A 144179-nucleotide genomic window follows, 5' to 3' on the forward strand; every position below is an offset into this window, starting at 1 on the left:
AAAGAAAATGCAGAGTTCGGCGTCAAGGGAGCTCTCCCAGAGCAATAGGACATCTTTGTAAATTCTCTAAAGAATAAATTTAACAGTTATTAAAGAACAACACCCTGTTATTGCAGTCACTGAACTTTACATCACAAGGAGAGATGCAAGGGATTTTCAGAAAGACATCTGTCATTTAACAGTGACAGTGACCTCAGCACTGACGAGCAATTCAAATCCCCAGTGAGGGAAACAGATTAACCCCTTGGTACACAGTGGGCTGAGAACTCCAGCAGTGGAACTGCTGCACACTGTAGCAGTACCGCCTATGAGGGGTTATACTTACAGACAAGCAGCAGATGGAATGAGACATATTTTTAAAATTATAATTGCCGCACATAAAAAAACCCCAAACACTTAAAACATTATTTAACACTGCTACTGGCAATATTCAAAAGGTGCAAAGAATTTCAGTGGCAGAAACAAACCCTTCACAGAAAAACATTTATAGCGTTTTTATTAGCAGGGAGGCTAACATTCTTTATATACACCCCTCATACATGTCAATCATGTTTTACCAGGAGTCAGTCAGATTCAGAACTTGGACACTATAGATTTACTAGGAACTGCTACAACAGCGGACTGCAACCTAACTTGACCCTAACTCCTATACACAGTCCTACAGAAACCCAGGGAAAATACAAAATTTGCCCACATTCTAGACACTCAGCAGATGTCCACAGGGCATCAAGGACAGGCCATACAGACTACTCCATCCCAATGATTTTAGTAGCCCTCATGATACCTATGGAGAGTAGGGCAGGACAAGAAGCTCTAATGCAGCAAGACCTTCAGCCTTGTTTGACCCCACATCACATATCATGCATGTCCACACTGAGAACTACCAGAACACAAGACAAAGTATTCCTCTTTCTGGGAAGACCACTACACTTGTTGCTAAGGCAAGCAACTACATCTGTCTAATGCTGACCTCTACTGTAATCAATTCTACCAATATTTCAATGGGAAAGCTCTTTCCCTCCAGAGTCAACAACATTCTTGAATACTGACCTAAACTGAAATGATTTCATTTTTTCCAAAGGAAAACAGAAGAGGGACAGATGGTAGGGAACCTATGGTTGACTCTGGCAAAGAACACAGTTCCCATTACTTTATGGTTTCTCCCACCTTTTGAGGGAGATTATGCCCAGGTAGCATCACAGATTACTTAGTAGTCAAAAGGATTGTTCCTTCTCCCCAACACTCTTTTTTACGTTGTTTAGTGTAGCATTTAACAAATGTGTTACTTATCACTAACAGAAACAGAGAATTACAGCAATAGACACAAAGGTTGAAAAACAGGGCAATGCCATATGGAACACCACACTATACTGATGAAACCAGTTTTAGGCTTTTAAAATAAAATGCAGTAGAGATTGCACAGGATACATCCTTGTCTGAATAACAACACTTAAAATAACTCAGCCTTCTAAATTAGATATTCTAGCACAAGATGTTTCGTCATCAAGCACAACAACTGACAGTAAGTAGGATGGCTACATGATAGTAGTCCCCCTCAGCTGTATAAATCTGTCTTTAACAGAGTGTGCCAGTGTACCCCCAGTAAAGAGGAACTGCACACTAAACAAATTTGCTGATCTGCCATCACAGTCCCCTCCCTCAAATTAGCTTCCAGATGGATGTCTTTCACACAGAGTAAAATATTTGAATATAAAGCACATTTAAATCTTACAGCAACTGTAAATTGTCCACTTTCACACATGCAGAAGCTACATCAGAGAAATAGAAGCTTGAAAAGGATTGTACATTGATGAAGATGCTATTTTTCAAACTAAGCACATGGGCACTTGGGGCTCTCTTCTGAAGTCCATACAGTTGTTCTTCTCTCAACAATCTCTGAAAAATACTCACTTCCATATGCTGCACATCATGCTTATTCACAATGTATGCACTCCTTCTGCCACCCTATTATGCATTCTTAGCTGTTTTGGTACTCCATAAAAGCTCTCAACATTCTTGAACTACCTTCAGAGCTTCGGGTAGATGGAGAACCCTGCAACCACAGATGCAGTTTGGAATTCACAAATCTATTTGGAAGATGAACGAGGTAAAGTGGAGTGATGATTGGCAAGCCTCAAAGGCATCCGTGTTATTTATTCCTTGTTCTCCTGTAACATTTGGTATTCTTCAATCCCAGGGAAAAAAAAAAAAAAAACAAATCCCCATGCCAAACAAACAAACCAAAAACCAACCACAGAGGCAGACCTTTGCTTTATATCAGAATTGCAGGATACTAGTGGGTCTTGTTAAGAAGTCTTCTTTTGGTTTTGTCTGATGTTTTGATGCTACAATTCACCCTCTAGGTATTTATTTCTTTTCCTGTGGGCATCAGCTTTGAAGTAGCAAAGGATGGGATGAGGAAAGCTTAGATTTGTAGAACAAGATCAGAAGCTCTTTTATTTTTTATGTTGAACTTCAGTTTATACACATTTTTATTTATACAGAATGGCTTATTCGTTGGCTAGTTGTACTTAAAACTGATCAAATCTGCTTAAAGACAGATAAATTGACCTCCAGGGCTGAGTCTAGTAACAGTTGTTTTAAAAGCAGGTATCAATTAAGTCAAAAACCTTACAATTTTGGAAATGAAAAACAGGATAAAACAGATGTCCTATTCCTTTTTACTCTTAGAACACACTTTCATTGCTAAAATCCTGATGTAAAATTTCCATCCTCTCACATAATTTGAGGGACTTCATTACAGGCTTTAGAATCAAGAATATGTAAGACTTACCAAGCTTTTCCTTGCCTTAAGTTGGATGGAAGAATCTAGGTGAAACCCAGCCCTCTGATATTATCATGCATTCCTTACAATAAAGTTTCTCCCTACAATCCTAAAAAGCTGAGTGGGTAAGGATTTCAGTTAGTGGAAGGATAACCAATTGAAGAAAAGCTCTAGATGCTCTACTTTTAGTACTACTCATAAGCAGAAGCATTCCAGCATCAGAAAAATACTAAAAGATTAGTGTTTGTTTTGGGGGTTTTTTGTTGGCTTTTTTTTTTTTTTGTAGAAGCCTGTTGGTAGCAGACAGCAAGAAAACAGGTAGCTAGTATTTCAACAAGGTGAAAACTGACTTATTCTTAACAGTAAGTACACAGGAAAGCTGAAGTAAGAGCACACACAGGCTCACTTCAAGACTTCAATCCTTTGCGTAGCACAAAACCAAGACAAATATTAAAGAAGTGTGATGTTAATGGTTCTATAGTTATATTCTGTAGCGAAACAGAGTTGCATATAAAAAGCCTAATGCATTTGGGCTGAAATACAAGAGAACACACACATATGGTAGTCATTCAGTATGTGTCCATATTTCTTTCTACTGTACTGGCTACATTGCCATTTCAGCCTATACAAACAAAACAAAACAAAAAATCCCCAAATATTTTTTCAACATTTATCAGAGTAAAAAGATTCAAGTTCTAGCTCCAGAAAGATGTAGTTAGAACATGAGCTGAGGTGCATGTATTTCTTCAGCATAACTATGAACCACCACACCACTAAGCAACGTCCTGTAAGAGATGAAAAAAACAGCAAATAATTTCCAGTAGAAATACAGTAACATCAGCATCTCTGTGCAAGTCATATCCTTGCAATTCTTGTGCAAAGTAAATCCTCACCTGAAATGTTCCACGCAGTTTTGCCTACTCAGATCAGACCTTCTCGGTCAATTCCATTCAAGACACTAGAAAGAATTCTACAGGTCATGCACTGGAACAGTATTAAAGGAAGATCTTGCCTGTATTCTGGGGCAGCCTTTTTAATCCACCAGATGTTCTTAAGCATCCAGAAATACTTAAAATCTCCTGATGCAGCTTTTAACCAACTGCAATATTCTCTATTGAACTTCTCAATATTGGTTCCAGGATGGAATCTATACCAACCACCAAAAATCCATCCGTCTGCTTTCCCTTACAACTGACTCTCTAAGAAACACCATTATTAACAGTCACCACCTGGAGCATGAACCATCAACAACTGCATTACAAAGGCCAGTTTTCCAGTGATCTTTCATTTAGTTGACCTGGTCCTTAGGGATGCAGGACACAACTACACTCCCAAATTGGCTGTGCTGTTACACACTGTATCACTTGGGGTAATCCACATTCTCAGAAGGTTCTTTAATAAAATATCTAGGGAAAGGAATACATTACTGCAACCAACACAGTCAGGAAGCTGACAGTACATAGCTGGCATTTGGTGAGTTCAAAGAAAACTGGAAAGGTCTCTTGGCAGGGATGTGTAAATACATATACCTGTATATTCCAGAAGGCACCTTCATCCAGAACTGCCTAAAACTGTGAAGTTTAATTCTTGAAATTCTGAAACAAACAAATGTTATCTCCACTCAGTTTGGAGTAAGCTGAGAGGGGGAGGGAAAGAGGGCAGGACAGCTTACCAGAAATCCATGTCATCTGCAACAGGCAGCCATCACTCCCTCTGAAATCACTTCTATTCTCTGTCAGTGATAATTTGATGAAACATTGGCTACAAGAGGGGATCAGCGAGTCCATGGAGAGTTCCCTCTAAGTCTACAGGACAGGGTAACTTTTTCCACTACAATCAGTTGCCTGCCTCCTATCCCTCCCCCACCCCCCCCAAGAAAAATTGTCATCTAAGTTCAAGCTCTTGCTTAACACACCGAAATCTAACCTATGTCCACTCTCTGCTTAACACTACTTGTCTATACCAATAGCTACAAGTTAACACAAATTTTTCCTACATAAAGATGCACAAAATACTTTTGAAATTTTGAAAAAAGATTCCCCATAATAACCAGAACAGATTGTACAGTTACTTCTGTCAAAATACCACATTTAGGTTAATTATTTAGGGAAAAATGATGCAAATTATTTAGCTGTACTCAGAAACAGTTAAGACATTTCCAGTTCTCATTAGTTAAAAGCCAGATTAGAAGGAATTGTGGAAAAACACAAGTGTACTTATACAAGATTTCCAAGAAATAAAACAGTGCACAGCATGTAAACGTTTTGAAAGCATGATGCTTCTCCTATGAACACTATGAAGATGACAGTAGTTATTTGTCCTAATAAGTGAAGTCTGAGTAGATCTAAAAACAGCAGTAATAAGTCACTAAGATACAACTAGAAATGTTAAATAACTTCAATCATAGTATCAAATAAAAACCAATTTGAACCCAACCTGGTAGTCAGCACGGGGAAATAACTGAAATATTTAACTATAGACACTTTAAATGGTGACATCTCAAGTATTTTATTGTTACAAACTGGTACATCTTATCACAAAAAGCTACAAGGCATATTATTATAACACATACTGTATTATACAGAGTGCAATGCAGTCCCCAAAACAGCCACACTCAACAGCACAGTTTTTGAAGTTACTCCTTCGGTACTAAGAGGTAAATAGTATAATCTTATGCCCTACAGCATTTAATATATTTACCCCACAGACCCACCTTTCTTTTCAACTGATTAGACCAAAAATTGTTATATCCAATTTTCAATACACACATCAAAAAATAGGATGCTTAAAAAAATATACAACACAATGTTTTAATTAGCTTTAACAGTCAATTTGCTATAAAAAGCTCAACTAAAATAGTCTTAATTTTACTTTAAACAAAATCAGAAACACAGAGGAATTATATAAACAAGTTCTCCATGGAATGGAATGCATGCATATGGTGGGGAATCTTCAACAACTTCATTTGAGACTATTAAAAAGTCTTAGCCGCCTTGGAGCAGAAATAAAAAGCTGCTTTGCCCCTCCCTAATACATTTTCATTTTCCTGCACTCAGTTATCTTCAGTGTGGTCTAAAGTGAAGTCAGTTTGCTCTTCAGTTTCTTCTTCCTCTTCTTCCTCCTCTTCTTCCTCAGCCTCAGCTGGTTCATCAGCTTTCTCCTCTTCTTCTGCCTGCTGCTCCTGCACCTGATCATTCATTTCGAATGGATTTTCACCCTGAAGCAAAAGATGGAAAACAAATTCTTAAATATTTATTTCAAACATAAAATGAAACAAAACTTAACACTTTAGTGAATGTAAAGGGCAGCCACCAAGAAATGCTGTGGTATTTATACAGCTTTTTAATAATCTGAGGTTTTCTGCAGTAAAACCAAATCAGATTTGATTTAAAATTTGCAATACCTCATTGCTATGCCCACTGGAAACTGGCATCCCAATGAACTGCTTTAATGAAAGCAGAAATGGCGTTGATAACAAGCCAAAGTATGTTATATACAAACTTGAATTTAACATTCAGAATATTAAAATTACATGACAAAGTTTCAACACATTTTTATTAAGAACTACAGGTGCTTTCTTCTTCTCCTCAATTAAAACAATATCTGAAGATTTTTTTATTTTTCATTACCTTCACTCTGAATAATTCTACCAAAAAGGCAAACTCTTCATAAATTAAAAAGAAATATAGACTTAATTACATTGACTACCCTGAAATTCACTCCACTGCTGATATAGAAAAATTAGATTTCTCAGACAGTACTTTAAATACCTTGGCCTTCTAGTTTGACATTTTCTCTATTTCATACAGTAATTCAGTACAAAGCATACCTCAGTTTTCACTTGTTTCAGATGTTTAAGAACTATGAACAATCAATATGCAATAAGTAACGACACGAAGTATTAGGAATTCCTTTGCTAAAGGCTTCTTTCATGAGCAAGGATCTGACAGAGCAAGTGTGATCCAAACATATGACACCAACCACTAATTACACTAGAGCTGGGTTTCAATAATATCATTTAAAAGATCAGCCAAAATAAAAACTGAGTACTAGGCCCCTCATCCTTTTTTTGCTTACTTATAAAAAGAAACAAATACTTTTCCTTCAGTTATATTTTTCAGGTAGGGTGTTCCAGTGGCCTACAAATCACTAAACAATTATAAAGCTATACAAACATTTAGCAATTATTCCAGGTCTCACAATAATTTTATGCACACACTTTGTAATGGCCAGCCTAGAGCACCTCGATGATAGTGTCTATTGAGCCCAATCAACTCATGGGCTAATCAAAGACAGGTGCCACATATAAACCCCATGAATAAGGTAATATTTAAAATTATCTTAAAGTTCTGCTTTTTTAGAAGCAGATTCTCATAGGTAGAGACATAAAAAGCTGCTATCATAACTTATCTGAGCTCTAGGAAAAAAAAAACCCACACCTCAGTTAAAACTCATGCCAGCTTTAGATGATTATTACTGTCAAGCACCATGGAACACCAAAGAGCATCTCACTTCAGGTAACAGCATCCAATACTAAAATACCAAAAATACCAGCTCAGTAAATGTGCCATTGAAAAAAACTTCTCTCATGCTTCAGATTTAGACATGCTTGATTTAAGGCAGCTTGGACCAATGGTCCAAAGTTAGTTGTATGAGATTTAACTAGGCCAAATGCCTTGTTACACCTGGGTCATAACAACCTCATAAGTTACAGAGCATCCAAACCTTAAATTAAGGATCAGTGCAACTCCCCTACATGTACACATCTACTTTCCTTTTTGGACAGAAGTGCGTAAGACCCTCTGACAGTAAAGCTATCAGTGACATTTTTCTTGGGTTCAGTCAAATGTTTTCCACCATATTTGGGTACAGAAACAAGGATTTCCAAAGACAGGCCAAAATAAGCTCATCAGTGGACATTAGCAGAGGGAAGACAGGAAGGTTCAGAGTTTCACTTGGCCTAATGGAAAGCACTGTTTCCTAGCAAATAAGTATTTTCTCTGTAAATGATTCACATGGATATCACAAGCATACTTTACACTGAACTAAAGATTAAAATCCTCTCATGTCTAGGCTAGGCATAATGATGAATTGTAACTGGATAAACTTGTTTTAGGATAAACTTCTAAAAGGACTGCTTCCACACTCCTGCTGACAGCTTCTGAATGTCCCTGACTCCTGGGGACAAGCCACAGAAAAATGCTGCGCTTCATTCCTGTGAAGACAGTATGACATTTCCAGCTAACCTACCAGAACTGGATACAGCATACTACTACTGGCTGAACAGAAGTACTGAGATACTTCTGGCTCTATACACTAATAATCATAATTAAAAAAAGATTAGTTTGATTTCCCCAACTGTTTTTTTTTCCCAGAGAAAAATTCACTTTTCAAATTCTCAAACTACAGAAAAAGCTACTGCCCTCAAGGGGAAAATCGTAACAACTGCACACTTTTCCAATGATGTAGCATCAGAAGCATCCAGCACACCAAGCAGAGCCAATTTTGATGCTAGTTGATTTTGACAACCACGCTGGTCCCATCATCCCAGATGATGTCGTAAAACAAAACAAAAAACTCTGAAAAGAAGAACACAGGCACACTGCTGAACTTCTGCATAAAGACTTGATGATGCCCAGAGAGCATAAAAACACAAGCATATTCAGTAGTTTATTCTTAAGAGATGTGTTCTTCAGGTTTCTTGTCTCAAGAATGTTTAAACTGCATAGAAAGCTGAAGTCTGTGAACTGCTATTTACAACCAAAGCTTTGGGATTCAAATGTCCCCAGAAACCAGGCTGTATTTATAACTGGTCTGACAAATCTGATGCAGTAAGATACCAAAGTCTGCCTACTTGACCAGTAAGCTTCAGAATGACTTCACTAACATGTGTGATCAAACAGCCCGGGGATACAGTGGAAAAAGAAGTTCACCCTCTATGACTTCTCTAGAAACACCCCAGAAGCTTTTAATCACAGGCATCATTCTACCTAAGTAGTTTTAAAGGGTCCAAAACTGGAATTACAGAGTTGTCACGACTAGAGCTAGTCATGACTTCACGACATGGTAACTTTTTGCCTGAGAAGCAAGATGGTCTTCTCTTCCTCTTTTTTATAAAGAGAATTGCTATAGGTTTATAAAACTTTTAAGATGATTGTTTCAGAGTAGCCTGCAGGTACACTGTGGTAGATTTCCCCCCTTACCACTCTTTTCACATGGGTATAGAAGAGTAAGGAGAACCAAAATACCTCTAAAAAAAGCCTAAAAACAGACTCTGGAAGCTTAAAAGATTACCACAGAGGACTAACACTGAGGAAACAGAGGGCTCTTTTAATAAGCAGCCAAGGTAAGAAACAATCCTTTCAAGGATTTTTGATTAAAACACCTATAATGAAGATACCAAATAAGATCAAGAGGAAAGTTTTCTTGCATGCAAAGGGAAGGATACAAACAGTATGCTGATAATTTAAGAAATCAAATATTGTAAAATACGGTCACCAGTACCATTAGGATCATATGGATCACGTGCAAGTTTTGACAACTGGAAGCCTCATCTTTGGTACAGTAGTTTTCTGGAAATGGAGGAGTGAGAGGGAAAAGCAAGTCTGACCTTTATCTCAAAGCAAGCTATTCTTAGCTGTAATAAGGATTTCCCACTTATGGAAGACTACAGGCACGAAATGCGCCCACTGCATGCTTTGATTCATCACGTGCTGTGATGTGGACTCCTTCAGTCTACTGCTGATTACAGCTTTGGATGAGAGGAATTTCAAAGCCAGAAGCCACATGTATCTCACCAAGCAGGTGCTGCTGAAAGTGTACTAAGTTCAATCCACTCCAAGAAACAGCAGATGTAGGCATTCTGAAAATGTCACTGGTCTGCTTGGGAAGACAACCTTGAAAATTTTATCTTCCTCAGTTTTCCAACTGACCAGTGTCAGATTTCCATTTCCCCTTTTATCAGTGCCCCACTAGGGGGCTGTCCAGGACAATGCACACACACAGAGTGGGCAGTAAGAAACACCAGGAGAGATGGCTTAAAACACAGGCAGATATTCTAGGCTGTGGTACTTGGTCATTTGCTACCTTTTCTTAACAGATACAGCACAGTTGTCTGAAATGGATTCACCCATGCAACCCCAAAATTTTGCAGGACATGACTCATTTGACATTTTAAATCACAATTAACTTCTGTATTAGCTTGCACTTTGTCATAATTCTGCAACACAATATTCCTTTGCCTGAAAAGATCAATCTTCCTTAGGCACAGGCATAGTTACAAATCAATTAAAAGTAACTACAGAAATGGCCAAAAATGGTACTACAGAAAAAGTCACTGTTAACCCAGAAGAAAAAGTCCCACGTTTTGCTAAAATGAATTCAATTGTTTCTCAGGTTATGTATCTGCAACACAGACTACAACACCTTTCAGATACTGTTTTAAGGTTTCATTTTTTGTATGCTGCCATGAACCCTAAAGATTCCATGGAATAAATGTAGATGAGTAGTGTGTGCACTGTACCTTATTACAAAGCTACATGCTGAAGTCTTAACTTCTAAGCTGACTCATTTGCAGAGTGTTTTGTGCTCTAAATTTAGTTCTACTTACAGAGTTAAAGACATTGCCAACACTCCTAAAGCTTATTTTTTTTTAAGAGCACCTCATTAAAAACTGACCAGATACACATATGACTGGTAAATAGAACAAAAAGCTGATAGATCTGAAGGTAATAATTTTTCAGCAAAAGACACTGAGTCTGTCAAAATCCACTAAAAGTATATTCAGTCTGTGAGCTACCTAGAAGGCAGAAACAGAATACAGAGCATTAAGGTTAAACTCCATCAGCATGGAGGGAATAGTGGTATAGCAAATGTCACACATCACATTATTTCCATTGGCATCTTACCTTCACATACAGCTCATATCGTGCCTTGACTATAGGATTATTCAAGATACTGGTGGCAGTAAGAACACTCTCTCTTTTTATTTGTTCTCTGTAGGCCTGGGAAACAAATTTTACAGTCAGTAATTATCATGCATCTAATTCCCAGTATTCCAGAAATCTGAATTCACAGTCAGCTTCTCTAAGGAAAATAATGACCATAGACAGCAGCACAAAATGCTCATTCTTACCTTTGAAGTCTAAACCACATACAGAGGTCAATTAAGTTTGGTAGCATTTATTGTTCTTTCTTTAGCTTGATCAAAATATATATTCAGGTTTTGCTTATACAATGAACTACAACCACATGCAATTACCTGTTGTCATCTACAGATAACTTGCACGCTTTCTAGATTACTTCTAAAGGTCTCTTCTGACCCAAAACATTCTATGAATCTAGGACATTCTACAATCACAGAAGCTCACATAAACAAAACATTACTTTGGCAATCTTGCTTATTACAACTGATTTTTTCCACTCATGCTACTCTTTTCATCTTTCTACCAACTTCAATACTTTATCATTATGAACTGCAACAGGGAACAATTCAGTACTATGGCTACTTCTAAGCTGCTCACTTTTCTTCAAATTAAGAGGGTAGTAGCCAAGCAAAACCACGACACCAGGTTTGTATTTTGCTGGAAAATTACGTATTATATTTTACAATCTGAGCAAGAAAATCTTTACAAAAAAAGTTCCTATAAAAAAAGTTAAACCTAGTAACCTCAGGATTCACAACTGTCAGCTATTAAGCACACCAATAATCCATTAACTGAGGGTGCTTAAGCACTGGCTACTTCATGAGACGTTATGGTTACAAAGTGTAACGAGGACATTCTAGATTTCTAGACAAGTAATACCAACAAGGACTTGAAAATTACTTCTACCGAGTACCACAATATTCTCACCTACTATTAGATTATGCTGCGCTTTTTTTGTTTGTTTTAATAATATATCTTACTTGTTTTCCTTTTGTGTGATCAGGAGATTTTAAGTGCTGCTGAACAGAACTGTGTAATGCAGGAACATATACACTGCAAGCACTGCAGTGAACAGTCTCAACTTTCATCATATGGTCATCAGCTGTAACCCCTGCCAAAGAAGATGCAACAAATCATTAACACAAAATGTGTTGTTCTAGGGAAGTGGAAAGAGGTGACTGACTGTTTTATACTGGCAAATCAGAGCTCTCAGTTGTTAACCACATCAAACTGAACCACAGGACAATATTCACTAGATTCAGGCAAGAAAATCAGGCTCTCTGAAGGCAATGTTTCCCACTTAGATACCCCAACTCCTTCTCACCACCCAGGCAATTATGTTTGCTGCCTGAGCATGACATATGAACAACTACCTGCCTAACTAGAAGGGGGGGGGGGGAGAAAAAATCAACAATCTAACTGAACTATTCGATTTACAAAAACACCATCTATTTAAAATAAACAATAACTAATATCCTTAATAATACAGATTTTGATACAAGAAACAAATAAAAACTTTACCAAAGCAGTTGGATTTAACCTTTTCCCTCACAAGAACAATTAAATTACTTCCTTGCCTCCCCTTGCCACCAGAAAGACACACATGCATCCAGTTCCTCTCACAAACTTCTGATCTGAATGTTCAGCTGGCAAACTAGTACTTAAAGCTTAACAGGCCCCCCAGTACTTCAGGAAAGTACACAAAAAGAGTTTGGGAAATTTTTAAGATGGTGGCTAAAGTTTCTTTTGGCATTTCAATTAAAATTAAGGTAATACTCAAATACAGTTACTGCCTGAAGTACAGCTACTCAAAGATGCCCTCTGTGGCTCTAGGATAACTTCAAAATCCTCAAGGGAAGGACAGAGTCAAAGGATGTGGCACCCAAAATGCTCTTGAAAACTGCCTGTAGGGCAGCCAAAGGGAAACATCTTGGGTTACCAAGGAAGTACTGTGACTTTACTTGTCAGCATTCCTCAAAACCACAGCAGCAATCCCTTGAATTATCCAGATCCTTGTCAGAATCTTTGACCATTATCACCTTACTGCTTTATTACATGCAGTCTTTCAATCGACCTGCATCCACCTCTTGCCACTCCTCATGTATTATATTGAGTAAGACTGTGGCAACGCCCCAAAAATTCTGCTTGTCAAGGACCTAGCACAATGTTATCTTACTTTCTGACAAGGATACTTGGATAGGAAGAAAAAAAAACCAAAACAAAACCAAAAAATGCAGAAAAAATAAGGTCTGCTGTCTCCCACTGTACTTACATTCCACACTGTATCAGAAATGAAGCAAGGAATCTCAATCAGGTAAAGATATGCAAAGTCACCATTTTAATCCAAGTATTTTCTCAAATTTGAATAAGAATTGAAGGAGAAAGGGACAAGCAGAGGTTCACGCTAGGAACTTCCACATTAAAAAAAAAATCTTTACCTTCCATGATATCTTTTTCAGCAGCTTGAGCATTTTCTGTTTGGTTACTTGTCTGTTGTTTACGCATAGCTGTCTTCTTGAATTTATTCACCATACACTCCTGCAGAGAACCAGGAAAAAAAATGTAACACATTTGATGTATAATTTTTCTTTTAAATATTACTCAGACTACCTCTCTAATAAAAAGCAATTGCTGTTATTTTGTAACGCACGACTTTTAATTGGAAAAGTAATGCTATTTACAGACTCCAAATTTGCTTCAACTTTCAGTAACGTGCTGAGTCAAGAGTTAATTTCAAAAGGAGTAACAATGATAGATTAAGCCAAGTTTGATGATAAATGGTAATTTGTAACTACATTCTAAAGTAAAACTATTATACAAATCAAAAAATAGTCGCCTTACATGAAGAAATTCCATCACTATTTTGTCAAATTTGGTTTGCTTCTGGATATGATCCAATGTTTCCTGATGAGCTGCACTCTCCAGATGTGATTCAATTTCTTTTTCTTCAAATGTTCGAAATTTGCAAAATGAGCAAGTAAATGCCATTCTATAAAGAGAAACAATGTTACCATTAAAGAAACATTCTCCCTCTCTTCTAAAACAAGGATTTCACACATCTAATCAGAAAAGGAAAAGTGTTCTTTAAGGAAGTGGAAAATGATACAAAATCTCCAGTGTTAGGCCCTTAGGAAGGGTAAGTGCAGGAACCAAATACAAATTAGACCAGTTTCAGAGTAATCAATTAGCTACAAAGAATATGAAAACTACTGAAATCAGAAGCTAGCCATTTAAAATCCAAATTATTCCCTGAGTATATGTACCACAGCTCTCTAGTTTGTCACCATTTTGAAGTACTGCTCACAATCAAGCCAGTCCACGACCTAACCATAAATAGTCAAAAGAATTCATTAAAAGCTAATTTTCCATAGAAAAACTATATAGTCCTTAAAAGGAAATATAGTTTCCTCAGTAAAATGAGTAAAAGGCATTGATGCTATTATCAAATAATGCACTGACATCAAAGTTTTGTCCAGTGCTGGCCATTGGTCTCTTTGTCTGTGGCTAAACTAGTTAACAGTTACAAAATACTCACCATACATATAAAACCAGAATAAAGTAAATCTCTAACAGCTTATTAAGTCAGCATGGCTATAAATTTAACTGAAACATGTACTTCAAAAGCAGTACAACTCTAATCTGCTTCTCAGGTATGCACTTCTGCACTTGTAGGAGAGAAAGGTTAGAAAATGGTGTTTTCTGATACAGCAGAGGTCAAGTGAGAGGTCCTGTCTCCTGGGTTTTGGTTTGAGGTGTTTTTGCTTGTTTAGGCTATTATTTTGGTTTTGTTTTGGGGGTGGGGAGTTGGACAGTGACAGAAGGGTAGAGTTCTTTGTCATTTACTTATTACAGTTTATTTTCTCAGAATCAGACCAAAGGGTCTTTCAGGAAAGAAGACCCTCTTATAGAAGGTTAAAGGGGAAGCAAAACACCACAAACCTGTATCCATCACCATATTTTTCACTGTTCTTTTCCCTTCTACGCCTTTGCTTCTCTCTTCTGGCCTCAATTCGTCGCTTTTCTTCTTCCTCACTTTTACCTTCTCCTTTGCCATCTTCACATACCGTAGAAGGATTTTAAAAAGTTACATCCAAAAAATAAAAGGAAGAAACAAAAATACAAACAGAAAACCCATCAGTAAAAGAATGTCTTTCCTGTCTCCTCCACAAATACCTCAAAATGCAGAGAAAGACCCTGTACCAAAGCAGCTCAGTGGCTTATTTAAATGCTTCATAGGTTTTGCTGTTTTCTTCCTCGAAATGCAACCAATTTAAACACTTGCAAACCCTACCCTCTCTTGTGCCCGGTTACTAAAAGCCTCTTCAAGTACGTGACCTAAAAAAGTACAGGGGATACAGGTGGAGAAACAGATTTACTTAAATCTCCTCATGTTTTAGAGCACTAAAGCTACAATCCACTTACATTATTAAAAAAAAAAAAAACAGAAAACAAAAAAACCCATACCCAACAAAAACACCCACACACGACAACTAGATAATGCCACTCTCTTCTGCTAAGACAGCTTCCAAAACCAAAAGCAAAGGTTCTCATAAAGGAGACAAGGCAGCATTCCATTACAACCTGAACTTTATTATGTTTCCTTCACTAGACTTTGCTTGATTTCACAGAAATACATGCCAAAGATTTTAAGCTGAAGAAATAAACCAGTGAAATAACCAGATGAGGAGTGGGGGTGAAAAAAAAAACAACACAAAAAAACCCCAACATGACAAAGCACAACAAAAACCTAACTAAACCTTAAAAGAAGAACTTAATTATCACCTAGCACAGAAATAAGAAGGAGTGCAAACAAATAAATTACTTGAAATTTGCTTTGCAACATTAAAGACTAAGGACATTGACTTATTGAAGAAGTTTATATACGTTTGTCTTTCCTATGTCTGCTTTAAAAGCCTATGGACAAAGGGAAACAATGAGCATATTATTCAGCAAGTAATTTGAGAGCAGGAAAATAAGGATCACTTGGTTTTCATTTGCAGTTTTACTTCAGGAGAGGTCAGTCTCTACAAAATCTGCCTCCATCCAAAGAGCAACACAAAGTACAGCAGCATAATGGAAAAAAACCCCAAAATTGCTAAAAGCTGTGTGTCTTGAAGTATCACTGAGTACTGAAAACATTTCCACTGACTAACAGCTGAACTTTCATTCTGGATTACCCTGAAGCTTCTCATTTTATAGCAGACAGTTTTAATAATTCCTCTGATCCAGAAAGGAAAAAACTCATATCCAAAAGACTGGAGTTTCATTCAATTTGAACACAAAAGATAACCACCTACAGAGTCAACTCCCATTACTGATCTCAGAATTTAGATTTCACTTAGTGCCTTACCACCAGCCCTGGAGATGTACAAAGAATCACTTTTTAAATTACAATTCAAATCATTTAGTAAGACATTCTGTGGAGTGAAATGACCTATACCCTAATTCCTCAAGCTCACAAATTCAAGTGTCCTCCCCATAACAAGCTGGAGAATGGAAGTCAGAATCTACACATGAACTGGGACTCCCACTTCCCTTCAGTGCACTTTTACATTTTTCAAAATGAAAAAAACCCTCACATAATCATAATTTCTAAAAATCGTATTTCAAGAAAAGAAACCACAATCAGATGGCTGTAACTTTCCAGCACTCCTTACCACCAGGTTAGACTACACATGCAATAGGGCAGCATAGAAGGGAAGCTGCACTAGAAGTAGTTTCAGCCATACCACTGGATTTCTTTGTGTAAACTAGTAATTTTATGTAAACTAGTAATTAACCTGTTTCATTAAGACTGCACATGAAACACTGTGTTCTTGAAAGCATATGAGTAACTAAGTACACTTCTACAAAAAGTGATTTACCTAGGATTTAAGGGGTTGTAAGTTGATCAGCTAGTGGGATAAATAATAGAACATGGGTGAGGAACTATAAACAACATTCAAGCAATGGAACATCCGTAAGCATAGAAGACCATTTACATCTGTTTCATAAAAGTTAAAATAAGTCAAACAACACACAGATGATCAGAAAACAGAGAGACAATAAGCATGCAAAGAAAGACACCTGATAGAGGGATGTAGAATTATCTTCTCCATGGTGTAAATTTTTAAGTTCTAAATCTATTCACACAAAGTCAAATACCTACAACACCTTAACTGGCAAAGCAAAATTATTTACCTCCAAAAGTCTGATACCCAAGATCATAAGCATCTCTTGTAAAGTCTTCATATATAACAACTGCACCACTTGTGTCCACTTCAATTTCCTAATAGAAGTCAAATCCACAAGTTTTGTAAGAAAAAACCCCAACAAAACAATATTTTATATCCAGAAAGACAGTGCAAATTACTTCAAATAATCTGTTACTTATTTTTATCAAATATGATGATGGAGAAAAGAATTTACTATCTAGACAGACTCAGTGTACAAACACTTCAAGCTATGCACTTCTCAATTCCCTGAAGCCTTTGTGAATTAGTTTCACAACTGTCTTCTACATTCTGATTTCCAATTCAGACTTTTAAATACTTAGTTGAGAATATCTTAATACCTGCTCTCAAAAAGAAGAAAAATTGTTACCCCAGTGTTTCAATGTGGAACCAAAATGTATGCACACACACACTAATCCCATTCTACATCCCATTTCAACTGATCTTTCTGTAGGTGGGATCTAATCTCTGCAACATAAGAAAACAGCTGGTAACACTGTTTCTTTTTTTATTTACCCTCTCTCCTTGATGTGTCTTCTGCCTTATCCATTCTTCCTCATGCTGTTTAGTAATCACCCTGCCATTTTGTACTTTATTTCTCAGCTCACCCAAGCAGGTCATAGGAGTATAAATTCAAGCTGTCTACCTATGGTAACATGAGAAGTGTTCATATGACAGCTCTCTGTGCATTACAAGAATAGGCAGGGTCTACAATACACTTAAAAATTCATTTTCCAGGCTATCTACACACACTGCATGTACCCCCTTGAAATCAGCAGCGATTTCAAACTGCCATCAAAATACAAGAGTTTTAAATAAAGTGAAGAAAAAAAAAGTTCGGAAAAATTTACTTAGGTAAGTGCTTTATTTTTGTAACCCTAGCTTAGTAATTATTAATCTTAAGGTATACCATACAAACTTATGAAATAATCACAAACATTTTCCAATTCTATAAAATCTTTACCTCTACAGCAGAATCCTGGAAAGATGTCTTCATGTCTACAAACAAAATGAGGAAGAAATGAGTAATGCCAAAGTGCTCTCACCCAATTAATTTTAAAGTAATCAAATATTTCAGAAAAATAATTCATCTTGTTACACCCCTAGGACAGTGTACATCTACAAGTTTTTTGTAATAATACTAATTATTATTACTAAATGTCATATCAGTTATCCTTAAGAATATAAACTAAGCAGTCTTCTAGAAACAAATCACCCATATCTTAACTACTGAAAACAATAAAGTCAAGACTGGAAGGACAGTATCATTTCAAGGTATATTTTCATTCACATACTGTACACCTATTACATCCAATTTTCTGTCAGTAGATAGACACTTTTTAATTTTCAACAGCATGATATTCCTTAAAGCAATATCAGTACAGGTCTCAGAAAACTGTATTAAGCTCAAAGTTTGCAAGGTAATTTTAAAAATTTTTCAGGTGCAATTTGAAACCAAACTGCATACAATTTCTACTGGGAAAATTACAAGCACACACAAAAAAATTGACTGCTGTACATGTCACTTAATATTTAATACTCAAGTTTACACTCCCTCAAATCAACTAGTTTATTCAAACCTTGTGACTCTTTAATCTCTAGCTTTGCCTCTAATAATCAGAGCTGTAGAACACCTTCAGGGAAGCTAAACAAACCAAGCATCACAGATACTTTGCATTTTTTATTTCCAATTTATCATATTTCCAGTTTCTCTTCATGACAGCATTTCATTTATAAGCAGCAGCTATCACTGCCTTTCATAAACTATTCTCTAACAATTTCCACTGTTTTCCCGGTTTGCCTCCCTTTCCCTCTCCTCTCCACTCACACATCTTGCCTTTACTTTAGCTGCACTGCAGTTGACACTCTACTTTCTAGAGAATCTGTAAAAATATTTTGACAGCAGGGCCCACATTTGAGCTGGAGCACATTTTGAGTTTTGGGCAGCAGCACCCAGGCTCATGCAAAGGCACATTTTAATATGTGTCCAGCATTGTCACTTAAGGCTACCTGTGAACTGAAATTATTTACAGCACTAAAAACCTGCCTACAGGAAATATCATTAGAAAGTCTGAATGAAATACTCTTCAGCAGTACGTATCTGTACAAATCAAAATATTTAATTTAATTCCGTGAATTATCTTTGCAGTAGAAGAGAAGATTAAATTATTAAAATATCTTGTGGAATACTTCGAATACCGAAAATCAAGAATTACAAAACAACACATATGGTTCTCTTTTGAAATGTTAAAAATAGTTCCAAATTAATTAAAATAATTATCAAAACATTCTAATTTTGGCACTTTTTACTTACTAGGTGATTTCTTCTGGCTCAGCTTCAAAACAGGTTTTGTCATTTTGGGTTTCTTAACAAACGTCCCACCAGGTTTGTTATATGGCTGTGGTATCATTTTTCTTTTTATCCCTCGTGCAGCAACTGCTGCAGGACTGGGTTTGTTATGATAGTCAACAACAATTCCAGGTCTGTGCATTCCTCCAAAGTCTCCCATATGCTGAAAATTTGTGAAATCAAGAGAAAGGTATTAGTAAATGAAATCAATCGAAATAAAACAATTACGTGGTACAACAAAAACGTTAAGTAAAATCTGTTTTCTAGAGCAAAATGCAGGGGAAATTTAAGCTCCCAGTCTGATGTTGTGTTGTGCAATGGCTTTATGGGTGTTTGCCCAGTAGAAGAAATACATAGGTACAAAATGTGTTTCTGCTTATTCAGAACCATTGTCCAGACAATGAACATATATATCAGAGTTCATATCTCAGCCTAACACCTTGGCTCCTCTCTTCAGATTCTCTAGATGATGAATGACTTCCACTTCTGGGAAAAAACAGAGCTAACTGACCCAGTTTTTGACACTTTATTTAGCAGTCATTTAAAAAAAAATTCTTTGTGCCAAATGATCAGGAAGTAAGCTCACTCTCTCTTACTTATCTTTCCACAGAATTCAGTGAATTCAGAATTTAGAAGTTCAGCCTGGAGGGAATGATTCAAAGCCACGGTAGCAATAGAAATGAAAATTCAGTTGAAAGACTACACCTTTCTATTTCTAAAATACTGTACAGTTCATTGTGGATACTTGTTTATGAAAGTTACCCCTGTAAAAGTATAGCATAAATGAGCAATCTGAAGAGGGAGAATTTAGGTAAGCTGCACTATTTTCAACAGCATTAATATACTTAATTTAACTCAATTATCTCATTAATAAAGGGAAGAGAGCCCACTGACTGGATGGGTCACTTGGATAAGCAGAAATATTTGTACTGTCATAAGAATTAGTACTACACTATCAAAGAACACAAAAATAACATCAGCATACTTTGTGAAAAGTATGACGGTTTTTTAGGCAAATTATAAATTCAAGACAATGTACCAAAACAGGCACTTTTCTTAATCAGAAGTCCATGCACAAGATCTTCATGTTAATTTATTTTGTTGAGATAGTTACAAGTACTACCTAGCATGTACATTTACACTGTACACATATAAATTTGACATGGAGTATGCACTTGGCTAAGTGTTGGGGTTTTTTTTTAAAGTCTATCTATTAAAGGTGCAATGCATTTTACACATGGTAAGTAGTTCAGCCTTCACATTCTCCTGTATTACATGAATAACAAACTAAAAAGATAAATTTCAAAAGCAAAAAAAAGAAGAAACTTGGTTTGTAACTGCATACATTGGATACTTGGTTGTAACTGCACAAAACTTTCAGATTGAATGAGTTCTGAAAGGATGGCATCCAAGCTTAACCTAAAACTTTCAGATTTACAAGCAGAGAAACAAAGATTAGAATCTCTTTCTCTTAGCATGCTACATGCTAGCTAGCAGTCATGTGCAAATCTGAACTAGAATTTGAATATGGCAACTATAGTACTCAAGAATGCTACAAAGTACACTTCTGAAACAAAACCACCACACAATCAGGCATTTAAAGACCCAGTAAAAAAATCTCTCTAAACTTCAACCTACAAACAAGTTGTATGGCTTAATATTGAAGAACTGCTTCTGAAATAAGTTATGTCACACTTAAGAATTTTTAAAGTTACACCTAGAGGCATAGCCAAAGAAGTGTGCACAGAGCTCTTCATGATTAAAAAAAAAACAAAACAAAAAAAAAACAACAAACCCAAACAGGATCAGGATTGGAATTATAAAACCACAGTAAAGGGACACCATCAACTTAAGAGTTAGTACTTCTATTAGGATTTTTTTTTTTTAATTCTCTTCTGTTTTATTTTTTTATACCATTAACATCTAGTATTACTTCCCCAAACAGCGATCCACTATGTGTTCAGTTGAAATTGGTGTTTCTTGTACACAAAGTTCTTAAATCCTACACTGGAAAGGAGCTAACACATAAGTCTTCAAAATAAAATGTATATAAGTAACAGGACAAGCCACACCATCTGGAAATTAAGCTCAATTCTGTGAAAGGACCTGATTTCAAGTTGATGATGTCCCTTTAGCCATATTTTAATTTTGAAAAAGAATCACTGTAACTGCTAACCATCCACCTTTGCCATTTCTTCCCCATCACTCTTCCAAGACACAAGTCAGAGTACAAATTAAGTTTAAAAGACTTGATGTTCGATAAAGCATTTGTACAGCTTAAAGAAGTAGCTAAAGTTCTATGTTTACAGGAAACAAAAACTAGTCTAGCATTCACAACCTAGGTTTTATTTTTGCTTATACATTGCACCTTTAACCTACTCAAAACTTCAAAAGACTTTGAATTAAACTTATACAATATTCAAGAATTTCCCCACCAGCAGTAAATATGCTGGTGTACCCAAGGAAAAATGCAAGTCCTTTTAATCCCTTTTAGACCAAACCTATTACTTTTATCTTCACCTTTCAAACAAAAGGAGAGATTTAACAAACCTTATGAACCTTGGTCTTCTATTACTCATTACTTTCAAAAGAAAGAGGGACTGCATTCTGCTTGAAGACAGCTTCAAGGAGGTAAACATTGTCAACCATGGTAGTTTGCTTGGAAAAAAACCCCGCACTGTACTGAACAGTGCATTCATTTTAAAGCAGTGGTCTTGAAAGGGTTTAAAAGAGTGTCTAGTGAAAAGAATCTGAAAAGATTCTGTACTTACTCCTCGGCCTCGGCCTCTGCCTGTTGATGGTCCTCCAAAAGCATCATAGTTTCTGCTTCCAAATCCACTTTCAGGATAAGCAGGCGTTCCTCTCCCCCGAGAGCCTACAGGTGCAGGCTTCATATGGGGTGAAGAAAAACTGCTGTAGGAAGAGTAACTCTCTCTTCCTCTGTCCTCCATAAACCCAGGCCTCAATTTTGAACGGGAGTAAGGTGCTTCCCAGCTAGACCCGCCCTGGTTTCTACCTCCGAAAGAGTCAAGGCTATTCCGGTAGGAGTTGTCAAATCGACCACCATAACTACCTCCGAAGCGGCTTTGTTCGGGTTCATTATAACCATAGCCAGATCTGTACAGATCTCGCCCACCCAGAGAAGACCCGGAGTCGTAAGACTCATAAGGTCCAAACCTGGAAAAGTTGCACAGTGAGGAGAAAAAAAAGTAAGCTTACTAATGTTATACATTTCAAAAGACAAGTTATCAGTTGACATTTATCAACTAAAGTCAATTTATTACTATACTGGTCTGTACAGTTGTGTTATTGTTTCATCTTGATTAGGGCTGGGCAAATCACACCATGACCAGATAGAAAGCTATCTGAGACATTTTTGCTACATACAATTCTAAAGTTCAGTATGCCTGAACTTTGCTTACTTAAAATTTTCAGCAAGGTTTACTTACTAAAATGTTATTAGAGCCCAGCCCTAGTCTCATTAAAATAATCACCTCCACACATTCACAGGCTAGTGAAACTCCTTTCTTCAACATCATGCCCTCATATTCTAACAGTTAAACAGCAGTCAAAAGGTAGCTTAGTTCTGAACTGGGAATTCTTTTTTTAATGTTTTTTTTTTTAGTGCTATAGTTGCGAGTTTTAAACACCTCAGAGTTCTAACTTTAGAGGAAAAATACAAATGCTCTTCCACTCACATTTGTATTTCTTTGAAATTTTCTTCCCTGTAGTAGTCAATCTCCCAATCAAAGAGCTCATGATCTTCAGTATACTCATCTTTCACTTGCAGACCAGTAAGTCTAGCAACTCAAGATTTTGAAAGTCTGCCCAATGCATGCAGAATGGACACAAAAACAGTCCTTGGAATTTCAGACCAGGGTAACAAGGAGCTGAAATCTTCACTTATTTACCAAGAGTTTCCTTTAATGGGGTCAGGCTAGAAATAATCAGTATCTGATGTTATCACTTGGAAGGGAAACACAGTGTCCCTGCAGGGTTATAACAGGGTGACTGAGCAGGAGTTGAAAAAGACAACCCCTTGACTGATAAACTAGAACAGACTCAAAATGACTGTCTATAATAAACTTAATGCCTTCATTTTAAAATATTAGCCTCAGAAGACCCAAAGCTACACAGAAAACGCCACCGTCCACAAAAAAAGCCCATGCACAATATTAACATTACATGGCAAGAGACGTTTCGGTGTTCAAGTATTCATTCAACCTCAATCATATGCAGATTACTATATGGTAGGTACAGCTCATTCCTGAATCTCTGCTCCAACTTTTAAGTCAATCTTTATGTTAACCATTAAGCAAATTATACGTAACTGAAATGTTTAACAGAACCATGCAGCAAAACACAACACTTCTCCAATCTCACTACTTTAGTACTACTGTCCTTGCCCAGTGGCACCGCAGTGACTACAGACGAGAATCATACAGTAGTCTGGCTACAGCCAGACAACAATTCAAGGGCGCACACAAGAAAACCATCAGATTATCCAAGTTTTCTTCAAATTTTATTCCCCCCCCCCACCCCAAGACAGAATCACTATTCTGAAAAGCATGCTTCTTTGAATATGATACTAAGACCTGTATCAAATCAGCTGCTCCCTACTGTTTTTATTTGAAAGAGCAACAGTAATAGTATCCTAGCACCAAATACACGACTTTAAGACCACTTCATCAGAATTTTTATTTTTAGACTAATCCATCTTACAAAGCAGCTCAGACCATGCACACAGTTTTAAATGTAATCAGTACCTGCCAATGAAATAATCTGGACATGACTTTCAGATTCAATACCAGTATCACTGAGCACTGCACATTCAAACCAAAGAACACATACCCTAAATGTTCCTTGAAAACGGAATGTTGATAGATTCAGTCTAAGGCACTAAACCAGTTAGGTCTAGTCTGCTATGTCAGAAATGGTACATCAGGCCAATCGGCTACAAACTGCTAGCCATTACTGAAAAATAAAACTTTTTCCATTTTCATTCAAAAACACATTGTTTCACCATCAAAATTTTTCCACAAAAATGCTGATTATTACAAACTTCTAGCTCCTACACTTTAGTATCTACGAGCATTTATCAAACAAAAAGACTCTGACCAAAATCGTTCATCCAAAATCATAACAACATGCCTCAGGAACACTTAAGTTAGAAGACGGAATGATTTAAACTTAAATTGGATTTGATCGATTCTTGGGACAACTGAAGGATTATTTTACCTGTTACCACCACCACCACCTCCTCCGCCTCCACCTCCATGACTCTCCATCCCATAGGATTGGTTAAGGTAAGAGTCCATGGATCGTGGGCCACCATAGCCTCCATGCCCATAATCACGGTCCATGTCTAAAAAAAGAGCAGAAAAATGTTTATAAAAAAGCAAGCAAGAAGTCTTAAGTAATCTAGTTTAAACTATCAAGTAAAACAGTTACTCTTTGTCACAGTGCTTACAAACCAAATACAAAACTGCCAGTTGGAAACCAATTTTGACACTGTGCTGAGGAAAGCTGTGTCTCTTTGTAATTATCTGAGCACCTCAACTGAAATCTAGTTCATAACTTTTTCCATTAGTAGATAACCCCAGATTATTGTTCTAAAAGCCGGAAGCAGATGCAAGTTTTAAATTCAGAGAATTAAGTAGAGAAGCCCAGTATAGAAGCTGTCAGAATTTAGTGGAGAATTAAGACCACTTCCCTCCTTTCTTACCACACACAGCTCACAAGCATGTGCCTTCTCTACCCAAAACCATAAGAAACCACTAACACTGACAGAGACCTTGGGTCAAGGTTACAAGCTGTCATGCTGTAATGCAGACTCTATATATAGGCTACAGTCAAACAAAAGGATTTTCTCCAATCTAGATCAAACAAAAATCCACCCAAATCAGCACTGAGTTGCATTACACTAATTGCACTAAGATCTTGGTGTTTTATAGCTAAACCAATGTCTCTTCATAACAGCTTTGTATCTTGTAATGAAGTACAGCAAAAGAACCAACTTTTTCCTCAACACTGGAAGTCCTATGTAAAGGTTCTGTTTGAAGAATCACTCAAATTCAAAGCACTAAAACAGTGTTTAGATCTGTGTAATGACTATGATGCACTGTCTTCCTGTACACATCATTTGCACTCCACTGTCATTCTAGTGAACAAAACTGCTTCCCAGTACCAACACTAACTTTTGGATGATACAGAGAAAGCCTATCAAGTCAAGCCTCACACAAAAGATAACACAGATGAGGAAAATACAGTGGAACACAGGAAGGGTAAAAATAAAACCGCACAAAAAACCTGTCCACTCTGAAAAGAGTATGCTATACATTTCAAAACCTCCAAGTATAAACCATCAGTTTTTCCAGAAGATAAGGACATTAGGCTCAGCTGAAGACATAACAAATTTTACTGTTTAAAGAAATATACTAATACTGTGGGTGCATCATTTCATGAAAATACCTGTATTGATGAAAATAAGTATATATGCTATTTCCTGTTTGTACCTGCTTCTTCTTAGAAGCAGAGCCATTGTAATTTACTCTTACACCTGTGAACAAAAATAGTGCAAATGCTATTGAGCCGACCATCACTTTTACAGAAACATTCCTAGCATGCTTGAATAGAGACTCACACAAACTAGTATCTCCTGTTGATCTCCACTTAATTACCATATGTAGCTTCTAAAAAAACAAAAAGGATACTTCTGAAATAAAGTCTTTTAACATGGAAGTCACACTGCACCTTTCCATATTCCTAACATACAAGATTCTGCAGCAAAACAGAAAATTAGCTTTTCAAAATACTGATCATGTGGCAACACACAGCACCAACCTGAACTGCAAAGTTACTTTTTAAAGAACTAGCTGAGATGACCAATAGAAGCATCTACTATTCCTGTCCGGTGTGACTGAATTATCTACCTCCTAACCCAGTGGAAAACCCTCAAGACTGCCTACACAAAGATGTAGGCCAGCAAAAACAGTAAGGTAGTCGAAGTAATTCCAGTTTCACAAAAATTAAGGATACATGATGCCATGGTTACCCTCAGATGGTGGTTTGTTGTTTTTTTTTAATATAGTGTATCTATCAAAAACAAGGACATTCTGAAAACTAAAATACCTGATCTGAAAGTACCCAAATGAAAGTACCTTAGTTTCACCTGGTTTTATTATCTACAGAACCTAAGATGGCACAGTAGTAATCAGCTTAAGAATTGAAGAGATAACTCAAATTATTTAACAAGAAAGAACACAACATATTGTCAAGACCCATGCCACTGCAATCCCAACCTATTACAAAGTTGTAAGTAGTGACTAGTACTGTCCCTATGCCAGTTTGTTAGTGGAAACAACATGAAAAAAATCACATGCAAAAATTCTTAAAAAAAATGGTTTGGAGCACAGGTTTGAAATATTTTTTTTCTCACTTTTTATTTCTAGATCATACTTGAAGTCCACTGGGATAGGGGAGAAGGGTTAAGTGAAAGGGGGAAAAAAAAACCTTACTATTTCTAAAATAAAAAAGAAGGGGACACTAAAATCCAAGTTCAACTTACAAGTTAAAATGTTAATACATATGCATTCCTCCAGATTAAAAAAAAAAAAGCAAACCAAAAAAAGGCCTATCTGGTGGAGAGATCGCTAAAAACAGCTGCAAAATAAATCTCAATAGCTAGCAAAGAAAAATCAAGAGATCAAATTTTTATTATGAAGAGGACTAGGAAGTAAAACACCTATTAGACAAGACTCAGAATCCCTTAGTACAAAGAACGTAATTTAAAAGAAAAAGCTTAAGATCAGTGAGCACTCAAAACACATTCACAACAAACAAAAAATAATGCTTTTCAACAGTGTTCTCAATGTGGAACTTAAAAAAAGGTTAGAAAGATGACAGAAATGAGAAACATCAAAAATAAGAAATTAAAATAAAGTTCAGTAAAAATAATCTTTAAGCAACAAAAACCAGCTTAAATAATGCTAAATTTCCCTATGTTTTAAAGTCATAGTCCACAATAACTACAACAGACTTAAGGCTCCATTGTGCAACAATAAGCAACATCCTTCCCAGCCACATTACATTTTTTGTAACACTATGCTTGGTTTAATGTCACAACCTTGTCATTACATACAGAAAGTTTAACACCCAGTCCCATGCAAAACAAGGAACCAATCTAACAGTATAGACGAGATTCAGGAATAGAAGCAAATGCCATTTCCCCTTCCAGCTTAAAAGGACAATCATTAATTAATCAAAATATTAACATGAATAGTTAATATTTGCTAATACTTGTGCTACTTGTATTAACAGAATTTATTCTACAGGCTATGTCGCTTCGAACCAAGTCATCAGCAAGGGACAATAGTGCAATTACCGAGGTCGTTAGCTATTCAATGAAAAGTGCTTCACACTGGCTAAAAGTTTCCAGCAAGAAGAGACTTGCCAAGAACTCAAATGAAAACTGGGTGAAGACTGAAAATCTCAACATTCATCCTCTATTGCCATCTACTGGAACCCTAAAAAAATAGCTTTTAGGCCACTGCACAGAACTGGGATAAGCTTTATTCATGCCTCACTAATGAACATACAATGCATAAACACTAATGTTAGATGCTTCAACCTTCATACATCATATTTAGATTTGTTTAATCATTATTATTAATATAAAGCTTAATTACGAAAACTATTATTATTATACAGATGTACATTAAAGGAACAATCTTAACTGTACAACATACATTTGACTGGTTACTTCCCATTGCATGATCTTGGATTTACTTTAATACTGTCATGAAATCTCAGAATGGCAGGTTCTACAGATACAGTGAATGTTCACTTAAAGACACTTAAAACTGCTATTTATGATCCTTTTCTACTAAAAGGCTAAAGGACATTTAATTAGGAATCAACCCGGAAGACTAAAAAACAGGGCTATAACTTACATTTCACAGTAAAATAAACATAATTGGCAAAAAAGCTAAGACTTAAGAAATGGGTTGTAAAAATGGTCATATTGCAAGCAAAGACATGTCTGTATTCCAATGTGCTACTTCAGAATAACAGCCACCAAAAATATAAAGAGATCCAATAGTAAACACTTAATGGATGCCATCTGTAAATGAAGCTTGTATACACTTTGTGGTAGTTTTAGTATTAACATTCTTTTTAAACTTGCTTTCATGCTGACAACAGATGTCAACCTCATTTCTTGAGTCTTACTAAACTCATAATCTAAACATTTCACAAAAACCTATCTATTCCTTTTTGTTGCATCGATGTGATATTTTTAATACTGTAAAAACAAAAGCTAGTTTTGGTCTATCACATTTACTTTATATGTTTCCTATGTTTCTTCCCAAACTCTTAAAACTAAAAACCTAAAAAAGTAACCCAAGTAAAAAATCAAGCAGTTCCAGGTTGTGTTTTTTCCAATCTGTATAAATGGGGAAAATATCCTCTTTCTTTTTAATAGAAAAAGAATCAAATACAGCAGTCCATAAGAAAACAAATTACTGACTTATGCAAAAATCATTACCATATAAAAAGCTTGTATTCCCCCCATCCCCACTCCTTGATCTCACAATTTGGATTTGGAACGTGCAGGAGGAGTTCATGCTGACATGCCCAAGATGAAAATCAAGTCTCACTCCCATACTCCAGAACTCCAGAAAACATGTGCAGTCAAACCACATTATGTACTTTTAATAACCCGTTCGTTTTTTTGATTTTGTCAACACTGACTGTTCAGCCCCAACGCTTTTTACAGGTTAGACGTATTTATAACTCATACCTGAGACTGACCCACTGGGCATGTTCACACCACAATGCATGGGGGTATCTGGGAATCTCCAATCTCTGTCTTCAGCTGGAGAGGATGGGTCAGTGAGAATGACTTAGTGCTTGGCAAGAGCTGGAGGGGAGAGACAGGGAGCCGCAACGAAGGCGGCTCTCTCTCCTGTCGGATCTCCAGTCTCCTGACACGACCCCCTCACGGAGCTCTCCCCGAGCTCCCCCCGCTTCTGCCCCCGCCGCCCCCGCCCGCCGCCTCCCGCTCGCCCCCCGCTCGCCCCGCGCCCCAGGGCTCCTCGCCCCGCTCAGGGCCTCGCCCCGCTCAGGGCCGCCCGCGCCCGCGCCACCCGCCCGCCCTGCACCGCCCCCCGGGAGGGCCCTTCTCCCGCGCAGCCCTCCCGCCGCCGGCCGCCGCCGCAGCTCCCCCGACCCGGGAGGGACGGCGAGGACGTGGATGAGAGGGGCTCCGTCCTGCGCCGAACAAAGCGGCCGCTGCCATTTTGAGACGCGGCCGGGCCCCGCGGCGGCAGCGGTGGCGGCGGCCGGGCCCTACCCTTGCTCTGGGGGTGCGCCCTCACCTTCCCCGTAGTCCATGGCGACGGACCCTGCTTCCCCGGACGGCTGTAGGCAGTGGGCTATGGGCCGCGGCTACGGCTTCTCCCAATGGCGCCTTCCACCACAACGAGGCGGGGCGGGACCTGCGTGCGGCGGCGGGGCCACGGCACGCGGCGATTGGCCCAGCCTCCGAGTCACGTGATAATTTCGCTCCGCAGAGGGGGCGGGGCCGGGGCCGGCGGCGCCGCCGCGTGAGGCGCTTGGCGGAGGGCGCCGGAACGGCTGCGTCACGAGGGAGGCTGCGCAGCGGCCATCTTGGGCCCTGGCAGGCGCCATTTTGCGTTCTGGCGTAGGGCCGGGTCGTGTTTGAAGCCGGTCCAGGTTTACCAGGGGCGAAACATCCAGACCTTTGCCCTCGTGTACACACACATCCACACCCCTGAGGAAGGTGCCGCTGCAGAAAATGTCTGTGCATAAGTACTAAAACCTGCCCTTATTCAGAAGTACAAGGAGGGCACAGTCTGGTGGCAGCGGGCCCTGGGTGGATTCCCTGCAGCTCCACAGCCCTGGTTGTGAGAAGCCCCAGATCCCGGTGGCGGCTGCTGCTCCTATTTGCAAACCGAAAGCATTTTGCAAAATAAACCTTTTATTTAAGCAATGCCACTCCTGTTTTGCCCCCTTTGATGAAACTAATATGTATTAACAACAGCTTACCTGTCAATCTCAGGACAAAGTATTTCAGGGTCTATAATGGGCTGTATTGCAACACTGACACTGGCCAACAGTGAACAGAGACTTCCACGGTGAGTGAGCTCTGAGGTACCACTGTGCTCCAATAGGCAACCGGGGACGTGAGGGAGAAACAGACTTTGCCCCAGACACATCCTTGGACCCAGAGTCCTACATGAAGATCATAGATGGAGAAGTATTTAATTCCTTACATTTCCTAAATGTTTTGTACAAGAATGAGAAAGAAAAGGGGGAAAGCATATAACCATGTGAGGGCGTTGGCAGTGAACAGATCTGATACAGAAAACCTGAGAAGATGTCTCTTGAGAACAAGCAGTGAGTAACCTCCCGGGGCCACTGCAGGAAAGGAAGATTTGACTCGCCCAGGTCCAGAGTCCAAGTTTTGTATTTAACTAAAACCTAAGCCTGGCAGAGCAGTCGGACAGTTTCCCTCCCCAAGCTCTGGATGGCAGCAGATGCGAATGTACTTGAACACAGACTTTGCTCCAGCCAGGGGAGAGCTCAGCAGCGTCAGTTTTCCCTGATGAGCTTTCCTCTGGTAGCTCCCTGCTCCCTTCTCTCCCCAGCACCAAAAGAGAAATACAGAGAAAATGGTTATGACCTGCCAAAGATAATCTTTCCTTCAGCTTCTCCAATGACTTCTCAGCAAATGATACGTTTTTCTTGGGCAGAGCCATGATTTCAAGGCCCAAATAGTCTGCATTGAGCCATGTTTGTGCACCCATCCCTTTTGCACCCACGTGCAGAGCGGAAAAGTCTCTTGCATTGAACATGAGATCTGTATGATAGGCATTTTCCTGTATACTCAGGGCTGTGTGCCTCACCTTTACAACATAGCAGCCTCTTTTCTGTAGCCATTTTTTTCACTGCTAGATGCAGCACTGCTCAGCCTGTAGTCTTGTGCTTGTGAGAAGGAGCAGGTGGGAGCAGACCAACACCTACAGTCAGAGGGGCTCCTGCTGGAAGGCACACATCACCAGTGCCATGGGCATCCTGCCAAGGGCCTGCCTGCCACCTCCCCACAGCCTGGCAGAGATGTGGGGGAAAAAACACATATTTGAAGATTTTTTTCCCATGCAAGAAAATGCACAAGCACATCTGTATGCATATTGTTGTATGCAAAATAAAAAATGGGAGGAATTAAAATATAGCATCTATGTGCAGAGCATCCAAAAGCTATGCTAGGTAACTATTCAATACAAATGTGGTGGGAATAAATGAATTTTCCCAGGTTTCCTGAAACATGCAACAATCAAAAGTATCATCTCTGCTCGGGGAATTCAATGCATGCTGCTGGATGAGTAGCTGAGGAATCCACTAAGTGGATTCTCAGCCCTTGCCAATGCATCTGGCTTGGCCAAATGAGATGGCTAATGAAAATTCTATTGAATAAGCAGCTCTAAAAGGAGGAAATCATGCAGAATAGATTTGTTATCACTGTAAGAATATCTGGCTAATGGTTCTTCAGAATAAACACGAAGGTCCAGAAAACCTGATTCATCTGAATCAGCTGCCCCAAAGAGTATCAAAGGTGAATGGTTTAGGTGTTGCTCTGGTGCAAAACTTCTGAACTATGTACTCCTAAGACTATCAAAGGTGAATGATTTAGTTGTTTCCTTCTCAGACACCCCACTGTAAATCCTGTTCTTTGTGCAATAGTCCCTTTAGGTTGCATAGCCCACCATGGAGTTTAATTTGTTGAATCTCTCAGTTTTGCACCACTGAAACACCAGAGTTGAACAAGAAACTGTTAAGATGATGCAGGATCATTATGAAATACTTGGGGGAAAGGCCAAAGGCAGGGATGGAAGGAACAAAGACAGATTTCTTTTCTGTCTTTGAAAAAAAATCAGACAGATCTGTCAGACAAATCTGTCTGATTTTTTTTCAGCCCACAAAAAAATCTGAGGTAGGATGAAGAAAGGGAATAAAAATTACCTCAGGCATGTGAACAGGCTGCTGGTCAGTTTATTTGTTTGGCTGAGCCCTATGACTGATTTCCACTGTCTGCCCTATATTATTTTTAAATACTGGTTTTGACTATTTTCCATGTGATCCTGTTTGTCATTCTGTGTCTGTGCATGTGATCTGCTGATGAATGAGCAGACTGGGAGACAGGTACTGGGAGACCCTGGCAGGGCAGTTTCCCTCAGCACACATCCTCAGAACCAGGACTGGGCTGTGCACACTGCCTGTGTGAGGTGTGGTTGTCTGCAAAGACCCAGCCTGAGAACGGGCAGAAGCAGGACCAAGGCACCTAACACTTTCCATTTGTAGCTTACAGGACCTGATGCTGCCAAAAAAGGCATCTTTTTTGTGAATCTCTCCAGCATTCTCCTGAAGCAAATACATTCTGTGACTAATCTCTCAGCATATTTACATATTAGAGCATGCTAGACTACCAAGAGTCACAGGGCTAAGCATCTGTTTTGTCATATAAAAAATCTGTCTTGAAAAGCTTAAAAGAAGCCCCTGAAGAAACCAATGATCATTGAAATCAGCAGAGATATTCACGCAGGCTCCAGGAAACTGGCTTGGGCTCATGCACATCATGCAAGCTTACTTGTAATTTGTATGCAAACCCCCAGTGTTACTATGAGAATTACTGCTATCCTGTGTGTTGTTTCACCATCTGAGGAACTCATTGACAACAGAGTGGTTGTTATGGGAACAGCAGTCTGTCAAGGAAAAGAGGGTATGTGACAAAGGGAACATCTGATCATAAGAAATTTGTACTCGCACCAACAAGCGCTTCGGGCACCAGACAGAAGAGGAGGTGCTTTCACATGCACACACAGATAGATTTGGGCTTTCAAAGTTATTGTCCCAGAACCAGAAGTTCAGGAAGAAGAAACTGGATCTGGGGCAGAACAAGGCTACAGCAGGTATAACACACAATTTTTCAGATTCAATACAAACAGGTCAGCAAAAGCATATTATTTTTGTCTTAATTATGATCAATGGGCCACTGTTGGTTTCAGGCTTTTTAAAACAAAGGCTCCTTCTTTCCTCCCTGCAGGACTCCAAAAAGGAAAAAAAATCTAAGCTAAGCAAAGCAAAACAAAATGGAGACATAAGAGAAAGAGAACAGACCAGTATTGTATGCTCATTCCTGATGATCCAAGACATGAATGTTTTGGTTCACTGTAGAATCTCTCTTTGCAGTCCTGTTCTGCTGCTTCCTTGTGTTTGTTTTCTTGGCTTTTTTTTTTGTAAATTCTTCAGCAGCACAGGGCTAAGAGAACAGTCAGTGACTTTTACAAGCACATATATTAGCATGATTATTGAGAAATACTGCTCTTCTGTAGTTCAATAACTCTAACTACTCACACCCTCCTCTGCTGCCCAAATGCTGTGTTTTTGTGTACCCTTTGATTTAAAAGATTATCTAAAACCTGAAGAGATTCTGTAAAATGAATATCAATTGCTGCTAACAGTGGTTAGCAACCAGTTACTAGCAATTGTGGAGGCCTAACACTAACAAATCCTCTGTATTTCAATGCAGAGGAGTTAAGCTAAATCTCATTGACAGTAAAGGTAGAGTTTCTGGCTTTTGATGAAAGCACTCAACCTCTTCACTCTGTTTACAGCAGATGTGATTGACATGATGTTTAAATCTACAGGAGCTCATCACTCCAACAGCGCATCTCTCCCGTGGAATATTATTATTATCATCATTATTATCATTATTATAATCATCACCACCATATTATTATTATTGTTAGTAATAATAATAATAATAATAATAAATTTTTAACATACATTTCCACTGACACTTGACATTTTCAGGAAGTGGCTTTCTTTGCATTTCAAGATGATGGGGAGAGGAGCACATACATGAAAATGGCATTAATTCTTTCTATAATGTTAAATCCAAATCTCTTTGGTTTTTCTTAGGTATTGACATACAAGCAGATTCTTCCATCTAAGCCTTGCAGAAGAACCATGGTAACCATGCAGAGCCACACTGATTTCAGTGGGCTCTTATGTCTGTCCTCACAGCATAAATCAGAGCCACAATACTGTATTTCCAAAGCTGAAATATTATCACTTCTATATGTATATATCGTATAACATAAGCAGAAAAAAATGCCCTAAAATTCTGCAGAAGGGAGTGGAAACATCTGAATGTAGAAATACACTAATCATGTTAGCCTTTTCTACAGGAAAAAAAAAAACAAATCCCACACTTAAAATATTGATGAAGAGTCAACCAAACTCGACAAACTTCATATCTCCCCTTTACAGGAAAGATCAGAAGCTTTGAAATGTACCATAGCAGAGAGCTGCTGGAGCTTCCATGGTGCTACAGCCACACTGGAGTCCCATCAGCATCCCACAGGCAGCAATGGGCACTCACCAGAAAGAGTAATTGCTGTAACTTTTGGGTCACAGTGGAACACAGAAGTGAGGGGAGTAGAATCCATTTCAGACTTTGGTTTGGTTTTGGCATGATTTCTAATTGCTGGTTGGTTGGAAGTAGAGGGTAGATTAGATTTAGATTAGATACTATGAAGAAATTATTTTCTGTGAGGGTGGTGAGACACTGCAACAGGTTGCCCAGAGAAGCTGTGGATGCCTTGACCTTTCAAGTGTTTGAGGCCAGGCTGGATGAGGTTTTGAGCAGCCTGGTTTAGTGGGAGGTGTCCCTGCCCATGCAGGGGGGTTGGAACTTCTTTAAGGTCCTTTCTAGACAAACTCATTCTATGATTATCACACATCCCTAGAGGAAAAAGGATCTTTGCAGAACAACTTATTAGTAATTGGCAAATTATCAGTGACTGCCTTACTTTTCTTGCATGCAAATACCTATGAGCAATTATGTGTATTGCTTTTTATATTTACAACATACTTTTACTTTACAGTCCTTGGAGGTCAGCTTTAGGTATTATCTAATCTTGCAGGGAAGTGCTGCTGGAGGTGTGTAGGACTCTGTCTGGGCTGTTTGCCCCATAGCCCAGGGTGAGTCAGACCTGTGTAGGTGCCCTAAGCAAAGACAGAACTGGACTTGTCCTTGCTCATTGCCCTTTCACTATCAGTCAGATCACCAATATCCTGGAACACTCCTTTCAGTTGCCTGCTCCCTGCCCATTTGCTCCCACATTAGAGATGTCTGTGCCATACCCCTTGCCTAACCTTCCCTGCATTTCAAAAAGTCAAAAAAGCCAAACAAGGCATATAATTAACACAAACATCCATATTAGTTGCCAATATTTTTCAGCCCTTCTGTATAGGCACTTATATAGCAAAAAGGACACACAGTTCCTTGACAGGAAACTTTGCATTTATATAGATTTAATGCATGTGTCCTCTCTCACAGATACAGAGTAGCTGAAATAGTAATGTCCTATTCCCAGCAAGGTTTTATTCACACTGTTTTCCTAGAAAGTTTGGCCAGTGCATATACATTTGAAACACTTGCATGAGAAACTGTGAGGTTCTCAGATAAAAAATGTGAAGATAAATAACAGTTGCAGCACACAGGAGCAGTCAGGCAGCTTATCTCAGAGTATAAAGGCAAGCTTATAAGCATTCCCCTTTAAAATAAGAGTCACCATTAGCCAGGATACTGTTACTGTGACTGAGGATAGCAACAGGGAACATGAGAGACATGGAGGCATGTCATTTTCTAGGAAAAAAAAATAAATGGGTGATTTTTATATATTTATTTGTCTTTGCAAGCCACTTCCAGAGTCTCTGCACTTGGGGTTTATTCTTGAGCTTGTCAGTGTGACTCTGAATGGTAACTTTTCTCATTTTAATTTTTTTGTTGTTTAATATCATTTAAAGCTCAGGTTTCCATGCTCTCTTGAGTCACAATGCAGAGTTGTACAGCAACTGCTAACTGTTACAAGATTTGTGATAGAATCACCAGAACATTGCAGGCTTTTTTCCCCCACATTTCCACAGTAGTTCGTTCCATTTAGAATTTCTATGTGGCCCTGTACCTTCAGCCATGAGAGGCTTAAACTGTGTGAGGTTAGTGAGTATTACTGAAGGAGATGATCTGCAGAAGGTATTTTCCCATAGTGCAGGAAGGGAAAATTGTCATCTAATTTTGCTGGATTTATGATATAGTGTGTACACTGTGGCACACCATCAAACTTCCATACAACAGTTTATTTCCATCTTACTGACATTTTATAGGGGAATCGCTCCATAATTTAATGGGGAAAAAAAGGAATATATGCAGAATCCTTTAAAGCATGTAAGAGAATACAGTAGTGACACCCTCTTTCTTACACTGAATGCATGATAATTCCCATGCCCTCCAAGACTAACACAAATTTCAGCACTTTACCACTCAAGGCTCATCAAGCCTGCATATGCCACACACGTTTCTGGATCAGGTTTGTGCATGTAGTGTGTTGTTAGTACAATCTGAAAAATTAATGTTGAAAATAATGCTCCTCTGCACTTTCCATTTATTGTACTTCTAATTTTAATCTGCAGTGAGGAGTCTCGCATCCTAACATTCTGTTTTCTGTGAAATATCTGATGATTGCACACTCCATTAGTTCAATAATTGCGCTGCTAATTCTGCTTTGGAGCCTTGGTAGGTTTATTCACTGCAAAAGATGGGTGCTGTGCCTCCCACCAGCTCCCTCCTACCTGTCAGCAGCCAGAGCAGCAGCTCCCAGGATGTCAAGGAGACAAGCAGCTTGGCACCAGTGGAGGTCTCACATCCCCACAGCCCTGTCCTGGCAAGCTTCAATCCTAAATCTGAAAAATTATTTCTGCTCTCCTAACATCCTGCTCTGCTCCACAGTGCCTCTCCAGGAGACAGCTGCTTCTGTTAGGCCCAAAGTTCATCCTTCTCCTCCACTTTCTCTTCAGCTGCACTTATTGCTCTGGGTCTCAACTCCTGGCACCAGTGTAGAGATCTCTCTGCAGCCTGAGCACATTCATCAGTTTGAGGATGGCAGTGTCTGTCAACATTTCTTCCATGATACTTGAGAGCACTTTGAAACCACTGCTGGCTGCCTCTCAAAAATCCCAGCGAAATGTGGATTTCACTCAGCTCTGTGCTCCAGAGTCACAGACCTCCTGGGCACGGGGTTCCAGTCAACCTCATCTGTGGTCCCAGTCCAGGAGCACTCTAAGTGCAGATAACCCCATCTAACCAGGATTATAGATCTTCATACAAAAGCACAACATGGTTTTCTGCACAGGAGCACACTCCTCCCTTTCCTGGGGCTCTGTAAAATGTGGTCCTTTCATTCAGTTTGTGTACAGCCACACAAACAGCTGAATCAGCTCCCCTGAAAGGACCTTCTGAGGAAGGGCAGAAGTGATCACTGGGGGGAGACAGCAGCTTCAAAGGCAGTTTTTCTCACTGATTTTTGCTATAAAGGGATCTGTAACCACTGAAACTCGTGGCACAAAGCCAAGGAGTATCTGAGGGAGCTACGGGAGGGAGCTGTGAAGACTTGTGTTTTTTCTTTCTAAGTCGGATATGCTAAGCATTCCATGACAGAAAGGTAAAACAAGGATTCAAACAAAATTAAATGGATGGATTTTCCCCTTCCTGCTGACATTTACCACTCAGCTCATCCCGCTCCACCCATGGGTGCTGGTGAACTGTCTTTCTAACAGGCTCTGACCCAAATCTTCCCTGTGGCTGAGACATGTCTCTTCCCTTCTCCATTCCCAGCTATGGCTTCAGCAACCACAGGCAAGCTAGCAGAGAAATACCAGTGTGAGACACGTGTGCTTATGTATGTTTCCATGAGAGGCAAAAGTCAAATGCAAACATACAGTGTTAGGCCCAGATACCCAGAACTGGCTTCAGAGTGTCAGGATTAGTGCTCCACAAAGCAACCCATCTGCACTGCCTCCTGCCACATTCCTGCATGCAGCATATCAGGCTCTGGAAATGGACATATAATGTATGAAGCCTGCAACAACCCCCAATCACCCTGGCTGCCCAACTTACACCCACACACAAAGGATAGCTCCAGCTTCAGGTCTTTCAGAGACATCTGGGATAGTTCCCCCAGGAACTGATGCAGGTTAGACCAGCTTTAGCTTTCTTCTTGCATTATGTTATAACTACAAGGAATTTTACCTGCATTGTGCTTCTTCAGTGGAATTCAGATGCAGAGCCAGAGATTCCTCCACAACTGTCTCAGAAAAGTGTGATTCATCAGATGGCCTCTGCAAAGGGCCATCCCAGTGCTTGTCCTCTAGAACAACCCCAGCTACACCAGCCAACCTCTCTCATCACAGTGCTTGTACGCATGGGGGTCCCACTCCAGTGGGTTTTCCTAGCAGACAGTCATACACTTATATTCAGGGTATGGCTGCAAACAATTAACTTACTCATCTAGAGCAAGCTTTCAGTACTACGGGGGGGAAAATTATTTCCATATTATTTCTGGAAGATTATACCATTTCTTCCCATTTTCTCCTTTCCTCTGGGCAATACCTCCCCTTTGCATAATGTCATTACAATGCCTAAACTCTCCAAGATACATACCAGGAAAAGGAGAGTGAAAGCAGCAATCACAGAAAAAAAAAACAAAATACCAAATTTTATGTCCAAGGTACACACAAAAATTCCTTCCAAAATTCCTTGGCATCAGAAGCATGGGGAATCAGAGCCACCCAGTAGCATATAAAGGTGGGGGTCTTGTGTGTAGCTGGGGCTGTACCAGCAACATTAGGGGAGGTATTTTTACAGACACTTGACGTAGAGACTCTCAGAAACTCTTGCTGACATCTGTGCCACTCTAGTCAGACTGGCCAAATTTAAGGTGACACTGGAACATCACCCTGTACTGTGATCATATCCTCCCTTGGCATAAATGTACATCGGATGAAAAGGTCAGAGATTCTTACATATTTATTTAAAACACAGAGACCAGACTGCTGTAAAATGTGGGACAGGGTTGCCTAGGACATCAGCTCTACAATGTAGGGTTTTGAATCACAGCTTCACGTATTCTTAGTCTAAGTTCACTGTTGGATCTGAGTAATGATAGGGAAAGAGAAAATAAAAGTTGTTTATGAAGTCCTATAGCCCTGTCAGGTCTGATTCCTTCTGTAAATTTAAGAAACTCGAAAACTGGTGACAACAGTGGTGTCCCCCCCCTTTCCAGGTTCCATCCAGCCTAATGAGGGCTGTGCCAGAGTACTGTCTTTCCACAAACTTCCGTTGTTTCCCTCCTCAAAGTCAAGGCACAAATTTCCCATTAAAGACACCTTACAAATGTTCTAAGTCTCAAGAAAAGCAAAGCTATGTATCAGCAGCCAGGGATATGGCTTTGTCAACGCTGGCTCTTGGCTTAAATCGATACCATCCAACTATGGCATGGGAAATGAAAATGAATTGATGCTCCTGGATCTTTTCCCAGCAGGCTGGAGTCTGCTTCTCAATGTCACCAGAGCAAATGTTTCTGTCTGGGTCTCCTCCTGCGACTTCAGCAAAGCACACCAAGCTGATAGGAGTGACCTGCCTTCTCAGCCTTATGCCTGCTCCCTGCCCAGCTCTGCATCTGGGTACTCGTTGTAGGGTGCTCATTGCTATTTCCCTGGCTGAACCAGTCTGGCAAAGACATGGGACAATGTAAATCTTAGAAATTTTTTCAGCCACAAGCACTGGAAACGGTGCCTTTGCCTGTTACTCATGTCCTTGTAGACATTTATCCTCAGATGGCATTTGAAGATCTACATTCAATACTGTATCTGTATTTGCTCTTGGTATGCCTAGGGCAGTGAAAATCAATAAAGGCAGTTTCCTTCACAGGAGTCTGATGCCACAGTGTTTGCCCATGGCACATCCCATACACACAGTTCTTCATAGCTACAGAGGACTGCACCAAAGTAAAAATATCACAGCTACCTCTCCTAATTCTACACCTTGTAAAAGAATATTCTTACTGAAGCTGAAGGGTCAGATTGTGCAACCTTTACAGCACTTACCTGCACAACCAGCCCTTTGAGAAGGTCTGGCACAGAAATTTTGCCCACAAGTTTACAGTTTCAATAAACCTCCAAATTAGCTAATGAAGGAGGGCAGCATTACCAAAATGGCTGATGTCTCAGTCCTCAATTTCAGAGGGTGCCTTTCCTGATAAACGTAGCATAAATATAGAGTAAAATACTTCCAGGAAGACAACTGTACCCCCAAACTGATAAGGTGCTGTAGTAGAATGATTCCTCCAAACCTGTGAAAGTTTTGAATCAGATTTTATTAGGGAGGAAGGATTTAGACAGACTTTTTACTGCTTCAAGTTGGCAGCAAAAAAGAAGAAAAAGCATTCACAAAAGTGATTCATTTCAGCAGCTCCAGGACAGCGTGTAGTTTCTTACAGGGAAATAATTGGGATTTGGAAATGTGTAAAAGAACACTCTAAATGCCATGTGCCCTTTAAATCTAAGAACAATGTTGGTAGGCCACTGTCAGACTGACTGTGATAAAGACATTTCTGCCAGGGGAAATAACAACTCTCAAAGACAAAAAAACCCACCAACAACAAAACAACAAAACCAACAAAAACCAACAAAACAAACAAAAACACACAAGAAAACCCCCCAAACAAACAAAAACAAAACCCCAAAACATCAAAATATAGGAAAGAAAAAATAAAAACAGATTGTTGTCAAACTTTTAGCAGGTTGAAATCACTGCTACTGTGCACAATGATTATGCAGTTTTCAAAAAAGGCATCAAGAAAAAAAAAAAGCTGTGAATTATTTTGGATGTGAAGCCAAGGGAATTGATAAAAAATATTTTGGGAAGAGAAAGAAGTCCATTAGGAGGCAGCAGGACAGAAACAGTCCAGCTGTACCTCAGCTAACGATCAAGCTCTTGAAAATCATCCCAGGTTTTTCAGAGGATGATTTCACCGGAGCTCATTTAACCCCATGTTTTATGTGACAGAGCTTCTGATACTGAGCAGTGGAGAGGCAGGACAGCCCTGTGAACAGTCAGCAGGACTGAACACCAGAACTGCAGGATTTCTTTGCATTTTGTGGTGTGCTAGGATCAGTTCCAAACTCCCTGCAATCTTTGCATGAATCTCACAAGCTGTGCCTGACTTAAACTCTGCAGTCTTAGTAACAGGAAATTTCCACCTCCCTTTGACAACCAGTTAGCCACTGCTCTTGCATGAGAACTCATAAAAGGAACCAGGAGCTGCATCTCTAAACATGGTGATTTTTCTGGGATAAAGTCATCCACCCTGCTCTGTTCAGGCTGGAAACACCTTTGCATTTTAAAGTCAGCTCTAGGGAGCTCCAAAATGCCTGGTTTGCTCTGTCTCAAAATACAGCTCATCCCTCCAGCACACAGGCAAAGCAGAGGTGCCCCATCTGCATCTTTTTGTGCACAATGCTGTGTCTGTCTCACAGAGAGAGACAGAAAATCAGCAAAATCCAAGAACCAACAATTCATCCCTTCCTCTCCTCCTGGTGGCAGACTAGGGGCATACCCTTACCTATAGCTAAAATCAGGGACGACTTGTGGTATCTGGCAATCCCCTGTGTGATCACATGTGGGACTCAAGTATCCCATGTCCAGCAGGATAAGAGTGGAGAACCAGTGCCTACACACCTTTTTCCACATTACATATGTCTGCCATATTTTTATAATATGCAGTGCTTAAGTCCAGAGTGCATCTGCTTGTTCATCCTTTAAGCTTCTTTGGACTTAAGTCTTATGCTGAGCTAATCACACTGCCAACATTTTGCTAATAATAGCAGCAGCCCTTCAGGAGCCCTGACTGCAACTTAACAAAATTGCAGCGATGCTGGATCTCTGAGGTTTCCTCTAGGGCAGTGCTTTCCCAATCTAGTGAGGAGAGAAGCTGATTCAAAAGCTAAAATGCTCATTTTGGGACCCTCAGAGTCCCACCCAGGCTGCTCACAGGTGTCTGCTGCTGAGATCCTCTGGGAAAGTCAGTAGTTAGCAGCCCATAATGAATGCTGAAATAATTTCATTAAATTAATACATTCAGAGTTAAACATGTTGCTAAGGCTGATCAATACAAGCACAAATATAAACAAAGCCCCACAGGCAAAAGGAACTTGGGATAGTAACCTGGAATACCTTCCTCCAAAGATGCACTTCCCCTCCACTGTGGGTGTATTTCTTCTGTAGGGGAACTTCTGTTGGACATCCCAGCTGGGACAGTACCTGCCCTGCCAGGGAAGAGGTGCCCAAACAGCTTGGCTGCTGGGCAGGGAGAAGGGCAGGTTTCAAACCATGGTGCAGCACTGCTGTCTACATGATCATTTTGCAGTCTTCAATTACTTCAGAAAAATGATTTAATTAAGGCCTCTTCTTACAGTTCTAGTTCAAACCTACAGACTGTCAGCTTTACTGGTCCTAAACTGAAAGAACAGTCGCTGAGAGAGGACATTCTAGGGCTCCTTAAGCTATGGTTGTGTGGACTGTCTGGCAGAGATGGCACCGATCACTGGGGTTTCAGATCACCAGTGCTCAGGGAAAACACACATGCTCTGTGTGAAGGCTGGAATTTGCAGTAAGAGGCAGCCATAAGTAGCTTTGAATGCTTGAGGAACCTGCCCGATTACTAAGTGTGTGAATTACTCGTACACCATAGTAGTGCTGGCTCACAGGGACAGCACTGCCTCACACACATGTTAACACACTCAATTTTAAATCCAATTTAATTAACTAGCTTTTAGTTACAAAGACAGCTAGAAATGTATCTCATCATCCTGAGTCAGCTCATGCTAGCATTTTCTTCAGTCTCAAATATATATAAATATTGATCCTGACAGCAACCAGTTTATAACTGAGATAGCTTTTACCTTTTGTTAAACAGATATCACAGTTTAGTAAATTAAAAGTTGAGGTCCTGAGAGGCATCTGTTTTCCAGCTTTGTTGTGCATTACATACCCAGAGTCTCCACCTGCCCAGCATTTTACATCCACAGGAAATCCCTGCAACTACCCACACCAGAGCCCAGAGGGCTTGGACACCATCCACTACCTTCAGATATATCCCCTGGACCTTGTAGAAGCCAAACCTGAGCAGCAGAGGTGCTCTGATGCTCTTTTGACACCCTGCCACTCTCTCCTGCTCAGCCCAGCTCTCCTTGCAAAACTGCCTCTGAATTCCCTTTCTGCAGAGGATGCCAGGAGTTGGGGACTCCAGCCTTTCTGCAGGGGTAAGCAGGAGGGCTGGGCACCCCAGTGCACAGCACAGCACTCTTTCTCCTGGGGAGTCTCCCTCTGGCTGCCTATCCCCTCACAAGAGGAAGCTGCAACTCCAAGATTAGACTCTGGCCCTAGATAGCAGCCGGGGTTTTCCTGCAGAGCGCAGCCAGGGCAGGGGGGCAGCCCCGGGTACGGTGGTGCTGGGATAAGTGTGAAGAGTTCTGCAGAGACTGCTTATCGCAGGAGGGAAGGACAGCACACAGCAGCAGCCAGACAGGCACCCTCGGGATATGTCTGAGCAACAGTGCGGATAGAGGGGAAAAAAAAAAAAAAAAAGAAAGAAAAAAAAAAAAAAGGCAGAAAAAGAATTCTAGGGCGCTGTGTACACCAGCTTTCTACAACTTTTAAAATTTCAAGCTGTGATTCTTGGTGGGGTTTTTTCTTTTCCTTTCTCTGCATTTCCTCTTACCGTGATCCTCATCTTTCAGAAATGTTGCCTGGCAGTAAGCAGGTCCCATTCAACATCATTCCTTTTATTTTGTAGCTAATGATACCGTTAAATGTAGCATCTCCCACAGATGACGCCTCAGGAGGAACAAGCTAAATCCATCCACCCCAGCAGAGGGGAACCTCCAAGGGGTGCTGGCAGCAGCCATGGCACCCAGGCCTTCCCCCACCCCAGCTCTACCCAGGCAGCTCCATCCACAGCCTCAGGTGCAAGCCAGTCTGCCCTAGGCCAGCAGTGCTCTAGGATGCCGTCAGGTAAAACCTCTTAAAATCCACTTTTACAAACCACCTGAAGCAACAAAACTACCCAGATCTGGCTAGCAGAACAACATGTTTGTGCATTTATTCCTAATGGTCTATACAACCCATTCCCAACTCAAGAATTTTTTGTTTATGGGCACAACATGTTCATTTTATGGGAACAGACCTGCTCTGTGCTGGAAGACTTCCTGCAAGCAAATGTGGTGTTAATTTAGAAGATGGCATTCTTCCCAAACAGTCATTATTAAACCAATAACCCTACATTACCTCCAGCATCAAGGGGCAATGTGCTGTTGGAGGCAAGACAGAACAAAGGTCCTGGCTGTAGTAATTACAAAAGGGCTTAGGGGCTGTTCTCTTTATGCAAGGGAGAGATGCAGCCTGGCCAGACTCCCGTGCATGTGGTTTTAAAGATCCTCACTTGAGTTGTATTGTGTTGATGTGCAGTGCTAAAGAGCTACCACTTCTGCACCCATGCCTGGCTAAGTTACAGAACTAGTTTCAGCATCTCTCTGCCAGCAATGACATCTCTTATGACTTTTATCTTGGAATGGGTGTGTGTTTATAATCAGCTTGAAAAATCTGTTTCTGAGCTAAATTCTAAAGCCACATCTTTGCTACAGAAACAACTGTACTCTGTAACACAGCTTTCCCTCCCTTTAGCAGCGTTGGGAATCATTTGCTGTCCTGGGAAATTGGTCACAGCATAAGCCCGCAGCGTTTTGCAACATCAGCCTGATGCTTTTGGTTTAAGTGCTGAACACACAGTACAAGCACAAGTGGACAGCCTGAACTGGGAACTCTGCTGCAGTGCTAAAATTGCCAATCGTTCAGGAAACCCTGTAAGCTGATCAGTAGTCTGTGTAGCAATTTTATCAGTTCATGGTGGGAAGAGCAAGGGGTTAATGCCAAGATTAAAAACACCACTGAATATTTCTCACTTCTTTCAGTTCTGGTAATCTTAAAGGATCACTTTGCAAACTTGCTTGAGAACCATTTTATTTAAACACCTTCCCAAAATGTCTTTCTGAACAGACCACTCAGGTTTTGCTCAGCTCTGTGAGGGCAAGGATGTGAACCATCAGCCTAAGATAAGGCAGACCAAGCATAAGGGCATCGTGTCACAGCTGTGGATGGCTTTGCTGCCTCTGGAAAATGCAGATTTCTGCACTGGGCTTGAAACAAAACTGATGCTAACAGTCCCTCAAAGGTCTTTTCTCTTCAAAGGAATCCCAAACTTCCAAGTTCCCAAGCTACTTGGCACGCAATGTGTCCACAAAGAACTCTGCCTCAGTCTGTACTTCTACACGCAAATCGATGAATACATTTATAATAATTTGGTTTGGCCTAAACAGAGCAACAGCAGTTGCTGTCTGGCTGAGGTTCAAGCCACTTTTTCAGTAGGGAAGACAATTAAGGAAACAGTGTGCCTAGAGAGGCTGGAATCTCTGTCATAGTCTAACCTGTTCCTACATCATGCCAAGTAGCCAGTATGAATTAATTTGGGAAGGTTATTTCTGCATGTGGCAGAATGACACATGGCTTAATAACACCTTTAGATATCTTCTAGTCCTGCCTATGGAAGCTTGCTAAGTCATTTATTTAGCCGCAGAGAGCTCTCCATGAGTGACAGCATCCCCCTTTACACCAGGAGGCCTGATGCCTGCTCAGTGACATCCACAGTTCTGTATCACAGAAAGCATCTTCCAAAAAGACAATTTATTGGAGAACTGAAGGATCTTCACAGAAATGTTACAGTGGAAGGAAGAAACAGAATGGGCAATTTCCTACTTCCTCTCATTTAATTAACACAGTAATTTTTCTTCTGGGCCCATACATATATTCTGCAAAAGTCCATTAGCCAAATAAAGAAAAGAGTGGGAGGTCGTTTGGATGGTGCGTATGGAAAGAAAAACGCTATCCTGAAATACTGTATTTTAGTTAAAAACCATACTTCCACAACTGAATAGGAGCTATAGCTCATACCTCTTTCTTCTTAGATTATAAGCACCACAGAACAAGTTCAGTGTAAGACACCTGAAATCAGACATTTTACTATGCAAACACACTTTTCCCCCATTAAAAAAATAGATAAGAGGAAGATATAAACATCTTATTTATTAAATCAAATAGAAATGCAAAATATATTTCACATGCCTTACATGGAAAAAGAGATGAACTTCCAAGACTTTAAAGCAAGACTGTGTCAGAGGACACACAGGAAACTGGAACATTATAAACAGTCACAAAGAGGAGGAAGGACTGGGGGATGAGGCATCGTGGAGATGATGGGCAGTTCCTCTTCACTCTAAGAAAGCTCTCCTAAGAACAAGAATGGAGTTTATGCTGAGCAAGCATCACAAGCCTGAAATTAACTTCAACATATACTTATTTGCCTCAAGAAGTACAGTTGGCTAATAACTAGTCAAAACAGTAGTCTAAATTATGTATGCCATAGTCATATGAAGTGGACATGGGTTTATTTCTGAACATCAGTAGGGACAGTTGGAGAATCAGAAACATCAAAAAAAGCTTTTAAAAGCTGGATCAATTCATGGCCACATTCTGTGTGACCCCACTATTAAAATAAGAAAAAAAGCAAACCTATTTTTCTAAATATTTTAATTACTTTGTCATCCTCCAGCTCTTCCTACCTCCTAAACACAATTTCTTGGAAGCTGAAATGATACTCAACAGCAAATACAAAGCGTACACCACAGTTTTTCTAAAGAGTCAATAGTCCAGCAATTTTAAAGTGATCTATGTGCAAAAAAATAAACACAGAAATAAAGAGGTCTTGAAAAAAATAAGATCCGCTGCAGCCTTAACTTCTACTTAAAAAACAATATATGCTGAGGACAAGCACTAAATTTCCCAGTGGAGGACAGGTCAGTAACTGCAAGTATTCTGCCAAACCTGTGACTTGGTGTTGCAGAACTGTTAAGATCCCAAGTTTACTACCCGCCAGCAAGTGGCAAACAGACTGTATCCCCAAAAGAAGTAAGAAAACCACTACTCATCAACTGATCTTCTAAACACACATAAACATATGGTGCAGGTATGTATTCAGAGGCTGCTACCTACAGCAGAGAACAGTCCTCCCAGCATGGCTAACAGTAAATGATTAACAGTAAAATGTGCAAGATTTGTAAGAGCAGTACTGGAAATGTTCTTGACTGCTCAATGCCCCTAGGCCAAAACTATCTCCTCATTTATAGTGGTGTAAGTCAGGGCAGCTCTGGTGAAGTTACAGTAGAAATCGCTGTGCATGAGGATTTCTGTGCGAGAACAGTTCCCTGAAGTAGGGACTAGTTCAGTCCTGACTGCACTACAATAGGGAATTGTGTTTAAACCATGAGTAATCATGTAATCATCTCCCAGCACAGTACTTCTTCTCTGCACACATGGAATGTAAATGGCCAAGATTTACAATTGATGATTTTGCAGATTTAATGGATTATATTTCTTTAATGTTTCTGGCAATGCAAACTCAGTTAAAAAAACAACACCAAAAAAACAACCATAAAAATATCCCACACTTACTGCTGTCTGCTTTTTTCTTTATTTGACGACTTATCTGGCACACAGTTAGGGTTTTCTAACAGTGCGTTAGGTGTTCAAAACCATCAGATTACTTGGGCTGGGGGAGGGCAGAAGGGTGGTCTTATGGTTGAAGTCCAGGTGTGGAAAACACACCACAACAGGCAATAAAGCTAAATCACATTTGGGTAAATTGTAACTCATGTCTCTGTCATTAGTCTAGTAAACGAAGCAGACACCCTAGTTCCTAAGCAAGGGCTGTGAAACAAAACAGTCACCAAATCATAAAATGCCTTGAGTTCCCCAGGTGAAAGCTCAGAAGAGGAGCAGAACATGAGCAGTAAAGTCACTTGGTGTGTAATGGCTTTCAAAGACACCTTGCAAAACCAGTTCAAATATCAAAACTGTCCCCAACTTGAAAGCCAAGTGGCAGTATTTCTCCCTTTTACCGCCCACTGCTGAGTGGGACAGAAGCATTATCGAAGCCGAGGGGGAGAGCAGCTGCAGGAATGGGATGAGTCTTTGCCGGTGTAAAGCAGTAGGACACTGGACCACAGAAGAAATCTCACCCAACAAGATGAGGCCTTGAGGATGAAGGATGAAGGCGAACACATTTGGCCTGATGCAAATCACATACCTTTACGCAGGAAAAATGGTGGTTCTGGTGCAGTTCAAAGCACAGTCAAACTGTTTTCACTTGCTGAGGATGGTAAACACTAACACCACACATCAACAGGTGTTTCAAGTGCTGTTAGAACCACACCATATACAACACTTAACCTTGGTTTTCCCCCCTTAATGCACTAAAGTAAATCCAGACCTTAAGGAATAACTTGCATAGTAAGAAAAGGTCATCAATTTAATCATTTACTTTAAGCAGGCAAGCAAATTTGTAAACATTCAAAAGCGGCAGCATCCAAGTTACAAACGATTTAAGGAAAAAAGAATTGAGATTAAGGTTCTTTATCCTCCCAAAAATTTTTGAAATAATCTTTTAAAACACTGCAAACATTGAACACTCCTGTTTACACCTCTCTTCTAATCCTGCTAGTAGCCCTGCCTTCCAAGGAACTCTGCTTTCTAAAACACATGGTCTCACAATTGCCATACTTAGCATTTGCTATTTGGAAGTCAGCTACCAGAGCGTTTCAGCTCAGCCTAAATGCCGTTAGCGTAGGGAATGCTTGTGTCTTGATTCAGCACCTCTTTAACTTCTGAGGGCAAAGTGTCAAAGAGGTGATCTTCCACCACGAGCCCGCTTTTCCTGAGAAGCGAACACTGCTCCAGCGTGGCTGGCAGACGGTCCAAGCAGTTCCCCTTCAGTTCCAGATGAGTCAGCTGCAACAGTTTACCAATTTTATCTGGGATTGAGGTAATAGAGTTTTGTCCCAGACTCAAAGTCCTCAACTTAACGCATTTAAACAACTGTTTTGGCAAAATTTTGACTTTGTTTCCCGTAATGTAAAAATGCTGCAGGTTTTGAAGACAACCTATATCATCTGGAATCAATGCGATTGAGTTATAGCTTACATCTAAACACCTAAGTTTCTGTAAACTGAACACTGCGGGTGGTAAGGATTCGAGTTTGTTATTGGAGAGATAAAGAGACTCCAAATTCCTTACATGGGTAATGGAGGGAGGAATTTCAACTATTTTATTATGCCACAGCTTTAAACAAGTCAATCTTTTTAAGTGTTGGAAACTGATGATTTCTTCAATTGTGCGTATGCTATTTGACTTTAAATCCAGTTCCTGTAAGTTAGAGAGGCTGAAGATGGCATGGGGAATTCTCTCCAGTTCACAGTTCTGAAGTTCCAGCTCCGCAACATTAATCATTTTCTTAAGGCTATTGAGTACCACAAGCTTAGTGCCATCATTATGAATGACTAGTTTTGTCAGATGTGGTGCCACATCTGTGATATTGGGGGGAATTTTGGTCAAATTGCTCTTCACATGGAGGATTTTAAGATGTCTCAACTCTCTGAGAGATTCAAGCCCTATCATTTTATTGTTCTCAGAGTTCAAGTTGCCTACCAAGTACAATTCACGGAGGTTTTTGAGCAAATACACCCACGCAGGAATTTCTGCAACATCTGTGAATTTCACATGAAGGCATCTCAAGTGGTCCCGGAGGAAGCTGAAGGCAGTCTGCTCGACCTTCACAGGACAGTGGCACAGATGAAGCTCCTGAAGATTTGTCATCTGGGAAATTTTTGGTGGGATTTTCGCTTCAGAAATCAGCTCCAGTTTCAACACATCCAGATCTGTCAGATCAAACACTGCATCAGGAACCCCCGACAGCATGAAGAGATGCAGCTCCTGCTTTTCCTGGGCATTGCGGGAGACGTGTTGCCGCAGCTTTTCAAAAGTCCATTCATGGTTTAAACTGATTTCCCGTAGTTTGTTCTCACTTACCTCCGACAAAAAGACACCAAATCGCTTAGAATACAGCTGGTCGTACTGATCTACCATGTGCAAGAGAAATGCAAAATCATTTTTGACATCGGGGATATCACTGAAGCTACTCTCTTCTCTGACCTTTTCAAAGGAATATTCTTTTAAAGGAATTCGGAACAGCCAGAAAAGCGTGTAGAGGCAGATAAAACCATAGACACAAATGAGGGAAATATAGCTGATCAGCAGCTTCTTTAACATGTAAGCCATGTTGTGTGTACATTCAAACTGTGTGTAGCCAATCAAGTGTTCCACTTTTGGGTTGCAGATGTGTTCAAAACTAATGGTGTTAACAAAGTTTGCAGTGTAGCAGAGAATAAATATGAACTTGACAGTCTTGATGACAGTTTGACCAACATAGAGCTTGTAGATCAGATCACTGTCCTCCACGTGAGCCCGAAACTTACGGACTTTCTCAAACAGCGCTTTAGCTTGCTCTCCATCTTTCTTATCTAAAATAGTGACGCTAGGAACCTCGATCATTGGCTTGTCGGCTGAAAATTTGAAGCCAGACTTTGTTATCATGGGAGTGCTGGCACTTGGGCTTCCTTCATCACTGCTAGTGGAAACATACTTGGGCAGGGACTGGGCACCGGTTAACCTCTGTTTGTTCTCCTCGGAGTCCTCACATGCTGTTTCAGACAAGGCTTTTGTAGTCCAAGGGGACTCAAAACACTTCCCTAATATAGAAACAAAGTGCTCAATTTTTGAGCAAGTCTTGGGATATTTGAACCAAAAATTGCTACTGACTATTAAAATGATAGTATGGATGAGAACAAGATAGGGAAAATACTTTGAATACCATGGAAGAGCCAAGTGATAGCACATCTGGTTAATAAATACGTATTGCTGAAAATCCAAATTTGTCTTACGGCCTGAAGAATCTTTCTGCTCCTTCTTCAGCTCCTGGCCTGATTCAGTGGGATGATACGGAGAGGAGGTATCTCTGCTCAGAGGTACTTCAGGCGTTACAGTAGGGGCACTTCCAAAGGAAACTGTTCTCATTGATGATGATGCTTCTCCTTGACCAGTGGTTGTCTCAACAGTGGTAAAGTCAGCCCTTCCTGATGTGCTGGGTTGTGCTTTTGAATTTACAGTAGACTGCAAAACTGGCAAGCAGACCACCTGGTCTTTGGTGAGCTGCATGGTTCCAGCAAATATGGCAACCATTAACATAACAACAGCTAGATAATCCATAAATACATCCCACCATGGCTTCAAGATACGGTATGTTGGCTGGATGTCATTGAGCGATGCAACTTCTGCAAGGGTAAACATTCCTACAAGAGAAAAAAGACAAAATCAATGTTGTTGACTGTTAAGTAGGTTATTTTGCCATTTAGTAACAATCACACCAGGACATGTAGATTCTCAAAGATCCTCAGAAGTTTTCGTTATCTTTCACTGCTGGTCATATACTGTCCATCATTCCACTCAACACTGTTTCCTCAAAAGGTATGTACTGAAATTATACATTAACCTAACAAAGTCCCAACACGTGGAATTCAGTACTATTATTTTCTAGTACACTGCATTTAAACAAAATAGCACTTTTAAAATGCTTTGCTCATGACTTGTACAACACATTCAGGTATCTTGTTACATTATGAGCAAGGTCTCTCATTTCTTTTCATCTAACACAGTAACACTTAATGCCTCCCACTCCTTGATATTGTGAGCATCCACATTGCTTACCAGATTGAGTGGCCTTTCCCAAAAGTACCACTGCACAAGTGAGAGTCTTGTGGTATTTACATGAATATTTGGATTTTTTTTAAAAATGTTTGGATATTTTACAGTGAGAAAATTATCACCTATTCACTGAACCAATTGGTACTCTATTTTTTTTCTCCAATTAATGATGGAATAATCCTTCCTCAGAAAAGTCCAACCCAGCTAATCAAGAAAAATCACATAACTCTCTTAGCATAATGGGAGAATTATTCTTTTCAGATTGTCATCACAGCCTGGTGATTATAGGAAGCTATCTAGTCCAGGTAGCATGAGAACAGGTTGCAAGGCTTCTACTTTAACAGACACACTCTAAGAAAAAGTGGTAAAATGACTGTGTGGGAATCCAAACCTCTCTGCAGCTTTAAATAGTTTGCTTCATTTTTTGTTTTTACAAAATCTAGGAGATTCAACTTATCAGCTTTTTAAAAAATAAGCTTCTGTGCAAGCAGGATGTGGTAGAACCATCACTTTATCTGCTGAACTTATGATCCAAATTTCCCATTTCTAAAGTAAAATACGCACCTTGTGTGCAGGCATGGAGTGAGGAAGGAGACACGAGGTACATTACCACACATTTGGCTCCCTTCAGTTGGGAGAAGAATGGCTTAGCAGAGCACAAGGAGATCAAAGCAGGAAATATAAAGATGCACCACATTTATTATTTTTAACTTGCACCTTACAAACCCTAAAGGACAGTGGCCCAGGCAATGAATATACAACAGAATCATCTGAATATTTCTCTTTTTCAAAGAAATGTAGGCTGGAACAGACAATTCTATACACTCAAATACCAGCACCAGCTCAAGCGACTCCCACAATCTCAGTCTGCAGGGAAGTGCAACCATTGCCCTTATGGAGCCCAGCATGGAGCTCACAATTAGAGTCTCTACTCCACCACAGGGAGGGATCCAGCCCCTGGCCTCCCATGAGCTCTTGCCAGTTTTGCATACCTAGCATGGGATTTGGTGAAGGCAGTCATAGGAGAGAGGGTTTTATCTCACCACAACACTCATCTCAGTGCTCTTGGCACAGCTGCCAAAATGTAGAAGGCTCAGGTCCTCAGGGAGTGGGCAGAAGAAACTTCCATCTCTATTTTCCAGTAGGCAAATGAATGTCAAATACCCTTCCCTGACCAGTAACACAAGTTGTCCAATTCTTAACAGTTGTCCCAGGTCCACAAGAACCTCATCCCAGCAGCAAGGCTCCTGAGCCTTTCCCCAGGCACCTCCCCCAGCACTGTAATCCTACAGGAGGTGCTGAAGGACAAAGACCAGAAACACACCCCACAGCTATCAAAGCCTCACACTGCTTTACTTCAAGTTAGCTACAAATTCCCATTTTCTTTAATGTTTCCCGGTGCTTACCCAGACTGAGTCCCAGCATGACTGCTTGCCCTAGAATCACTGCCTTTGACATTTAAATAACAACCGTGTGCAGAAGAATAACATTAGCCATTTGTACTAATGTGAAAAGATAGATATAAAAAGCACCTTCCTTACTCCTAAGGCACAACTGCCACCTGCCCAGGTCAGAAAAACCAGAAAACAGCAGCAGCTTTTTTTCCTTCATGGATTTTTTTTTTTTGCACTCATAGAAGCTGTTTGGAGGGACGTTCTCATGCATCTCCAGGCTACTTTCACTGTGGTCTCACCCACCTTGGTATCAATAAGAACTTCTCTACCAGGTTACTGGTGAAAGGAGTTCAACAGGAGAGTACATCATAGCAAAACGCTGAGCAAGGACAAGTCACACATGCTTATTACAGCCATGCTGCTACACACAGAGCTATGGAATGTGCAGGTAGAAGGAGGCAAGCAGGATGGGAAGGAGGAATGACATGACTGCTGGAACAAATGTGGGTAGCTGCTACTGCTCATTCCTCTGGGGCTAGCCTTTTCCTCAACTTTGCACTAGCTAATTATGTGGGAAGTTACTTCATTGTGGTTCAGGGCACAACTTGCAGAATTCCTTTCACAGAACTGAGGTGATATTTTGCTTCTGCTGTGGGAACATGTGGATTAAAGCACCAAAAGCCAAGCAAAGCAGACGTGGTTGCTCTAAGCACCTGAACAGAAATGAAAGAGCACAAAGTGGTTCCAGCTTGAGTCTTGATAAAAAAACCTAGAGGTAAAAATGACATCTACCAGATCTCTGTCCTGCACACGTACAAAATTATTTCAAAAAAGGTAAGGACACACAACAGAGCTCATATAATCCTCTTTGTAATGCTGTAGGCAGCATGGTGTAACAGGAGCTTTACAATGAGAAGCACCACATTCAACTCTGAGCATGTCTTTTCTTTCAAGTTACTGATATTCACAGAAGAGTTGCTGTTTTGGCAGAGATTAGCAGTTATAAAACACAAAAAAACGCTCTGTGGTCTTAGTGCTAACACTGTGTCTCATAAAAGAGAGGCAGATCTTTCCCTAGCAAGCAAAAATCAATTCCAAGAACTGAAAACAGGTTTCTGTTGTCACATGTCTAAAATATTTAAATGCTCTGACTCGTTAAGACTAAAATAAAAAACTATAAACCTACACACAGTATAAGGAACATTTTGACTATGTGGCTGCAAATAAATTTACTGTTTTCCCTATTAAATCCATCATTACATGTATTGGTGTTTAACTTCACTAAAAGTAGTAACCATAGAAGTTAACTTCAATTTTACAGATGCTTAGAAATTAAACTATTAAGTGGTACTCAGAACAAGTCTCTGTAGTTGTGCCCTTGTTTTGGGTTTTCTTTATGTTATGTAAATGTGAACTACTTAAAGCTTTTCAAGTCTACTGTCCAGAATATTCTTGGAACAGGTAAATAGCACTTTCATCACTGATTTTCACTACCTTTTAAGGAGACAAGATTGGACCTGGGTTTTCATGATATACTGCAGTGATGAGAGGGAGGCAAGGAGGGAGGCAAGGAGGGAGGCAAGGAGGGAGGCAAGGAGGGAGGCAAGGAGGGAGGCAAGGAGGGAGGCAAGGAGGGAGGCAAGGAGGGAGGCAAGGAGGGAGGCAAGGAGGGAGGCAAGGAGGGAGGCAAGGAGGGAAAGAAAAGCAAGCTCTGGAGAAAAGAAAAAGATGTATGTTACAGAGCCTGCAACTTCCTGCCACAGAGTGTTCTGCCACCAAGGTAAGTGCATGCTCTATTCATAACCTCAGTGGAAAAAAAGGTCTGTAAGCAGGTAGCTCAAAATGAAGAACAAGGTACTATACAGCTGAAAAGCCAACATGCCTGATTTCTCATGATGAAAACAATTTCTTTCAGCCTTTTTCAGGGCACCAAATGGAGCTTGAGGCTCAGCAGAACATGGGCTTTTAACACACCAAGATCTAGACCCTATGACTCTTGAAGAGAAAGAATTTTAGCTACCAATATAGAATTTCAGGAAACATTGTCCTCTTTAAAACAGAAATTTTACTTTAGTCGTAATAAGCACAGATTTTAATTCAAGCCTATTGCAGTACAATCTTTAAGGCTGCACATCTACACAAAATAAGGAAGACGTGTATTTTTAGTAAATAATCTTTTTCCTCCCAACCCTTTTGTATCCAGATCTTTAACTTGGATGATTCTCTAGGATAACATTAACCTCTCCTAGCTCCATCCATTACCTCCAACTATCTACTGAATGCATTCTCTCTTGGAAAAAAAAATAAATCCTTTAATCTAAATAAATGCAATTCTTCTAAACACAACTGTTTCTTGCTACCTTTTAATATTTTAGGTTGAAAAACTTTAAAAGTTTTGAAAGCAGCATAGTGCTACCTCCCTTTTCATTGCTAATGTGAAATGGAGCTCTAGAACTCAACCCACTTTAATTTGCAGTTATATAAATTACTGTGAAACAGTAGAAAAAGAAAAAAAAAAAGAAAAAAATTGACCATAACAAAATTTTTCTAAATTATAGCCCAACATTAAATCAGCAAGGATAATACACTAAAATTTCATAAATTGTACTTCTTACCCAATTACAACCCATTCATTAGTCGTAAAGTTATAATTGAAAGAGCTTAGACTGCATATAAACTGGTGAATTTTTCTGACATATTTCAGACTGTAAATGCTTAAGTACAAAATGGCCTTATTTGGGTTATTTCCTAAGAAACTTTTCTAGCTTAAATACAACTTAGAGGAAAAGGAAGCAGTAGATTGGTATGTCACTAATGTTTATTTACATCCTACTTCTTCCTGTACTTACTGATAAAACCTTCACGTGTCTGCCCCTGTAATTCACTGGCTCTCCTGTTTTAAAAGCATATTTAAAGTTAAAGCAAATTCAAAGTTAGAACAAACAAATAGAAAAAGAAATGTAACACATAAACCTCTCATTTTACTTTCAGGTTCCCAAGACTCCAAACAAACACACTTTGTTTCAGAAAACAAAAAGATTCTTGAATTAGCCTTGTCACCACAACTGGTCAAGAATTTCCTTAAAAAACCCCACACTTTTAGTTGAAAAGAAAAAGTCTACCATGAACAAAATTGCTTTCTCCCTTCCCACAGGAAATTAAGGAGAAGAAAAAAATGTTTTCCCATAACTAAAAGGCTTTTGCTTTTGATCAAGGTTTAAATTTATTTCTGCTGCATATTTTACTCTCTCTTTCCACCAACCATTTCTACTTACTTTGTTTTTCTACCTCTGCAATATCCCATTTAGGCAGCCAATTAGACATTAATGTGATATGACTGGATCATGGGATTGCTCTTAGCTAGGACACTGTGACTGTCAATTGTTCCACAGACAAACTGCAAAGATCAGAAAGATTGCACCATCCTTTTTATTCCCTTTCTCACACAACCAAGTGGTAAGAAGTCCCGAAGTGCTTTTAAAACAATGCATAAAGACATTCAGAAAAGAGCCTATGAATGAATTTATGCATTCCAAGCATACAGATGCACTCATGATCTACATTGGTTATTCAGTTTGAGATTAGGAGAAATTTAAAACAAACTGAAGGAGGCTTAAACTAAACAACAGTCGGCTTTGAGATCTAGTAATAAAAGGAAATTGTCCCTGCTACTGTAGCTGCTGCGTAACACCCCGGGGGATTATCGTGCTTTGCTCTACCTGACCCGACTGGAGTTACAAAACTAGTTTTAGGTACAACTGCATCTATAGATTGTATTGAGTATCCTGCAAATCAAACAGCTAAATTCAGCTAAACATGGATTTGTGCACCAATTGTCCCTATTGCCTGAAACATTCTACAATAAAATACAACATAGATATTTTAAAATAAGCATTTTTATAGTGTTTCTAAACTATGTGAAATGTTTTGCTACTTCTTTGGTGATAGAAGGTATTGCAGAACACCCACTACAGTGTAGCTTATCAAATACTTCCCAATTAATGCTTTTGTCTCAGGATGATCAGAAACATTTAACATAAAAACTTGCACAGAATAATATTTCCTTTTTTTTTTCCCCCACCAAATTAGAATGACAAGAATTCTCACTCACTATTTCTTCACTAAATACCTGGCAGTGACCAAATATACCATTTTTAGATCAATATGCTAGATCTGGGTTGGTTTATTTTTGTTTGGCTACCCCATGACTGAGCAAATTGTTCTGGTTTTTGGTTTGGGTTTGTTTTTTGTTTTTTTTTTTTCCCTATTTGATATCCCAGCGTAAGCAAACATCTATGGGATAGAATATTTATCTGTATGATTTCACTTTCTTAAAATTAATTGCACATCACCTTGAAGGTAGTAATTAAGAGACAGTGTACCACAAGATGCTCTGTGGACATAATGGATGATAACTGATTACGGAGACAGCAACAAACAAGCTGAGAGATGTCCTATAGACAAAAACATTTCAACTAAGGAAAAAGAGTTCCACAATAGCTTTTAATTTAATTTAGTACCACTAGATGTTTTTTAATTGAGAAACAAAAACCACCCCAAAAATGAAACAAAACAAAACAAACAACCCACAAGTAACCCAATTCCTCCAACCCACTGCCCAAATTGCACAGCTATAATTTTGGACTTTCCCTTAAAGGGAATATATAATCTCTGATATTGACTGTAAACAGATATGATATCATCTTACTTATAAACATAAACCTGACCAAATTACTGTTCAGTTAAATAAATAAAAAAAAATCTAAATTTCTCTCAGACCACATACAGAAATATTAGGCTTCAGTAAGTTGGAGACAAAAATAAGATTCTTGCTTTACATAATCAATGTCAAATACTCATTTACAAAAATTAGATCTATAAACAATTTTCTTTTTCTTTTTTTAAGTCTTAAAAATTTTGCCCTTCAAAGCTCAGCTTTTTCAGGTTGTATAACACTATAACCTACTTTTGGATCCCGCTGTTTAAGTGTTTACACTGAATCTTCCCTGTTTACCAGCTCTTTGAAGGTCTAGTGCTATACACCACTCCTACACAGATGGTTTAAATATCAATGTGATATTTAAAAAGCAGTATTAGTGGCCATAATTTCCCTAAAGATAAACTGCCAAATCATACTTCATTCTTGCCTTGCTGTAAATGACCAGGGGGATCTGTTTAAGGATGAATTTCAAAACAGGAGCTCAGTGGTGTACTTTTGACCATCTCCCCAATGCACCCAGAGATTAACAACACAATTAACTCTGTGTTGGACACTTGCAAGTTCTGTGTCCACAGAGCACAGGAATTGAGCAAATTCCCACCCTGCCTAATGCAGTACTCCTGAGCCATGCTCTTATGAGAGCTGCTTTGACTAAATGTACAAACTTCAGTTTTTATTCATGGGCTTTGTTCAGAGTGCAGTGCAAATGTCCAGCATCTTTCAGAGAACAACTTGCCAGTTTTTGACCTTGAAAAGCTTAGAGAGATCCTAAGCTGCATGTTCAGCAGCACTGCTCCATCCTCATGTCGCATGGGTTAGCAGTACTGGGGACCACAGAGGGAGTGAGAGAAGAGAGGAGAAGGAAACAAGGTCAGTGGTCCTTGAGAGGTCAGTGGTCCTTGAGCATTCCTCTGCCCAGATCTCTGTAGCTGATAAAAAGCTCAGTATTATAACCAGCTGAATGTGTTACAGTTCAAGCCAGTTAAGCACATGTCATTTTACAGTTATAAAACAACCTAGCAAGAGAACATGCACAAAATAGAGATTAATAATGAGGCTAAGCCAAACCAGGGATAATATGAAACTTATGATTCTCATACCTGCAATTAACAACCCATAAATGCACGGGCCTTTGATGGGCAATCTCTCTCAGGAAGAACATGAATCTTACATAGCACAATGCCTGAACAGAAACCCTACAGAAGAGTAAGGAGGACCTTTCAGACAAAGGCAAAGAACATGCCTTGGGGTACCCTGGCACACACCCTCCAGAGCTTACACTGCTGTTCAGACTGCTGTTATTTCTGCAATACTGATTCACCCTCCTTTTATCAGAGGCAGCACATCACCAGTGATGGAAGGAGCAGCACTAAGGCTGAGCAGTCAGATACCCAACAGCATGTTCTGTTTTACCTAGCCAGACTAGAGCAAAACCAGTAAGCAGACACTTAGTATCACCTTTCACAGAATTCCCAAAACATACCGATTGGTAATCTTGCAGTGACAGCCAAACCTGTGTGTGCAAGGCCCACAGTTTAACACTAAGCACTTCTACTCAAGTACAGACACAACTGAAAGTGAGGGCAGCTGATTTAACCTGTGCTAACACAGATCGACAGGGCAATTAAAAGTTACACCACTCAATAAACTATAACAGCTGCTTGAGCTCAAGTGTTAAACATTTAATCCCTTTGCCATTTCAAAATCTGCTGTCCCCCCATCTTTTAGCCAGTAATGTTTCTGCAGTGTTTTCACAACCACTATCAGAAGTAGGAGAACACAGTAAACATCTGGCACTTCTACTGACCAGAGTACTTTGGGAATTTATCAAGATGCAAAAGCAAGCTGCACCAAAATAAAAGCACATCTGGTAACTCTAGTCCCTAGAGGCTGCTTTTTATCACTAAAAAAAAAAAAAAAAAACCAACCAAAACCCAGTGATACAATTTTTTAAAGTAATTAAAAGCACTGGAAGAGAAAAAGAAAAAAAAATTGTAACAAAATTGTATTTCCTTTCTAGTTTAGAAATCTGAAAAACAGAAGAGTTAAAAATGCTTTAGATCCTGAGATGTTCTTCGAATTTACTTTTACATAAGTGCGTCCACATGGCTGCAAAGTTTTTATATGAAATAGCTAAATCTCCAGTAGAGATGGTACTCAGCAACTCACATAATTCCTCTGAAAAATACTCCTTTCTGATTCACAGCCACACATGCTGCCAGTCTCTGCCTCGTCTTGTTCCGGATTCACTTGGAACTGGGGTAACTTCAAAAGCAGTAAGAAATGGAACTTGGCATGGAGCTGCTAGTTTAGTGATTTTAAGCCACAGAATGGAAAGATAAAAATCTTATTACAGGATTTATTAGTACCTTTAACTACCCATTCTAAACATACCTATAGAATAGGAAGGAGTGCTACCAAAGAAGTGCGTTGCTGAAGTTCACTTTCTTGCAGGTTTTAACAGCCCCTTGTAAGGGCAAAATGACCTCTCTAACTCATGGTACTAAAGTCTAGGTTTACTTAATTTCTAAACTGTATCCCTGCCACAGTGGAAGCAGGTTTACTGAGTAACTAAATAAGTTATTTTCAATTAATACTTTCCTTCTTTTTCTTTTCAATGGACACGAAAGCAACCTTGCGCTGGAACATTTACAGCATCCTCAAGGATATCTGGAGTCAAGAGCAGACAAAAAGTTCCTTTAACTAAAGAACAGGCTCCATTGTTCCCTACCTGAGCTGGTTCATCTCTTCAGACAGAACAGTAAACACAGTGATTCTCACGGTGTTACAGATTAAACAGAAGTTTCATATATAAGATTTGCACACATACAAGCTACTCCATTTTCAAATATCTGCAGTGACACTTGCATTACATCCATTAGCTAAAAGCTATTCTAGAAAAGGTCACGCTTAAAATTTAAAAATTAAAACAACAGCAAATTAAACACACATAAAAAAACCCCACCCTTCATAAAGCACCTGGTGACACAAGACAATGCATGTAAACACCAGTTCCTCTGTTTCTGCCAAGATCTTTCCTGTGGCAAGGGCAGTAGTAAGGTGCACTAAGTGCCGCTGAGAATCAGGATATGAAAAAATTAATTCCACCTTTCCTTTTACCCACTATGCCAACATTGAGCTTCCTTCATTCGTAAAAAAAAAAAAAAAAAAAAAAAAAAAAAAAAAAGGCAAATTCACAGCTCAGTAAATAGGCGTTGCCCTCAGCAAATACACAGTCCCTCCAACTCCTTACAGGACAACAGTCAAACTATGTTCCTACTGAAATATCATGCAGCTTCTTTTCTCTCCAGGGAGAAGGGGAGACTTCCTCACTCAAGCCAAGGACTAGCTGTAAAGCCATGTCACAGAAACTACACAAGGTAATTGATAAGCAGTTTCACACCCCTCCCACCAGCCTGTCTCCCCCTCACCCCAGGCAGACTGGGCAGAACGGGCTGCTCCCAACCCTACCTGCTCTTTATCAAGCAACGAGATCTTCTATGCTTCAGACATCCTGCCAGGTGGGTAACAATGACTTCTCATCTAAAACTGATCAACAGATGAAGGATGACTTATTAATGCTATCTCATTCCTGCCAAGCTTCCAATAGCTGAATCTGCAGTGGTTTCATGCCAGGAAAAATGCCAGCAGCTGAAGCATTTATCCTCCAAGGGTTTTAAAGTATACTATATTTCTTTTTCCTGGTCTGAAGTTAAGCTGCTTTCTGTAAGAGATAAGCTATTTACTTAGTCAATCCAGTCCCATAATTGTTTGGTTCAGGGTGTGTTTTTCAATCTCTGTACTTAAGTGTAAAAAGGAATTACACTACAATGCTACAACACATACTTTGGAGATTGTTGTTTTGAAATTTTGCTGAGGAGTTCAGATCATCTCCTTTCTTTTTACACTTTATTTTCTCAAAACCCCATTCAAAGTGTTGTCTTAAGAATACAATGTTCCAAAAGACTTGCTATCTTCCCTGAGAATACAGCATTCCTGCTCTAGCAAGCAAGCTTCCATCTCTGCAAAAACATTCGGTAAGTCTCAGTTATATTGCTTGCTGCCAGTCGCCAGCACCAACAGATCCATACAGCCTGTAATTTAAATATTTACTATTGCTAAATTTATATTCTGATTTGACCCAAATGGTCCAGCTGGAACTGTAACCTCTGCTCTCCATCAGGGAGCGGGCAGGCAACCCTTGCCCCTTGAAGGCTTACAATCTAAAAGTGATTATTTGTTAGGCAACAGCAAGCATATTTGTGGCCATGAAATTCAAGCAAAAAGAAATAAACAAACAAACAAACAAGACCCATCAGGATTCAGAAAAAGATAGAAAATGTAGGGTAGCAGTGTGATTAAAAGTATAATCAAATAGCATTTAAACACAGTGCTATCTTTGAAAAGGCTTAACATGATCAGATAAATCCCTTTACAGTTACAGCATTCCTATATAATTAGTTGTAGTCCTTCCCAACAGTTTGAGGATTATGCTATCTCAAAAATAAGGTTCTAAACATACCAGCTCTTGGAACCTACCCTTCCCACAAAACAGACAATGAAGGTGTCCAGGTGTGTACTTTCCTTCGACTCAAAAAGGGTTTGTGGTAGGCAGGGCACCACCTACACACATTCATGAAACAGGAACGATGAAGAAAATGTTGCTTTTATTTTGTAAGAGAGTCATACAGTTCCAGTGCCATGGTGGTGGTGGGAGACAGGACAGGCACTGCGTTCCTCTCCCACAGACATGCAGAGACCTTCTCAGATCAGAACAATCGGGTATCATGGGCCTATGGGCCTGTAAACACCTCTCTCAGAACAGGGTAGCCTGGAGGCAGCTTGCAGCTGTCAAGAGACAGAGATTAATTGTGCTCTTGGTTTGCATTTCAAACCATTGACTCGAAACAAAAACACAAAATGGCCACAGATTGCCCACACAGTGATCTGTGGCCTGTATTGCATCATAGATGAATTCGAGTGATCTTCAATACACCAGATTTATTCATAAGTTTGACTAGCACTATTTTAACAAGGATCTACTCAGGAATGTTAGGACAACTAGCCAACCACTTTATTTATATGTTCCTGTTATCTCATCTGCACACTTGGACTACTACATGCCTGTGCATGTGGGTGTACAGCAACAATACACATTCCCATAAACTCTCAGTTATGAGTTTAGAATTTGGTATGTCCAGAACAAAACATGAACAAAACCATACATTTAATTTATTATAAAGTTTTGTAACAGTCTCTCTTCAACAAAGAATTTTGCATGGCAAATTATGTCTCAAGTGCATTTTTTGAAAATAAGATAAATGTTATTTTTATAAGGCCCAGGACTCTATGACAATTTTTGGCTCCCTTTTAGGCTAAACAGCAATTCTAATCTCCATTTTAAGTTTCTCAAAGGCTAACAATAAAACCCCTTTCTCTTAGATATAAGACCACCATGTGACTTTGGATTAAACACAATTTAGCTAAATTATTCTTTAAGCCTTCACTGGTTTCTGTTTCCCAAGAAGAGATTTGCTTTAGGAAGCTGAAGAGAAGGATTGTCTCTACTCCTGTCACAAACCTGGGGACATCCACACAGCATCAATTGACCTTGCAGGACAGACCCACAGTAGAGACTAGAAGAATGCAGGTGATGTGCTATTGCTGTAAATTCATGCACATGGACACAGCCATGTCCCTGTTCACTGTGCAGGGGCCCTGGATCACAAGGCCTTTGCAGAAATACCAAGGATGGATCCATACTCACCACACATAAGCAGGTATGAGATGGATGTTGAGAGGTTTGAAGCCAAGTAAGGAAGAGCCATGACAAGAGCTGCTGGCAGTCAGACATACATCATTCTTTAGTCTTGGTGGAAAGCTGCAGCCTTATTCAGAAATGGAGCTAATAGCTAATTGTGCTGCTTGCTCTGTCACAAGTGGCAGAACTACTGCTGGGTTAAAACATTCTTTATATGATAGGCCACTATGCAGTCCTTCTCCTGACTCCTTAGGGGCGTTCTCTCTCATCACCCCATGCTTCAGATGGCACTACCTTTCACAATACTTGCACTGAATGCTGCAGTGTACTCAGTGCCTGGGTCTTGGTCAGAGTTCTTTTTGTATTCAAACAAACAAAAAGTGATTATTGGGCAAAGAGATAGACTCTGGTAGCAACTGGTATTTATATTGCATAAAAGGTTCCATTTCCTACTGCATACCAAAGCATTATGCATTGTGTAATCCTGTGTCAAAAAGATTACAGTCCAGTAATTCAGTTGAATTGCATAAGATTTCATACTGAATAATATGGCAGAGTGTTTGAGCAAGACAGTTTTGACCTAGTCAAGTTATAAACAGAAGAATCTTTGAATCTATACCATACTTAAAAATGGAAATAAATATCCTTTTTATCTTCTATATTAGCGACACTCTGGCAGCAGGAAATGTCAAAGTGAAGACAAAAGTTGGCAAGTATCAGCAGCATGTTGGAATTACACCTTAATATGTGGCTATTCTGAAAAGTGGCTTAAGAAAGGTATCATTGAAGGATATAAATTAAAAGGAAATACTGCTACTTCTACATGAGCGTACAATTCGCAAATAAAACTACTTCTCTCCAGTTACTGAACTCTTCCTAACAGCATGTAGCTGAGATTTTCACATACAATTAATCTGGAGGTAATGCTTCTTAGTGCTCTGCATAGACTTAACTTGCTGAAGCTGGCCATATTCATTGGTAGTTGTTTTGCTAAATTACAAGAAGCAAGTTGTAATAAAGCTCTACTTTCACCCCCAATAGCAGAAGATACAACTGGCTGTATACATAAAAGAAACAATCAAATTGAGCAATAATGAAGTGACTAAAACAAAATGAAAATGTTCATCAAAACCTAGAACAGTTATAGAGGTAAAGGCCAACAAGCTTAGACTACAAGATCTGAAATAACATTAAAAAGCAATAATGCTATTCTGACCCTCTTTATTAGAGAATCTTTGCTTCCTTCAGTTAAAAAAAAACAGTAACTGTGATGATGGCATACTTGAAATTATCTTGTTATATAAAATGATTTCTTGCTTCTGAGTTAGTGCTTGTAAGTAGCTGCAATTTGAATGGAGATCTGAATGAAGATCCTTCTATCTCCTCACTGTAACAGATTCAAGATTAAAATTTATTAGCAATGTGCAAAAGCATAAACAGACTAATATGAAATAGTCAAACTTTCCAGGCTGGACTTAGATGTAGAGTTTTCAGTTAGGAACCCTACACCTCTGCAGTCCAAGGCAAAGGTAAGCAAGGAACAATCAATGAGGTTATGTCATCACAATCTTCTCCAGACCTTCTGAGACAGCTGCCCCTGTCAAAGTCTCAGCAGACTATAGATCTGATCATCCAACTCCTGCCAGCTGTAACACCATATCAACAACCACCACAGGACAAACTATTTCTTCTTAGTAATTTAAGTCACTGAAAACCCACAGTACACAGAACTATGTATTACCACAACCATGCCAAAAACCAATATGGCCAAAGCATAGCAAAATGCAGTTACTCCTCTACAAATGAAAGCAAAAGCATTTCTAGTGGGTTTTTTTTTTCCCTCTAGTGTAAAAAACCAAAATGCGAACAGCATGTTCCTTGCAAAAAGGTTAAAGACCACTTAAAAGTCTCCATGTTCAAGACGTCTTAGACTACATAACTCATTTCATTACCCCCCCCCCAAAAAAAATACAGAAGGAGCTTCAGTTTCCTCTATGATCCCCATTAACTCCTTTAGAACTCCTTTGGGGCAGACAAGAATACCAAGAGCTAAGAACACAGCTTGTCTTTGGCACTAATTGAACATTTTACATTCATAATTTACAATCACATTACAAAACACACATTTACACAAAATTGTCTTATGGATCAAGCTCTTCTTTCCACAGTTTGCAAATGATGCCATTTATCCAGTCATCAGTCCAGATCAGATCAGTGACACTATTAGACATCATGCAAACAATATAATACCATGTAGTCAAGAACTACTGAAAAGTTATTTAATAAATAAAATGTACCTCATAAAAAAAATTAAAAACCAAAACAAAGTCTTTTGCCACAGTATATCTTGTTTCTGACTCAGCATTCCAAAATATTTAGCTTTTTCTACAACTGAAAATTCAACTTGGTGTTGGAACAACTGCATGCAGGGAAAAATATGGCATTCATACATGAGCCACCAAACACCACACTTACCAACTGTGCTTCATGATGCAGCTCTTACGAGCTAATTCTTAGCGTCTCTGACATTGTATTTTCCTCTGTTCAAAGGTCCAGTATCCCTACTTGATGCTTTGCCAAAATAGTGCTACATTAAGCTAGACTTTATCCTTGCACAGAGTTTCAATCAAAGTCCACTCACTGGTTCCATCTCTGGATCACAAATGGCATGACAAAATAACCATTCCTACCTACAAGGACAGAGAAGATAACATGCTTGATCTTTTTCATTTACTCAAGTTTTAAAACTTTGTCATTCTTCTGATGTTCCTGGTTTAAGATTTTAACCCCACACTTTGCAACTCCACAGATTCCTTTCCAAGGAAAGGACCAATACTCTTGGCTTGTGACACAGGTCACAAGGCACATCCAGCAGCAAAGTCTTCTCCGAGTTTGTACATGTTTGGACACTGACAAATACAGAAGAGCTCTCTGCTCTTCAAGTTATAGCTCAGATGCATACTGAGGAAGAATCTGCCAACAAGGCTGAGCAGCTTCTCCCACTACCTGGAAACCACAGTCAATATGCCTGTACTTGTAGCTCCCCACCAATGATTTCGGCCCACTACCATCCCCCAGAATCAAATGTCATACACAAATAAAGTTGTGGGTGTGCCTCTGTGTGACTGCATGTAACCTCGGGAGCTAAGAAAAAAAAAAAAAAAGATTGAAACATTTGCAACTCTCAATTTAAAACCAGAGAGAAGCTCTCAAAAACATATGTCAGGAGGTAGTTCAAGGAAATTGGAGACGTCAGCTTGACAAAAAACACTGCTAGGCCTTCTTCCTTCCAAATCTTCAATGTTGTTCAATTCCATTTCTCTTTCCCGCTTCTGAAGATATAATTCCCCAAATGAAGACCATTCATTTTACCTTCTGTTCAATTACTTAAAATACAATGGAAAAACACTGCACAAGTATGACCACTGAAAAGCTGAATGCTCAAATCGTTTGTTACCCAGAGCTATGGATATCCTGTTTGTACATCACTATGTATGCCCTGTAATCAGATGCCACGTTAGCATTCCAGGAGCGTTCTCCCTTTATCACTACCTCTCCTTCAGACAAATACCTTCAGTGCTTTTCTGTCAGCATTGTGCTCCTTCTTTTATTAAATTTAGAAGCAGATCTCTGAATCACCAGTCCCTGTTGTTGAAAGTAGCGAGAAATAAAAGTTACAACAAGAGAAGTTTCCTAGTAAATGTTTATAGAATAATCTGCCCCACTACCTTAAGACCCCATTATAACAAAATGTTTTTAAACCCTAGAACGAGTTTTTATAGAGATGCATATGAAACTAAATATTTTAATTCCCTGAGGTGCCTAATCCTTCCTAGAATCATATGAATTCTTATCCATAATGGTATCATGCAGCAGCAAGTTCCAGAGGTTAATTATCCACTATTAAAAAGCCAACCAAACAAAACCCAAACAAAACAAAAAGCGAAACAAAAAACCACCTCAAAAATGTTGCTTAGAACTCATTGCTTGTGAGCCTCCTACTACACTTCATTATGTTCTGCTTTTCCTCATCCCTTCTTCAGATTCACCTTCAAGAAGAGAATCAGGAAAATCTGCACTACTACTTTTCAAGAGAAGAGCAGCACAAAGATTCCAAAGCTGGTTATAGGCAAGAAAGATCAGTCCCAGAGAGGAAAGTGGAGTTCAGACACTGCTACATTCAGAATTACCTCCTAACACACACAGAGCAGAGACACACACGTTTCCCAGTTAGAGTCCATGAGGAACCATATGCATGGTTAGGAAACTCTTGGCAACCACTTGTGGACTCCAGTTTCTTGTGGTGTTCTTCAAATACATAACAGAGGACATTATCTCAGGCCAAGAGGCATCATCCATGTATATGCCTCACATGAATATATGTATATACACACAGAACAAATAATATATAAATAAATAATACACACACATATACACTTATTATCAGAGGCCAGCTGGTGCTCAACTAGTCAACATAAGAGGAATATTTTGTTTTGCACATTTGTATAGTCCCATCTATAAATTACTCAAGACAGAGGGACACTATACTCAATTATTCCTGTGTTTAGCCCAGAGGACTACATCTAACTGTAAGCCAAATCTTTTTTTGCATAACATAATTCCAGAAAAGCTTTTAGCCCTGGGAACATTTTGGGTGGAATCTACCACTCTCCTTTGTCATTCATCTGTTCCAGTACTTACGTTCTCTCACCATTACAAATGCATGTCTTATTTCCAATTGCCTGATTTCAGCTCCCAGCCATGAGTTCTATGGTACGCCTGCTTCTATCAGCCTTTTAGTCTCCAGTGTGCCCTCCCTCAGGTGGTGCTTCCTGCCAATTACTAAGTCACCCCATTTATCTATCAAGCAACAATAGATCCATCAGAAGAATACCCAGATTACTCTGTGAAAGCTGCCTTGTCTTCACTTACAATGCTGCCTAGCATGATAATGACCTGCCAATTGTATCAGCACAGACAAGGATCCTGTTCCTGTCTCCAGGTGCTTGATGAAAAGGTTCGGTTGGAACCTGGCCTCACCTCAATCATTAAACCAGATTTCTAGAAGCATCCCCATTTGATAATGATTCACCATCAGTGACTAACTTTTAAACATCAGCTAGTCCATTCTTAATTCATTTACTTTTGCAATAGTACATAGCATTAACATGTCAGGACTGGAGTCCCAAAGGGGTAATGCCAAAGTCCTAACTGGCTACTTTGCTGTTGCCAAGAAAGGGGATTATAGGTAGCACTTGGAAGGAACTAGGCAGCTGTAGGGCACTACAAATAGGGGACTACTACGGACTTTCTACCCCTCCAGCAGATGCCTTTTGAGGACAGCTTTATTACATTCCATACAGGTCCCTCTCTCAAGTAAAACTTAAGTTTCCAGCATGTGACTACATTTGGTTAAGACATTTCCCTGGAAACAATGGAGACTCACACTAGTCTGTCTAATGTTTTATCAACTGAATATTGCATTAACTTTTCCAGTATTGTGCTGAGGATTAACGTGCCAAGCTATTTGCATATGGTTAAATCAGTCACCTAACTTTCCTTTGTCTACCCCATCAAAGTTCACTTTAAGACCCTCAAGCCCAACAGTTATTAAGAATTGCCTGCAGACTTTTCAACCAGCTCTTCATACAGTGAAGCTGCTGATTTACGTGGCTGTCCCTAGAAGATAATAAACATTCATTAAGATGTACTTAATTCTCTGGTCGAATGGCATTCATGGTATCACATTCTGTACCTTCCGAATATGGAACATTATTAACAATTATTTCTGCTTTTCTTTCATGAACTACTTCATCATCTCCATTTCGTAACTAGAATGATTTGTTTCCTAACATACTTCAGCCGTAGAAAATATGCAGGCTACTCCTCATCAGCCTGATCCTCACTCAGTCTACAGTCTACCTGTTTTTGCACATGCAGTCAACTTTACAGAACAAGTCCTTACCCACTAGGACCAAGTCTTTCACTGGGCAATAAAACTTACTGTATTTGGCAAGAAAAACACATTTGGTTTTGTAATGGCCACAACAGTGGGAAAAACATTCAGAACCTTCCAGTTTCTCAACTTCAGATAAATAAATATTCTAACTATTCATACACAGTGATATGTTAAGTATCTTAAAAGCATGGTGGTTGCAATCTACAAATGTAATTCTGCAGTTCAGCACGATCGACTTCCCCATGTGGCTCCTGAAGCACATACTGATCTGGTTACCAGTACAAATTCTTTATGATATTTAAGCAAGAGTCTAAGAAAAGGAAATAACCTGGGTTCTTGCTGTACATCAGCCACAGAAACTTATTTTGCACAGCCAAAAATGACTAAGGAAAAATACATGCAGTAGTTCAATAATTCCTTTTCTTATGAGAACAGCAAAGAAAGGAAAGGGAAGAAGGGAAGAAAGTTTAGCAGTACATTAAAAAGCAAAATGGAGATTTCTATCCATAACTCCTGCAACAATTTCCCCCAAGATGGGACAGCAAATATTCAAAACCACCAGTCTGCACAGAAAGTTCAGACTGAAGTGTACTCTCTCTGTGATGGATTCCTCCATTCCTTCCTCTTAGGCTTAAGGTAGATACAACTATGCAGATTGCCAAAAACCTTAGAAACTAAAGAAGCCTGGTTTGTGCTCAAAGTCCAGTATTTGCTGAGAGGGTTTGTATTACTACTTAACTTCCTCCTTATCCTCCAACCCATTAGCTGAGAAAATGTCACACAAAATCAGCAGCTTTATCCACCTAGTGCATTCCATTCACTATAAAAGACTAATTATGTGAACTGAAGCTCTCAGTCATCTCCCTGTTAATGACAGCTTTAAGATGCTGTAAGAGCATTTCCAAAGGTCTACTGAAAAGTCTAGAAGTCAGTTCACATTCCTCTCATAATTTCTCCTAAAGGTTAGCAGAGGCTGAGGGAGTTGCTGAAAATTAAATTCAGATGAAAGTACAGAGTTACTTTAAAATACAAGTGCCTAGTAATACATCTGCATCCCCATAAACCTTTGATTTGAACAGTCTTTCTATATAACATAAGCCACTTTGAGGCTTTGTCTGCTTAAGGCACTTTGGATTACTTCTTAAAAGACAAAAAACATATGAATTAAGAAATTGAATGATTAAATTTCTTGAGACCCTTTCCAGACACTCTTTTCCAGAATCAGAGAGTCTCAATTATCCTCCCTCAGATGTAGGCTAGTTGAAGCAATTCACTTCAAATTCACACCTTCAGCTGACTCAGTTTCTCAATGGCATGCCAAGACAAGCCCTTAACTCCAGAACCACACACAGAGTTTACTTGGGAGTAACTGTCCAAAACATATCTCCGTTTAGAGACAGGCCCAGACAACACAACATATCAGGATGCTGGTTCAACACTAAACCATTCTAGGAAGAACACAAGAAACCACACCACCAGAAAAGCTTGAATTTTGGTAAATAAACAGCTGTGTATTTGCCAGGTTTATTTTAGAGGAGCAGTCCAACGGGCACCTAGCTAGCCCTACTTTCAAAAGCCTTTTATTCTGACACAATTTTCCAAGACTCCTCTCCATTCCTTCCCTCCCCCATTTCTACTTTTTCTCTGCAAGCTGCACTCCCCAGCTTCTCTTTCCCAAAGCCCAGCCTGCCACCCAGACAGCTGACACACACGGGGCTCAATCCAACACTAAACGTGACAGCTCCTAGTTGTAAGATTTCAAGCATCACCTAAATACAACACACAGAAGCATGGAACAGGAATTGCAGGTTCAGATCCAGCAGAGAAGTGCCTCGATTTCAGATGTGCCCTCCCCCACAAATAGCTTCTCACTGTTTTTTCCTGGGGATACATTTTCAGATCAGAGCCACGGCCTGCTGCAGATACAGATCAGCTTTGCTCATCCCACAGTTCTGTCACTGACAAAAAAACAGCTCTGGAGGGAAAGGAGGAAGCTTTCTGCTGTTTTCTTTTCCAGTTCTCTCTAGTTGTTTCCTCTTTGTCCTCTCCTTCCAGCTTTTTTATCTTGAAATAGAGAAGCCATTTTCTCACATTCACAGCTTGATGTCAGAGTAACTGTTCTAACTGTATGGTGCCAGTAAATTTCCAGATCTGCCCTTAAAACAAACTTAATAGTGGCTACAATGCTCCAGCAGCACCCTCAGCAACATGATCACCAGGCTTTTCGTGAAAGAGCTGAAATCTTACTTGTTTCCTTACTCAAAGTAGCCCAGAGAAGCAGCTGGAGCCAAACAGGAGTGGTCTGAATAGATGCTTCTACTAGGCACCACTGATACTCCACAGGGTTCAAAAGAACCACAGGAGAGGGACACTTTCCTAGACAGAATGAAAAGAGATGGATTTAGGATGGCTGGAAAGCATGTAATATACTATTCTCCAATTTTCACATAAACAGTAGCTTTATTCTTCCTGAAACATTCATCGACATTTGATCCTGTTATGAACAATTCTGAGGCCTCCCCCACAGAGGATCTAAGCTGCATCACATTAAAGCTGTTCCTTTCTCCTTGCCTCTAGCATATTCCTAGCATGTAAACAACTCTGCTGTGCACACAAGCAAAGGCACAGCTAGCTAGTGAAACCTGCAGCATTAAGGGCGCCATAGGAACCCATCCAATCCTAATAACCCATTATTTTCACAGGGCACTGTATTTATTAACTAGAAGCCAACTGCTATTAATGCAAATGTACATGTGAAAAATTACCCCATTAGAAAAGCTGAAAGAATATTAGTGTTTAATTTTTCATGGATAGTCATGTTTCATGGGCTGTGTTGCTGCCCATAACCTGAAAATAGAAGAAAAGTCGGTCTGAATGACAGAAGAATTGTCAGGAGACTCAAAGAAAGACAAGCATCAGAAAAATCAAAGCAGGCTTACCATATGAGTATTTCCCAGCTAATGTGACATCACATAAGCAATGTTCTTATGGCCAAGCCTGAACACCTACAGCGACTATTGCCCATTCAGCTCAAAACCAAAAACAAACCTACAACAAATACATTTACAAAAAGCCTGATTTCACTTCTCACATATTCAGCAGTGAAGTAATTAGCAGGAGATACACTGTTACAAAGTTACCAAACATTTACTGCCTAGCTACCTACTTCGTGTATGTTAACTCTTACTTTACAGGCTCCAGACCAAGAGTTCAAGGCAAGCTGCCCTGCTGAGCCCTGCTCCTTGGGGCAAGTTTCAACAGCCAGATCCACCCACTCTGCCACGGAATCCCCTTGCAGCACCATTGCTCAACCCACAGATCCCTCTCTACAGGCAAGTCTGTGACTAGGAAAAACTAAGGTCTGGTGGAAACACAGGCCATCTCTGACCCCCTGTTTCATCTGTCCAGTGATTCTGTAATGATCCCACAGGAAAAGGAAATTTAACTGCAACTAGTTCTGCTCAGGGCCTTCTCTGCATTAGGAGATTTCCAGTGGCAGGAATTCAGAGCAAATAGCTCTCTCTGGAACTGTGAACTGTCTCTAACATCAGGACCTAGAGCAGGCCAGGGTGCCTTCAGATGTCTCTTTCTGACCAGTGCAGTTGCACAGTTTTTTGCCTCCCAGGTTAAAACAAGAGCCCAGTTATTTCTTCCTGTCCTTCTGTCCACACCTGCTCTACAAACTGGAGCAAATCAGCCATGTCCCAACACCCACGAGCTTCCTTTGGCTTACTTCACACATTAAAAAATGTCAGACTACGAATTCCAAGCTCTGCTTCTTCCTTCCATGACACAAACTATCACCCTAGTCACATATACACTTCTCCCCTCCCCCCTTGTTGTCTAATTCCACGGCCCGTACTGCCAGCAGATCGAGTTTTATCTACTTAAAGCCATGAAATTATCCACTTCTTCCCAGCAACCCTCAAGAGCTAACTGCTCCCGTCATCCTCTTTTTACAACCCAGCAGGTGAAGACCCACTCAATCCTGCACGACATTTACTCAAGGATGTTGTACCAGAGTAAAAAAAGCATTCAAGGAGGTCTAGTTCTAGACATAAATTTGCAGAGCCTTCCCTGCAGTTAAAATTTCTTCATCATACCCACATTTCCCCTTTCAATCTTTTAAACACGAAGGAAAAAAAAAAAAAAAAAAAGCCTTCCCCTTCCATATTTTGTGCCAAGACCAACGGTTGTTTTATTACAAAGGTCAAAGAACAATCTTTTTGCAAAACTAAATGGAGTCTAACTGCAATACTATCCTTGCAAAGCAGCCCTGCAAACTCTTTTTCCACTCCAAACCCCTTACTCGCAGTAACTCTGCACCACACGATAAATGTTATAAAGAATTTATATAGCAGTGCAACTAAATCTTAACTTCTGACTAAGGTAAATTAAAGTTCATGGTTAAAGTAGGCCAGAGTGTATTGCTATCTGCAAGCTGGAAAATTCAGACAACTCTTCGTGGACTCAGGCCTTGAAAAGTGCAAGGTTCAGCTGCTGCACCCTATGTATCTGACAAAATGCAATGTCACAAACATGAAGACCAGAAGGTTGTGGCTGCATCTCAGTGCCAAATATCTGACAGCCACCCCCTTTTTTAAAGAAGCATGATCATAAGACTATAGCTCGGGACTTAATGACTAAGAGGACCGTTGAACTGGAAGTGTGAAGCATTTCAGCTTTAAATTATGAATTACAGCAACAGCTCAAGTTAAAACACACGTTAATCCACCTTTCATCATGCTTTTTAATAAATATTAAAGAAAGGCTGGAGAGCAGCTTTTTCATACACTGTCAGCAAATGCTTTGACACATATTCACCACACACTAAACATTAAAAATTCTGTACCAAAAATGCCCAGGACTGTACATGACACTGATTAATAAAGCAACAAAATCCAGGTAGTACCTCTGCTAGGATCAGAGCCACAGGACCTACCTTGTATCACAAATCTGCCCCAGACAGGAATACTCAGAAGGTATCAATTTATATCTGAAAAATTTCTCAGAGATTATTTATGGTAATGTAACTGAATTTAAAGGGCCAATTTTGAGTCATACATTCAGGGTCACTCTGTAGTCTGCAGTGCTCTCTACTTCTATCTCAGCATAAAGGCAAAAAAAAACCAATCCAACAAATCATGGACTTGGGGTTTCCTGTTAGCAAAGTGCTATAACCTCATCAAAGCACTCAAACCAAGTTTGACATTTATATCTTTATTTAAAAAAAAAAAAAAAAAAAAAAAAAAAAGGTATAAGCAAAAGCAACGAAAAGGAAACATTCCAGTTCGGGGAAGAACGTCAAAACAAACTTATCTATACTACTCAAACACTGAACTACATGTGGGAATCTGATGATCTTTTGAATGCCTGAAAGCTGGGACACAAAGGATAGGTCTCCTTGGTTTTAAATTAACTATTAATCAATCCTTTCAGCCATCAAATCCCTGCAACGACTCACTTTCTTCTTTACCAAAGTCTAAATCTTTATGAGAAGACTAATTCCACTGGAACATTACACTCCTGAGCATACTACCTAACTCTGCATATAAGAATGGATTTTAGTAGGCTTATTCCTCTCCCTCACAAAAAGACCACGTTCTCATTAAACTGGAGAAGAAAATAAATTAAAACAAAACAAAACATTAGGCAAAACAGTATTTAGAATTTTTACACTGAGAGAAACAAGAGAAGATCAAGACAATCTAATTTATTCATAGCAAAGACAGAATTCTTCCAGTGATGGAATTCACTGCATGTAATGAAAATTTACATGAGCATCCTCAACAGTCATGCCATTAAACTATCCAATTTTATGATGCTCATACAGACAGTCCCTACTCTCTGTAAAGGCATTTTATTTTATGGAAGTATCGCTTGATAGTTGTTGCTTTTTAGGCTTACAAAAGTAAGAACTTGATCCTATACCCCACATCCACATAAACCTCTTTTCAGAGTAACAGCTCTATTAAACAAGCTTGCAGACTCAGTTGGTGATACCTATGTACAGAACTTGCTCTTTTCCTGTGCTAAAATTGTATCAGAACATTACAGCACATTTGCATATCTCCCACACACTTTTTGCCAGAAGCAACAAGACATCAGCAGGGCTCAGAAAACCCACCAGAGATAGAAGGAGGGGTGGGGTTTCCTGCAGGAACACCCAGGCTGAAGTCCAGCAGCTCCCAGGGAAGGTGCTGCCTTTCTACCAGCCCCGTGCCTTCCTACCAGGCTCCCAGTTATCCAGTGTGAAACCCCACACAGGAAATTAAAGGCTTCCTATTGTTTCTCCCCTCTCCACCACCTCCATGAGGAAAAATGGTATCTCTCTACCTTGTTTACATGAGGATGGTTTCCATTTTTCCTTCTTACTACATGCTCAGCCTTAGAGCTACAGTGGAACAGAAGGAACAGGAAAAAGAAGTCTCTGCTAGATTCTCTCTCCCATAGACTCTCACTCTCCCATATTGTTTTCCTTGAAATATTTCTAGTGGCAGCCTACACTGCTGTCCTTACATTTTAATGCAAAAGTAACATGAAATTTACGATTCGTCAGTTTTTCAGGCACACAATTTTTGCAAAAACGTCAATTAAAACAATCACATCTTGCAACTTTAACTTAGTAAAGCTATAAAAAATTAATTTGATTTACACATTGGTGCACAGTTATTTTCAGAAAAGCTTTAAGTTAAAAAGTAAAAATTATGACAGTGCAGAAGATCTGACACCTTACCTCCTCCTAAGGCACTGGTTTAAAAAAAAAAAAAGAAAAAGAAAAATAAGCAATTGATTCAAATAAAAGGAAGTAACAAAAAGTTGCTATCAGTCATAGAAAAAATAAAAAAACTGACCTGCCATTAATAATGTGTTACTAAGGCATGAGAGTAAGTTTGAGTGATTTTGAAGGTCAAAAGTGGAATCCAGTGTCATAATATGTGTGCTACATACTAGAAATTGTATCTTGAACATTCAAGTTAGTCAAAGGAATGACCTTCCCTTCGATTTTTTCCAGCTGTCTATTTTTCCCAGTCCCACCCCACTGTGGCATCCCAATAGTGAAACTCAGTTAAAATGAAGGTAGAACAAGTCAATTACTCTGAAACTCAGGAAAGTCTCAAATATAATGCATAGGAAAAATTGAAAACAAGTCCATCCGAGTGAGACAGTCTAACAATAACAGACTAAATACAGTACTCCCCAAATGATTAATAATTGCTTGCTAATAATCATGTTAGACAGCTGCAGGGAAAGTACCTTTGTACCGTAATTAGGCAAAGATCCAACTAGAATGAAATGAAACAATCAAATTATGTATGGTAGTATCTAACCCTAGTACACACCACACACCCGGGGATAAAACACTGCTCTAAGCAGCAGGCTTTTTGACACCAGCACACTTAAGATCTAAATTACCACAGACTAGGGAACTGAAAAATGCAGAATCTGATGAAAGGAGGGCAAACCCTGCTTACAAAATAGCAGTGAGTCAGCTCCTGAGGACTGGTCTATGACTGCTCTGAAAACAAGATGCACATTCCTTACGTGCCCTCTGGCTGCCCAGAATGAAAACAAGTCTTTCCCCTAAATACACTTTCAATATGGTAGATTATATTTTAAAAAAGGTGTCAAGAAACATCAGTAACACTGTTTAACCCATTCAAACTTAAGAAAACATTTTCAACCAGTGCTGATTCGCAGCTGTTTAACCCTATACAGATCTATCCATGTTTGGAGCATTTGATAAGCAAGAAGCACCCCTATCCCTGGCATCAGAACAATCAGAAACAGCTCACCTTGGGGATACCTCCAATTCCAAAAGGTCATTGAGTTATTTTTGAGAAAACTTTCTAAAATGTCATGGCTCTTTAGCCTGCCTAGATCCATCATCTGTGATCACACTCTCCAGAAAGTCAAGAATAAGCTCCAAGGTCCTTTGTGACAAGCTGTGAAACTCAGCCATTTTATATTACAAGGAACACTATGTAACATGGCTGTCAGGTTTTCATAACCGATCTCCTCCTAAGCAAGTGCCCTTGGCTGCAAACAGCTCTCTCCTTGACCACATCATAACTCACTTTGGTTTTTTTTTTAAGACTATCTGAGGACTTTTTTGTCTTCTGCTCTTTTTTGTTGTTTTCAGACGCTATTGGTGACTGGGGCTTTTCTTGATACATTGACTGTTTCTGAAAAAAAAATAAATATATATTCTCAATGAATTACTGTGGCACACATACAGGAAAAAAATAGGTTGAATGAGTCAATATTACTTTCCTGACATGTACTGAAACAAGGTGCTGGTCACTAAATAAATATCATGCCAGGAGACACTGAAGGGAAGCCCCCAGTCCAACCCCCAGCCCCTCACAATAGAACAGAAACCTTGAAACTGGCTCATTTCAGGGAAAAGATTAAAGGTTGTTTTCTCAGGTGCTGGTCTTGTACACTGAATCCCTCTGCCAGACACTGCAGTTTATCATTGCTAAACACTTAGGCTGCAGAGGTTCCCAAGGGCCTCAAGCAGATTAGATCCTCAGCATACAAGGTACAGAATATATGCATAATACTTAACAGCCTTTGACTCATCATATTTTTCCTATTTCAAGTGTTTGTCTTCCCACTGATACAGTTATGTGATCAACCCACACAAGCAAAAGAAACTCAATGACACTGCAAAAAAACACACCAAGTTCTACCAACGATGTAACTGCTCTCCAACATACAAAGAAACCAAACTAATTTTACCCCCATTAGGATATTACATACAAGGACCTAGCTATATCTCAAAGCAAAGCAGTTTTGGGGCTTTTCAGGTTGGCATAGTCCCAGCTATTGTAACAGAAACAGACGTGGCTGTTGAAATAAGCTTTGGTAAATGTTTATGAATGAGAGCTCCAGTTCTCATCCTCCCATCCTCTACAACCTGGACATACCCTTTTAGTGAAAGTTTCTCAGTTCTCGCCTTCAGATTAAACCCTGGTTGAGATAGAGCAGGGGTGCAAAACCAAAACAAAAAAAAATTTACATGAGCTGTGAGGAAAGAAACTACAGACAGCGTGATAAAAACCTCGTTTGCCTATCTTAAGCTGCATTAATGATGGGCAAATACGCCATATTCTGAAATGCTTAATGAGATGGAGTTCTTGGCAACCTGATTATTTTACCAATCTGACAACCAGTTATCCAAGGTTGTCTCTGTAAATACATGTACCAGGAGGGCACAATCCAGAGGAGGAGGGGACAGATACATTCCTCTAACATTACCCAGGCTCTGTGCTCCACAAAGGCTTTGTGCTGTCCCTTCTGATAACCCAGGCTCTTCTACCACCCACCTAAGCCTTCCCAAACTCCCATCCACATCCCACAGAGCTTCCCCACAGCTCCCCATCCTGTTCCCTCAACTAAAAAGGAAATACTGGCATTGCTGTGACTCTTGACTGCAAGTTACACCAACTAGCTGCTGCCCAGTGACTCAGTAGTACACAGACAGGAAAAAACAGACATTACTCATCAACCAAAAGGTGGTAAATTGCAATGGGACTATATAGTTCTATCACAGCCCATTGCTTCTCACATCTGATCAAAATTCCATGCAACACCCCTATTTCCACAGCCCTCCCCACCTCCCCTATGCCACAGAAATATCTGCTACCCCCAACTTCCAGCAGCATTACCAACATCCCAGCCCAGGGCCATGGGAGGCAGCCCTGCCAGATCCAGCTGCTAAGTACAGCTGTACCACGAATTGTAGGGTCTGATTTAAGAAAGAACTTGCTGTCTTTTTTGGGGGGAGTAGCAGGGGATAGTGGTGGTTGTATTTTGCCACTAGATCTCCAAAACACCATGATTTCTCCAAGGAAACATCTGAAAACCCTGGGCAGAGTTCTCCTTCACTACCACAGTCAAGGGACACAGGATGTCTGTGTTTTAATTTTTATACAAAATTTCTTATAATGGATTCCCCCCCCAAATGTTCAAACATCCATGTCGTTAACAATCCTTATGTTCCTTCAGTTTTTTGAATTGTCCATAAAAGTTATTTTGCAGTCTGACTTGAAAAACTTCAAAAGGTAACATTATGTTTATGAGCAGAAAAATCACTTTTTTTTTTTTTTTGGCCCAGCTCCTCCACAACATAAGGGAGTAGCAAAGAGGCCAATGTCTTAGTGATAAATGAATTCTAATTATTCATAGAAAATATTTCTACAGCTTCCAACAGTATATTGATCAAGAGCTACTTCATGAAATGTAAAGTCAGGTAAGCAGAAAGTCTGAGAGTTTATTGCATAGCAACAAAGGCCAACCACTGGAGGCTGTGAAATATTATAAATGAAAGCAAACTCTTGCACTTGAAATAAGAAATTAACCTAGAGAAATATATTTACTTAAATTTAAAATTTTTCTAGAAGAGGCCCATAAGAAGCTGTGGACAAAATAACACAATATTACAGCTAAACCACAGAAACACTTAAAATAATGAGGCAAAGAGCTGTTTGTTCATTTTTCTCTCTCGCAAATCTCTCTCCCTCCCCTAGACTTCAGAGCTGTCTGAAGTACCAGGTAATAATGTCAACAACTTCTTAAGGCATGTCCTTTTCACCATCACGAGGTGCAAATAGAGCATTACTAGACAAGGTTAGAAGCATTTAGACAAGGAAAACCAGGTCTTGGAAATGCTAACATTGCCCCAGCCCAACCCCTCCTGTAGTTTCTCAGTTGTTGGAAGTGTTTTGCCACACTGGGACAATAAATCAGGCAAGGATGGACATTTGGTGCTGTATCTCACTATGCTGATTTGGTGCTCCAGCAGCCTCTAAAGGAACAGGAGGCCAAGCTCAAAGCTCATGGTGATGGTGCTCCCTTACTCAAGAGAGCATCACCTACCAAAGAAAAGGGAAGAAGCTTGATGGAGTGACTACATGTTGAGAATCTCTTCCTATTGCAAATGCGCATTCTGAGCCTCCAGGTGAGAGCTGAGAGTAGATATATATTTCAAAACAACATATTGTGTCAAAACACATCGCTAAGAGTACTGCAGCCTCCTGAATTGGTACACATTCAGTAGGTAAACAGGTCTATACACACGAAAACATCACATTACTCTGCTGAAGGCTTAAAGAGAGCACTGCTGCATTCTGACCCTGCTCAGATTTTCCTCAGCTATAGGAAGCTTGCTGACAAACACCCATGAGCGCTGTCTCCCCCCTCCCCCATGCTGCAGTCGCTATCACTGCCGGAGGCAGGGCTGGGTTCAGGCTGTCTGGAAGAAGCTCAGCTCACAGACGTGCAGCTGCAGGGACTGGATTTTGCTATTAGTAATGGTCAGTGAGGTCTCCCATCTAGGCAAAGAAATATGGGAGCAAAAAACAATGGAAAAACCACCGAAATGGGGCTATTTTCCAGTTTCTGTATCTAACATCAACACTGAAAATTCTGCTGGGAGGACAGGAAGAAAAGAGAACCTCACATGAAAATTCTAACACTGGAGTGAGATGCAGAGAAATAATTTTCCTTGCAAGGAAGTGGTTAAAGTGATATCTGTATCTCCTGAGACCCCACCTGGAGTACTGTGTCTAGTTCTGCAGCCCCCAGCATATGGATGGGAGCAAGTTCAGAAGGGGACCATGAAGATTAGAGGGCTGGAGCACCTCATGTTATAAGACAGACTGAGAGAGAAGAGAAGGCTCCAGGGAGGCCTTATAGTGGTCTTCCGTTACCATAAGGGGATCCAGGAAAGCTGAGGAGGGACATTTAACAAGGACATGTAGAAACAGGATGATAGGTAGCAAGCAAAAAACAGTTTAATGGTTTGTGGGAAATTTAAATTAATTTGACTTGTCAATTTAAAAACTTCCAGTTTAAAAACTTCTGATATTGAAACATACACAGGGGGAAATGGTCCTTGCTCTTCTATCCTCATGTCAAACCTGGTCCAAAGCAGGGAGGTGACGGGGCCAGCATGTTGGTTCCTCCTCTCTTGGCCACAGTCCCTGAAGGGTCTCATGGCTGCCTTGTGGTACACAGTGGCTCCCTTGTGTTGGCTGGGGAACTGGCTGGCCCTGCCCTCCTCCCTCTGCCCTCACTGCCTACAAGCACTCTGACACTGCACAGAGGAGCTGGATGCTGAAACACCAGTAAAACAGGAAACAAGAAATGAAAGAAAATAACCACGCAAAACCCCCTTCCTTGGATCCTTTCACTCCTACCCTCAGAAGAAGGTCGGCGTTGCCGCTTATTATGTGCCTATAGTAAACAAACAGCTTATACAGGCAAGTTGTTCTTAAAACAAATCAAAAGCACATCAGTGAAACATGATCTAAAATAAACCAGCTATGTTTGAGGATATCGCTATTTCCCCTGGTGCTTCAGAACTCTGCAGCTGCAGAAATTCCTCTAAAAAAATTCAAAAGGGCTTAAAGCTTATGCTCCCACGGAAGAGGTTTCCAAACACAAACATATTATATATACACATACACGTTCCATCACAGTAACCAGACCAGAACACTTGAGTAGGAAAGCCCCTAGCCACATTTTAACATTTTGCTGATTTAGCCATAACAGCCAATTTTTTTCTTTTCTGGCTTCCTAACTATTCCAGCAAAAGCCTTCCTGTAGAAGACCTTGTAGCAGCTGCAAAGGTTTTTGCCTGCATAAAATGTTTCTTTCATAGGAACCGGTTTTAGGAGCACAGCCTACCCTTGTAGCTATAAGGGGCACGCTGAAGAGGAAGCCACAAAACCAGGTAACAAGCGTACACATGGTAAGAGCAAAGGCAAAGGACAGCACTGCATCAGTCTTACATCTACAGAAAAAGAGAGAAAGCAGTAACTGCCACCACACCAGGTCTGTGCCAGAAGAAACTAAACTGCAAAGTCACAGTCCTACTACAAGAAGTAACAGCACCAAAATTCTGCATACAGGTAAGACTGACCAGCTTTACTTTGACAGACTTGGCATTCAATTTTCTATTCGTATTTTTGCGTCATGTTTTGTGTATAATGTAAGCTCTTGATGATTGCCTGGAAACAAAAGTGAAAGCCATTCCATTTATGTCAAATGTATCTTAATCCTGTTTCTCCCCCAACACATGATTAAGTGTCAGCTGGGTTAACTGTTGCACTATTGACAAGATCAGTATCACCATTACTTTACTAAAACCTACATAGCAAATCCAAGCCATCTGTACAAGCCTCTTACAGGTAAAAACACCCATGTATTTCCCCATCCAGGAGTAAACAATCTCCTCCTCATGAGCACCCTTGTAATTCAGACTTATCCTGCCTACATGAAAATTACTCAATGGTAGATAAGCATGGGTTAGAAAACAACAAAAAAGTTTAAAATAGATTAAATACAGTTATAAAAACTGCCCAGTGTTTCTACACAAATTTACATCTTCTCTGTCCCCATTGGTTTTTTAAACCCAGATCTGCTGTGGGTTACCCAGCCTGCCACATCACATCAACACAGAGACCATAGGCCTGGCTGCAGAATTTAGGTCAACTTGTCTGTGGAGTACATAAGGTCTTACACACAGCCATGAATTTCCTAGTAATGCTTCAATAATCCCTCTTCATTCTGCTATGCAGCTATTTTACTAGTGGCTGCTAGCTTTCCTCCACCCCCCTCAGCAAACACTCTCCACAGGAGGGATGTTTGCAAGCAAATGAGCCGCTCTCTCTTCCTTGGGAAGAAGGAAGTTGGTTGTTGAATCAAATAAATGCTGATTCTTATTTCCCAAGATAAAAAAGTGAATGATTCCCAATGCATGCTTGAAAAGAAGTTCCCTTTTTTAACCACACAAGGAAAGACAGAACCAGACAGCGCTGGAAATTACCACTATGCACCCACTAGGAAAAATTCTCTTAACAGATCATCTAAACAAAACCCTGCTGTTTCCACTAGTCAATAAATAAAAATTAACATCCAAATATAACTAATAAATGCAGACAGTCTAAAAGACAGGTATTGGTATTTCTGGAGAAAAAGCATCACTCAAGTTGAAAACCCCTGTGCCTCTTCAAAGAATGCTTTCCTCTAGAAGTGAATTGTGGGCCACTACCATCCCAAGCATTGCATGAGCAATGCAATGTTGGTAGCAGCCCTGTTTTTAGAGAATCTCTAATGATGCATACAATTCTCTGAAGTCTTTCAGAACATGGGTCTTGGAGCAGGAGTTCCACATAAGCTGGGAAGTACAGTTACTAAAGAAAAGTATGATAAATCAAATACAATAAACCAGAACCTTGAACTCTGTCTCCTACAATAAGATGAGCCTATGTCTTAAGTATGACAATTTGAAGGATGCAAATGCAAGAATAAATATCAGTTTTCAGGAAGAGAATCTCAGCAAACAAAACCACAGGTAGCAAGTGACAGTTGGTTTTCTTTTAAAACCCAGCATTCTGCTACCTTTCTACACTCTGTGGCTGCTGCATAACATTGTGCTCCTTGAAAACCAACACTTATCTCTCCCTCTTAGAAAAAAGAATAAATCTGAGGAAAAGGTCTTTCATCAAGACATCAAATTGCTCTTCAACATTGAAACATCCATTAAGAGTATCTCTAATCCCTTCTTTTCAACTCACACAGAGCCTGGACACTGAGGCTACTGAGTTGTACTGCACATTACATGTGTACATCAAATACTCCAGCAAAAGCTAAGCCACATTTGTTTATGTTTACCTCATACCTATTACATACAGAACTCAAGCATATAACAGGCATGCATACCAGACACACAGATGTGGTTGTTGTTACTGGGACACTGTCATATCACATAAGGAACAGAACTCTATTTTTATAACTAATGATCAATCCACACCTCCACTTCAGCTCAGCAGACAGCTTTTTCCCACTCGGTACCTGATCAGGCTGTGCTCCTCCTCTTTCTTCCTCTGGCTTCAGCTGGACTGAGCACTGGGCTCCAGGAAGCTCTGGTCACAGGAATACGAAGCCAGATGCTGACGGTCACTTTCTCATTTTGACAAGCACCACAGACTCTTCCTGTATAAAAAAGACAGCTGTGAATAAAAGTGGCAGAATGAAGTGTTGACGCTAGCAGGTGTCAGAGAAACCCTGCTCTGCAACACAGAAGCAGAATGTTCATCATCCTTTTGCCACTGGTGCCTGATCTCTGGGGAAGCCTGAGCGCACCCCTATTTTAATAATTTCAGAAACACTCTAAACGAGTTGTATTACTCTTGAAGAGTGGAGATCTCTCAAACTAGCAATTTTCCATTCCACACATTTTCTTAAACCTACTGCCTCATCCTTAACCAAAAGCACTGCTATTTCTACCCTGCTGCTTCCTTATACCACCACAAAAGCCAGATGAGACCCCAGTGACGTGGTAGCTGCACACTGCATATGCTCCACACAACCGCTTTGATCACCCTTGAACTGCTGCATTACAGCACTTTGCCAGGCACACAGCCCTCCCTGAGCCAGTGAGCTGCCTGAAGAACCTCTGGAAAACACCTCTGATGCCAGGATAAACAAGATGGAGAAGGAATGAGATTCTCCGCCCAACCATTCCATCAGCCAAGACCCCAGCATGGCTGCCTTCACCACCACCGACTCAGAGGCTCCAGGGCAGAGCAGAGCCCACAGACAGAAAGCAACGACTCAGCAAAACGAACAGCCAGACTCCAGCAGGTGATTCACAAGTATTTATTTTAGTTTGCTGCTTATTAAGTATGCCTTGTTATAAATCAAGTATTTCACAATAATTGCCTCCAATCAACAAACACCTGCTTGGCAGACTGATGCTGATTCAGAACCCAAGTGAGTCCCCCAGCACCAGGCAGGGCTCTGGCTGCCGCCATGCTGCCCTTCCTCTGCCCCCTGTCCCCCGGGGAAGCACCCGCAGTGCCCAAGGCCTTGCCCAGCGCTGCCAACAGCCGCACACCGCTGCCAACACGGCGCCACAGGGCTGGCAAGCCCCGGCCCAGCTGGCAGCAGCACCTCGCCAGGAAGAGGGGTAGCCCCCCAGGCAAGGACACCGAGGTGCATCCCCTGTTTCAGCCACAGGGCCCAGAGCTGCTGCCAAGAAGAGCTGCCCCGCCACAAGGGTCTGTGCCCAGCGCCACGCACACTGTGCTCACCAACCTGAGCTGTGCCCAAGCCACTGTGGGGAAAAAAGAAAAAAAAAAAAGCAAACAAAATAAACCAGCACACCCTTCCTTCTTCATTTGTTTTCTGAGGCCTTTTCAGTGTTGGCAACTACTGGCACTCAGAAGCCCACAGGAACAAGCCCAGTGTCGTGCTTTCCACTGAGAAAGTTTTAAAGGTCAGCAGAAACCTGCTGTTCCAGGTTTCTTCTTAGAAGTAGAGATCCATGATAAGGAGATAGGGACGACACTGCCAAACACACAAAATATGCATCTCAAAAGAAGTACAGAAATTACAGGGACTTTATTTTTCCTCCTTCAAAGGGTTCAGGGTGGCTTAGCTGTCACAGAACTACTAAATACCTTTTTGCAGCACAGATCGCCAGAACTAGAGCTTTCAGAGACTGTTGATTTTTAAATACACAGGGGAAAAAAGCTCTGCCTAGATACTTTACAAAGTTCCATTGCAAGCTGGTTTCAGAACAGACCTTTGGATCATACTTGAGCTCTGACAGAGAATGCTGTCATAGCCACAGGGCTGTTCACCTTAGCTGTTTCTGCAACCTTTTCTCAAAAGGTCAGAGACTCACAAAAAAAGGGCCTAAGTAGAGTTTGCCATGCTCTCCATCCCCTCCTCTCCAGACACTCCAAATACAAAAGTTTATGAAAACAGAATGCAAAGGAAGTTCCCCTTTCCAAAGTAGGTGTAGTAATTTTTTGAAAATGCATCTGCCTTTCAGGAAATGTGTTAAAAGAGACTGAACACCAAAACCACCACACTTTGTAAGGCATAGAAGAGCAGTACAGTTTATCTTCAAGAATTCTATCACAAATGAACAACTGCTGAGATCTACCACCAGCAACCTCCCCTGTCCAGGGCAGAGTGAGGAGTTAGATAGAACATACCTAGAGAGGTGGAGGGAAACAAAGGAAAACACACTCTCATAAGATTTTGATTTGGTTATTTAAAAATTTACTATAGAAGAAACTATCACATAAACCATACCAGTACATAAGTAGAATCTTGGGCAGAGCTAAGACCAATGAAGGCATATTCCCTGCAGTTTTTGACATAGAAATCCTTCTGGATTTTGTTCAAAATCCCACTGGAATAGTTCTCTCTTTATGCTTCTTCCCTCAGCTCCTCCTCCCATTTTTAAAATGACAGCCTCAATTTATTAAAACAAAGCAATGTCTTACTTACAGAAACATCTGCTCTGATACAGGAATATACACCCACTCTGTTATAAAGTCAGTATGTGGGACAGTGGATACACAAAGGAGATTAAATAAGGAGCACATGTACCACTTCTCTTATAACCTAGTCCCCTCTGGCACTCATTCCCTTTAATCCTTCTCTTTTCTTTCAGGCCCCTTCAGCATAGGGAAATAGTTACACCCCATTTACACTGGGGTGCTGGCATCATCCAGTGCCAGTTTTATCTGAATCACAGCCAGGCACTTGGCACTTCAGGCATAACACGTGCAACCTCCAAATGCCACGTCCTATATACTGTAGCCTACGCATAGCTTCCTTCATTTATACAGTCACTTGATCAAACACCTTTTCCACTAAGAAAAACACTTCTGTTGCTCTTAACAGAGGCTGCATTAAACAGGGAAACAATTATTGCTAACAGTGAAAAAGAAACAGATTATGTGCCTGAAAAGCAAATTATTATGAATTCTGAAAAGGAGTGAAATCACAGTATTTTGGGGGAGAACTTGGTTAATAAAGTAAGTGAAGTGATTCCAGTCACTAGAGGTTTAATTTCAGAACAACTGAGTAATTCTCAGTTGTACATGTATGTCCAAGTACCCAGCCAACAGCAGATATTTGACAGTGGTTTTGGTTAAAATGCTACCTTCTTACCCTGTTGCTGTGTAAGGAAAACAACAAACCACCCCTCAAGAAAAATGCCATGCCAGTAAGAGCAAAGAAAAAACCTAAACCAGCAGAGAAACCTACTGAAGTACTGTCAAAAGCAGCATGTAGCAGCAAAATTTGGTATTTCTCTGGTTAGACTATCTCAATCAGCTCAAGCTGATTTGTGGTCACTCTGCTGCTTAAAGAGCAGAGTCACCCACAGACACACTCTCCCCTTGTGCATTTCAGTGCAGTGTCCTACAACATCAAGGCAGAGGCAGGCAGAAAGGCAGGACTTCCCATTTCAACAGTAGTGTGAGCTCAAATTTGCCTCATCTGGTCTTGAAACCACATTCCTTTTGGCAAACACCTTGGGCATTGCTCCTACTCCATGGGAGCCTACAGGATGCCATTACTGCTCCCTGTGGATTTCATTGTCAATACTACATCCTTGCTGCATCTTTTCACATGCCACCCAACACCCCTTTTATTTCAGGAGCTCGCTGTATTTCTTCTCTTTGCAGCTACCTCTTTTTACCCTTCTCATGAGCCCGGTACTGTGTACAAAGTTCTCCCTGCCCCCTCTCTTCTGTCAGATAAGTCAGGAATATAAGAAGAAATTTACAAATCAAACATTGCTGGGCAAGCAGGCAAAATGTGACAATGCTATAGGTAACCTGTTGTTTAAGCCACTGGCAATAACAGAGGGGGCTGATGCTGGTAGCTCGGGTATTACATGCTTTAGGTAGATCCAAGACCTTTCAAGCTCAGACAGCAAGCAGGTAAATAACTGGACAGTGAAGAAGCCTTAAGGTGGCTGGGGTGTCAGAAAGCAGCAGTTATCAAGAGTGCAGAGGGCTGCCATCCTCTCTTCTCTTCATTCACAAAAGAAAGAGCAGAGAAGCCTCTGTGTTTCTTGCACTGCCAAGCTGCATGCTGGTGGTGACCAGGCTGCTCTGGGCTGCTGAGCACACAGACAGACTGCAATTTTACAATACAAATCAGGCAGGTGCAAAACTATTCAGCCGAAACCATGCTTTCCCAATTTGACCTGTAAGTTTATAGGTACCCATTAAATTCGTGGTAATGAATATGTATGTTCACACAGGGGTCTGTATTTGCAGCATGCTTTCAAGCTGATTACAAACTGGGAGAGCTTGGCCATTCAGGCATTAGAGTGAAAGCCCCATTTGTGGAGATGAGACTCCCCTCAGACAAACAAACAGAATTCATACACTTTCCACATGCAGAACAGTATACACAATTTTATTCCATCAATTTATCTCGACAATTTTGCTATCTCCTTTCTTTTGCCACAGCATTACTAATTTCCTTCATATTTCTGTGTGCCTTGCGCTTTTATTTTCTGGCTTTACTACATACTTTACTAGTTTTGCTTTCTTGTAACTCTGGCACCAGTAGTTTCTTTAAAATCTGTTTTGGTTAAAATGACTGATGCTACTATAGGCACTCAAATTCACCTTTCAATCTAGATACATCCTAAATCAAATTATACAAAAAATAAAGCTTAACCACTAAATTTAACCACTGAAACTACAATCATGCCCTGCATTTTTATGTTCCTAATTATTAGTACATTTCTGCATCATTCTGAGTTCACTCTTTTTTCTAAGAGCTGTTCTTCTCCAATTATTCTCCTTAGACACTTTCCTAACTGCTTTTCATCAGGGCACTAGCACTGAATAAACACAGTTTTTGCAGTACCAACAAGCATTTGAGTATCTGCATTCCTCCACTTCCTTGTTTCAAGAGCCAAAAGATTTGTTGTCAGTCATAGGAAAGGAGAAGAGCAAAATATTAAGCCAGTCTTCCTTTTCTGTCTGCTGACAATGCTAATGAGGTAAAACACTGAAGAAATTTACTATGGGTTACAAAACAGCAAGCTGTCATTTAAAAAAAAAAAGTCAAGTGCATGAAAAGTTAGGGGTCCCTTTTGTCATTTTCTCTTCTAAACTCAGTAGTTGAAGCTTTATCTAATTAATTACATTAGACAGAAAGCAAGTACATGAAAGTTTCTGGATGGCAGCCACTGAAAGAAACCCTGTAAGTAGACTCCTCAGTTTGTATTTTTTAAACACCAGGCAGATTAAGCATGAAGTCTGGTTCCTCCATGCATCTTTGATGAAGGCAATTGCTAATGCACGTGAAAAAGTGTTTGCAACCATAGTGGTGCTTGAAAACAAAGCAAGCTACAGCACTAACTTCCACATTTCTCACTCAAGTTTTAATGCAGGGACTCTCAGACCAAAATAGTTCCTACCCTCCCTTTCCATGTTCTGTACACAAAGCACTGTGCAAATATGCAAGATGGACTATTTTTTTAATCATTCATTGACACTTTCATTGCTTTAGTGGACAAATTTATACTGCACAATCAACACCTGCTTAACCATCCAGTCCTCTGTGAAGGTCTGCAAAGGTGACAAAATGCCTATTACATAATATCTCTGTATAAAATATTAATATTCACAGAGGAAGCTTTTGATCTGAAAGGTTATTTTCAATGACTAGCAAATCAGTGTTGCATAAGCTTGTTTTTTTTTATCAGTGTATCTAGGACAGACAAGCTATATTTTTTGTTGACAAACTATGACAAATTCAACTTTTTATGTGCTCACATCAAGGTATATGAATGATCTCCCTGGGGTTAACAGCTTTTATTTTAAGGTACTTCGGGATTATAATGCTGCCTCCATCTCTACTACACATTGCTTCCACAAGTCTGCACTACAGTTACTCCAGACACTGGTGTTCTTTATAGGCATTATCATATCAGCTGAAAGTGTCTAAGTTGCCTGTACATCCTATCCTGCAATGGTTGAAGAACATACAGATATTTAAGACATATTCATACACATATCCTATGCATTTGTTTTCTCCTTAGAGCTATAATCCCAAGTTGGAAAATCACTGCAGGAATAATAAAATGCTTCAAAGCCCACCCAAAAAACATCACCACTTTTAGCAAGCATGTTGGTATCCATATGCCATTGGCTAGACTTGAAAGCACTAGAGGTGTAGCACCACTGGCTTCTGTAGAACCCAAGGGCAATCAGGAATATCTTATATAGATAAACTTATCTCAGTGCTGACTTGTATCGAATGAAGTCCAAGGGAAAAAAAAACAAAACAAACAAACCACAAAACCCCACAACCCTACATCTTGGCTGTGGCTTTGAAGCTGTTAAGTTGTATAGAGGTGAGCAGGAGCCTGCCCTGCTTCTTCACTCCAAGGGCTATAAAGAGCTTTCATGTTTGATTTTTCCTTTCTGGGTGTATATTCACATAATGAATTTAGGGAAGGGGTCCAGGGGCCCATTCAGATCATTACTGGTCTCCAGCAGATACTTCAGGATGTTTGCTCTAAGTTTCCAGCTCCATCTAAGTGTCAAAGAGATATGAGATATTTAAAACAGCAAGACACATATTCAGGTGGCCCTATCCATGGTCTTGACATATGGGGAAAAATAATCAGGAGACAAGACAGAAAAATCCTGAGCAAGTGAATAGAGAGGGATTTAAAGACTCTTGTTTGGGAATTGTGCTTTTTTTTTCACATCTAAATGCATAGCAGACAGTCTGAAGAGATGTTTGATAGGAAAAGGTAGCAACAGCATTTAATTACCTGCTACGCCCACACCTTGAGTCTGAGAAATCTTCCATTGCATTTTCCTGGTCTTCAAAGGAGTCTTTCATAAGACAGAACACCTGAGATGCCTAACTTTTAACAAAAAGGCCATATACAGAGAGGGTTCTGTTTTTAATACTAGCAAGCAGCAAGGCAGGTCACAAGAAACAGACCATTTCTTTTTCTATTGATCACACAATACAAAATGCAGGACCATGGTGAATAAAGATGACTTGCTACCCCTTCCCACTGCTGGCTGCCACATGCTTTCAGCCTGTCTATTTTTTCTGTTTCTTCATCAGTTACCTTCACCAAGAAGTGAATCACTGATAAGAAAAAAATCTGAGAACGAAATAATTGTCCTACTCTCCTAAAGGCACTGTATTTTACACAATGATTGTTTCTAAAGTCTTGAATACCACAACTACTTGAGTCTTGGAACAAATCACAAAAGTGGAGATGTTTCTTTTAAAACAGTGACAACCAACAGGTCCTTGGTGCTGCCATACTACCTTCCCACACTACTACTGCTCATCCCCAAGTGCTGGACAAAAGTGGCATTTTGCTGGCTTGATTCAAAGAAAAACAAGCCTCCTCCTCCTCCTTCCAAGGATATCTGAACACCCAGGCAGCTGCTATCTTCCTATCAATTTCCTGAAGGGGACAGGAACCTGTTCTTGCTAGCTGAATATATAGGTAAGTTACAAGAGCTTCAACTCTTTAATTAAAGAAATTCATGGTCAGAGAAAGACTGAAGTCCTGTCAGTTAAAATTAATGATGCAGATATTAGTATTACTGATGGCATTAGGAAGTGCCAACTTGACTTGTGACGTACCTTCCTTTTTAACATGCCAAACCCCGAGATGATTCTCAAGAAGGTAAGCACTAGAAATACTGGCTTTGTTCTTTCTTAAATTTGTTTGGAATCTCTGAGGGGAAAAATTGTTTGGCAAGCAATCAGTACCTATTCTTTGTTATATGGTTAAAAGAAAATTGCACTCAATTTGCTTAGACCGAAAGATGTGAGCCAAACCCATCCCTAATGCAAGCAAGTAAAACTTCAAAAAAAAAAGTAGCTTAAAGTATTCTCCAGGTAAGAGGTACAGAATAGCTTTGAAACACTGATTACAATCGCTTTTACAAATATAATTCTGGTAGCTTTTAGAAAACTATTTCACAAGCATCCTTCTCCATATTTCAGCCCTTGTCTGGCAAATACTTACAAGTGGAGGCCCACAGCATCTCAGCATCACAGCCAAGAAAAACACTTTAAAGATCAAGAACCTCTAGTATGACCTCAGAAAGCCTTATGCATGCATACTCATGAGACTATACATGTGTGGAAAATTAGTCATGTGCACAAGTCTTTGCATGGTGAAGGCCACAGACTTTTCACTGCTTGTTACAAAAAAAATGCTTACAATGTCAGTTATGCAAAAGCACAGACAAGCCTTTATCTAAATGTAAGATTTCTGGGGAAAATTATTTCTATTTTTCTTAATACATCAATAATTTGGGGTTTTTTGCTAGGATATAATCTTCCCACCATCAAGAGACAATAATTGAACTTAAAAAGGAAAAAGGGAAGAAAAAATGTATAGTCTCATTTAAACAATAGCAAGAAATAAAGAAATTTGAACAGCAGAAATTGTAATAACATGTTTTGTTCTTCCCACTTTATATAGTAACATTTGAGTATAATCAGCCCCATGCTAATTAAACACTTCAAGCCACACATTCATGCCAAGTGATCAGTGTGCGTGTACCTCCATAAAAACATCCCTCCAGCGCAATGGAAGACCCTGGGCAGAGGTGCTGAGTCAGCACGCTGTCTGCAAGACATCCCAAAGCAGCACCGGTACACAGCAAAGGCAGGAACCAGCACAGCAGCTGGAACCATCAGAGAAAACAAAGGGAGAAAGAAACTCAGACAGTGGTGCCGGGCCTGATTCAAAATTCATGTATTTCCATTGGCTTCAACAAGCTTTGAATGGTACTTCAATACACAGAAGAAATGGGAAGACCACCTAACTTCAAGGCAGGAAATTTCAGTACTGTCACTTCTTTTAAAACTGCACCAAGCCACAACACACATGGGCAGGTGCACTTTTGACCAGAGACCTTTTCTCCACTAGGCTGAATTTTCTTGTCCTCCTGTCACTGGTAGGATCTATTGCAAGGGTATCACCAACAGCATTAGCTTTTTTCTGAGTCTCCAGGCACACAATCAAGACAGCTGTCCACACAGGATGCACAGTCGTGATACCTCCATACCACCCACCACCTGCGTACTGCTACAGAAGAGGCTCCTCTGAGGCGACAGAAGCACAAGACTAAGAAAAAACTGGAATACAATAAACTGTATTTCACATGCGTAGCTATGTGTATTAGTGCAATGTACACTGGCTAACCTTTCCACAGCAAGCACCTAAGTGCTTTCACTCTTCTGCATTGTTATTATTCAGGTTTGTTCCTATTAATAATTACCTTCCCATGACAGCAGCACAAAGAGGTTTTCTGCTACCAGAGCTGCTGCTTTAGAATTGCTCCTCTGGGTCTGAACATGCTGGACAGATTAACATCCCCTCAAGGATGTAAAGACTGGTACAGATATCTATTGTGCATATCTGGACCTCACAAAATAAATTACTGCTTAATGCTGCTCCCTTCTCCATGTTACCTCATGTAGCCTTTGTAAACTTTGGATCTTTATCAAAGTGATCTTGATTGCAAATAGCAGTATCTATGTAAATATTCCTTGCTTATTGTGTCCAAGAAAACTGATATTGCAGACATAATGGACAAGTGTTCTTCTCACTAAGCAAGATACAGGCAAAGCACCAAATGAGTTTACTACAAAGACAGTGCTTGCTCAAAAACATAAGAGAAAATGGTGTATAGCACAGAAAACATAGCCACAGTAGCATATTCCTAGGTCAGGACCTCATAAATCAGTTTCAACTAACAATAAAAGGTTTATAGGGGATTTGTAAATCACAAAGAATGAATAGGATCCTGGCCTCTGAGCAAGGCTTGGTGAATTAATTTATGATGGCAATCAAGAGCAAATAACGCAACACAAACCTTCTACACTATCAAGCCTTACACTAAGCTTGCAACAAGGGGGTTTCCTCTGTCACCAAGAACAGGGGAGGAAGAAAAAAATGGAAGGAAGAGAAAAAGACACAGAAAGGGGCTTTACTACTCCATCTGGGATAAGAATGCTTTTTCAAAAGGTCAGAGCTGTGGGATCGAGACCTCAGTGCTACTCCTGTAGATTTCTCAAATCCTAAATCCCTCTCTCCTAAACAAGAGGCCATTCCCCACTTTCAGATTTAAAGGCAGAAAATATGATCCTTACCTATCACAGCTGAGGGACATAACACTAAAAAACCCAAAATATTTCACAATATTTGAAAAAAGTAACAAAAAACCCCACAAAAACAACAAACAAAGCAGCTGTAACTGACAACGCTTACAAGTAGCAGGTACCCACAGCTAGCACTGAAGATGTTCTGTGCTCTGCATCAGCAGCTAAGCCAAGTAAAACATCACTTTCAGCACCACCATTACAGGAAGTACTGCTGAGACTTACTCCACCAAACAACAGGCTGGTTACCACTACCGTCCTCCATTTTCAAGTCTGAGTAACATACCTCATGGCTCTTAGACACTGGGAGCGTCCAGCGAACGTGCCAGGGGCAGCTGGTGTGCGTTAACGTGCAGCATGCCTCCCCCAGTGACCGCAGATCAGCTTCCCCAAAGGATGCTGTGCAAGTCACAAGCTTTCCGTGCCTGTATTCGTGTTTGTTCAGCAGCAGTGGCAGCACTTGTAACGGGGACGGGGGGAAATGGAGGTTGCAGAGAAGACAGTGAAGCTGCTGTGCCAGGCTCAGGGATCCTCCAGGAGCAGGAGTCGGTACTACGACGTACTTAGGGAGCAGGGGAAAGGGAAGGGGAAGGGAAGACTTGACTCAAAAAAACCCCACAAATGATTCTCTGGCAAGGGCATTTTTGTCCTGAAGATGTGTTTTATCGACTGGTTTAGGCCCTTTTAATTTGTGTGTGGTGCAACAGCAAAAACAGCTGACCCCATACAAAAGACACCCAGCCGGCGGTCCCCGCGAGGGTTTCATACCACCAGTCTTGGAATGGAGCTCGCTTTTTCCAGCCGCATTTCCCTGTGGAACGTTGCGCTCCCAGACCCGCAGCCGGGGCCGGCCCCACACCGGCGGGCAGGTCCTGCGTGGGTGCGCGCCCCGGGGCTGAAACATCGCGTCCAGGCACAGTCGTCCCTCGGGGGTCCCACCGGCAGCCGGGCCGCCGGGCCGCGGTGCCCCCGCGGCACAACAGCGCTGGCAGCAACACCAGCGAATCAATTCAGGCCCTTCTGAAGGTAGAAAATAGGAGAAAAAAAAAAAAAAAAGCAGCAGACAGGCGCGAATGAAAGCGTGAGGAGGGCGAGGCGGGGGTTGTCTGTACCGATGCCGCCCGCTCCCCCGCGGTCCGTCCGCTGCCAGCCCCACCGCCCCCCGCAAGCCCCGCGCTCGCCTCACCTCACCTCAGGGACGGCCCCGCGGGCTGGGGGACCCCGAGAGACAACCGGCCGGGCCGCGCCGGGTCGTGCGTGCTGCGAGGACGCAGACCTTCTCCGGGACGGTCACTCCCGCGGCGCTGCCATGCGGCCGGCGGCAGCAGGCGGGAAGGAGGAGGCCGGGCCGGGCGGGCTCGGCTCCTAGCAGCGCCCTGCAGCGCGCTCTCCGCACGCAGCGCACACCCGCATGGCTCAGCGCACGGACAGCACCGGCTGCCGGCGGCAAGGGCCGACCCCGCGCCTGAGAGCACCGCCCGCGGCCCGGCGGCGGCCAATGGCTCCCGTGGCGCCGCGCATGTGAGGGCCGGGCCCGGCCCGCCCGCCCCGCGCGCAACCGCCAGGCTCAGGTGCCTGCGGGCCGCTGAGCTTCGGGGGCCGGCGGGTGCTGGGGGGTTGGTGCTGCGGCCTCGGGCTGCGGGGCACGGGCGGGGCGGGGGGGACCGTTAAGCGTGAGGGGAGCAGAGCCGAGCAGAGCCCCGTGCGGGGGTTGCGGCAGGGCCTGGAGCGGGGTCTGCGGGGCGTGGGCAGCGCTGCAGCGCGGCGCTCGTTTGAACGGCAGCAATGGAAGCAAAACGTCTGGCAGCAAAGGCGATGGCTTGGTCTCTTTGTGCAGAGAAATGAAATGTAGTACGGGAAGGAAATAAAAGAGCGACGAGTTCAAAGTGTGCTTTAATCGTTAAAACACTATCTGGGGAAGAAGTTCGTTTTATTGCACATCTCTTGAGTCTTTCAGGAAACCAGAAAGCCAAAGGCATCTTTAGCTTGGAGCTGGCAATTCCAGAGAACGAACACCGCACACTGAGGAAGGAGCCGAATTCAAGCTGCTCCTCACCTCAAAATCTATTGGAAGCCTTTTTTCCTCCTTTAACTAAGTGGGAACAAATATCCCAGAGTCCTTGTTGAACACTGACCTGACAAGTGACAGGATCTGTGTTTTTTTAAACTAGAACTGTATGTAACTTTTTGTCTTTGAAACTACATTGACTTGATTAAGAATGGAATTTAAAAATGCATAAATACTAGGTCCTCTTCCAACTTTTGCTTCATTCCCATGATTTCTAGGTATTGGAGGAGGTATGAAATGATCCTTAGGTGCTTGTTCAGAAAAGCTTTATGGCCCTTTAAAGTTTGAGAATCTCCCCTTTATATTTTTAGTTGCATTTTTAATAAGACCTTCTGGTCTAAATGACTGTACAATGTATCTAAGGTTACAAATAAAAAGCACTTCTTAGCAGCAATTCAGCTCCTGAGACCAGAGAAAATCAGGCCAGCTTGTCCTGCTTTCAGCTGTTCAGCACTATTTTCATACCAGCATTTTCATCTGGTGGAGAATTTTAGCAGAGTTCAGATTTAGTCTCATGAGCTGTCAATTATTTTCAGCTTTGATTTTTAATACCTTTATTTGGCCTTTGAGTTATTTTCTTCCCTGACATCACTTTTTGGCCAGTATTTTAGACCTCACTGTGTCCACAATGACTTGAATTTATTATCGATTTATTTGTTTCTGCAGTGATCCAGTGGCCAAGGCACATAGGGTGTGCAATGCTAGGGCTCTGCAGTGAGGTAGGGTTAATAGAGATAAAAGCAGTCCAATCTGGTAAACATCAAGGCAAGTGAAAACAGATAATAGCATGAGCTGCTGGCTGGGAAATCCTGACTCGCAGGCAGCTGGCAGAGAAATTCAAGTGGAAGAAAAAGGACTTTTTCAAATGCCAGAGCTGGTCAGAGCTGGCTGAATCCACATTCACTTGGCAATAAAGAGACCTTGCCAAGCTGAGGCACACCAGCAAAACAGATGAATAGCTCTGGGGACCTGAGGCAGAAGACACCTGGAACTGGGTAGATCCAGATCTAATTAGAGTCCCGTTCTGACAGGGCAACTGTGAGTGTGAAAGACTGAACTCCCACAGAACGTATGCTTGGTTGCTTGGTTTGGTTTATTCTTTTGGTTTTTGGGTGGGTTTTTTTGTTTGCTTGTTTGTGGTTTTTGGTTTTGTTTTTTTCCCCTTGTTGTGAAATGTTTTAAAAGGTAACTCAAATTTCCTTTAATTTAAAATGCTGTGTTCCTTCCTCTCTAGATTCTCTAGCAGCAACCTCTCCCAGTGTCTCTGGTTCTCAGGGCTTTTGCACGACCCTTTCTAGATTGCTGCTTCTGGCTCTGGCTGCCTGAAGTGGGACAGAACAGAGGGGAGGGGAGTTAAAAACCTGGAAGAGCTCAGCTGGGGGCAAATATACATCCCAACTGTTCTGTTACAGTGAATAGGGCTGTTTCAGAAAGAGTACAAGTCAGCCAGCTCCAAGTAACTCTATAAAAAGTGATAAAAGAGATGCCAGAAATATAGAGACAGTGGAGAAAAAATGGCTTCTTTCCACTTGCACAGTTCTGACATTGGCTTTTCATAATTAAAATAATATTGTTACTTTCATCTGTGGCTCAGAGGACTGAATTAGTGATTACATTAACAAACAACAGCAATGCAGCCATATGCCTCACATGACAAATTCATCCTGTTTGGTTTTTATGACTGCATTTTTGTTGAAATTTTTCAGATTCCCTAACACTGACTAACCAAAAGATGTCACATTTTTCCAGCTTAGCATTATTGCCATTTTTGTGTCACTAAGAATTTTTAGAAAATATCAGACATCCAATAGTGGTTTGAGTTTGGCCAGGCTAGAAAGCTGACAATTTATTCTGAGATGTTTTCCAGTTCTTCTTTCACTCCAACAGCCATGCTGTGCATGTCAGATGTACCTGTTTGATATTGTCCAGTGGGTGTCCAAGCTCAGTCCAAGGGTGCCAGGTGCAGGGGGGGACACCAGCAAAAGGTGAGCAGGAAGAAATGGTGCCAATAATAGCCAGTGCTAATACTTTTTTCAGAAAACATTGAGGAAAATTCATATGAGAAAATATGACAGTTCTGGCTTTGTAAGGTTTGTCATATTTTTCACGCAAGTGAATGTAAGATGAAGGGGAATATGAGGAACTAGATGAGTAGATGAGCAGTGCAGATGGCAGATAGAAGAGAAAACTGGCACGGAACTGACTGTAGAAACACAGCAGTCTGGCTTCATGGAATGGACAGAGCTTGAAGGAGAAGACTCCAGTATAAGCAAGGAGCACAATGCATGTGTCGCTTCGCTTGGATCCAGGCCACCTGTTTCCAAGAAAAAGGGTTTCTCAATGCTGAATAGTTCACCCCTTACTGCTTATCTAAAAAGATGGGCAGGAAGATGGGGCTGGGGATGCAGTCACTTATCAGCTCATATCTACCACTTGCCACCCACACAACCATTAGTGCCACCTCTGTGCCCCACACCCTCCCCCAGCAGGAGTGAAGCTGACTTTCCAAGCAAAATTAGGCAATGTGTTGGCAGCTCCTTTATTGCTCTGCAGTCAGATGATGTTGGCAAGGCCCTGCCTTGCCTGTGCCCACAGCTGGCTGTGGAGAGCCAGTTGAGAGTGGAGGGCTCAGGGGCTCGGCTCCTCCAGAGAGGAAGGAAACCTCTCACCTGAGGGATGGCTTCTGCACTGCCAGGGATACTGCAGCCCAGTGTGCCCTGTGGGCAGGACACAGCATCACAGCTTTCAGCAAGTCTACCTGAATTATGTCTGGCAATTCTCCTTTAGTTACAGTTTTACTGGCAATCTCAAAGATATCTAAGAAAACAGAAGCAGCAGGTTTTTTCCACTATAAAAAGCATTGCAAAGCTCCCATGGTGGCTCATTTGTAATTCCATCAATTTTTTTTTTTTTTTTATTCTTGCCAACCAAATTTCTTTGTTACTTTCTAACTCCTCCTTAAATAATTATCCAGACCAGTGTTACCACTTTTTCTGAAGACACTTCAGTATAATGCTTGTTTCCAAACACCTGACACAGCAGTCTCTATTTTAAAAGCATGGTGACCTTTGGAGGTCTTGCAAACCAGCCTATTCTGCTCCAGAGCTGCCTCTCTTTCCCAGCTTCTGAACTTCCTTGTTGGAAAAAATCTCTCTATCCTTTCCTGGTCTTTGTGCTGAGAAAAGGAGGAGTCTCTCTAGCTTACAACATCAGTTTATTTGCCCTAGGAATTTACACCTGTAACTCCACAATGTGACCAGGAGCTCTCATATATAATTTGCTACAATACAAAGTCAGTCACTGAAAATGAGGTATGGCATCTAAAAATGGGATGGAGTTTTGAGGGATTAGGCCTCATTCTTATCAAGTACCTCTGTATTTTGATACAAGAGGAGCAGCCATGGTGCTGTGTGTGGTAAGCAGCTTGTATTGTCACACTGCAGCCTAGCAAGGCTTTTCAAGTGACAGCAGGAACAATTCAACTTCTACTGGCTGCTCCCAATATACACAGAAGACCTAATTTTCATGAGTTTTCACTTTTCTTTCAGTGGATATACCAACAGATGGCCAATCTGCTTCATTCTGTACCTATCGATAAGGGATGATAAATTCACAAAACACACAGGATCATCTGAGATGGGAGGGAGGTGTGGCAGGAAGGCAGGAAGCTGTGCTGTCTGCAAACACTGTCACCTGCTCCTCAGCCAGGCTGCTTGCCTGAGCAGGGCTTTAACTTAGCAGAAGCAGGAGTAAAGTCGTGTTGCTTGGCCAGCCTGAGATGGAGCCTGTGTCAGTCAAATGTAGTGCCTGGTGAGATGGCACCTTTGTACTCTGATCCCAACTCAGCAGCATGCCAGTAACCACCACTGAGGTGCTGAGTATCTTCACGTATTTAGAGCCAGAGGGCTGGGAGAGGAGGATTAGTCTGTGACTGAGTTAGTCCATTTCATCCATTTAGCTCTTCCTATTTTGTTAATTCTGTACTTGACTGCTCTACCTCTTCTGCTCATCTGGGTTTCCACAAATAGTATAAGGTAAGCATGGGGGCTGAATAGGGAATAAAAATTAAAAACCTGTCACAGCCAGAATTAGCAGGGTAAGACCAAAAGAGGCTTTCCATTGTCACAGCTTGTCCAATCCAGCTTGCTGGAATGGTTTCCCTGCCTCGCCTTGAGACATTTCAGTCTGTTATTTCCTTCTTTACATCATGCCTGAAAACCTTTCTTCCCCCTTCAATTGGTTTTCTCAGCAAAATGGCTGTGGCTCCATGTGCAAATGGCATGACACAAAACATAAGTGCCCTACCTGGGTCTGGGAAAATGATGGTTTTTAAAGAAATGGCAAGCCACTTACCTTCAGAGTGCTCAGCCATATCTGTGCTAACATTTAACCTTTACTTCCCCAATCCCACAGTTAAAATTGTCAGAGCTTTCTGATTTTGTTATTCCTTCAGAAGACATTTTCTTGAAATAGCCTAGCCACAAAGGCATAATGAGGTGCACAGCTGGGCAGAGCTTTCTGAGCAGCAGGAGGAAAAAGAAAGAACATATGCAGGACCAAAATGCTCAGAGCCTGCAAATGACCGATCTCCAGTCATTCAAATGACTGGAGATTAAGGACTCACTCAGCTGGACGATGGGGAAAAAAAAAAAAAAGTTCAGAAAGACCGGGCAAAAACAGCAGAAAAAAAAAAGATGTGAGGGAATAATATATAATTTATTACTTACATGCTGCCTTTTCTCTGTCTTCCTATTTTTCCATGTAGAAAAGGAAATACAGGTCATTCTGTAGAAGGAGAGTAGAGAAAGCTTTCTTAAAAATGGCAATCCTTTATCAGGGACCTGGAAAGACTTGGAACTCTTTTCCCACCTCAACAACTACAACAGGGCTGCTGTGTTTGTGCCCAGGAGCATACAGAAACCAGGCTTGCCAACACAGCACTAAGAGAAGTCGATTTTGCTTGAAATGGCTACATTAATCATTTCACCCTAACTGCACCACCTTCTGCTAGTTATGTGTACATGCTATAGATCATATTACATCAATTGTTCCATTATAAAGAATCTACCCAAGGGAAAGCATAGCAACAACTTGCTATAACTCTCTGAAATCTTTTCCCCAATACTTTTTCAAATGCAATGACAATAAACAAAGTATTCCAGTCCCTAATGCTTCTACATTTAGATATCCACTATCAGTTTAGCATCACACTATCAACTCTAACATGACACACCTCAAAGATCCCACGTATTCCTATGATTCCTATCCACAGCCACTGTGGCAGTCAGCATGCTCATTTAAAACCTGCTTTTTCTCCTGCTCTAAAGACATGTACAAGGGAGGAGCATTGGACATACATGCAGCAACAGAGAAGCAGGTTATTGTAATCTCCAAATCATTCTGACTTCTCTGTGTTTACCTTGAATGTAAATTTATCAGAGAAAGCACTGGCAATATTTTTATGTATTTTACAGCAGTGAACTCACGGCCAACTCTGTAAGAGAGAGCCACCATAAAACAACTAAACATATATACCTTCCCCAGGCCTGAACACCTCCAACTAATTTTATCAACTTGTGGAGAAACAGCAGAAGGGAGGTCTGATCACGCCTTAACCCAAAATAACATTTTGCTTTGTCAAGTTAATTATATGCTCTGACATCAGAAATCGACATTAGCAGGCAGTTTTCCCTTGGGTTGCCCAGAGATTGTAGAATGAATCATACCTGCTCTTGAGCTGCACCCAGGACCACGGGGGATGAGGGTTGGAAAGATCAGGGAATTTATTTTCCTGATTTCTGTGGCAAGAGAGTCATGTTGCTGCACTGGCTTTTCACACACTGTGATGTGGCTGGTTGGTATTGTTGTCATCCCATGTCTGGTAGAAATGGCCATCATCTTCCAACAGATGCATTTACACAGCCACAGAGGTATATTTGCCTCTTTGGTTTGATCCTGGTGTGAGTTCATGGCACTGCATTTTCTCAAAACGTCAGTGAGACTTTCTGAGATTAATTTGACTTGAGAACAATGCTCCACACGGAGCATTCTCCTCAGAAAAAAATAATATAGCCAGACCTTCTTAATATTTAAATGCAGAGAAAACACTCCCCGAGTAACTAAGATACCTCCCTCCCCCTTAGAGCTATTTTGCACTAGGCACCGTGAAGCTAGCCTAGGTCTTAAATCTTACAAGAGAAATAGCACCCAGACACTTCTTTTGCTTGCCTCTTTCATGTCTTTTTATATGTAAACTTCTGCTGGCGTTGCGTTTCCATGGTGGTTGCCTGCCAGCCACCTCTTCTCTCTGGCCCCTTTTTTCCTCATGCCTTTATTCTGTTAAAGACCTCCCTACCTGATCCAGCAGTGCTGCCTGCAGTTACCCCTCCCATCCTTCTGCTTCCCTCCCTCCTTCCCGGCTTCGTCCGCTCCTCTTCCTCTCCCAGAGCTCCCTCTGCTGTTGGATGCAGCTGCGCTGCCAAATGCGGCTGCGAACCCGCGGAACCCCCAAGCATTGCCCTGGAGGGCTGATGCAACTCCTGCAGAAGCAAAGGCTCCTCCTGGGCAGGTGGCATCCTCCTGCCAGATAGATCACCTTCCAGGTTGCCACAGGGAGGAGAAGGGAGCAGCATCCTTGCTCAACACCCAGCAGGAGGGTCCTTTCTGTTGGGAGTGTTGGGGCTTTGGGAAACACTGCTTAACCACCACTCCCTTGGACACAAAAAATGGCCCCATCTCCAGCTGTTTAGTGTAGGACATGAGCATAAACTGCAGAGTAGCTGCACGCCCCAGGCACTGGTTAGCTACAGGGGTAATAGGAGAGGAAGGGAAAATTCTGCCAAAAATTACTGATGAGTGAAGAACATGGCTCCAGCCTGTGAAAAACATGTGCTGCTTCTGCCTGCTGTACCCAGCCTGGCCCCGTGCTGTGACAGCCTCATTGAAGGCACCTGCACACTCGGAGCTGCAGTGGGCCAGGCTGAGATGGGCACTGGAGGTGGAAACCCCCAGACCCCTGGTGAGTGGGCATGGGGGGGCAGAAGGATGGGTGCTGCCTTCCCCTCTGCCCCCCTCCAAGGTAGAGTTGCCTTCTTGCCATGTAGCACACACACCTCACTGCCCACAAGACACTCAGCAGCTCTCATTCTGCTGTGTTTCAAGACACCTGGAAGCAAGGAAAAAGAGCACAAGAAACCCATTTCTCAACAGTAAGGCCTGGCCTTAAAATGTGGGGGTAACTTGTGCCACCAGGGGCAGAACCCTGCGGCCCTGGTACCCAGGGAGGTGCATGGCTCTCTCTGCTCCCACCCTGAGCAGCATGAGATGGAAGCCTGCCGGGCTGTCCCCTGCTGATGTCACCACGTTTGCACATTTTTGGCCTATGCTTGCGTGTGCTGCCATGGGAACTGCAGCCCTGGCACCGGCTGCTCCCCGCACTGCCTCTGTGCCCACCTCTGTGCCTCTGTCTGCTCACGCCTCCCCCTCGCTCGTGATCTCCCTGCCTGTTTTTTCGGGTGACAATCAGATTACTGCTGTAGCAGCTAATTATTGCATTAGTTATAATTTGCCTCTTCATTTGTCTCTCCCCCTCCCTTCCTCCTTGGAATATTTCCATCTCTCCATCCTTTCCACCTTCGTGCTAGCTCTGCTCTGACTCCCATCCTCTTTCTGCTTGCACTCCTCAGTGACACAAAGCCTTACTGCACTGCTGTACCCTTCCCTCCCTCTTTACTTCCCTACTACTCATATCTTCTGACATCTCCCCTAGCAGCTGTTGCTCCACCTTCTCTCCCAATCCTCCTTCAGTTTCCTTTCCCTTTGACCTCCTGCCCATCACCTCAGGCTACTCCTTCACACTATTCTTCTCTCTGTCTTCTACCTCCATGTGGTGCACCGCCAGCTTTTCCCAGGACTGAACCATGCTTCCTCCTCTTCTGCGCTATCCCTGGCTCATAAAAAGCCAATGACATTGCTCATTCTCTTCTCTTCCACTTCCTAAGAGCTTGTACCTCCATCCTGTATTTCTCTGAGTCCCCACTTTCCTCCAGGCTTTCTCATCAAGCCCTCCAAGGTAAGCACATCATAATCTCTCGCTGTTTCCAAATCCCACCCTGACCCACCTTTCTTATTCCCTGTCCTCTGACTCAGAAATTCGAGCCAGCATCACAGCCAATTCCACTCTCAACAAAACAACCTGGGTCTACACCTTTATTCCAGTGCTTGCACCTTCATCATTACAGCTTCACATTTCTCCATCACCATCCCCATATCTTGCTGCTTTTGATGTCATTGAATACAAATTTCCTTTGAAGTCATATTCCTTCCTGTCTCTCAGAATTACTTTTCCTCTCTGCTACATTCTCCCTGTCCACACAGCCCCTTAGATCAGGTCCCCCAGTGTTCTCCCTCCATCCCTACCTCAGTCACATTGTCCATCCTTCCTGGCTACTGCTCTGTCCCATGGTCACTCCACTTGGGAATCTCCAGCACTCCTGCCCTCTCCTTCCTCTCATGTAAAGAAAACAGATGCCTCCTGGGGCATCTCCTGGAGATCATCTCATCTGCTTAGATGGCTTCAGCTAGCACCAGCAGAACTGCTGGCATCAACTTATGATGAGTCTTTCTTCATGTCACATCTCAGCCAGCCTCTTCCCTGTCCTGCTAACACCATCTTCACTGATCCCTTTGCTTTTTCTTGCAATTCCTTGCATTTCAACACTGGGAAGATCACTCTTTCTTGCTAGGTTTCTTCTGCTTCCTTTTATGTGTTGTCTCAAAGCCACCAGTGGTCATGAACTCATTACATTTAGACTGTTGCTCCAGGACATGCAGAAGGTGTACACGTGAGAGAGCATGCAAGGATGCTATAAGCTAGACAAGGAATTTTCCACTTGTGTTATATTTTCATGCATACTTCAGACCATCTGTGGAAATCTGTCAAATGACTAGTTGGAAACATGTTATAAAATTTTGTTATTTTTACTTAAAACAGTAATTTAGCATTTTGCTGAGTTCTCATATCTAAGACTGCTAAGTTTTCTTGTGCTTCCCAGTTTTGTTCATTATTTACAAGCAGGTCTCACATAACACTCTAAATTTACAGCACTGTATCCCCACCATCCATTTGAACAGCATCCTGGGTAAATTTGAAATTAACTCTGTGACCACCTCTTTCCTGATTCCCATCAGTTGAGAAAGCATCTGGTATCTGTCTGGTTTCCAAATGCCATTTTGTGGTGATTCTGGAGGGTCTGATAGCTCAGTATTCATGGGTTTTCCTATACCAAATTTCTCTCCTTTATTTTGAGATTTCTGGAAAAAAATTGTCTCTTTCTGTGTTGTTATACTTGACTCCCATTTTTTGCCACTGATTTTCCCTAGATAGAACAGCTTGTCTTACCTGTGCTTACTGTAGAATTTCTTCATCACACCTAAATATCTGTAATTTAATCCATCTTTAAATTCTTCCTGGACACCTTTTCTAGTGTTTTCATGCCTGCATCCTTGTGCTATCAAAGAGTTCTTCTCTCTTTCTTTTTCAAAAAAGTATCCAGGCAGATCTTTCCTCTATAAGCTCTCCCAGCAAAACAAATTGAAGTTAGCTCAAGAGAGTGGGAGACAGGTACTCACACTTCCAGAGCACGTAACCCTCTGCTTGGTGCTGCAGTGACCTGAATTCTGCTGCTACTCCATACATTGTCTTCCTAATCTTCAGTTGCTTCCATTGCAGACACCTTTGGTTGGATGACTAGTAAAGAAATACATTAAAAATATATAGAGAATAACAGTAAATATAAAATTAAAAAAAAAAATACTAAATCTACAGATAATCCACTGTAGGTAGTCTGACTTTTCCAATTTACATCAGCTGAGTGCAACATTTTGTAAGTTTCCTGCACTGACAGTAGTCAAGAACAATTATTTCTGGAAAAGAAACTTTCACATAGATTGGGTCCAAGCACACCAGTTACTGCAGGAGGAGCTGGCTCCAGCAGACAACATTTCCCACTCAGAGCTTGTTTGCAGAACCAGAAATCAATCTCAGAGGTTTTAAGACAGTCCCACAGCCTTTTCCTCAGCACCAGGGACTCCACTTTTTTATCTTCTTTTATAACTAGGTTTTGTTTCGTGCACAGACAGAATCTCTTTTGATACAAAAGGATCTGACAGGATAACAAGCAGTGGCTGCACAGAACATTCGCAGCTCCTGTCTGTACTACTGCATTTCTGGTGCAGGAAAGAAGAGACAAACTGCAGCAAAGGGAAAACTCCAGGAAGGGTTGGATGGTCAGTGTCATAGGTTTAAGCTTTATTCTACATGGAGACTTGCCATGTGGGAATACCTGGCCCTTACTGAAAATCTGAATGACATGATAGGAATAGGAAGAGAAAACAGGGAATGACTCCAGGACCTCCTATGACCTTGTCTTACCTGAGCATCCAAAGACTTTCAGCTTCAGAGCTGGGAGCCTGCTGAGGAAGGCTGACTGCAGCCAGATTTGAAGCAATGCGTCAGGGAGCAGATAGGTCTTATCCCTGCAATTTTCCATCATAAGTCAAACATTTCTGTCTGCACTGGCCAGCCCTCCACGGTAACATCAGACATCAGGCAAATGTTTCCTTCTATTGTCTTTGGATCTCCCAAAGGACTTTTGGTTCAAGTGTTTTTGCCAACAAATAAGCAGAAGCAAAAGCAGTTGTCAGATTGAGATCAGTGATGGTAGGAATAAGCTGACTGTGATGCTGGTTGCTGTTTATTCTTCTGAATAGAGTGAGTTTGCCCAGGGCTGCATGAACAGGAAGGAAGAGCTGATCTCTGCTATGCCTGGCTAAGCATGTAATCATCTGGGATGAAGTCCCAGCTTGAGAAACTGGGGGTTGGGGTAAGATGAATTTATCCCCATTGTGCTCTTTTTATGTTATCTATTCCTGTGTGGAGTTTCTAAATTTGGGTGAGCAGAATTGTGTTTCATAAATTTTGTCTGGTTTGCTGGGCTGGGGAGAGGGAAGGAGAGGCTGAGCCCCACGCCACTGGCACCAGAACCATGGGACACATAAGGAAGAGAGTGTGCTCTTCACTTTTTATTCACCTTCACACAGAGAATGGGCTTGGAGAGAAAAAGAGGAGAAGAAGCAGTGGGGAGATAATCTTTCCATTCAACTCAATTAGCAGAGCTGTAAGGTATAACAAAATCTCCAAATCACTGAGCTCACATCAGTGTGAGATGCTTGTGTTTTAATTTCCCAGGTCTGGATCATTTGGAAAAGAACTGTGTGTCACTGTACACCTGGACAAGCTCTTGGTGTTCTCAGAAGAAAGTTCATGGATGCCTTATAGTTGCAGTTTGTCTCAAAGCTAATCCAAAACCTGTCACTGAAGTGCAGCATGCATTGCAGTGGACTGGTACATGGATCTCTGGGATGCCAGCCTGCCAGACCTCACCATATCTGTGTCTTTGCTCAATATGTTGCAGACATTTTTAGAGCTACTTCAAGATGCATCAGTAGTGTGTGGAAAAGTCAAAATGGAGCAGACACACATTCACTGCATCTCCTTTTTGCTGTTTCAATTTTTTTCCCCAGTCCATCCACTTGAGTTGTATGGATGTTTGACTGTTCAGATTCAAGTACATACAGGCTCAAAAAACGGTGGTGCATGACTTTGAAAACCCTCAATGCACCCAATGGAGAGGACTGAGCTCTCCTACCAGGAGAGTCACATTTGTGTGTTGACAATTGCAAAACAAAGCTTCTGAATTTGTTTTCTGTCCTTAGGAATTTTAAGGTAAGATGCAGCGTTTTAGTGTGCCTTTTCTAAGTCAGTACCTAGCACAGCTTCACACAAGATGTGGGTCAGTAGCCAGAAAGGCCTGTAAATGTAACATAGGACCATGAGAAACCTCTCTTCTGCTGGAACAGAAACTGGGGGTGAAGCAGGATATTAAGTCAACAGCCTTAGTTGAGTAGTCTTGTTCTGCTCTCCTGACACTGTCTGGTATTTTTAACAGCCCTGACAAGGAAGGGAAAAATGACATTATCAAACACATCAGTCACAGCCATGTGGTAACAGGGCCACAGAGAAGATCAGAGGGTGAGAGCACCTCTCCTGTGAAGACAGGCTGAGAGAGTTGGGGCTGTTGAGCTTGGAGAGGAGAAGGCTCTGGGGAGACCTGATTACTCTTTAGACCTTTTAACTGCCTGCCACTACCTGAAGGGGCTACAGGAAAGCTGGGGAGGGACATTTTATGAAGTCATCTAGTGACAGGACAAGGGGTAATGGTTTTAGGATGAAAGAGGGTAGATTTAGATCAGATATTAGGAAGAATTTTTTTCTTGGTAGGGTGAGACACTGGAACAGGTTGCCCAGGGAGGTTGTGGATGGCCCCTTCCTGGAAGTGTTCAGGACCAGGTTTTATGGGGCTTTGCACAACCTGGTGTAGAGTTGTGCAAACTCTACAGAGCCTGTGCAGGGTTTGGAACTATATGATCTTTAAGGTCCCTTACAACCCAAACCATGATCCTAACACAACAGCCAGTGCTGGCCACTGTCCCCGGGAGCTGGGTCCCTGGGCTAGCTCGACTCTGCCGTGCGTGGTGAGAGCCCCTGGCGTAAGTAATTCACAGGTTCCCTCTGCCCTGCCAGATGACAGCCCTTCCGAAATGGATTAGAGACTACTGAGGGTTGTTACCGTGCGGCAGGACCGGTGCTGCCCGGTCGCGACAGAGGGTGCCGCTGCTGTCCCGCTGTCGTGACCTGGCAGCGCAGCCGCTCCAGCTCCAGCTCCAGCTCCAGCCTGAGGGGATTCGCGGTCCTGGTTGCTGTGCCTTGAGCTGCTGGCAGGTCAGCACACGGGAAACTCGATTTCAGGCTTTATCCGAGGTTTATTTTTCTTTCTGATTGACCTTTGTGGTCAAGAAAACATTACACAGCAAAGTTGTTTTAAGGGACTAGCAGGGAGAGAACAGGAGAAGGAACAAAGGCACAGGAAAAACAAAACAAACCTGCACACAGTTTATCCTAAAATTTATCCTGAAGTTAGGGATGAAGAAAGTTACAAGGACTTCTCAGCTTATGCAAGTCCTTCTCTTGTGGGAAATCCTCCACTGGACCCACTGTTTAAACCCTCACTCACCTCACACAGAGGGGTTGGATAACCAGTGGTAGCAGAGAAGAGACACTGTGTTATGCCATTACCTGCCAGCACCAACGATATTGCTTGTGCTGGGCAGCTGAATCCACAAAGAAACCAAATTCTTCCTCCTATAAACACACATTTTCCTTCCAGCTCTTTCCTCTCAAAGAGAGGGAGAAGATGCTCTCTCGGTGTCACAGCAAGCAATGCAAGGGCAAAGTCCGGTTTACTGTGACTGAATAGAGCAGCATTTTCCCATCTGGTGTTGTGTGAGGAACCTGAGAGACAGCTTTTTACTATGGTGCTTTATTTATACCACTCTTCCCTGCCAGCCAGGTCTCCCCAAGTGCATTATTCTGTGCCCATCACCCACTTCAGCTGTATCTGCCCCTTTGTGACAGCTGGTGGATCACTCAGTACTTCTGGACATCTTTTGGGTTGCCTAGGCTCCAGCTTCAGTATCTCCAGGTGATTTCTGCAACAGGAACAGCACACATGGCCTCCCCTGGACACACAAAACCAGGAGCCCCTTCCACCTTCCTCAGCACTGCTGCCTGCTGCCAGGGCAGCCTGGGGAAACTAACGCTGGCTGGATTCTCCCAGATTCTCATCAGCTTCTCAGCTGTGCATAGAGAGGTGTGAAGGGGACCATGGTGAGTGGGAATGGAGGAGGAAGGTGCCCACCATGCACAGCAGGTGCTGGGCAGGCTGCAGTGGTTGTGAAAGCACAGCCTGCTCTGGGCACAGGGTGGGCAACAGGAGTTACCTCCCTGCAAGAAACATGGGCAGTGCAGAGATGCAACTTGCAGGTTATCCTGCCAAGGGATGGTGGCAGCACAGCTACATGGAAGGCCTTTGCTCTGACATCCTCTGCTAGCAGGAGATGCAAGAAATCTGGCCTCAAGGTACTGCTTTACCAGCTAACTGTACCTGATGGATCATCAGTCCAGACAATATTAACTGGCCTTAACTTGCTCTTTGCATTCATAAAAACAAGCTAAACAGATAGAAATCTCTCTAGCTTATACAAGTGCATCCACATGAGGGTTTGCACCCATTAACTGTAGACATCTAAATGTATACTGCAGAATGAGCCTCGCCTTCCAGTCATTCAGGCACCTTATCTCAAGACCTTTCTGGGCATCACGAACATACATACCTTCCAGAGCATGAAGGATTTTCCTTTGTAAAGCTCTATTTAGATTTGCACAGGTTGCTGCTGTGTCACACTACTTTTTAGCAGCAATGAAAATTAATAAAAGATGCCCATGTGATACAATTACATGTAATAATGATATATAATTACTGAGTGACCCAATTCCCTCTTTCTGAGGCTGCACATCCTTATTAACGTAGGAGGAGTGTTCACAGAATTAGAGGACAGTTGCTTTGTCCCTTGTATTGCCAGGGCAGTCAGTGTAACTTTCTCTACCTGCCTTAGCCACATGTTGAAATTTGCTTCCTGGATCCATTCCTGTACATTGTCCAGTTGAGAAATTTTTGGCTGGTTCTATCAGATTGCTTTCCTAATGCTTTGAAAAACCTCTGGTGATGTTCAACTTGACCTCAGAGTTGTTTCCTCAGACGGTGCCATCCTTTTTCTCCTTCCAGAAAGCTTTGCTGCGGGATGAAGAATTTACAATTCCTCACCAGGCTATAATTTGAGATTTTACTTTTATATATATAAATATATATTATTATTGGCTGCTCACTGAGCCTCCAAGTCTTCCTGCAATTCAGTGATCTGAGAATCAGGTCACTGTTTCCTTCAGAGCCACTTCCTCCTCCACACTCACTGAGCTGCTCACAGTTCTTCCTTCCTGGGCAGACCTCCGTGCTCCTTGGGCTGTGCCTGCAGATGTGGCACATTCCTCTTGTTCTGTGCTCCCTGTCTCTAGCTCCTGCTACACTTTTCCTCCCTGACTTACAGACAACAGTCATGACCTGATGTTCAGTCATATAATTCCTGACAGAAATTTTTCTTTGTTGCCTCCAGTTCATGAGATGCTCTTGCTTATGTTTTCCTGGTCCTTAGGTCACTGGAGCCAGAGGATGCCTGGGAAGCTGAAGGCATGGGGAGTCTCTGAGGCAGCAGTGACTGACCTGAAAAACAGGAGCCATCCTAACACCACAGCCAGGGAGCAGGGCAGACCATAAAGCACTGGGCACTGAGAATCTCCTTGGGGATAGGGCTGGACAAGGACATCAGCCTGCAGGTGGGCTACCACTGGAACCATAAGCATAGGCTCCCCACACTTCCAAGTGAAGGAAAAAGCTAGAGGAATCTGCTCTATCCATGCTGAAATTCCCATTAGTAATTACCCCATCTGCCAATCAGGTTCATGGGGCTTTTTGCCTACAGGATATTTGTGTCTTTCTTGCTTCTTTCTGTTTTTAATGTGATAGCACACACACAGGCCCTGTCATGAGCAAGTGAAATTTCATGTTCAGACTTCGATAGAAACCACTGACATGCTCTATATTTCATGATTCAAAGGTATTTCTAATTCAGCAGAAGGCTTTCAAAGTGCATACATATGTACATACACTCTGCTTTTTCTTTGATTTAATATTTTGTCTGCCTTTTCAGAGAAAGTAGCTGCTCATCACACATCTGAAACATCATCATTTTTAAAGAACTGGAAACCTGGAAATATTTGCATTTCATTTTTTGTACTTGCTTGTTTCTCAATTTACATTCCAAGGAGTCTGTTTTAAAACCTTTTTTTCTACTCTTTAAAAAGACTCCTGGACATCTCTTCTGCTTCTGCTGTCTTATTGTGCCCCTTAGTTATCAACAGGGCCCAAGTCTGTCTGTCTCTCTTGATAGCCCCAAACCACTGTAAAACAGTTCTGACCTCGGTGCTTTAATCACATTAAAGTCATTTGAACTTTTTCTACAGCTGTAGATACCTGTGCAGTGCTGGCAGTCCTAGCCACCCCTTTTTCCTGTACTTTGTCTGCTAGAGATTTGCAGTAGTTCATCTGAAAAAACAACACTCCCCACTTGGCCTTATTGTCTGGCATTTACAGACAGTTCCTATAAGCCTCTCCTTTCTTCTTGCACATGAATATGTTTCTGTGTGGTCATTTTCTGTAAGCAAAAGTAAATTAATCTTTTAGGATCCTGGAAAATTTAACTATAAGAAATCTTCTGTGCTTGTTCTGCTTACAGCTGGGCACTTCAATAGCTCTGAACAAAGTAATCCCTAGAGGCAATGTCCAACAGCAATGAGGCAAAGGAAGAGAAGCCAAACTCATATTTGACATTCATAAAGCAAAATGAGTGCATAAATGGAGCAACTCACCAAACCAACTTGATCTGGCTCCTGTCACCGATTCTCCTTCACTCCTGCCTGCAGGAGTTCAGCCCCCTGAGCCAGGCCATTCCTAACCAACTTTGATCACCCAGTAGGTGCCCAAGGCCCATGAGCTCCTGTGACTTGTTCCAAAGGCTCCTTCCCAGACCTTGGGGCCAATCTGTTGTTCTGGAGTTTCACACTGTCCCTGAGCAACCTGAAGCCAGCCCTGATGCACCAACCACTGCATGAAGCATTCCCTGGCTGAGCCCTGGCTGCCTCCATGTTTGTCATCATCCTGATGCACTCAACCTGAATCTGCAGGGAGAAAACTGCAGAGCTGTCCTGGACCATATTTAGACCACGGGTATGCCCTCCAGGCTGTAGGGCTGGTAGCTTTACAGCCCAGCTCTGGAGGCTAGCTGGTATCCAGGAGCTGTAATCGTCATGGCATGATAGTTTCTATGCCAGGACTCCTGTTTCAGTATATTAGTCAAGGGAAGAAATGTCCCCATGCTCAGCTCTCACTACTCTCACCTCCTGGCAGGTCAAACATGTGCTACTGGAGCTCATCATGCTGAACCTCACTGGCTGAGCTGGGCAAGTGCCCTGGGAAAAGGGATCAGAAAGAAAACAGAAGAGACTTCATTTTGTGACATCTCCTTATCTCTACATGCCTGTAGAGCACTGATCCATCATTCTTCTTCCAAGAAAAAACAAATAAACACAACACACCAAGAAAAACTTTGCTTTTATAAGCACCAAGATAAAAAGAACAATTTGAAATGGCATTACAGTGCAGGGTTACTGTAAGAACTGCTGATTTATGGCTACTTTTCAGCCCAATGATTTAAAGAGCCTCTTTACCTCATGCTGCCAGCGCTTTGTATGCTGGTTCTGGGCAGCGTAACCATATCCTAACAGCCTGCATGTTCCTTTTTTTTTCCATTTTGGCCAAACACAAACCACAGTGGGAGAGAGCAGCATTTCTCCTGGCTAAACAACTCTCCCCATTTTGTTCACAGCTGCAGCACAGAAGCTGTAACCCCGAGCAGCTTGGAAAAGCTGTGGGCTTTCTGCTTGCTGGCTGTTGTCACTTGGGCTGAGCCTGGCATCCCCCTCCATGGCAGCCCTTTGTGAGATGTCCCCAGTCTGTTCTCTGGCTTGAGGGCATCTTGGGAGTCCCAGCTGGTAGCACTGGCTACCAGCAAAATGTCTGTGGAAGCACAGTTCTCAGGAGATTGCCCTAAGCACTTAGGTAAGAGGTGTCTTAAAGAGCAGATGTGGCTCTCCAGTATTAGGGAATATTTATGTCACTTGTCTCAAAAAAACAATCAAAGCAAACCAACCAAACAAAAAAGACCCAAGAAAAGAAGAAAGGTAATAGGAACATTCAGCTGCAACACGAGATGTGCAATGCCCCCAACACCCTCAAGCCAGAGTTGCTGACACAAACTGTGAGAGGCATCAGAGCCACCTCACAGATCTTCCAGGGGAAGCAGCTGTGGTTTTAATTCTGACATCAACCACCCAAATCTACAATTAGGTGGAGTGCTCTTTTGGAGCTGTCTCTATATCTGTAGTAAGGTGGCTCCAAGTGTGTAATTACTTGGATCTGACAGTTCTGCAGAGGATGGCCACGGCAAGCTCCTTGCAGCCATATCCCTGCTCCTTGGCAGACAGGTGCTCCTGGGCAGTGCAGGCACTAGGGACAAAACCCCAGGATGTCCCAGGGATTGGGGACATTGCTGGCACCATGCTCTGGGGCGTGGTGGCAGCTCCCATACCACCACAAGAAAGTCTGATATGCTTTGCCATTTTATTACAGACTGTTGGAACCACTGTGTCTTCCTACTGGTGTCTGCTATGCCAGGTGCCTTACTCTACTGCCTATAGCCTGGAGAAGAGCAAGGAAAATGCCACTTGACGCATGTTTTTCTTGTGACTCCTTTCCGGTTTCTTGAATCCTCCTGTTTTCAGACTGACATGTGCTGAAGTAATTTGCAGTCACATCCAAGGCTTTGTGTTGCCACTAACTCCATTAGTTCATGGATTTCTCCTCCCACGGAGTTTCTGCAGCTGCTGATGTCCTGCTGGTTAATTTCTCATATATTTCCTTTCAAATTTGAATTGAATTAGTGAGCGTACATAGTGTGGCACAGTAGGAAGAAAAAAGGCAGATAAAAGCTGGCACAGACCAGATGACTCTTTCAGCCTCTGCAGCACTGATAGAGAATGTGGTTGAATGTCAGGTGAATGAGAGAAATTAGGACATAGACAAAGAATTTGCCAGGATTTGGTAATCAACTACTTACATCTGGTTTTTTGCAAATTCTTTGCCCTCAGGGCATCAATATTTCTCCAAGCTTCCCAAGCATTATGCAGTTCAAGGAAGACATTTAAGAAGGAGCTCATTTGCATTAGACAAATGTTACATAGTATGACATCCAAAGGTTGAAGGGAGACAAGCAGAAAAGACCATCCCAAGGGAGCACTGCACCAAAAAAACCCCAAAACCATCAAAAAACAACAATCCCACAACAAAACCACAGAACGAAAAAACCACCAAAAAGCCATACACACCATAGGTCTCAGCATACTGTGCCTATCTTTGAGACTGCTTATTCTCAGTCACATGCACCTTCATTCATTAGTGCCTGTCAGGACAACCAGACACAAAGCATTCAGTGGCCAGGAGGCATTAATTTCCCCATCAACATCACCAGAAGCTTATAACAATATCCCCCATTTTTCTCCTTTGTTTTCCTATAGAAAATAAAATGAAGGCCAAGCTCTTATATTCAAGGCATCCTCTAGCAAGGAGTCAGGAGCTGGAGAGAGCAATGCAAGGCTGTGGGAAGAGAAGCCTGCAAGTGCAAGGTGGGCTCCCCAGAGAGGAGTACCCTGCTCCAGGGCAGGATGGAGACACAGAGTTCATCCTGAGAGCACAGCTACCTGCTCCACAAAAACACTCACCAGGCACAAAGTGTCCCATTGCCATGGACTGGGCCATGCTCTGCAGGAGAGCAAGCTTGGTACCCAGCTTCCATGAACCCAGTTAAGCACAGCATTGACCCCAGGCCAGTGTCCTACACCTGCCACTTGGGCTTTCTGATTTAACCAGTACCAACATAGCTGGCCCAAAGATTCACTCCAGTGCAGAGTAATAAATACCTCAGCACCTTTGTTGCGAAGCCCCTTGTTTCTTATAGCCCTTGTTGTACAGGGTATGGGAAGGAAAGGTGTGCAGAGTGCACATGCATGGTAGAAGCATGGCTCTTCAAATACTTTTCATCCTCCTTCTTGCTTCTAAAGCTCAAAGCCCTGCATACATTTCAAATAATGCAAATATGCAAATAAATCCATGCATGTAATTTTCTCCCAGGTCCCATATTCCCTGAGCTGTGTAGGGTGGGCACAGCTCCCTCTGTGCTGCCCTTGCATTACCTGGAAGGGGACTGGGGCTGCTGAAGGACAAGCAAGTGCTGGCAGCCATCTCACTGCCCATCCACTGCCTGCCAAGCAAGCACCTGTCTTTGGGTCCTGCACTGCCATGTGACCAGCCCGACTGGACCTCTCAGATACCCTCAACTAAATTTTTAAAATATTACATAAGGCCTTGGAGAATAAATGTTGAGAGAGACATACAGACCCAAACATATTCTCTGCATCCTCCTCTTCCCAACCTTTTCAAAGACACTGGGAAACAGCTTCTAGACTTCTGTGAATGTAGATGTTCATCAAAAATACCTCCTTTCCCAAGGAGAATTTCAGCATAATTCAGAGCTTCCTCATAGAAAACACCCCAGTGAACAGCTCTGCTGGCCACTGGCTTAGCTGACTGTAGTGGAAGGGGATTTGTTCTATTTGAAGATCACACCCTTTCTTTTTTCTTTTTTCTTTTTTTTTTTTAATCTTTGTTAAAGTGATGATAAATTATCTTAGAAGAACTGGGTGTTGCATTTGTTGGCCAAAAAAAAAAAAAAAAATTTGTTAACTGAGTTTTTGTTTGTGTATTAATTTTTGAACTCTCCCTTGATGGTCTCCCAGGGTGAGCAGAGCCTTCAGCTAAAGTCTTCTTGATGAAGTGAAAACACAAAATTTTAAGCATAAGTGGTTTTCTCACTTCTGTTTGCCAGATATTTTATTAAGTGCTAGGAAAATAAGCAAATTAAGCCTCCCACTGGTTTTATTATAAATAAATCAGGCACTTGAAGACTCCAATTGCTTGCAATTTGTTTCACAAAAAAACAAGCTGGCGCTCAATTCTGATATTCTTCATGCATAATAAAGGAGAAGGAAAGTACAACCTTTTAGTCCTGATTTGCAGTTTGCTTTTTAGATCCACCTTCCTCCTTCCACTCTGTGCCCAAAGGGGGAGAGTTGCACAAGGTATCTCCTGCATCTTTTGTAGGAGCAGCTGCCCCTTTGGCTGGCCCCAAGCCCCCCATGTCCCTGCTCCCTCTGTGAACCTTTCCATTCCTGTGCTCTTCGTGTCCCACACGGGTTTGTGGAAGGCCTTTTTTTCTTCCAGCTCAACAGCAGAGGAAAGATGATGCTTTCAACTCACTCTGCCCACAGGCTCTCTCATAGTCCCAGAGGGAGGTAAAAGGAAGTGGCTGTTTATTAACAGAGGAAACAAACGCAAAAGAGCTGCAGAAAGCAAATGGAGGGTGAGCTGACTGAGCCATGATAACCCTGCCTAAAAAACTGGTTTTGCAGGCAAAATAAACCATAAGCAGGAAAAAGAGCCATGAGGTAAGCAGTGACAGACAGTCAGAGAAATACAGTATTTCCTCATCTGACTTGATAATAGTTCATGTTTATGTTATCAGTCTACGAATCCAGCACAGCCATTGAAGCGATGTAATGTGGGGCTGCTTTCATGGCACTTTTTTTGGGTACTAAGGAGCATTTGACTTGCTGCTTATTCACCCTGCTTCTGTGAGTGTTTCCTGGCTAGCTAAGGTCCATCCTTTGCTTTTAGCAGCTGTAGAACTTCTCCTTTTCCCTACGCCCTGAGTGACCAGTGAAGGAGGCAGCACACTGTGCAGGGCCCAGCTCTGCACCACGCCAGCTGTGGCTGCAAACACTCCTGAGCCCAGAGGTGGGTGGCAGGAGACACTGGGCAGGGAAGGAGCCAGAAATACAGTTAGGGAGAGGAAGTTCAAAAATAGCCAAGCTTTTCCAGTAAGTCTGGGTTATTTATTTAATTCATTGTTGTTGTTTTTCATTCAGGGACTTTCCCCCCCCCCCCCCAATTATAGGGGAGCATGGAAAGGGCAAAATTTTGGGAAACAAGCAAGAGAATTAATTAAAAAAAAACAACTTTCAAAGCTAACAGAGGAGAAGAGGAGAAAACCAGAAGGATTTGAAAGGTACAGTAAGAATAATAAGTGCTTCCCCTACATACAGATCAGATTTTAATTATGAAGAAAAAACAGAAATTGAGAATAGCAGGAAAATGTCCTTCCTCTTCCACCCAGGCTTCCTGCACTTCCATTTTCAGCTGGGTCCCTGTAGCCCTCCCCAGTGCACACTCTGGTGCTGGAATTGTGCTCCCAGTAACCAGCCAGGGATACCCTCAGGGTGGCAGCCTGGGCTCTCTGCCCTCATAAAACCCCACAGCCTTGCCTAAAGCAGTAGAGAAGAGATTACCTTTAAAGCAGGGATAGAAATAAATTTCCTACCATGGCACATCCAATTAATTACTATCTGGTGTATATGCAGCACTCACCTGGATCAAATCAGGATCTGTTGCACATAGAAATTGGAAAGTGCCTCTTACCAACACTGCTGGCTTCTGCATCCCTGTATTACTGCACATGGAGTTGTGAGAAACTTTCTGGGAAATCTGTTGAGACACAGAACTGTAACAGGTTATGTTATCAGTGGGTTTCACCTGAGGATCTCAGAGTATTTTAAGTAGCTCTGATGTTCAGCTTGATGAACTCCTTTAAATGCTCCCCCATGCCAGTGCTGTGAATGGAGATGGAAGAGAGGCATAGGGAGACTGTTCTCAGGGCAGTGAGTGAGATGCTGGGTACCAGGCTCAGACCTCTGTGTGTAGCCCCTTGCAGGGGCTGTCCCAGCAGCCCTCCTGGCACAGATGTCCCACACCTGGCACCAGACATAAGCCCCCTCCTGGTCATGCTCAGTGTGTGCCCAGTGAGTCAATTATCAAGGGAAGGAGAGAGTCTTCTCCAACCTTGCCCCCTGCAGTGCCTTCTGCTTTTTTCACCCCAGAAATGATCATAATCCAGAAAGGGACCATCACCCATCGCCCCAATGCACAAGCCAGTGCTGTGCAAGGGCTGAGGCCTCTCAGCTCCTGCTATCTCTGATGTCTCCATGCTGTACACCTCAGCCCCTGCCCTTTACCCTTATGAAAAGTTGCTTGGTGTGTCCCCAGTTTCCCCTGGCCTCCACTACATCTGCTGCCCAGCAGTGACGCTGGGGAAGAGGCCTACACCCTGAAGTCTCACCTCTCTTTTCCAGAGCCATAAAAGGGAAAGAAAAATGTTTAAATTTGAATGCTTCGAAGTTTTGCAGAATAAACAAATGTCTTCATGTGGACTGCAATGGGGAAAAAATTCACAGAATGCTCCATATGGCATATTAAATGTGGTATTGCATTATCTGTACATCTATGGCAAATAATACATTAAAGGCCTGAAAACAAAGTGCTCAGGGACATCACGTTATTAAAAAAACAGGGAATCAGTTTTGCTATCTTGGAAGGCAACCAAAGCATCCAAGGCACATATAAAGATAGGATCAAAACCCAGTGAGAGAGCTGCAGGACTAGTAGAAGTGCAACATTAAAGGAATTCACTTTAAAGGCTCCTAAAACTGAAGCTTTCCCTCTATAATGAGAGATGGTTTAATGCAGGATGCCCTTTGAGGCCTGAAGCAACTGTAAATAGGTACTTATAGAGGGTTATGAGCCTTTTACACTGTAGAGGAAAAGGGTGTGAAAAATGGAATTATGTTTGGGGGGCTGTGGCTTTGGGTCATTTGTTTGTACTGTGTCTGAATTCCTTGCTGGCCTTGTTTCTAAAGCATCGTTATCACAGATCCTCAACAGTTGAGTGATCTCCACTGGAAAAATGTCGTGGCAGGCAGCATGTAAGGAAAACATACATTAGGCAGATTTCTGAGGCATAACTTCTTCTAAACAAATACTGGGTGAAATTACAGCTCAAATTAATGATTTCAGTGCAGTTTCCAGTCACTTTTTAAAACTCTTTTGGAAAGCTCATTACATGTGATGCAGATAAGGCCGAGGCTCAACTGTGCTGCTGTCAAGGGAAAGCATCCACATGCACATCCACATTACCAATAATTGATTTGGGGGGAAGTTGCTTGCTTTTGTATGGATAGTGACTCAGCCCATAGCGGGGCCAATCCCAGCTACAATTTTCAGCTGTGCCTCTGCTGCACTGAGGGTTACAGCCAACTGCAGGGATCAGGCACTCTTTAACACCCAGGGATGGTGATACGCAACTGTAAGTCATTTGTGTTGGATTCTTCTCACCTCCTTTTGGCTGCTGGGGACTGAGCATCACATTATGGTTACTGTTCATCCTCCACCTCCAGAAAGGAGACAAAGCAGGAGGAAACAACCTGTGCCACCCAAAGAGTGAAAGGCAAAGGGACCTAACTATACCACTGCACGTCCCGGTCCTGGAGCCTAGTGATTAACTCAATCAGCAATTGTTCCTGGTTCTCTAATCTCTGTTTAAAACACCCTGAACTGAAGTCCAAGACATACAGGACCAGTTCCTGAAAGGCCTGAGCATGCCTGCTGCCCTAAAAACAGAGTGACACTGGGAGCACCTCAGCTGGACTCATCTGCCCTCTGTCCCATGGCCTGCATTCCTCCTGTTTTAAGGCTTGTTGCCCTTTCTGGTGAGATAATACTTTGGGCCCCTTGTTGTCCTGTGCTCCAGATTTGAGGTGCCAAGAGCACAAGAGGGAGATCATCCTTGGGAAACTCACCACTTCCATCATCTACCAGCTTGGTAAAGGACTCTGAATTTTTTTTCCCTGTAAGTAAAGAAGTAAGTAAGAAAAAAATACATTAATAATTTTTTTTTCTAAGACCTGGGACACAGAAACAATCAGGTCTGGAATCTCCAGGTTTTGAACAGCTACTTTTTTCATATTTAGGTGTAACTTCTCTCAGAAAATGTAACCTAACCTCCTGTGTCCTTATGAATGAGGACTCTTGAAGCCTACCTAATGAGTATCAGAGCTGCAGAACTGGGAAAAAAAAAAAAAAAAAAAAAAAAGAAGTTTAGGTAAACACAAGATGATGATGATGATGATTAAATGAGTGCCCCAAGTGTCCTAGTGGCAAATCTGGTGCTAGGGGGCAGTGGTGGGAGCCCCATGCTGCTGCCTGCCCAGGGGTATGGGTGGGTGCTGCATTCACCCGTCCCACCCCTCCACACCGAGTGAGCGGTGCCCGTGGGTGGGCACTCGTGGCACTCAGCCCCGGGCCCTGGCCCTCAGCGCGGGCCGCAGAGAGGACGAGGAGGAGGAGGTGGGAGAGGAGGAAGAGGAAGAGGAGGAGGAGGGCTCTGCTCCCTGTGTTGCCATGGAAACACATCTGCTTCCTCCATTTCCCCGCTCCCTGCCAAGGGAGAGCTCCAGCCCCGCCGGCGTCAACACAAGCCCTTGAGCTCTCCAAGTCCCAACAAAAAACCTTTTCACCCGTCCCTCGCCCCCCGGGGCCGCAGCCTTCTCTTCAGTGATTGCCAAAATCTATATTGCTAGGAGCTGGCCTGGCTGCTGCTGCTGCCCTGCTCACAGAAACCCCACATGAGCCGTGAGCACCCAGGTACCCTTGCAGCTTTGAGGCCAGCAGCACCCTCACCCTGCCATGGGTATCATCACATCCTGTGGGAAGCAGCAGCTCACTGCCTCATCACCTCACTTTTTTCCAGGCCTGCGAGATTTTATTTACCCCTCTCAGAGGCTTCAGAAGCTTAATGAGGCCCAAATTTTCCTTTCAGGTCCTTTTCACAGCTTTCTTACAGATCTTTTGCCTTGGGAGATGTAAGGCAAACCTCCACTGATGAGTAGGTGCAAGCTCAAGCTCCTGTTGATGAACCAGTTTTTCACCCACCAAGTCCTAGTCTCTCTTCCCCGAGGAAAGCACCATCAAATACTTGGGTTCTCACAGAGAGTGTGATTTAGGGTGCTAAGACAAGATTACCACAGCTCTGGAGGGGCTGTGAACAGTACAGGTCCTGTGGCAGAGCTGGACCATTGACACGTGAGGTGCCTGGACACTGGCACCAGTGCTGCTGGCTTCTGGTGTCAGGCACAGTCAGCAGTTTGGAAGCAGTTCTTCTCCACTTTCACAGCTTCTGCAGAAAGTGTTGCTCAGTGGTTCCTCCAGCAGTTTATCAGGGAATTCACACAGAGCTCTGGGGAAGGGCTGCTGGGTCAGGAGGAGTCAGCACCACCTGCTCGGTCAGTCCAGCCCTGACCTGGTAGGACCAATTGGCTGCTTTTCCAGATAGTTTGTGAAGGTATTTCCACCAGCTCAGAAAGTTAGTTTAATTTTCTGTTCAACTAATTAATGTCCATGATAAACCATCTGGTTTTAAAAAAAACCCAAACACCTGGGGCCTTGGCTTCCTAGAAGGCTTTCAGTTCATTGAAGCAATGAGGGTAAAATCTCCCAAAAGTCAGGCTGTGGTTTCAAGGAGCATTTTGGCCACCAGCACTGAGCACAGCTGTAATGATGTTATTTACCATGTCTTACCCCACCCAGAGTCCACTGATGTGCTGGTGGCAACAGTGAAAAGGGTCAGTGTTCCCAAAAAGCCACAGGTTGCACCTGAAAACCTCCAGGTGAGAAGGTAGCAATGGATTCCTTATGTTGAAAGAGTCATACATTCTATCCCTTTGCACCCACAGTCTCCTGCTTAGCACACCCAGTGCAGAGATGCTGCAGCCAAGTGGGCAAAGAAACCACCTCATGGGTGGCATCACCTTCAAAACACAAGAGAAGTGCAGCTCTGCTCCTCCCAGCTGTCCTTCACCCCAGCCCACCCCTTTCTCCTTGCATCCCTGCACCGCAGAATGTTGCATTCATCGGGAGAGGAACAAACAGGCAAAGGAGGTTGCACATCTCACCAGCCCTGATCCTGCCTACATTTGCTCCTGGCACTTCAGATTCCAAAAGTAACTGTTTGCCAAGATGGTTACTGAGCTCTGTGGTTTTGTTTGCAAGTTGTTCTGGACTTGTGAAAATCTCATTTAGCTTCTAGCTGTAGCCAGCAACTTGTTCCTAAGGGTAACCTTGTGACTGTGGTAAAGTTCTGAGCTTGAACTAACTTTCTTCTCTGCTCACAGCAAGGAAACAGGATGTCACAGCTTTGCCAAAATATTTTTTACTAAATAAATAGAACTGCAGGCAGTCTCCACAAGCCCATCATACAGTGCCACATGACCCCAACTGGCAAAAGACATGGGTTACATTTAAATTCTATTTTAATTCAGAAAAACATCAACGCTTATTTACCACAGTCCATAAAATCCATGTGGCAAAATACCTCTGACAGACAGATCAGTAGCCCTCTTACTCCAGCAATATAAAAACACAACAAATCAAGTCAGCACATGTTCTGCAGTACCACATCAGGCTGGCAGCAACACGTGCCACAGCAAGTGACTCCTTGCTGAAATCTCTGCTGGGGTTCTCAATGCACCTGGCAGGCATAAATTCCCTTGCCCCCTCTGGCTTGTTTGCACAGCACCTTCCAGTTGTCTGGAGCAGCTCAGGGCCCACCTTTATCATATGATATGTGGCACTGTAAAAGGACACAGACACAAATGTCCCCTTTGGCCTGTTGACAATGGTTTTAAAGGAAAGACCATCTTGCCATTATCATTCCCCATGCCCATGTCACTGACACCATGCCATATCAAGGATTCTGCTGGAGGTGCTACCCTGACCCTCAGTTTAGGTGCAGCTTTATAAGCCTTGGCAGCAGAGGAAAGGATGAGCTGAGAACATCATGCTTGATAGCAGAAGTGTTCAAGCTTGCCTGCAGTGGTGTTTCACTCCATGCCCTGGCATCCTGCACCTTGCCAGTGCTGTTCATGGTAATACCTGGAAATCTGGACCTTTTCAAGAGCCACCAAACCCCACTGGCCATGACAGTTGTGCTCCTTGAGGTTATTGTATTTCTTTTCTCATCAGAAGAACAACTTCTGAGCACACTCAATCCCTCCCTGGCCTGGGACAGATGGAAGAAGCCCTACTCTGAAAGCCAGCTCCCTTTCAGGCCTGTCCGTCTCCAGACATTCCATGCATGCAGCCCCAGCATGGCCCTTCCAGCCACCATGAACAGCCAAAGCCATCAGCCTACACCCAGTCACTACATGGCCTATTTTGCATTGAGACAGTGATAAAAATGCAACTTCTCTGCCATCACAAGCTCCTTCAAATGTGTGCCTGGAGCTAGAGAATTGGAACAAGGAACTCTGGTCTGGGCTTGCTTCTGTGAAAGCTCTGCAGGCATTGCTATCTCCCATACTTCTGCCAAACCTCACATCCCCCCCTCAGTACACCATCCCTCTCTGATCCCAGTGGGGACAGAGGCCCAGCTTTGATTCATCTGTCAGATCTCTGCACCCAGTGCTACAGATGGCAGAGGGCAGGAGCTGTGGTGGGAGATTGAGGGCTGAGCCTGGGGCAGGTGAGCAGCAATGGGTGGTGATGGACCTGCAGAGACCCCTGGTGGTGGGACACTGCCTGCCCAGCCTTGCCCTGGCACTGCCCCAGCAGGAAGGAGGCCAAGGGGCTTGTCCTCACCCTCCTGTCAGACCCAGTCCTCTGTCTCCGTGACCCTGTGGTGGCCATGGCCTTCACCTTGCAGGCCTTCCCTCCCATCCAGCTGCTGCTCACAGGTATGGAGGTGGAGGTGGGGAAGTCCTACACCTGTGGCACGGGGAGCATCTCTGAGGCAATCACGTGTGAAAACAGAGAAACAGAAACTGTTTCTTTGTCTGAACCTTCAAGGCTTCATGTACCTTCCAAAGGAGAAAAGAGGACAGACATGCAGTTTTCCTACTGTCACTCATGCTATTAAGTTCAACAGATGAAGACATACAAGCACACCACCATGGGTTTTGGGAATTCCCAGTAGGTATTTGGCATTAAGTGGAGGACAAACTGGCCCCAGTGGCAAGTTGATGCCATAGCTGTTGGTGGGTTTGTGCCTTGGGATCCTGTTTCCTAGGGCATGGCATCTGCTTCACCTAACTCCTGCTCTCTAGCATCTGTATCCAGGAAACAGATACAGGAAACAGAGCTGTTTGTCTGGGCTCTGCTCATGCACACTGTGAACTTCTGCCACCAGCACACTCAATAAACAGGGCGGTATCTGCTGTGCAAGTGTGATTTCTTTGTGCCAAGGATCCCCAGGGCAGTTTCGCCTGCACTGTCATTCCCAGCCCACCAGGTGTGGCCCCAAGATGGTATCTCCTGAAGGGGCAGACCAGCTTTCCCAGCTCTCCACATCTATGCAGGAACAGCCCAGGGGTTTAAGAGCAGGCCCTGTCAGCAAAGTTTTCTCTGCTCCTCCATGAGGCCCCCCATGCCCCAGGGACAGCATGTCCTCCATGCCAGCTCCCCGACAGGGCTCATCCACAAGGCAAAACTGCTGAGCTTGCTGCTCCCCTCCTCTCCCAGGGACCACAAGGACCAGAGCAGAGCATTTCTTGCTCCATCTCAGCAGGACATCATTGTCTTGGTATAATAAAACCCAACACAGTATTGCTTCCAAATTAAAGATACAGAGAAATGAGGAAAATGTCCCATGCCAAATGCAGGCAGCAGGAGCCTTTGCTCAGGAGATTTATGGGGGGGTTACGTCAGAGGCAAGGGCTGTCAGCATCCTTTCCCTTCTCAGCACAGCCACACGACGGGGGGAGGCAGGAGCCCTCTTGCCCCTGGCAGCATCCCCCCCGCAGAGGGACAGGAGTGGGGGAGCTGCCCCCGTGGGGACAGCCTCTCTGCTGGCCATGGAGGTGGCTGACAGAGTGAGGGGAGGGTGGGAGGTGCACAGGAAGTGAGGCCATGGGGCTATAAATCCTGTCAACTCTAACGATGTTTTTTCAAGTATATTTTCCTGACTTCCCTCCCAAGAGATCAACCCCAAAAGATGGTTATGTCTGATCTTCAGGTAACCCAGGAACAAAATGTTTCCCAAACAAATAACACATTGCAGTCTGACAATATCCATTATTACAAAAGAGCATTTTATTTCTTTTTTTTTTCTTTTTTTTTTTTTTTTCTGGTTGTACTCTATGGCAATGTAACACTATGCAGGTCCACTATTATATTAATAATCTTGCTACAGAATTAAGAAGTCTGTCCATTTGGTCAAATTTCAAAGTTTTTCCTTGGCATTCTTACAGGACTTGTCATCACTTATGCACATGAATCAGTGGAAGAACTAGAAATATGATATGAAACTTGGAGCAGATGCTTTCCAACCAGAATTGGCAAAAGCTGTCAGGCTGGCTAGATGCGGGAGGTCAAATATTCATCCTAATTTTGACAAAGAGGGAGATGCATGTCTCCAGATTTTGTTCAAAAAGTAGATTTACTTTCCAGACTTAATGCACTATTAAGGCTGTCTTCTCATTTTTTATGTACTCTTTGTCATTTCTGCTTCTGTTACCAAGGCAGATTTGTATTATTTTTGAGGAATAATGCAAAACATCTTGCTTATATTCTGGAACTGTTGCACTTGTTAGGCACACGATTAACATAAGTAGTTAAATAAACTCGTACAAACCATGCCTAAAGAATTATCTGCAAAACGTCCATCCAACTTAAGTCAAATACTACAGGTCACTGAAAAGTCTAGTATGCATTGCATGTGAATATACATATGAGCAGTACATGAATCACTGAGTAAATATGGCACTTTCACATATTTTCCTGGATGTCATACAGAATCAGGAAACAATCTTCTCTTAGCTGACGCACCTCTGAAATACTGTAATATGGTTTTGGAAAATACACCCCACAGACTAGACAGTAGGAAGTTTACAAAAGTCAACAGTGCAGCTACCTGAGTTTGTTTCATTAAGTTTAAGCAATTAACAGTAATGTGTTATTTTCTCATTCACTGTGAGCCTGAGGGTTGTCTGCCCACAAAAGCCATGCTGCTTAACCCTGCTACAGATACAACAGCACAGCCCTCTAAGCACATGGCTCGGCAAGATGAGGAACTGACCTAGCAGCTCAGCACCTCCAAAGTGACTTATCCCACCTTCTCATTGCCCAGACCCTGGCTGCAGAGTCCCATCCCCTTGCTACTCCCACCCTAGTGTCCATCTGATCCAGCAGAAAATCAGCTCCTTTTTACACTGGCTTAGTTTTCTGCTGACTTAAAAAGTTGATTTGTCCTGTAGAGGGATCAGACCAGCAGTAACAGTACAAGAGAAGCAGCTAGAACATGTTCGCAGGAATAGGGAGCATGGAAGGAGGAGGACACTGCCCCTTTTCAGTGGCTGTGAGCTGTCAGGCTGACAAAGCTGCCTCTGCAGACCAGACCCTTGGAGAAGAGAGTTATTAGCGCAAAAAGTGCTCAGACCAGCATAGTTTATTCCTATGTAGGTGAATAAAAATATACCAGCACAAGGCACTTCATACTCATGTAACTGTGTCCACATGAGGGGTCACACTGGTAGAAGTGTAATCAGTAACAAACAAAACCCCCGCATCCCCTAGGTGATGTATTTACAAAAATGGCATAGAACAAGTCTCCAACTTTCAGTTATGAGGTGTGCATAACTTTCATTCAGAAAATAGACCACAAACTACACATGAAACAACATTAGACACAAAATAAATTAGAGATTTAAAATGCTACATCTAGGAATATAAAGATTTTTTAAAAAAAACTTTAAATGTAATCCTGTATTTCAAATCTAAGTAAAGTAACTATGCAGCTTCACTGATTACTTGGACATTTTAAACAGTTTACATTCATCAGGAACAACAGCACTTTGGTCTACATAATTAGGTTAATATGAGCAATGAAACAATTCTCTCCCTCACATTACATCAAAGTGAAATACATTTAGAATATATATACTGCCAAGCTGTTCCAATAAGTGCATTCCATGCACGAGTTAAGAGTAGCTCTTGCAGTAGCTACATCAATTTAGGTCTTTAACAGAACTAAATCAACCCCCTTTAGAAAAGCTTGCTTTGATTCCTTCATGCTTGACCCATTTTTGATTAATCACATGGATCTTCTCCAGAACATAACCAAGCACAAAAAATAAGTCTGACTTGGTACTGTGGCAAGCCCACATACCAGTTTGCATAGCAGACCCTGGATTCATGAAGTGAAGCTTATTTTACTGTGTCTCTCCACTTTCCTAAGTCAGACTCTTAAAACAACTGTATACTTCTGCCCCAGGCTCAATATCTCAGATTAATTGTAGCTCAAGACACACAATGGCATTTAGAAAACATTTAAGAGCAACCTACCTGACAATCATCAGACAACTATTTTACATAATTTTAAACAACCAGCAGCTCAACCCCTGTGATTTATAAATAGCATTGACTCCTATGGAAAAAGTACTTATTCCTAGATACTCCTGCAAAGCATTTATCCAGTGCCTGCATCTGACTGAAATAAGTGTTGTTGGATAGGATGAAGAGATCTCCTCCCAGCAAAATATTTTACTATCATATATACCTTAAATTAGCTCCTGAGCAGTACATGAGTTATCATATACTTGCCAAACTTGCCTGAAAGAAAGCAAATGGCTGGATTAAATAAATAACTGAACATGGCTTCGGAGGACAAAGTTCCCAACCTGATATTTAATCATTACAGGTTATTACATTATTTTAAAAAGCTGACTTCCAACTATATGATTTCTAATTTAACTTCTGGCTGGGAGATGAAAACATGGCCTTCATCACTCTCCCCTTGTAGTCTACATATTTCTGAGAACTTAATGTATTAATTTAATCTAATTTTTGCAAATCTCCACATTTCTATGCTGAGCTTAGTTATATCAGACCAAAACTTAATTAAGGAGAATATTAGACTCTTATTTCCTTGACAGAAGCTTTACAAACTAGACATGATTGCACTTTTTCTGGACCTTGTTCCTGCAAGGTGCCAAGCACCCCAGTGCAGAACTGAACCGAGGGGGGCAGAGGGCACTTGCCCTGTGCTGGAGAGGATGTTTAGGGGAGGACGGGCAGGGGAATTTTCAAGATAGTGTTTTGTGTCACTGAGTTGACATTTCCAACATAGTGAGTTCATTGCACCCCTTCCATTCAAGTTAGCAGGAAATGGGCAGCTTCATCTAAAGATGTTTAGAAAATCTTCCACGTGAATCGTTTTGGTCCTGACTCCCCCACGAACTGTGACCTCTACTCTTCCTGCACCAGAGTAGAAATTTCAGTCCGTGCCTCCTGCTTGGCACTGTGTGAAAGGAGAGCTAGACTAAACCTGCCAAAAGGCCCTGGAGGAGTTCTGCCTACTCCCTCAGATTTGTTAAAATACATAAAGAAACTTTTCTACTTGCTTTGACCACCTGAGAAAACGGTGTCATAAATAAAAAAGGATTGTCAACCCCCATTTGATCTTGTTAGATGCTGAACACCTTCTACTGCCACTGAAGAAAAGAGGAAACAAGGCATTCAACACCTGCAGCACCACTTAAGACCACATCCTATGGGATTAACCATAACCAGGAAGACAATATAATCATCTATTACAAATTATAAACCCAAAGCATACAGTTTAAACAGAGTTCCTCTGCTGGGATTAGGCAAAGGAAAAAAAATCAGCAGATAAAACCATTCACTTTTACCAGTAAAAATTAAGTTACAGACCCCCTTGTTTTCAGGGAAAAAAAACAACAAAAAACCCCCCAAAAAACAAACTTTAAAAAATATCTTAAGCCAGTGAAAAAATATGAGAAAAATTTATTAAAAAATGTATGTACTGCTTACTCTACATACGTTTATACAGAAAGGATTTGTTTGAGAAAGAAAAAAAAACAAACTAAAAGAACATTTGGAGTATGCACTTTGTACAGTGTATTTGGTAGAAGCGTTATTTCTGTAAAGCTGAGTGAGAGGAAATCAGTTATTCAGCTTTCATTTGTTCCCTGACATCAGAAGGCAACGTTTCAAACAAGGTGTCCTCTACAGTGAAACCAGTCCGCTTCAGAGCTCTGCACTCACCGAGCTCAGGTGGGAGGATTTCAAAGTGATTGCCTTTAATATCCAAGTAGGAGAGGAATACCAAATTACCAATTTTAGGTGAAAGGACTGACAAGTTATTTTTCCCAATTTTCAGAGTCTTAAGTTTTTTGCAAAAGTATAGTTCATCAGGCACACTCTCCACTTTGTTGCAAGTAATGGAAAAGTACTGTAAACTCTGTAGGACTCCTATTTCAGGTGGGATAAAGCGAATGTCATTGTAAGACAAATCCAAGTATCTGATTTTGTTGCATAGGAATAGGTGGGATGGAAGAACCTCTATTTTGTTATGGCTGAAGGAAAGCCGCTCAAGACTAGTGAGTTTCTTTATATGCTCTGGTATGTAAGTGATACTGTTGTACCACAGCTTTAGGATTGTCAGTTTTCGCAGATGTTGAAAACTTACTATTTCTTCGATGGATTTGAGGTTGTTTTCCTTTAGATCCAATTCCTGAAGACTGAGAAGGCTGAAGACCGCATGAGGTATGCGCTCTAAATCACAATGAACCAATTCCAACTGTGTCAGGTTGACCATCTTCTTCAGATTGTTGAGCATCACTAACTTAGTGCCATCGTTATGGATGCACAATTTTTGCAGGTGACCTGAAACATCAACTGCAGACTGTGGGATTTTGGACAAATTACTTTTTATGTAAAGAACTTTAAGGCTTTTAAGTTCCCGGAAAGTCTCCAGTGTAATGTTTTTGGAAATATCATGACTTAGGGAGCCAATTAAATAAAGTTCTTCCAAATTTCTGAGGCCATACATCCAGTGTGGAAGTTCTCTGATGTCATCAAACTTGACACTCAAGATCTTGAGATTCTCCTTCAGAAACGCTAAAGCGGCGCTGTGGATCTTCACAGAACACTGGTGCAACGAGAGTTCCTGGAGATTGTCCAACTGTGCAATGGTTGCTGGTATCATTACATTGTTAATTATTTCAAGTTTTAATGACTGCAGCTCAGTAATTTCAAAAACTGTGTCTGGTAGTCCAGAGAGCATGAAAAGCTGTAGCTCCAAGTGGCTATGGGAGTTTGTCTGTAGCCTCTGTCGCAGTTTATCTGCAGTCCACTCGTTGTTTAGGTTCAGCTGCTTCAGCTTATTTTCACTGACTTCAGACAGGAAGACAGCAAAGCGTTTGGAATAGAGAGGATCATACTGATCAATCATATGGAGCATAAAAGCAAAGTCATTCTTGACATCTGGGATATCATCAATTCCTGTCTCTTGCCGCACATATTCAAAGGAATATTCTTTCAGTGAACGGTAGAACAACCAGTAGAGAGTATAAAGGCAGGTGAGGCCATAGATGCTTACAAAGCACAGGTAGCAGTAAGAGAGTTTAGAGAATAGATGTGCCATCGTGTGATTACAGCAGAAGTTCTTATATCCTGTCATGTCTTCGATATCAACATTACAGACAACTGTAAAATTAACTTCTGAGACAAGTGCTGTGTTGTAAGCAATAATAATAAGGAATTTAATTACCTTAAGTACAGTCTGGCGAACGTACATGACATAGAGTATATCTCCCTCCTCAACATGCAGTCTGAATTTCTTCACCTTTTCAAACAGTGCTTTGGCTTGTTCACCTTCTTTCTTATCTAATGCCCCAGGTGTTCCCTTATCCACAACTAACTTCTCTGGTATTGATTTTAAAGATTGTGTCTTGACCAAAGTGCCCTCAGTGCTTGGCGGGAGAGTAGCAGCCTTGTTTACGTTGTTCTTCCTGTTATCTTTCTCTTCAGAGTCTTCCCCTGACACTTCAGATAAGGCTCTTGTTGTCCATGGAGAATCAAAACATTTCCCGAGTATTGAAATGAAGTGTTCAATTTTGGAGCTTGATCCAGGGAATTTGAACCAAAAGTTACTACATAGCATAAAGACCAGTGTGTGTATAAGGACAAGGTAAGGGAAGTATTTTGCATACCAGTGCAGGGCACGTTCATAGCACACCTGGTTTATAAAGCTGTATTGCTGAAGGTCCAAATCAGTCTTCAGTCCCTTCATTTCAACTGTAGCTGGAGGGGTGGATGGCTTGGGTGGAGGAAGGGGGGTGGTATCTGAGATTGTGTTAAACACATTTGTACTATTAGATTGGTTCTGGCAAGGCTGTATGCGCTTTGGAAGGCATATTATCTTGTCCTGCATGACCTGAAACACATAAAAAGATAACTTTTAAACTGATTTGCAAACAATAGTGGCAGTACCACTGGGTAGCTGTCCTTGGAGTTCCTCCAGCTGCCAGGCATTCCTCCCCACACCCTGGTACTTGGCCCCACAGACTGTGCTATTATTATCATTATTCCTAGCAAGACACTTGTTCTAAAAGCCAATATCTAGGTCACCCCTTTTCATCTATGGTTAGCTTTCCATAATTTGAATAAGAGGGCATTGAGATAACCGAGAAAAGGGGAAAATGTGGGTAATGCTTCCAGAAAAAATCCAAACAGGGATCTCTTTCATTGCTGTCCTAAGAGACAGACTGCTCTTGCCAGGTGTGTTCACCCTGGCCACACGACATTCAGAGACAACTTAGGCTTGAAAGCAGCGTTACTGCATTCATGTGGCTGTATGCTCACACCAAATTGGCTGACAAAGAGCTAAAATGGGCATATCTATGTTAGGATATTATTAATCTTCAGTCCTAATGAAGAAAGATAGAACTAATGGAGAACTGACAGGATTTGTGTCCATGGACATAATTTTTATTCAGTTTTTTCTCTATATACATAGTCCTCATACCACACATGTGGGTGAAAAAGGTAGCTCTGTCCTTCTGTCCTTGAGTCTGTCTATAATGCAAAAAAGAGCAACCTCCTTAATTTGGAATGGCCATCCATGTTTACAAATGGAGGTTTGAGCACCTTTAGGGACCAATCAAACTTGGGTTAACAGTTTGTGTTCAGTGCAAGGGTCTCTATAGGTCTGAATTTAAAATGCTAATCCATGGATCATTGTAATTTGCCCTGACTGATTGGGATTAGATTAAGCCACACTAAATGTGTGTGTAGCATAGATGTATCTTTTCACATCATGGTTGTTGAAAGCACTAAAAATGGGGTATGTAGTAAGAGCTACCAAAATCAGATACTCCTTGATGATCCACCCTGGTGCAGGGAGATGCTGAGATGAAACCACATGTGTTGAACAAGTGCCATAACTGTTGACACATGAAGAACTCCTTCACTTAATCTTTGTGCGTAAATACTGTTCTGATATACACCCTTAATTACACTCTAGATATATGCCTCTGATAATAAGTTGGAATTAAAAAAATGGCCTATTATTTGAAGTGTTTCCACACTTACGTTTCATTGTACTTCACCCAATAAAGCAGGTAAACTTAAAAAATAACATATTTTCCTTTGTGGCCTCAAGCAAACACTTAGCTACTAATGCAAAGTTGAGCCCTCTATAAAGATGGACATCATATCTTTTCTACTGAACATACTTGAAAATGGACAATACAGGCAAAGTTACAGTTGATTTCATGTGGCATTTCAGGCAAAGTATGTGAAAATCTTGGGCCCTGCAAGTGAGCAAATTCCCCTGAAATAAGAACTTTATCACTATATCCCTTTAAATTCATTTCTAAGTCATGCCAAGAAATATGAGATCTATGTTTGAACTAGTACTACAACTTTCTATTTTTGTGGAGTCCATCCCCAACAGTACTTTCCATTTTTTTCCAGCTTTTGGCTCTTAGCAAAATGTAACAGTGATTGACAGTAATGTCAATTGTTTACATGTAAGAGATGATTTGGAATGGAAGAGGCATAATTTTAGCTGTGGGTGGTGTTGATAAAATAAGTACATTCATTTCAAATCTCTTTGAAGCATAAAGACAGAGAATATTAACATTTGCTAAATAAAGAAAAACAGAAATTACAAAATGTTGTTTTTCAAACTGCTAAACAGAAAAATGGTAACAAATAAAACCTTCAGTCGATCATTTGTTTTGTTGCACCAAATTCTGGTGAGAACAGGCACCGAGGCACATGCCAACCCAACAGCTCTTTATCTTCACTGGCACCAGTCCACTGACTCTAGTGCAACTCTGCTGACTTGCAGCTGGTAGAAGTCTGGTCTGTGTTTTTGATGTTGCTACCTAAACAGCTTTCATCCTGGGAGCAGCAAATTTTTGCTTTGCTCACGGTGAACCCAAGAGATAAAACCAGACGTGACATCATCCATCCAAGGAACTTCCTCATTTGTGATGCTCTCTCAGCAGTGTGAGAGCAACCACCTTCCCTCCATCCCATTTTTTTACCTGTAATGTGCACCCAAAGACACCGATCATCAGCATGGCGACAGAGAGATAGTCTGTGAACACATCCCACCAGGGCTTCAGCACCCTGAACGCCGGCTGCTGCTCCGAGAACTGCCGGAACTCAGTCACGGGAATCATCGTCCTGCAAAAGAGCAAGGCCAGTGCTCAGCCTCCTGCAGTCACACTCCCTCAGCATGTGCAAGCAAGTACTTCTGTGAAGTCTGAGAAAAACTTCTCTGGAAATGAAACTCCCAAGATGTGACATATAAGTTCTCAGTGGTTCTTCTGACACCCTGCCTCAGAAGAGGGGTGTTCCTGCTGCTACCCTGCAGCTGCTGTGAGGAAAAGACAGCAGGACCAGGGCGCTATCAATGCATGCAGGCAAATCCCTATCTCCATTGACTACCACCATATCTGATGAGTCAATGCAGCCTTTTGAATCCATGAAAACCAGCCTGTTTTGTAGCTAGAGGCACTCACAGTTGTTGGCCTTTATCTCACAAGTCTGGCTAAAATGCTTGCCCTGTGCTCAAATTTCACAGGTCCTTGTAGCTACCATCTTCCATTAATTTCCATTTTATTCAGAGCAGTTTCAGGAATGCTTTGGAATATTTGTGCACATACCCACTGCTGTTTTAAATCTCCTGTGTTTTGAGAGCAAGTTCCTAAAGTGCTTTAGCTAACCAAAACTACAGGCAGATCAAGGGCTTTATCTTCACCTCAGATGTTGAGGCTTACATCACCACCTCCTCTGAAAAATCAGCTAACACATGAGCATGTACAGGCAAGGTGACATTTTAACATGATTTTAAAGCCTACAGCATATTGTGTAACTGAATCCCTGAGATCAAACCAGTACTGAGACTCCCCAGTAACTTATGATGGAAAGATGAATTCACATGGGAACGGAACAAAAATACTCCCAAGGGCAAAATATGTCCTTTAACTAATAGCATAAATTCTCACCACAACCACTTCATATCCCAGTAATGTTGGAAGACTCTATAATCCTGATCCAGCTGGGGTTCCTAGTGCACTGGGACCCATTAGTGTGAGTTTGGTGCCATCCAGCTGTGCACAGGCTAAATGGTAAGCACACACTTGCTGATACGCTGCCCAGGGACTTAAGGGATTAATTCAGAGCCAGGGATCTGACAGAGAAGGATTCAGGCCCTAATAGCTGCACTTCATCACAAGCCTATGGCCATCCCAGTAATTCATGACTGACTCCTACACTGGCCATAGTCACATGGAAAGATGCTCAGTTTGAAACCTTTTCAAGGCCCAGCTCACCCTCAGGCACCCAAAGGCACAACGTGATGTCCCCAAAGGCACAACGTGCATGTAAATGCACTTCAGTCAGTAGCTGGGCAGGGGCTTTGTAGCTTTCTGAGTGAGTAGCATAAAAACTTCTTAACCCTCTCCTCTCGCCAACCCTTCTGTGCTGCTTTGAGCACTACTTGGACAGGCAAGAGAATCTCTCTCTCAGCCTCTTGCCCTTCTAAAAGCTGTCCCCAGGATATCTGCCACAATGCCAGATGAAATGGGACACGCCTCTCACGGATGGCAGTCTCCCAGAGGAAGGCAGCTCCTCTGCAGCCCTTGCAAATTAAGAGATCATCAGTGAAAAGGACGGCAATGAAAGGCTGACTTCATGCAGCCCGGCCGGAGGCTCAGCAGGGTTCATGCCAAGAGACCTGAATTGCTGCAGTGCTGCTGAAGGAATGCAGCGTTATTAAATTACACACAGCCAGGAGCCACAGTTCTGATTTTTGTGTGCCTGTCTTGCAAATGCTCAGCACACCAGTCAGGGAAGATACACCTCTACAGCAGAGAACAGCTCAGACAGCTGCTGGGACAATCCTTTGTTGCCTTTTGCTTCTCTTTTTGAAATACTGCTGGAAAAAAATGGACGTCATAAATAGAGTTAGGTTTAAGTACATGCCCAGTATGTACTTAAGTACTTCTTCAGCTGAACCTGGGGAGAGGAAACCTTCCTCTGGCAGCTCCCAGTGGTGCCCATGGAAACAGGCTTCAGCTTGAGTTGAAGAACATCCCACACTGATCTGCCTTCCCAGACACACATTTCACAGCCATCGATAAGGAATTAACCTCCTCCTCCCTTCAATTGCCACATAAAACATAGATAACTGGTAACAGCTTCTTGGAAGCTTTAAAAAAATAAGTTTTCTATCACACGTTGGAAAACATGGAAAATTCTTTAAAAGAATATGCTAATACAAATGTTAGATAACCAGTTGCCATGCAACAGTGATGCTCAAAGCTTTGTAACACATGTAATGTTCCTGGCTCAGGTTTGGACACCAGTTAGCTGACAGGAATGCCACCAATATACCCCAGAACACACGTCAACAGATTGCTCTAAAGTCACATGGGTCTAAGAATTTCTTCTCCCCCTGCTCCTTCAATAATGGCTCATGGGTTCTTTTTAATCTTCTGATGCCATAACCTCTAGGTGTCCTGTCTGTATGGTTTTTCCAAAAGTATAGACAATTCAAGTGTCAGGTAATACATAGTCAAACTTTCTATAGTGGAGACTCTTTGAGAAAACATGTGGGGTCACATGCACCAAAATACGTGGTGACCAAATCCGTGCAGGTTGGATGTCTAAGCAACTCTGTGGATCTGAGCCATGGCATCATGACAGTCAGCAGTACTGTACAAGGGCAGCACCTGACAGCAGATAGGACTGGAAAGTATCTTGCAAATTATTGTGCAGGGACAGCTTTCAGGACCAAAAATTGATTTGGCTTGATGGGTTTCACTCCATATTTTTAGGGGCCTTTGTTTTGTTATATATTTCCTTTATTTCTTCTGAGTGATGTGTAGGGGATTTAGATAAAGACAGATAGTTTCATGCACCACAAATACATGCTGCTCTGATGCCCTGCTCCCTTTAGAGATTCAATTTTCCATAATGTGAGTCCTCATTAGTAGAGTTTCTCTGGTTAATGGGCTGAACAGAGAGAGAGACCTGCAGGCCTCTCTGAGCCATCTTTAAGGGTGGAAGGTTTGCAGTCCTCCAGCACACCAGACATCAAAATCTGTCTGCCTTTTACTTTTTATTGGTAAAAAAAAGTAAACAAACGTTTCCAAATTATGGCAACAGCACTACACACAATAATGGTAATTAAACTAGCAGTGTATAGTCATAGCATCATAGAATGGGTTGGAAGGGACCTTAAAGCTCATCCAGTTCCAACCTGCATGTCCAGGGACATCTCTCACCAGACCAGGTTGCTCAAGGCCCCATCCAAACTGGCCTTCAACACTTCCAGAGATGGGGCAGCCACAACCTCCCTGGGCAACCTGTTCCAGTGTCTTACCACCTTTCCATTAAAGAATTTCTTCCTAATGTCTAACTTAAATCTCCTCTCTCCAAGTTTTATACAATTCCCATTCCCTTATCACTACACACTTTGTACACAGTTGCTCCCAGCTTTCCTGTAGGCCCCTTCAGGTAGTGGGAGGCCACTACAGGGTCTTCTCAGAGCCTTCTCTTGTCCAGGCTGAAAAGCCCCAACTCTCTCAGCCTGCCTTCATAGGAGAGGTGTTCCAGGCCTTGGATCATTTTGGTGGCCTTCCTCTGGACTTGCTCCAAGAGTTATTATGTCCTTTCTGTGTTAGGGGCTACAGAACTGGATACAGAACTCCAGGTGGGGTCTCACAAGAGCAGAGGGAAAAATAACCTCACTTAACCTGCTGGCCACACTTCTGATGCAGCCCAGGGTACAAGTTGGCTTTCTCAGCTGCAAGCACATATTGCCAGATTATGTTCTCATTGACTAACACCCCCAAATCAACTTCCTCAAGGCTGTTCTCAATCCATTCTCAACCCAGTCTGTATTTGTGTTTAGGATTGCCCCGACCCACGTGCAGGACCTCGTACTTGGCCTTGTTGAACTCCATGAGGTTGGCACAGGCCCACAGACAGTATGTTTTGACTTTAGGAAAGAAGACATTCACAGAAGCTTTAAATGGAGATTGGACATGGGGAAGTGGGATAAACATTTTCCAAGATTTTCTGGACAAACACTATTGCTTCTCCCCTCACTGCATGAGCAGCAAAGTGATAACACTGAAAAGAAGCACAGAGAAGCACTGCTGGTATCTGCATGCACAACAGAACAATCAGAAATAATTTTTTATTTGTCTGCCTCTTCCCTCTAGCTTCTTTTCCATTTTGCCCTGTCCAGTGACTGAAAGGATATCTATTAGCAGACTCCCAGCAGCTCCCACCACCACCCCCTGCTATGACAAGATGGTCACTGGCCATCTCTGCTGTTGGGACAGCTGCTGACTGGTCTGCACCCCTCCATGGGTGATGCTTGATTGTACCCATTGACAACAGCCAGCCTGTGCCCCAGCTATGGCCTCCTTGCCCAGCAAAGCCCAAAGCCCTGTCTGTGTGCCTTGCTGGCCCTCATGCAAGAAGAGAAACAGTGCCACTGCTGCTTTGTGTGATGTATGTGGGAGACCGTGTATTGCCAGGGCTGTGTTTGCCAATCTACAGGTGTTATTCACTGGAAGTCAAGCCTTCTGCTATTTTATTTTTCCAGTAGTGGTTACTTAACCATGTTGCCATGCATTGAAGTAGTCACTGTCATCCACCATTTTTTATAGGAGAACAACCACAGCTCACACCAGAATCGGGGCACCTGGGTGCTGGACAGGCAGTTAACATCCAGAACATACTGGTTCAGTAGGGACAGCATGTGATAACACCAGAGAGAAAAAGAAGGAACACAGCAGGAGGAGAGAGGTAACATTGCAAAAATAGTGACATTTGCAACTGGGAAGCATAAAAATTGTGAGATTCCTTAAGCTGACTAGAAAATGATGCTTAAGTGATCAGCCAGCTGGCATTCAAACACATTTCCTTGCCATTGCATCAACCCTCCTCCACCACTTCCTGAGAGTGGACAAAGTCCAAGCAAGTCCCAGTTGTTATGGACACGGCCCTAACCCCCCAACAGGTTTCCCCTTGGTGTGAGGGGGGGCAGTGGCTGCAGGGCCACAACTGCAACCCAGCTGAGTCCAGTGGGATGGGTCAAAGCCTGGATGTCCTCGAGACAATTCAGACTGGAACTGCTTGGTCTTTAGTATCAGAGATCTACTGAAAGGAGAAAGTGCTGGGTTAGGGAAAACCCATCCTCCTGGCTGCTTGAAACATACTGCATGTGTTAGGATAAATTATGAAATGCCTTTTGAGAATAATGCTGCAAGCAGGTCTCTGGGCTGGTTCTCACACACTATCTATTGCATATTAATCTTCATTACAGGAACAGAGCACAGCACCTACCTAACACACGAGTTTATGATTCAGTCACAGGGACTCAACAGAGCCCAGGTGCTGCAGACACATGTGTAGGGGCTGCTCTCCAGTGGGTTTGTCTTTACACAGGATGTGGCACTGCACACTTTGAAGATCTCAGCCTGCTCTCCTGGGCTGCAGACATTTGTTGCTCTCCATAAATATCATAAATTTGCTTTTCAGGCAGTCCTGTGCTGTCTGACCTTAGAAACCTTGGGCCAGAAACTAAAGTTAAAAAGTTAAAAACTAAGCACAGGGCCGGAGGCTGTAATGAAAAGCAGAATTTTACATTCTCATTTTGCCTGATTGGGAACTACACACTGAGACAGTTAAATAAGCAGTGATAATGGAGATTCGCAGTCAGGTTCATGCTGGTGTGTTCTTCAATATCCAATTTAAAATCACTGGCCTGTGCAGAGCCTCAGATCTTAGGACCACAGTCTCCTCTAGCCAGGGATGGTAAGAAGAGCCTGGCACTAAAATGGCTTGGTACTAACATCATCAGTCAGTTTCTGCTGACTATTTCATTGTTAAATTTGTATTTGACCATTTTTAGAAACAAGCTTAGGGGATCAATCTTGGACTGTGCACACTAGAAAAGTTGTGGTCTTTTATTTTAAACTTTCCAGACTCCAATGCCCCAAAATTTGTATTGAGGACACACTTCTTACTGCAGCATGAACAACAGCCCACAGCTGGCTAATTTATAATCCCGTGGAAGCTGTGGTTTTGCGTGTGTCCTTTGATCTTGGCAGCTGAACACTTCATCTTAGTGAGTGTCCAGGATCCCCTCACAGCTTCTGGCACTGCCTGTGTTGGCATCACAGATCACAGATAATGAACCTGTTTCACTTTGTCACCTAACCAGGAGAGGTCTGAAAGTGGACGTGGGGACAAGGCACCAAATCTGGAAAAGTGAGATTAGACTAAGGGGGAAATAAGATGATAAGGGCTGGAATTAGCAACTCTTAATTCCCAAGAGGTTGATGTTCCATCCTTATCTGTGTATTCTCACACACATTGTGCACGCGGAGTAATAATGCCTGAGCTACCCTGACATTTGGTTTTGGTAATTATCTTGCTATATGTTTGCACTGCCAATTTTTGTTGTTGTTGTTGTTATTGTTGTTGGAAAAACTCCAGTCTAAGAAAAAAGGCAAAAAGAGTATCATATGCTGCTACTTTTGAAACATGATAGGTTACTTTGTGTTTTGTTGATTGTAACAGAGATTTTCATAGGAAGAAATACCATGATTCTGAAGTAAGAAATACAAACAAATGATGCTGTTGTTTAAACATACATCCCCAGTTAAGGAACTGGAAAGCTACTAAAAACAAGCCATTTGCATCCAAACAGTTATTTTTAAAGGTCCATTTGTTTACTGTACTTTCAAACAAACTACTTGAAATTTATCTTCCTGGGGATGAGGCTGGTGATGAAATGTGGCCTGAAGGAACAATAGAGAGTGAATCAGGACTCTCCACTGGTACCCAGCATCAGGCTCCCTGTGCTTCTGCTTTGGGCACAGCACATCAGCCCACCACACTGCCTCTTCTCCAGCTGCAGTACAGAAAGATATCTACTTTCTTTGCTACTTTTGGTGGGAAATATGAATGAATAGTAGTGACAAATCATAACATACTACTTTGTCCAGTTTTCTGCAGTGGTCGAGTCCATACTGATAGTATGCCAAAACTTCCCTGCAAAACCACTGAAGGTAATTTCATTTCATCCTACAAATTACCAAAATTGTTTGTCACAGTTGGCATTATTCTGCAACCTGGGGAGCAGATTTAATACAACCAGCCTATAGAAGATATTATCCCAGCACCCCCAGTTTGGTGGTCCTACCAAACACATGAAACCCATGCAGTTTTCTCAGAGGCTGCACCTGCACCAAAATGGATGAAAGCAGGTTGGCCATGACCGGGCTGTCCTCTGTGTGAGGATCATTCAGCATGGAAATGAGGTTTCATTTCCACATGTACAGACTGGAGAAGGTTAGGCTGTGCCACCTGAGCTCCAGAGCAGTCACAACCCAACTACTGGAAAACTGCCCTCCATCATGCCAGCTGCCACAAGCAAACTTCCCCAGCGCCCTGGCTCTGCAGATCTGTCACCACAGGCAAGACCCCAGTGAATTGCCATTTAGTTGCTTGAGAAAACTGAAAAGGGTATAAATTCCAGAAACTTGCTGAACACTCAGACCTGTTCCATTCTTTTCCCTCTGAGTTACTGAGGCCCCTGCTGCAAGCACCCAGCATACATTAAGTTTTTGGCTGCCTCTCTGCCTAACACCTAGAAGGAAGTGTGGTGCATTCAGAGGTGGCAGTGAATCCCCTGCTCTGATGTTGGGACTGTCTTTACCATCCACTGTGGCAGTAGAATTTCAAAGGCCTGAGTCCAGAGCTCAGAGGAGATATAAGAGACATAATGAGGAAGCAACTTATTAAACTGCATTTCAAAATATATGTTGCAATTTCCATCTACACACACAGTACTGCTTTGGCGATGGATCCCAGACAACAACCTTGTTTGTTTTAATTGAGTCATTGAACTTTTTCATGTATTACACACCAAGAAGGCTTCCTATTGTTAGCAGCTCTTTGACATCAGCATGGCTGGATTGAAGACAAAAAAGGTTTGGGGCCAGATTCTGCCAGATAGAGTCTCGGTGAAATCAACAGGAGTTCTTTCTGTACCAAGCACATAGGGCTGTGTGGAGATTTGCCTTTGCTGAGCTATTTGTCCAAATCTAAAGAAAAGTACACTCCATGCATTTCCATGTCAAAGACTACTTCAAAGGCAAGACTCACCATTTTTCAGCCCTGGGAGTAACATTCTTAGTTTATCAGGGCTATCACTCAAGTAGCCAGCCCTCTTTCCAGAGCTGCAAAATGTTCTTAAAGTAAATGAAAATCTCTAACAGCAAACCAAAGCACTGAGCAAGAAACTATCTAGTAAGTGGTATTTTAGTACTTCTGAAATGCATCTAAAAGACTGAGAAAAATAAACACATATCAAGTTTTAATCAGAGTTACACCAGGTTTTACAAAAACACTTATTTAACAAACTTGGATAATGAAGACAGAAACAATAGAATTGAATGTCATAGGACAGACAATATTACACCAACCAGTACCATTCATTGTCAAAGGCACAGTTGGGGGCCTCAGGCTAATACAAGTGCTCCTAATAAAAAATGCTCAGCTGATATAATTAAAAATTAATTCCTAATTGGGACAGGAAGGACAAAGGGTCCATTCTGAGTCTTAAGCAGTTCAACCATCTGAAAAGTTAGTTAAAAACCTTTTACGAAGTGATTGAGCCAAAATCATTAAAGAAATGCTTGTTTTCTCTATTTGTGAGACTTTTTCATATAAAGGATCTTTTCTGCTCCTGCTTGCATGCCACACAAGAGAGCTTTCTAAACCTTGCAATAGTCTCATAAAACATGGATCTCAAAATGCCTGGCTAAATGAACAGGTATTCTCAGTCTGAAACACAGACAATTTATTTTCCTCCTCACAACCATCCTTCCTAATAATAAAAATAAATCCCACAATCTTATCCATACCCTTGAAAGAATAAGGAATACTAATGTCTTAAGGAAGACTAATTCCTTATTATTATAAATCCAGACAAATAAAAAGGGGTGTGATCTACACACACTTGAACATGAACACCTGGAGAATCAAAATTGCTATTCTCATAAGATGACTTTTAAAGACCAAAAACTTCAGAGACGTGGAAATCTAAAGCTATCTGACTAAATTCTTTGTTAGACTTTTCCAGCACTGTGTCCAGCCATGGCTCACTGAAGAGAGATTAGCTCTAAACTTGTTCCACCAAAACCTCTGTTGCTACATCATATACACAAGGGAAGGGAAGGCTGAATGGATCAAACTTAAACGTGAGATCAAAGCAGCTGCTGCCTGGGAGGAGAGCTCTGACCACACTATATAGCAGTCTGCTGGTCTTTGAAATTATGCTGTCATGGATA

At 41.7% G+C, this 144179-nt stretch overlaps 3 protein-coding genes across 22 annotated transcripts in view; all 3 read right to left on the reverse strand.

The window, feature by feature from the left end:
- Positions 1–5272: 5272 nt before the first annotated feature.
- Positions 5273–29804, reverse strand: ZNF326 (zinc finger protein 326). 4 transcript variants are annotated; one of them, XM_030455501.1, is made up of 13 exons: positions 29649–29800; positions 29072–29146; positions 24511–24637; positions 22044–22449; positions 19237–19435; positions 17887–17921; positions 16891–16978; positions 14650–14764; positions 13552–13699; positions 13149–13248; positions 11691–11821; positions 10693–10788; positions 5273–6002 (listed from the first exon to the last, which is right to left on the reverse strand). In XM_030455501.1, exons 1-13 carry the CDS (start codon positions 29662–29664, stop codon positions 5838–5840), a joined length of 1701 nt encoding a protein of 566 aa, XP_030311361.1. In that variant the 5' UTR covers positions 29665–29800; the 3' UTR covers positions 5273–5837. The 4 variants fall into 4 exon arrangements, with proteins under 4 accessions (XP_030311361.1, XP_030311362.1, XP_030311363.1 ...); XM_030455502.1 differs by having other exon boundaries at positions 5276–6002; positions 29072–29191; positions 29649–29801; XM_030455503.1 differs by lacking the exon at positions 29072–29146 and having other exon boundaries at positions 5276–6002; positions 29649–29804.
- A 16562-nt stretch (positions 29805–46366) lies between these two features.
- LRRC8D (leucine rich repeat containing 8 VRAC subunit D) lies at positions 46367–96264 on the reverse strand. Of its 16 annotated transcripts, XM_030455041.1 has the most exons (4): positions 95983–96217; positions 84658–84798; positions 72052–72168; positions 46367–51546 (listed from the first exon to the last, which is right to left on the reverse strand). In XM_030455041.1, exon 4 carries the CDS (start codon positions 51542–51544, stop codon positions 48971–48973), a length of 2574 nt encoding a protein of 857 aa, XP_030310901.1. In that variant the 5' UTR covers positions 51545–51546; positions 72052–72168; positions 84658–84798; positions 95983–96217; the 3' UTR covers positions 46367–48970. The 16 variants fall into 16 exon arrangements, 8 of the variants coding, with proteins under 8 accessions (XP_030310901.1, XP_030310902.1, XP_030310900.1 ...); XM_030455042.1 differs by lacking the exon at positions 72052–72168 and having other exon boundaries at positions 84617–84798; positions 95983–96264; XM_030455040.1 differs by lacking the exon at positions 72052–72168 and having other exon boundaries at positions 95983–96230.
- Positions 96265–130270: 34006 nt separating this feature from the next.
- Positions 130271–144179, reverse strand: part of LRRC8C (leucine rich repeat containing 8 VRAC subunit C) — a 17757-nt gene continuing 3848 nt past the window's right edge. The window contains exons 2-3 of one of the 2 annotated variants that reach the window (XM_030455755.1): positions 134841–134982; positions 130271–132721 (exon numbers count right to left, since the gene is read on the reverse strand). In XM_030455755.1, coding sequence (XP_030311615.1) covers positions 130451–132721; positions 134841–134978 — 2409 coding nt within the window. In that variant the 5' untranslated portion in view covers positions 134979–134982 and the 3' untranslated portion in view covers positions 130271–130450. The remainder of the gene's footprint in view (positions 132722–134840; positions 134983–144179) is intronic. The other variant, XM_030455756.1, reaches the window with a different exon arrangement.

Source organism: Calypte anna, chromosome 8, assembly GCF_003957555.1.
Source record: "Calypte anna isolate BGI_N300 chromosome 8, bCalAnn1_v1.p, whole genome shotgun sequence".
NCBI classification, from domain to species: Eukaryota; Metazoa; Chordata; class Aves; order Apodiformes; family Trochilidae; genus Calypte; species Calypte anna.

What these genes read in the sequence shown, in the direction of transcription:
- ZNF326 (XM_030455501.1), bottom strand. An exon ending in TAGTGATGGAATTTCTTCAT is followed by an intron (nt 13,249 to 13,551) that starts GTAAGGCGACTA and finishes GGTTCTCTGCAG; the next exon opens with GAGTGTATGGTGAATAAATT. An exon ending in ATCACACAAAAGGAAAACAA is followed by an intron (nt 10,789 to 11,690) that starts GTAAGATATATT and finishes TTTGTTTCCCAG; the next exon opens with GCCTACAGAGAACAAATAAA.
- LRRC8D (XM_030455042.1), bottom strand. Translation starts at nt 51,544, where the DNA reads ATGTTTACCCTTGCAGAAGTTGCATCGCTCAATGACATCCAGCCAACA.